The sequence below is a fragment of the Cavia porcellus genome, unplaced genomic scaffold (genome assembly GCF_034190915.1).
Source record: "Cavia porcellus strain 051 isolate PalLab524CR breed Dunkin Hartley unplaced genomic scaffold, mCavPor4.1 scaffold_32, whole genome shotgun sequence".
Lineage (NCBI taxonomy): Eukaryota > Metazoa > Chordata > Mammalia > Rodentia > Caviidae > Cavia > Cavia porcellus.
In genome coordinates this window covers 39,933,243-40,077,421 of record NW_026947515.1, presented here as the reverse complement: position 1 = coordinate 40,077,421, position 144,179 = coordinate 39,933,243, and the positions used below count along the sequence as shown (strand labels likewise).

Sequence of the window (144,179 nt, the reverse complement as noted above, 5' to 3'; positions counted from 1 at the left end):
TTTGAACTAAAGGAAGATATAGCTCACCAAAATTTTTGAGATGATATGGAAGAAGCACTTCAAGCAAAATTATTACTTATTATTATATTATTATATATTATTATATGAGTATATTATATTATTATACTATATTATAGTATAATGCTTATACTTTTCAAGAGAAATCTAGAAAACCTAAACTTCCATTTCAGAAAATAAGGAAAATGGCAAATCAAATATAAAGCAGTAAGAGAATGGAAATAATAGCAAATAGAGCTTGAATAAAATAACTGAAAATAGAAAACAATAGAGAAAATCAATAAAATAAAAAATCTGGCTATTTGAAAAGATCAATAAAATTGGTCAACCTCTAACCAAGCTAAGCAATAAAGACAGAAAAAAAGAGAAAAGTGATCAATACTAGAAATGAAAGAGGAATCATCACCACAGAGTCTAAAGACATTACAAATATAATGAGCAAGATTATGCCCAAACATTTGACCACTTTCAGGAAATGGACCAAATTCAGAGACATACAAGGAATCAAACATCACATGCAATGAAATAGATAATCTAAATAGATAAATCTATTAGAGAAATAGAATCAATAATTAATAACCTTCCAAAATAAATAATATACATAGCTTTATTATTTAATTCTTCCATTCATTTTAAGAAGAATTAGTATCAATCTTTCACAGTATTTTCCAAAAAGTAGAAGCAAAGAGAATACTTTCAAACTCACTCTCTGAAAGCAGAATATCAAAACTATATAAAAGGTGTTACAGGAAAGGAAAAATGAGACTAGTATCTTTCATGAATATAGATGTAAAACTCCTCAACAAAATATTTTCAAATTCACCCAACATATAAAAAGAAGTATTCACTACACTACATGATGTTGGCATGCAGTGTTGAAACAACATTTAAAAATTAATCAACACAATCTCAGACATCAGCAAGCTACAGAAAATCTTATATAATCATATAGATTAATTCAGTAGAGCTTTTGAGAAGACCCAACACTATTCATGCTTTTTTAAAAAAAAGAAAGAAACACCACTCAGCAAACTGGAAATCAAAAGGAAGTCCCTCATAACAAACAAGTATCTTTCACCACTCCTATTGAATGTAGTACTAAAGTCATAACCAGTGTAAAAAGACAAGCAAATGAAACAAACATACCTAGATTGAGCAAGAAAAATAAAACTGTCTTAATCATATGATTGTGTATGTGAACAATCTCAAAGAACTGACTAAAGAGATACTTTTATCTCTGATCTTGCTATATTATATTATTAGATCCAGGACTTCTTTAATTCACCAAAAAGAACAGTTTGTGCTCTCACTGTTTGACTGTTTGACCATTTTTATGCCTAGATCTTGTAACCTGAACAACTACTTCTAAGACAACAATATGTAATATATTAACTGTTGTTGATTTCTTACTGAGTTTTTTTCAAATTCTGTATTATTTCTATCCTTTTTGTTTTTATTTTTAAAATAAATAAATGAATAAAAAGTACATTGCTGTTCTATAGAAAAGCAATGAACAATTGAGATTTTAAATTACAATATTCAGTAACCTCAGGTGGTGAATGTTTCTGCTCATGAACGATGTGTTACAAAACAGAAGTATCCACCAAAATTTTGCTTCTATTCACTGACTCCACATCTGATGGCCATCATTCTCTGCAAGAACCCAAACATGGTCATCCTCCCCGAATCCTGGAATGAATTAAGTTCATGAGCCGAAGTACCACTGTATTTCTAACATTATTAAAAAGGATGTATATAAATATAAGCCTAGCAACATGAATATAGGATTTACACAAAGTACAAAACTCTAATGAAATAAACCAAAGAAAATAAATAGAAAGATACACCAAGTTCATGGATTGGAAGACTAAATATTGTTGAGATGTCAATTTTTCCCCAAGTTGATCTATTGATTCAACATAACCATATTCAAAATCCCTGGAATTCTGTCCATCTGACATTATGACATTGGCTAAACTCCAAGCTGGGAATAAAGATATGGGAAAATGTTTAAAAATTAAAAGAATATATTAAGATTTACTCAAAAATTATTTGTGACAATAATTAATTTGTATAATTTTTTTGGTTTAGTTTATTTAAGTTTATTGGTACAATTTAAGTACAATATTGAGATTATTGCAATGTACCCTTTACAACAATCAGATAATGGGAACACATTATCTTCAACAAAGTTTTAATCAATCACTGTCCCAAATCTTTTTGGTAAAGGCCAAAAATGATCTCCACTATGATGGTTAATTTTTGGCCTTCATTATACTTGTAATTCCCAAAACCTCCTTTGAGGGTATCCGTGTAAAAGCTTACAGTTACCAGAACCCCTGATGAGGGTGTCAGTATCACCTACTCCGCAAAAGAGAGACACAGAATATTCTGAAGTTGAGGAGCTCTGGGATGACCTACTGTTTCCTGTGGAGCAAAACGTCTCCAAAAGCTTTTGCGCTTTTGTGTTAGATAAATTAGGAAGGTGGGTGGAGCTCACTGCAGAGTGTAGAAAGAAAAAAATTCTATAGCCCTACCAGACACAGAGAGCAATGGACAGGTAATTTTGGTGTATGCAAGCCTGGCACCTTTACTACCTGGAGGGCGTAATTCTTTCTGAGAGCCAGAGCCTCAGCTGAGATGCTGTCTCAGGTCTTAGCCATGGAACCTCACAGGCGCCTGCTTGAGCCTGTCCCAGCCATCAACATGCAGGCTGTTTTCACCACCTGTTGCTACTTTGCTATTAGTGAGAGCCCAGGTGTCCAGGCCGGACTCAGTAACATTCTTTTGGCCAACTCAGGACCATCTGCTTCACTACAGCCAACTCTACTTATCTTGGTGACCAAGGTTGAAGGAGAGGTCAGGGCCGGACGTGGCAAGGGCTTCTTTGCTCAGAAGAGAGCAGCATGGCGGTCTCCCACAGTGACATTGGCAGTGTTTGATGTTGGCGCCATCCTTCCCTCTGAGAGAGGTTTTAATTGACTCCTGGAACACATCGTGCTTAGTTACTCTTAGCTAATTCTCTCGCTCCTTCCTGACTTTTCCATATTGGAGAGTTCTGTGATTCCGTTCTGGCCCTCGTCTATTTTCTGTCTGTAACTGCTCCATTGCTGAGCTCTCACAGTGCCCAAGACTTTATAAACTCTTACACATGAGTCTAAGCTTACACCACCAGACAAGACTTCTCTTGCTAAATCCAAGCCCGCATGTTTAATGCACCCTCCCCACCTCCACTTATTGAATAGATATCTCAAATTTAATGTGTCTTATCCAACCCCCAACCTAAGCCATCCACAAACCGATTATTGATTTCTTTATGTAGTACCTACGGCCTTCTAATTTCTAGCCAAAAACTTAGATTTCTTACCAGCTCCATTCTGGGGACTCAGTATCCCATTTCTCCTCCATCAATACTCTTGCCCCAGATAACAACTCCACCAATCCCCTCGCCCTTTAAGTGCATGTTTAAATTGTTTTCCCGATAAAGTCTTTCCTGACAAGCACTGTGTGATATCACAACCTGCTCATCCCGTCTCCCCTCACAATTCCTTTATGTAGCTCTTTTCCTTGGCTCCATGGCACTGTTGCCTTTCGCCACACATATAAATTACTTAATCATGTTCATGGTCTGTCTCTGCTAGAAGAAGTCTCCATTTGCTGTGTTCATTGATTATTCCAAGTACATGACTCTGCTTCTAGTAACTTAGGAGCCACCTTGCAAATATCTGTGAATATTAAATGAAAGTAATTATTTCTCTTCTGATGAAGTAATGAAACTTCAGAATGACTAATAATGATGGAATAGAATTCCAGGCATGCAAACTTGCATATATTGGTTCCTTCTATTGGCACAGTTTTTTTTTTCTTTCTTTAAATGAGATGTACCCTGTCTTCATTATTTTTCTCATTGCTGAGACAAAATTCTGGATACCTGAATTTAAAGGAGGAAAAGTTTATTTAGCTCACAGTTTGTGGAGGTTTTACTAGTTCATAATTGTCTGGTTCCAAGGCAGGGTAGCATGTCAGAGACCATCACAGAAAATAGTCCAGGCCAAGGAAGGGTAACCAGAAGACAGCAAACAACAAACAAATAAGCAACAAGGAACAACACCAGCCCTCCTTGAGTCTCCTATATTTTATCCCTAAGGGCAGATAGCACCCCATACAGGGTGGGGCACCCTTAATCCTACCCAGAACCACATCAAACCAATCACTGGATTAATTGCATAATCACACACAATTCATCTCAACATCACACTCTTTAGAACCAGCCATCTCTGAAAAAGCCCCACCTATGACCACAGGAGGCTTTGGGGACACATCTAGACACAAGATATAGCACCCCTGAAACTGGCTACAAAGCAAAGATCACCTAAAGAACTTTACAGAAACACTAATCTTTTTTCTGTGTCTCAGGCGGTCAGAGGTGGGGACCCATGTGATTTTATTTTCACTTTCTCAAGTGGTTCAGACACATGTTCAAGTTTGTGGAGGTTTCTTTATATAGGCGTATTTCTTTCTGAAATTCTTAAAGAGCTAGACAATCTGGAGCGAGCAGCACTTACGTGGCATCATGAAGGAAAGAGTGACTTACCTCACATTCCACATAATTTCCCTTAAACATATTTCTCCTTTTGAACACCAAGTTTTTTTTTAAGTAAATCACTTCAGATGCACATAATTCTGAAATGAATACTAAAAAGCACTGTGTTAACCTGAGATTCTACCTCACTCCAGAAAGCAAGGCTATTATCAAGGAATCAAATAATAAAAATTGCTAGCAGGGCTGTGGAGAAAAAAGAGCCCTTCTCCACTGTTGGGGAAAGTGTAGACTGGTGCAACCACAGTGGAGATCAGTGTGGACAGTCCTCAGAAACTAGGGCTAGAGGTTCCATTTGATCCAGCTATCCCCCTTCTTGATATCTTCCCAAAAGAGTTAAAAGCATCAACCCACAGTGACATATGTGCACCCATGTTCATAGCAACGCAGTTTGTCATACCTAAATCTTAGAAATAACTCAAATGTCCATGATGTGATCATTCTTCATACCTAAATTGTGCCAATAACACAATATTTAAAAATATTGTGTTAAAGATCTGGAAATATAGCTCAGTGGTCCAATGCTTACCTACCATGCGAGGCCCTGGGTTAGATCCCAGCACACACACATGTGCACATGCACACACACACACATAGTAAGATGCATAAAAATAGTTTGTTAGTGAATTCCATCTTATTTTTACCTGTGTCCTTCTTCCTGAAAGAACTTGCTCATGGGCTCATTCACACATTCGGTAGGACAGGACCCAAATAGCCTCTGTTCATGGAGTCTTTTTCATATCTCCCAGACTGGGTGAGGTTTCCCTATCTAAATTCTGAGGTATTTCTATGAATATCTATTGTCACAATGTATTTAAGTAAGTTATTAATTCATCCTGCTCCTCTACTTTCCTCTAGCATTATTAGTAAGGATAGTTTTGTTTTAAAAGACAGAAGCTCATGTCTACTTAAGAAAATATTAGCAACTGAAAAATTCATGAATAGACCTGGCACCAATGGATCGGGTGCTTCAAGAATGCATTCAGAAACCTGACTCCTCCTTACCCACAATTCTATTCATCTTTTTTCTGGCTTCATTCATAAACAAATTTTCTCCAGAGGTTACAAGAATGATTCTAGGATCTCTAAGCTTCCATGCCAACTATTAGCAAGAATAGTACAAGGATCTGGCTGTGTTAGCACATTCCCATGATCCCAGGATTCAGAAGGCTGAAGCAGGAGGATCACTGTGAGTTCAAGACCAGCCTGAGTAACATAGTGAACTCAAGACAAGCCTGAACTACACAGTGAAACCCTGTCCCAAAAATAAACAGACAAGCAAATACATAAATAATAGTACAAGGAAAATTCCCCAGGAGTTGTATAAGAGTCTTAGCAAAAGTTCCAGGGCAAACACTTTCTGACACAGGCATGGTCATGTCCCCTTTTTAACCAGTCACTGTGACTAGAAAAGAGAAAAAGTAAGCTCTGGTTTATCAGATCTTCTGCACTTCCTTGGCTTGTGTGCATGGGAATGAACTCAATCCTTTCTAAATGCTTGTGTGTACCAATGTGAGGAGAGTGTTCCTTGAGAGATTAAGGTAAAATCATCAAAACAAGGAGAAATAGGTGTTGTGCAAGGTGTGAACAACAGAGATCCTATACAACTGGCCCCTGGAGACAGCAACCTCACTTACTCACCCATGTTTGTCTCCTGACTTAGACCTAGGACGCATTCTGAGAGACACAGCATCGGACAATTTTGTCATTGTGTGCACATCAGACACTCAGACCCAGCTGACGCAAGCTATCACTTAGTGTGACTTCTTGAGGTAGTTACAAGATATGGTAAACAGGAGATATCAAGGTTGCTCCCAGATAAGTCAGTACACTGTTTTACACTATTTCTTTTTTTAATAGGTAGGATGAGCACACTCTATTTTAAATAATAATAAAATGCATGGTACAGTAAATGCAAAAACTACTAAGGTAATTGTTTATTGTCATCATCAAATATTACATGCTGTCTGTAATTATATATTCTACATTTTCCTGTGACTGGCAGCACACGTTTATTTCCACCAGCATCGCTACAAACACATTAAGTAATGTATTGCTTTATAACATTACAATGGCTACAATATCACTAAATGATAGAAATTTTCAGTTCCGTTATAATTTTACAAAACCGCTGTCATGTGTACAGTTTATTGTTGACTTAAATGTTGCTATTTGGTTTATGATACTAGTACTGAGCATATAGAAAGCAGCTCATGTTTAACGAGTTAATTAGCTGCACAAATTAATGCAGTTAGGGTTATCATTAAAATCACCTTGCTGCCCCATGCATAATCTCCTCTGATGTCAGACATGGTTTGCTTCTCTAACAGCGAATGTTTACAGTCTACTGGATGGGGAATACATTACCATATAGAATATGGACCTCTGGGGCATACCCAAAGCTGCAATTTCTTTCATACAGATACAGTTCTCAGCTCCAAACACAACTGTTGGCAAAGCCAGGAGGACTCCTATCCCAGGAAATCAGGCCTAGGTTGTTGGGACAAAACCAACAGTGAAAATGTCACCCTTGTTAGTGCCATCATTCACAAGTGAGTGTCCACCCAGGGCCCTGGTGAGTGTCAGAGGGCAGGCTCCTCTCAAGAGCCTTAAAAGAGTGTCAGTGAGACAGCGGTAGAGCCTTGGGATGGGGCTGGGGACAGTCACACGGAGAACTAAGGCAGAGCTTGGAGAAAGATCATCCCCAGGGCAGGTGCTGGCTCCGTCTCCTCCCACAGCCTCCAAGGGGACGCTACGGACTTTCTTTCAAGGTGATCCTGAGATGTGCATGTTGCGGTGATTGCCTATTTATTTCCCATTTATATTAATGTACACTTATCATGTGAAACTTCTAACTATTAGAGACAGGAACCTCTGACCAAGCAAAAGGGCGGATGAAGGTACTTTCTGAAAAGTAGTTCCCGTTTGTCCTTCAAAGCCCTGTCCACTCTCCTCTGTCTGAATACACACCTCACCCACCCCACAGTGTACAAGCGACCAGATCAATGTTTTCCCCATGGATCCTTCCACCGCTCCTCACAAACCACTGGACCTCACTGTCCAGAAGGATCCCAGGCTGTCCAAGCTAAGGGGGCTGTGAGTTACAACAGGAAAAGAATCACACTCAGTTGATGTCCTGAGTTCAAATCAGGCTATGGAAATTTAGGTATATTGACTCATTTCTACCTTTTCTTAATTTCTTCATTTGTGAAAAAGAAAAACAGAAAATTCTGTGTTCTCTGAAGTTTCTGCCCTGGCATTAATACAAGTTTCAATAAAAATCAAAATTCCCCATCAACATGGCTAGATCTCTTGGGTATTAAATTTTCCAGGATGGAATTTTGACTCAGCAAAGCATCAGGGCTGTTTTGGTCATTAGAATTAAACAATTTTGAGGGGCAGGCTTGGGCATAATAGAAATGAAAGTAGATGCAGCCCACAGAACATACTTGTCCCATAGCAGGAGCATCTGGCCAGGACCCATGGCTGGAATGTTCCAGAAATCCAACTGCTCCAAAGGCCTTATCTCTCTGCAAAGAGGGATCACCTATCTGGCTCAGGTTGGGTCATAGAATGGCTGGATGCAGATGGTGCTTCCAGTACTGCATTTAACAAGGAGAAACAGTGCCGCACAGGAAATCAGAGGACCCCTCAGGAGGAAGCAGATCCCAACCCTCCAAAATCCTTAGTGAAAGAGAAAATACAATCAACCGCTGTTATAGAGCTTTTCCCGGAAGTCCAGAATCCCAACAGGCCAGCACCCACCTGCACGCACTGGACAAGGCCAAGGTCACGGAAGCTGGCTCTGTCCCCAGGCAGTAGTTTAAACTCAACTGGTTCTTCATTATCTTTTGCATCTTTTTTTTTTTAATGAAGACCAAGAGCTTCTTGGTGTTAATCATTATCAAGTATCTTAAGTAGGAATCTAGTGCATGCTAAATAAGGTTACCCAAGAAGACATCACAAGTGATGTGATGGGAAGTGGGCATTCCTGAAGAACACATTAAAATAGTGATCTCTGTTTACTAAACCTTTGCCCTTCCGGAATTGGCAGGAGGGATAGTAGGTGTAAAATCAGAGGCTCAAATTTGAGTCTTCAGTGGGATTCTCCTGTATCTTAGCAAGCTGCTCTGCATTCTCTACCCTGCCACCAACACACTTTCACAGTGTTTGTCAGCCTCTATTTGCATGCAGTATCTGTCTTGGAAAATGAGCGCGGGACTGTATCTCTGATGAGAACAGCCTTGCCCACCTCCCTCTCTCCACCCGCTTGGTCTCTGAAGCTGCCCATAGCCCCTGCAGGTTAAGCAGAGAGGAGATTAGAAATTATCTAAATCACAACAATTCCCTGGCAGCTTTTGTGTGATTGCAGGCTCTGCTGAACTAAACTGTCCAGCTGGGTAATTGAAGGAAACACAATTATTGAAATTCACATGCTTATAGTTATACTTAGCCTTTGGATATCAGCAAAGCTGACCTGAAAAAGAATAAAAAGCCCCTTGCAGCATTCCAAGCAATCATTCCGTACAAGCCCTTTGGGGTTTAACTCTCAGGTGGCAGAGGGAGAGCTTTGATTTTCCATGCTTCCAGTGCCCCTCGGCTGTGGCAAGCTGCTTACTGGACTGCCAGGAGTCAGGTAGGATGCAGGACTGGGACCCACCAGCTAGCTCTGACATTTCCCCCTCATAAGTCTTGACACTCAAAAGGTGTCAAGCACGTGACCTTGCTTTTCAGATTTCCTTTTATGTTCAGTAAGAGAAGGGCTTTGATCAGCTGATGGTTTTATTCTGTGACAGCTATGGTTAGTAGCAGATGGATTTATAGACAGAGGCATCTAACGTAGAAAAGCTGACAGGAACAAGGTCACTTTGGGCCCTACACATTTTCAACTTTGGAAAATAAATCAGGCTAAGGCAAATTACACTCTGAATTACATACAAACATATATTTTCTCTTGAAATACAGGACTGACACTGATGCCTGATACTGCCTTCTTTGCCCGAGCTATACAATCAGAGGTCCTTAGAATTTAAAAAAAATCAGAATCTGTCTTCTGCCAAAAGCTGAAATTCATTTTTCTAAGCTCCTGTGATCTAAGCCATAGTTTTAATTCATAAGTACCTGCACAATGAGAGAAGGGTCCTGGGATAGAAGTTAATGGGGTCAGGTTAGGTCCATTGAGAAAGAACGGAACAGTTTTGGCAAGGGCTCTGGCCAGAACGGCGGCAACAGTTTTGCAAAGTATCTGCTATTACCATCTTCAGCTGTCAGCGGTGTTGCTGGGAGTGAGATCTTTTTCTGCTAAGGAGGCCTGGTCCTTGTAGCCTCTGGGATGACAAGTGACATGCTAAAAGGAAAACTGGAAGCCTTTGCAGGCCCCTCGGCCAGCAATTCACAAGTCACGGGAAACCTCCAATCCAACTACCAGAAACATATTTTGATGAAGTTTTGTGTTAGACCTGAGCCACAAATTCTAAGCTATTTTCCTTGGAAATCCCATACAAAAATCTCACTGCAGGTTTTTTTAAGCACCCTGAGGTATATGAAAGTACTCGTCTCTAAGCACTGGAAATGTTCTAGATGTTCGTGATGTTGAGGTAACTTGCTGGACCCTCGCATGGTCCCACTAGCAAGAAACGCAAGACAAATGTCAAACCGGTGGATCCTACTTACTGGGGGACTGGGAAAGAAGCTGTGTCTCCAGAAGGAGGGCAGGCTAGAATCACAAGAAATCCCATCCATAATGGGAAATGCAGATTTGTCTGGAGCAGAAACAGGCTCTGACCCAGAAGAAAAAGAAATATGAAATACCAGCCAGAGGAGGCTGAAGGTCAGACCCCAATTCCTGTGTGGAAACTTGGGGTGGCTCACCCCAACTCAGACCAAGGAGTCCCCAGTCTGTAGCTGCAGGGTTAATGACCCTTACAGTTTGCTGTCACTGACTAACATTTGTTCAGTAGCTCTCTGAATTGGGAGTCAGGTCCGTGATCACATTACCTGACATAAAAGGGTTTGTGAGGTACAATGAATTGCATAAATCCTATTTAAGGGAATTAGGAGACCAAACTGATTTTAAGGACTTCAGCACACTCGTCATTGAAATAAAGATGGATATAACCAATTACCAATCGGTTTCAGAGAGTTTCCAAAGTGGTCCTCCAGGGCCTCTCTGCAGGAACACTTTGTCAGCAATTAGTGGTGTTGTGTGTATCTAAAATTCCATTTAAGAAGTGCAAGTTTTTTTAAAGCCACTCCTATTAGCCTGACCCCTGCTCCCCCAAAAGAGGGTTAATTCTGCTTTTAAAAAATTCAGCCTACAAGGTAAACTTACATTTATAAAATGAATTAGAAATGATTAAAATTTCTCTGTAATATTCCTGTAAATAGTACTGAATCTAAAACTTGACTCTTTCCAAAAAATAGGCTTAAGGACAACTTCTTAAGAAGATGTCAGTTATATAAAGTGCCCTATAGCTATAGGGCAGACTTATATCAGCAAGTTAGGAACATTTTATGTGCTGTTCGTGGGAGAAGTCCCAGTGTGAAGACAGAATCCACGGCTTAGCTTTGGATTGGTTCATATCTGGTTCATACGAGGGTGATAATCACCTTGCTTGCTGTTAATGGGAGTGTTTGCCTATATAGAGCTCTTTATGCATTTATATATCTAGCAATATTGGTTTGAACAATTACCATGCATGTAATATATCTCCGTACACTTACCTGTGGTCTATATGAATGTAAACATGAGGCCTATGGAGCATTCAAGAAATGAGGTGTTTTTAGAGTAGGACTTCGTTAATATTTTTGACTGTTATCAACCTCCACTTCCTCACCTATCTGAGGCTGTAACTGGGATACTCACTCTCTCCTGGTCAGGCCTTGAGCTAGACTACTTGGGCGTTCCCTTCCTGGATTTAACTGAAAGTGTTGGCAATTCCAGGGCACCTGTGTACCACTGGGTTAACCAGGGTATCCCAACACAACATGGTACCTGTGCTTCTGATCCCTAATTGGCCAACTCTCCAGCTTGGCAACTTTCTGTGATGCTAATAATACTGCAATGTATTTACTCTTGCCAAAATTAGCTAGAGTTATTTTCTGGTGCTTATAACCAAATTAGCACACAGAGCTAGACCTTTAGCCTCTATATTAGGCCTCAAAACCTGTGTCTAGAAAAGAAGCTAAGCTTTGTTCGCTTCAATAGCACTGCATTGTCTAGCTTACAAATCACTTGATGTGGTCCTTCTTTTTCTATAATCTTAGAGCAAATAATGTCACTCTTCATTGAAATTATCCTTCCACTCAGCAGGGTGATGAATTCATTTAGGTTTGTTTGGAATTTACCCATTCAGTGCTGAAAGTTCCCATGTCCTAGTGGTTCCTGCGACCTTGGTAAACTGACCTGGTCAGTACTGTGCTTTCAGTGGGGCCCCTCTTCCACAGGTTCACATGCTGGGGACTTAGTCCCGATTGTAGCAATTTTAAGAGGTAGTGAAATGTTTAAGAGATTGGCCCAACTGAGAAGTATGTAGGGCTCTACTCTTGGGAAGGATTTTCTGGTCTGCAGAGTAAGTTAAAATCCCCGAGAATGAGTTATGAGGTGTAGCCCAATCATTGCATCTATCTCCGGTTTCCTGTGATCTCGTCTGCCACAATCCCAACAGATACCATTTGACTGTAGACTTTTAACCTTGGAAATTATGAGCTTTATAAACAAACTATTTTCTTTATAAAGTACTCAGCCTCAGAAACATTATTATAGAAAATAGATAGAATTTCTCACTATACTTAGACTTTTGATCCCATGTCTTTCTGCATGATACTGGAAGTTTCTGACAGCATAACCAGTCCTCCATCTCCAGTACCTGCCTTCTCACACCTTAAGAGAACTTACGGAGTCACAGATAGAATCCCATATCTCCACTCATAAACCTGCAACTTCTCTCCAAACATCTCAAAGACCTTCTGACTGAAACGCTTTTTAGGACTTCAGATTGGCATATCACATGCCAAATTCATTCTCTTCTCTCAAGAATCAGGACCCTGTATGGCACCCACTGCCACTTGGAGGTGATGTGTCTGAATGACAGTGTGACAATATAATGTCTCCAGTTTACCTAGAGAGACACTTTCTACATGTGCAAGGCCAGAAAGCAATAGGATATTCACTGAAGTATCACTTACAATGCCATAAAAAGGAAACTACCTAATAGTATATTAGTAGAGAATTATGTACAAATAAACCATGATAGATATCTAGAGTCTCATCTTACGTAGCCATGGAAATAACAATTGTTGCCTCGTCTACAGCATACTATGTTAGGACACTAATCTAAGCTTTTAAGTGGATGGAAAATGTCTATAAAAATACATATCAGGGGTGAGGGTGGAGTTCAGTAATAGTAGTTTGATCCCCAGCATCCCCAAAATATGTCAAAATAACAAGTCTTTACTTCTAAGAAGAGAATTGAGTTTATTGGGAAGTAATCAATAATAACTAAGCTTTCCATGTTTTGTTAGTATAATATCTACATACAGCATTTGGGTAATAGAAATTGATTTAAGGAAACCTTGATTTGTCATTGCTACCTGCTAATATTGCCATCTTTCTTTAATTATTCAGACTCAAAGCCATGGCATTAGTGTCTGATAATTGCTTCCCTTATATGTTTTCCCTATAATCAATGAGTTTTCAAGCACTATCAAATCCTTCTTGAGATTGATGTTTGGATCAATGAGTTGGAAATTGCTGTTAATAGGCAAATGTTACCTGGAAGGAATAGCAGATTAAATGTAAGCATGCAAATCAATAGCAAACAAGTAGGCTTAAATTAGCTTGTCTCATTAGCCCCTAGAGTTTCATCGGTGGTATAAAGAGAAGCCAATATGTGGGAGATTGGGAAAGCAATACTTTTAGTTACTTTTCTCACTGATAAGACCAAAATACCCAACCCCAAAAATTAAAGGAGGAAAGGATTATTTAGCTCACAGTTAATACAGGTTTTAATCTATGATCAGTTAACTCCAAGGCAGGGTGGCCCATGACAGAGGAGCAACTATTCATGGCAGTAGACAGCAGCAAAACCAACAAGAACAAGAAAAGAAGCTTCTTTCTGCTCCCTTTATCTTATCTAGACTGCTGGGTTAGGATGGAGTCAATCCAACCAGTGGACTGATGCAGTAATTACTCATTCTTAGTACCAGTTTTGTACTACAAATTGATTGGACACGCTACATTTAGTCACCTTTAAAGAAAAAAAATCCTATGACCACATGAGGCTTTGGGGGGTTATCTAGACACAAACCATAACAGCAATGGTTTCATGGAGTCTAATAAGGGCTTCAGAGGAGGGAGAGTTAAGAACAGGGAGTAAACACAACTTTTGCTAAGCATCTAGAAAAACAGGTGATTTCTATAGAGTGTGTCTTATAGGAAACTCTTAGGAGATTTTTAAATCTAAGACCAGAAAAGTAACATCTGCTTCCAAAGGCAATTGGAGTTGAAGTTGTCTCCTATGACCATCTGGAAAATGTGCAGCTTGGAGCAAAGAGATCGGCACAAATCAGGATTCAATAGATACTTGCTGAGTTGATGAAATCTATAGTTAAGAAAACTGAAACATAGGGATGCAGTCTCCATTCATGGAGATGCAGAAAGCAGGGTTGGGAATGAGCCCTAGGACTAAACTGCTTCTCCGTACCACACTGATTTTCTCAGCTACTTCTTCAGGAGCTATGTACAAACCCTTTGCAGGGTCAAGACATACCCAGACAATATTTGTCTGTTCCACTGTCTCAAGATCAACGTACAACATCTGTTCTCCACATTTCTCAGTAGCTGAACTTGAGAGTCTCTCTGTTCCACCCAGCTCCTAGCAGATGGGAAGGGCTGCCTGCCCCTGCTCCCTGCATCCACAGAGCCTATGTTTCCAGAGCCCATAGACTCCTTCTGAATGCATCCAGGTTCCCCAAGAGCCCCAGGCAAAAGGAAATTAGAAGGCATATTTATTCAATGAAATGTCATACCTCCCAACTTACTTTGGGCTCTGTTCTCCAGGCAGTGAACACAAGTTCTGTCTCTTCCAAACCAGAGTCTCTGGCTATGGGGCAGGAATTACAGGGACTCCCAGACTAAATACAGTGTGTTTGATTGCTGTCCTGTTTCTAAACCCACAATATCTTTCTTTTTTGGTAGTTTCAGAGATTCCCATTCTACTTTCTCACTTTCCTTCAAATGCCGTTGATGAGTCTAAACAGTGCACAAGAAAATCTGGCTTAATGGGGGCACCTAAACCCTTTTCCCTTTATGCCACCCAGTTGTGTTTCTCATGAGATGCAAGTGAACAAATTGCTTTTACGGCAGCAGAACAGAAATTCCATCGTACTGAACAGTAAAGAAAGTGGCTAACTGTGTGAAAGACTCTGTTTAGTTTTCCATATGAACTTTCCAATCAAATAGAGGAATACATTGATTGATTCATTGGGTTTTAATTCTGATTTTAAGCAGAAAATATAAGCTCTCTTGGCACTGTCTCATCATCAATCCACTGATATCTATATTGTAAGATTACACTGAGAATTCACGAGTTAATGTGGTAGTATCTTGCACAGAGCTTATAACATACTAGATTCTCAATAAACAAATGCTCGATAAGCAAAGATCATTACAATTACATTATATCCAAAGAAGCCAAGGGAAAATCATCACACTTGCAATTAATTTTATTTGTATGAAGTCCACTGTGAGACAGTCTCCTAGCACACACTATGTCTATAGTGAGATCTCAGATACCATCAAGATGGACAAATATGATGACCTAGCAAAAACACTGGCCTCTGGGGAGTACCACTGGACAATTTCCTGGGCATGTGGCTAAAACTCCAGGCACAGGAGAGAGGGGTAAAAAAAACTGTTCATACATTCCCTCTTATTCAGAAAAATGTGAGTTAAAGCAGGAAGCTCAGCTCCTATTGTTGGGAGCTGCAGGGAATATTCTGTGCTGTGTGTGCCGAATACATTTTTTTGTGTATTATCTTGTAAAGAGCAGCAAATTTGGCTTCATAACAGTGAGATCAAGCATGGCAAATTTACTTAAATTCTTGGAATGCATTACTGACTCACACAGCTTTTTTATGTATTTTACCCGTAGAAAAGGATTTAATAACCTTTCTCCTGCATTCTTTGTCTGGGTTAAAAGCAAGGGGAAAGGAACACGAGGGGATTGGATGAATTACAACTTGCACTGGGCGTAAAGTGAAGCTCATTTGGTTGTTGCAAAAGCAGAAAATTGGCAACAGCTGTGGGTGAAATGGCTGATATAGCTTAGGCACAAGGTAAGCTTGTCTTCTTCCCCTGTGAGGCGTGAGGAACTGGCCCATGGGCTGCATGCCCACCTGGACATGTTCCTAGGAAACTAGAGAGCAGACATGCCAGCCTCATTCCATGCAAGCAGAAAGAATGAAGACCAATGTCTGACTCACAATTCTGAGTGACTGTAGGGTAGGAATGCGAGACCAGGCTACATGACTCTTTAATTCAATGGAATTTAGAATTGCTCGGGCTACATAAGGTAGTGCTAAATTCCAAAGTCTTCTCCTAGTGTAATATGACTCATGATTGAAGATTTCCAACTTCAGGCCATCACCTTTGACTTCTGTCTAGATGAAAACTAACAACACGAGAGCCAGAATTCAGCACTGGAAAACTGGCCCAAAAGAAACTTCATATGGTGTATACCGAGCTAAACCCAATCTCTTGAGACTTAGCTGCCAAATCTCCACCTGGCTCTTCTGAGCATTACTGTCGTTTTTAGGGGGGCATTATTGCCCACATAGCCAGAGGCTGAAGGGAGCCCAGCAATACAGCCCAGATATCATTGTCTCCCAGTCCTTCCTGAGTTTTTCTGCTTCCATAAAGAATGATTCATCTTATTCTACATCTTCAAGACTCAGGGTGAGAGAAAAATCACTTTTTATAACACTGTTGACAACCACTCCAAATTAGCAGAATTTTTTGCTTTGTGGAAGGCTGGCTACTTAACTCAGTGAAGGTTAATGACTCATGCATTCGAGCCTGTCTGGATCAGTAGCTCCCGGTTCTGACCCCCCATTAGAAACTCCTGGGCAGCACTTAAGAAATGTCGGTGCCTGTGTTCCATCGCTGGAGATTCTTATATGGATGTGCCAGAGTGGGATCCAGGCCTTCTGCAGGGTTTGCAGGCTCCCCAGGTGTTTCTGATGTTCAGTGCCTGGATGGATAAAGTACAGAGGAAAACAGAATACCTTTAGAGAAGACAGATGGGAACACGCTCCCCACACTTATAAATCCCAGCCTAGCAATCCCTGAGCTGTAGGGTCATAGAACCTGGTTTACCTTGCAGTTAATAAAAGAACATGTCACTAGACATGTCCTGAAATTTTAACCTGGGTGTTCATCTTCTAACACCTGCCCGTGATGGACCTGTGCTATTTTAAGAATGGACTAAATAAAGGCTGAGTATGAAGAAGGAAAGTCATAGAGAAACGGTATAGAGTTCTGGTTGAGGTGACTCATTAAAAAGGCCCCTATCAAATTCAGATCATAACCCTATTGAACCTCAAAATGCAGATTAACCCCTCAGCACTTGCCAAGAACCCTGTCATGAATCCCTGTTCTCCTTATAGACCAAATGCAGTATTCTTTCCTGGTTTTTTTTCTTCTACTTCTTTGGCCACCCTCTTTCTAACTCTGTTGCTTACTTCCACTCTGTCTACATGTTGTGTCTACATGCTCCTGGCAGTTCTGTCTTCTGGACAACACACTTCTCCTCCCAGTCTCTCTGTCTTGCACAGGCTGACAACTATACTCACTGCTCCTATTCCAAAGCCTTCCCTAAGACGCACACCTGATATTCTCCTGGATAGCCCCTTGACACCTCCATTCAATAGTGCAAAGCCGAAATCACCATCTTTCACTCAACAAAATTGTTTTTCTTTCCAAGTTCCCTACTTTCATGAAAGGAAGACCATCTCCCCAACGTGAAGGCAGAAGCCTGGCAGACATCAAGGACTCCTCTCCCTTATGTACCCTAACTACGCACCAACGCCTCTCAATTTTACCTGCTAAGCATCTCTTAAATACAACTACTTTTATCAATGCAAAGGTGCTAGTTCAAGCTACAATGGTCTCACCTTGAATAAATGTAACATTCTTCTAAAAAATTTTTGGTTTCCAAACCTGCCTCCCTCAAACCCCTTCCCTATATCAAGTTAGAATGGTTCTTCGAAATCAATTCACTCCTTTACTCCCTTCCTTAAAAACCTCACAGAGGCTCCCATTGTTCTCAAGGTAAAATTTAGACTCCTCCACAAAACTCGATGTCATGGTTTATGTCTGTGGCCCCCAGGCCTCCTGAGTCTGCATTGTGCATTTGTTATTCATTCATTGTCTAGTGCTTGGATTGATGGTGTCAGTGCTCCACCCACAAAGGGGTGGAGCCAGGATGTGATGTAATGGCAGGAAGAAGGTGTGTCTTGCTCTTGGCTGGTTCCTGCTTGCTGTTTGCAGCCGCCATGAACTGCGGCCCAGCCATGCCTGCCTGCCTTGGAGCCAACTGAGTACGGATTGAAACCTCCAAAAACTGTAAGAAATAAACCTTTCCTTTCCCAACTTTGGGCTTCATGTGTTTTGTCTCAGCAACAAGTAAAAACCATGACCCTCGAGGACTATATAAGTCCTTGATTACCTGCTCTCTACATATCTCCGCAGTGTTATATCCTGCTCCCTCCTGCTCCCTCCTCCCACCATACATCCCAACCACGCTAACTGCCTATATTTTACTATCTACAGCTAATTGCTATTAATTCAAACCTTCCCTGGTTAAATGTAGTACATGTGGGCTATCCAGCACTTTATAGTTATCACCCTTACCACTGGCTGATCACCAGTGTACAAATTTGTCTTCCTGAGCACACTGTGACTTCCTCCAAGACAGAAGCTAGAAAGGTGCCAATGATAACACTCCTTTCTGTTTCAAGACTGGAGTCAACTGAGACAAAAATCAGGTGAAAAACCCAACGTTTATAAGTGGTAAGTCATGTGAGAGAAATTCTTATCCTTACCCATACAACAGAAACTACATTCCCAGTGAACTTGAGGTCACTACTACCTCTCACGGCTTTCTACACACACCAGGGTGGAACGCAGACATGGCTACATGTCTACATGTCTACATGAAGCAAAGAGAATCACACACCATCAGGATCCAATCAAGGGTCAAGAAGGGGATGAGTGGCACTGGCCAATGTCATTTCTGGGATCTTAGCAATTAGGTATGTAACTCCTCATCTCCTAGAGAAAACACTGGGAAGAAGCAAGCTGCCTTCTTCAGCAAGCATCATGTCCATTGTGGTTTAGGTAGTGGACCATTTGTGGGGCCCCCAACAGCTTTGCTGTTTGTGCAGAAGAAGCAAATTGCTGAGGGGTTTGCACAAAGCATGAAAAACCTTAATACGTGCCTTCCTTGAACAAGAAGGCAGTCACTTCTCTGGATGGAGAGGCAGCAACCGTGTTGCTAATAAGTCATGCAATTAGTGCTTCTAGGAATGATGTGCCCACTCATGAGAGAGAGAGAGTTTGCTCTTCACTGTGCTTGAGTTCAATAGCTAGGGAAACGCGTACCTTCTTTTCATCCAGCCCCGGGCACCTCAACTTTGAGGAGCTGTAGCAACGCTCAGACTCAACTCTCAGGGCAGGAAAGAAAGCTGACTCCGCAGCACCCTCCGGGTCTCTATTCAGTCTGACTGCATGTCATCCGTTCTGCCTCTTTTCTCCTGTTTCAATGCAGGCGCAGTATTAACTAAGCCCTTAATGCAGTCATTTGGGTTTTAAATTATATGGTCATTCTTAAAGAAATGTTTCATGTTTCCCTTAAATGACTTCTTTGGCTCACAACTGAAACTGCCACAGGACTAAAACTATTTCTCTCCAGATAGGAGGGAAGGCTTAGAATTTTAACAGAAAGGAAAAAGAAAGCTGCTTCATTGTCTGATGGTAGAAAAAAGAAAAAATTCTACGGAGGCCTTCCTTCCCCTCTTTCCTCTGTGTTAGCCTGACTCTGTATCCAACATCCTCCAACCTCCACCAAAATGGAATGGACTTCGTCATACTCCTGCTCCATCACACAGTGTCCTACAGAGGGTCCACTTCTACAGCCACCTTCCCAGCTCTCTAACTCCTTCCTCCCTCTTCCTCTTCTTCTCCTCCCTTCTTTCTCCTTCCTTTATACCTTCTTTGCATTCATCCATATTTTTGAATCCCTACAGTATGCAAACCACAGAACTGAACCCAGTCATTTTACAGAATCTATTCTCTGATTTGTGGAGGTTCAGTTTCAAGCCCAGAGATTCAGCTTCTCGGCAAAGCCATCCACACCACATCCCCATTAAGAAAATGCCAAAGCTTGCAGAATTAGCTTTGCAAGCTCCTCACAATTTTTCCCGTGATCTAGAAACATCGCTGTGAATCTTCTGCCATGTTTTGCACTGGTATCTGACCCTTTAGGGTATTAATTGTGAAAAGTACCAACTTGGTTCTTTCTACTTCTTTTCTTCTCCTGGCAATAGGAGCACCTGTTCTTCCAGCTACGCCAGAGTGAGATGGAAGCTTGGGTTGACGAGACGGGGCTGAAATGCTGACCTGGGTGGGGGGACCCCAGTTAAACACACAGAGCTGGAGAGATTGGACAAAGGGTGGTATAGAAATCAAAATTCTCGTAGGTATCACAGCAGAGTTGGCAAGATACCTGCCCATGGGCAACTCTCAGGTAACACTTCTGTTTTGTTGATTATGTACAATATTTTTAAAGATTTTTTGATGAGTTGTTTATATTTAAAAATCATGTTTCTCTGAAAATCTGGATTTCCAGCTTCTCTTGAAAAATTACAAGATGTATCAGATGAGCAATGATTGCAGTGGCTTGGAAGAAAGTGACCTTCTGCCCTCCTGCAAGCTAACACATGGTCTCAGATTTGCCAGTCTCCATCTGACCCAGGGATGGCAAACCCTTTGGAGCTTTCAGTGGCAACAAACAGCTCACTGTGGCGTTCATGCCATGGGTTCACCACCACTAAATTAGCCCCTTTGCTCACTTGAGCAGTTGGTTGGATTCCTGCTTGCCCTTGAGTTTGTACCACATGTTAACTTCAGGAAGAGCCTGACCCTTCTTCAGCAGACTGCTAGAAATGTTACTAGCATTCTAACCCTTAGGTGGTTACAATATAAATAGTTGGAAGAAATTTGCTTTTATTATTACTTTTTGGCACCGGAGATTGAACTCATGACCTTGTGCTTGCCAGGCAGTGCCACTAAGCTATATCCCCAGCCATAATTTGCTTTTAAAATTAAACCAAAACAATACCAGAATTAGCCTTGGAATTATGCCCACTCTTAGCCACTTGCATTGCAACATATTTTCTGGAAAAAAGGAAGAGAGTTAAAGTCAGGAGACAGTTTTGGGGTGACATTACATGCACACTTACAGAAAGAGTACAATTAAGACCCAGAAGGCCAGAGATCTGACCTCATGTCTTGCAGGAGAAAAATATCAAGGGATTCAAGAAACAAAACTTGGGAGCAGGCAGAGCTGGTTGGTTGTTCTCTGGTGTGACACACCAGGAAAGAAACAGCCAACTCCACTGTAAAGATCTAAGACTGTAGCGCTGAGGGCTAGATGAAGGGTGTTGCTGTATCTCAACACAGAGCTGAATTCCGCACTGATCTATAGAAGGTGTCATTCAAGTTAGAGGAAGTCAAATGGGAGAATGAGGAAGCAGAGCTGCAGATGTCTGCAAGTTGAAGCCGAGGACAGAAAGATGTAGGGCAAAGTCGCTGTCTGGTTGTCAGCATGGAATCAAGTCCTCACCTTCCTAATCCACTCGGTCCATCTCTTCCACCTGGCTAGAAAGCTTTGAAAGACTTCTGTGTCTCTCTACAACCACCTGCCTCCCAGGCCTGTGAAAACACCTGGCATCTAATGAGCATCAGATCAACAGAAACCTACTTCTCCCAGGTTCTTTCTCTATGACTTTAACTGACTAAATTTAAAATACTGGACTGCGTATAAAAATTATCTGCTATCTTGTCCTTATAACAAAATCCTTGAAAGAGTAGCCCAGACTCTCTGCCTCCAGTGTCTAGTCTCTTTTGCTCTCTTAAACCATTTTCACCTTGGCTTCGGCCCTCAATCATCCCAGCTAATATGATCATGTTATATTAGATCCAAAAGAGAGCCGAGAAAATAGGTATTAGGTGACAGGGAACTGCGGCCAGCACAAGCTTTTGCTTTTAAGATGGAACAAGGACTGTATCTGGAGAAAAGAAAAACTGATACTATTAAAGATAGTGGGGAAGGGGCTGGGGATTTAGCTCAGTGGCATAAGTGCCTGCCTTGCAAGCAGGCAGTTGTGAGTTCGATCCCCGGTACCGATAAAAAGGAAAAAGACAAAAAAAAAAAAAAAAGTAGTGGGGAGACTCGGGTGCCGGGGCACCTACCTGTAACCCTAGCTTCCTGGGAGACTGAGGCAGGAAAATAGAAAGCTCCAGGAAAACTTGGGCAACTCAGCAAGACCTTATCTCCAAATGAAATATACAAAGGATGTAATTCTGTAATAGAGCATCCCTGGATTCAATCCTCAGAGCCATGGAAAAGAAACAAGTTGTTCTATTAAAATATAGTTTTAGAAAAAGACAGAAAGAAGAATTGAGGATGTGAAATCACAGAGTAGGAAAAAAAGGAACCGAATGAAAGTACAACAGCGGATAGTTTATCACAAAACAGGCCAGAAGGCAGAGCATATGGTGCCAATGTAGGTATATCTATGTATGTCGTGGTAGAACTTGGAAGAGACCTTCAGGCTGTGCCATTCTTCCAGTGATACAAGAATCAAGGTCGTCAGCTGTGAGTCAGCATGGGTAAAGTGATTTGGCAGATTTGGAGATGACAGGAAAAGTTACAGTCATCGAGGAGGACAGGATAGTAGATAAACTAAGAAGTACAGTATTACTGCTGATTGCATTAAGTTTACAATCACAGAGAAACTGCTTAATTTAATTCTTTGATCCCCTCCAGCCTTCTCTGACTGCATGGCTTTGGTATGAAGCAGGGAGAGCGAAACAGAAGAGGATGTACAAAAGGACGGATGCCACATGCAAAGAAATAGAAATCATGACTGCCCATTAAATTAATTTGTAAATTTTTATTGGTGTATGTTTGTGATATTTAATGAATGGATCCAGCATGGGATACTGGAACATATGCAGGTCGCCTCTTGACTCCCTTTGCTTCTTCTCCTCCCTTACCCATTTCCTCCAAGTCTATCTACCTGTTTCCAGTCTCAGCCATGGGATTTAATCTATTTGAGGGAATCAGCAACAACAGGGAGAGGGTAAGGGTAGGGAGATGATCGATCCATAGATTAAGTGTCCCTTCAACATTGCAAGGTTATTCAGGCTGTATGATAGATGCAGGGAGTTGGAAGATGGGACAGTCAGAAAGAATGTCATGAAATACACTGGAAATGTATGAATAATTATTGGTCATGTTGAGGTCTGAGATAAAGTCATGGGAGTGAACAGCCAGAGCACGATGGAATATAAGCTCAAAAGAGTACATGCATTCAGGAACATAGAAAATTTCCCAAAGGTACTTGAAAGGCAAGATTTAAAATGAGAATGGTATTGCACAGAGTGAGGTAGATACTGTGCAGGTGACACAGCTGCCTAGAAATGGGAGCTGCAACCTGGAGGCGTGGTCAGGGGAAATAGCTCTGACACGTAAAAGCTCACATATGTAGATGGCGGGACAGTAAAGAAGTAGGGGCCTAATGCAGGTTGGGGAAGGACAAGTCTGAAGCAAACACGAGGAACCCTCAAAAGTGTGAAAGAGGGGTGTGGTAGAGAGAAGAAGCACCCCAGAAGAGCAGCAGAGAACCCTGCTGAGCGAGCACCAGGTTCCCACTAGAGCAAGGAAAAAGAAGGCATCCAGAGAAGAGAGTGAAGACCTAGAAGGTTCTAATGCTGAAGCAGGAATTCCAGACGTTGCACCAGATGGTGTTCATGAACTGGGGACCAGTGGGAGATATGAGGGGAAAGGAAAGTACAGGTGATCAAAGTCCAGTAATTAATGTGGTGACCACAGTGACCTGGGTATCTGGGGCTTTGAAAGCAGTTGACATAAACTGAGATAAAGAGAGGACTGAGATTTGCCATGAAGGATTCAAGACAGTGATTAGTAATGGAGCCCAAAGCATTGGAAGGCCAATGATAGTAGATATCAAGGCTGACTCTGGATTTTGGGTGCTGGAAAAGCAGTTTGCAAAATCTGTCTTACTCCTGGGTCCACAGGCTCCTCCCCAGTCTCGGTCCATCATTTCCTGGAGAGCTCAGCTCTCAGGCCCACTGGACAGAGCTTATTCTTGATTGTTGCTGAAGGAAATGGTCAGCTGTGCCTCAGTTTCCTAGTATGAAGAGTGAAGCACAATTATAACTACCTAATAAGTAAAAATTAAAATGTGCCTCGTGTAAAATTAAGTGCAAAAAAATGAATACAAAAACAGAGCACTTTATAAAAATTCCAATAATTCTCTTTCAACCACAACTGCATAACAAAAATGTACTATTAATTGACAGAAGAGTTATGGTGCGGAAGAAATATGTATGGGAGAATGGGTCATATGCCAAATGTATGCTTGTCCCCGGAATACATTTGGAAGGTCTAACAGCAGGAATTCTATCGATAGCTACTGTTCTCCAAATGGAAGCTAATCAAAGAGCCCAGAGAAATTAATCAGTCTCCGTAGGACTGGTATAGGAATCCACACTTTTTAAGTGACATAGATTCTGACTGGTGGCTTACTAAATCTTGTTGATTGATTGGGAAGGCAGTGAGGGGCTGGAGCTTGGCTGATGGTTTTGTATTGATCGTGGCTTTTAGCCAAGTTATTAAGTGGTTGGAGATAGGGGGTTATATGGTAAGAGTTTTACATTCCATCTCCAACCTGCCCTTCCCTGACATTTCAGTTTAATTCACAGCATTTCCCAAAAGGATATTAGCTCCTGTGGACAAAGGGCAGAATGCATTAGGCAAGACAAGTTTTATTGTACACATCAAAATTTTATGCACTGTGTGGGGTACCTGGGCTGTCTGTATTTGGGGCAGTTTGGCTCTCACTTAGAAACCTGAGAGAACAGAGCCTGTGTGGCTCGGGCCTTTAGAGAAAGAGCAAAAAAGTCACCTTGAAAAAGGATCCAGTAGATCTTTGGCCTTCTGGAGCAGAGGAACATGAATGTATTAAGTCCTTCATCCAGCTCCAGAAATCCTTTCAGGGTCAAGAGGAAATAAACTTACCTGTGGGTTTGTCCCATGAACACGCATAGCTTTTGTCTGCATTAGCATTAGTAAAATAGATCTTTTGAGAAATAAATAAAGAAATAATATTATCGAGTGTGAGTTAAAGCTAAGAGTGGTTTGGGCATTTGGTCTCTCACTAGTAAGGACCTGATCTTGTCTCATTGGATCGTTCTGGTTTATCTTACTGAAGGGGGACATAGCGAGATCCTCTCCCCTAAGTACAGCACATCTGAAATCTAGATTGGTAAATTTATAAGTGCATCTTCCCTGAGCATCTCGAGTAAGAACTATGCTGTAGTAGAAATCTGTGTGTTAGTATGTGGGGAAGTCGGACACAGTGATCAAAAACCTACCCCAGAGGGGAGAGGAAACAAAAGAAAGACCCTTCCCCAAGACCCAACTCTTTGCCCCAATTTAAAGATTCCTGACCTTCATATGTAGCAGGATTACTTTCAGGTATAGCCGACTATGAGTCTAACTGTTGGGAAGTCTTTTGTAGATCTAGAGGTTCAGGCGAAGGGGAAGTGATATCCACCCTGCAGACTCAGCTAGAGTAGGAATGGACTGAGAGTGGGATTCACTAACAAAGTCTTAGACATTTTCAGCTGAAACATTCTTTGGCCTCTTTCTCAAGTGACAGATCTCTGGTTGTTTAACCTCTCATAAGGCTTTTGGAGATCAGGTAGTTGGGAACAAAAACCCGGAAGCATTAAGAAAAGGTTACCAACATTTCCAAAGAGTTGAGAAAGAGATGGTGGACTGCAAATGCAAGTTGGTTCAGATAGTGTTGAGCAATGGGTTCCGTTAAAGGAAGCCCACTCAGCTTTCTGTCGTGACAGGTGGTCTGATTGCAGAGGAAGCCTCTTTATTCTTGGAAGAGAATAAAGATTCAATGACCAAAAATCTTTAGCATGACTTCCCACTGACAAAAGAGTATTGTTCAGCCACCAAAGAAAAGATGGTAACGTGGGTGTGTCCTACCAGGAATGCTGGGTCCAAAGCCCTAAACAGCCTGAGTCTTTGTGTCAGGTGCCCACTGAACGCCCTCAACATGAAGCTTCCTTGTCTCAGTCCCTCAATATCCAGACACCTGGGAGCAACAGTGTGGTTTAGAGTTTCAGTACTCAACACCTACTGGCTGGCCTACCCCAAGCAGAGAGGAAAACCATTAAAGCACAGGAATGGAGGGGAGAGAAAGGAAAAAGAACTATGTCCTTCACTTCTGTACCCTTACCCTTTCATACTCAGTGTTGGACCAAATGGATCTGATTCATCTCTTACTCAGACTCTGCTCTTCTGTGTACATTCACAACATCGTACAATTAGCATCACGATTTCCAGGACAGTTGATGAAAACCCTGTACCCATTAAGTAGTTTCTCCTCATTCCATTTTCCCCTGGGTCTCTGGAAATCTCTAATCTACATTCTGTCTCAATGGGTTTGTCTGTTCAGAATCTTTCAGATGGATGGAATTATACAGCATGTAGCCATTTATTTTGATTTCTTTTACTTTACATAATGTTTCCAAATTTCATCCATGCTGTTGACAGTGTCTGCACTCCATTCATTTTATAACTGAATAATATTTCTCTGATGTATCATATTTTATTTCTCTACTCAGCAGTTGATGGCAGTTGAGATTCTACATTTTGACTATGGTAAATAGTATTCCTAAGAACATCACTGTTTGAATATTTGTTTTCAATTATTAGGTGCATATACTCAGAAGTAGAATTGCTAAGTAAATGTAACTGGTTAAGCAGGGTGATATTTTTAATAACGTCTCACTGCATATTTTGTGACTGGATGATGTAATATACAAAGCCTCACTTTAACTACTCTGTACAACATCTGCTTGTATTGCTTCTCAAAGATGCTCAGATAGTAACACTCTCAAGACTAACAATCTTGAGATACAAGGCTTCTCAGAGATAATCTTGTATTGAAAACTATGACTAAGCCAAATTGTCAGTATGGACATTTTTACATGAAACTCAATCAAAATTTTCATTTTCAATTTCTTTATTAAAAACAAGGGTACTGGTGCCACATTAACTTTTTCATCATTACCAGAAATTTATGAGAAAATGACAGAATTTGAATTCATATCTATCAGCTCCACAAACAGTCAGTTTTTTGGCTTGTCCTGAAGGAGCTTATATACATGATGTACATACAAGTGGAAAGAGGTTTGTTGCTGATGGGGTTTTTTGTTTGCTTGCTTGTTTATTTTTTTGCAATGCTGGGGATCAAACCCAAGGCCTCACACATGCTATATCAACACTCTGCCACTGAGTTACACCACAGCTTCTTACAGAGAATTTTTGGACAACAAAAAAATTTTCCATTTGGATAGTTTGTTTCAGATTACAAGGCACTTTCACATAATTGGTATAAACACAAATGTCTTCTCAAATCAGCATTATTTCAAGATTTTGTGATTTTTTTTCACAAAAGTGCTTGATAAATGATGGTTTAATTCATTCAAAAAGTACTTACCATGGGCTGCAGTGTTCCAGGCATTGTGCCATGTGTGGATACAGAAACCCAGAAAATGTCTCTACCTGTAAGTGTATCGCAGGCCAGGGGAAAGGATCAGGAAATGGAAAACAATCCGAAGAGTGACAGTGCCCGTACCGGTTTATTACAGAGTCCTACTGGCCAATTGCTGCTGGAGTTCTGTCTCCAGGAATGAGAATAAACAAATGAAGGATGAATGAAAATATTAAAAGTGCTTTGCCTTTAAAGCAATGCACCATCTATTTAACAAGGAAGACCAAAATACGCCTCTTCATTGCTTAAATACTGTGAATACTTTAATTCAAAGTACATCACTGCGTTTTGAACACCTACTATGTGCCAGGCATTACACTGAACTCTCCATACCCGGAGGCATGGCAGAAACTTCTTCTCAAGGGGGCAGCCAAGGCTGAAATTGTGGCTTATGCCTTAATCTCACCACTCTGGAGGCTGAGGCAGGAGGACTGCAAGTCTGGGCAACTTAGTGGATTCAATCTAATAATAAAAAATGGGAATGTAGCTCAGTGCAGGACTCCTGGGTTCAATCCCCAGTACCATAAAAAGAGAACAATACAATAGTTTTGCCTTTGTTTGCCATCTGGTTTGTACAGTTGCTACTCTACCCTAAAAAAAAACAATCTAGGAAAATATGCAGTCGAATTAGCATGACGATGTTCTATAAGAACTCTGTTTACAAAAGGCTTTGACTACTTAGTGAATACTCTCCCAAACTTTAAAATTAGACAAAGTTTTCAATCAAACTTGACAACCTCCATTGCTTCATTTTGGAAAGGAAATCTGAGTTTATATTTCTCAAGATTGGACATTTTAGGAAGGTTTACTCTGACTGTTTATAATCCACGCAGATAGCGGATAGCATCTACCTTAAAAAGCCTGCAGAGTAAAATTTTTCATAGCCGTGCATCACAGCATAGAAAGTTGGAGCCTTGATTTTTCATTCATGTATTTAAGTCAGCCCAACTTACTTGTTGAAGAATACATTGATCTGGAGAAAGAGAAAGACACCAGATAAAATCATTGTAAACAATGGTGGTGGTGCAATGTATGGCAATGGATTGGATTTATATTCTAGTTTTGTCTTAACCTATGCTGTTTTTATAGAACAGCTTAATAATTTCCAACTATTCTGTCTTTAGTAAAACACAATACTTGTACAATAAGTACTTGGTAAAGGCTGTAATGTGAAAGTCATCATGACTCAACAGTTTACAAAACCCAATTACAATTAGTTGTTCAAAATGGTGTCAATCAGCAGGTCCCAAGGAAATCATTTTAAGTTTAACTTAAAGTTGAACTCATAAATATAGGGTATAAAATAGTGGTTACCAGAGACTGGTAAAGAGTGGATCAAGGGAAGAAGGAGAAAAGATGGTAAGTAATACAGGGATACAGTTGGATAGGACAAATAACTCAAACATTCTGCAGCAGAATCTCTGTGACTGGTAACAATTAAATGTGTATTTCAAAATAGCTGTTAAAGTACTGTGAATGCTTCCAACACAGATAAATTGTAAATGATTGGGTGACGGATATGCCAATTACCTGGATCACCACACAGCATATACATGCACTGAAATGTCACACTACACTACCTATGCAAAATTGTTATGCACCAATAAAATTTTTAATTTTTTAACAGATAGTCGTTCAAGTTCTCACAAAGATTGAGAAAAGTTGGAAACCCACAATCTTCAAAACTGAGATTGACTGATAAACAATTGCTCTCACACAGCAAATGGAACTGGATAGAGAAAAACCTACCTATGCCTCAACTCATGTTATTCCTGTGTTCATTTTGTAAAAATGGTTTGGAGTCAGGCGTGGTGGTACATACTTGTAATCCCAACACTCGGGAGGCTGAGGCAGAAAGATCACTGCAAGTCTGAGGCTAGCCTGGGCTACCCAGGGAACTCAAGCCAGCCTGAACTACACAGAAAGACTTCAAAAATAATGGTTTAGAAAAATTAAGACTTTTAATTTTCCTATGTATGCCTCCATCATTGGCTCTAATGGGTATATTAGAGACTGTCAGGTTTTTTTTCTCATCCTTCAGATTAGCTTAAATGTTACTTCTTTAGAGAGGAATTTCTCAGACAACCAAGAGTAGTTATTCTCCAATATAAGAGCTTATTTCCCACTAAATGTTTAATTCAGAAAATCAGTATCTTGTGTGATTGTTCACTAGCTGATGCTCTGTGTCTTCCTATTAGGGAGTAAGCCTCCTGAGGACAGGACTGTGTACTGTTTCATTGCTGTTTTTCATAGCTGTTGACTCAGTTCCCAAGACACGAGAAACACCCTAGAAATATTTATTGGATGCCTGAATTAGAAAGGATGCCTGTCTTACATCACTCACAAAAGGAAGTTCCAGATAGATTATGAGTTTAATCAAAGACAGCATGTTCAAAATGTCTGTTTTTGCAACTTGGAATTCAGAAAGACCCTCTTTGGATCAGATTAAAAAGAAATCTTGAGCATAGCAAACAGAATTAACTTAATTATAAGTTTAAAAAATGAATTTTCTGCACAGAGAAAGTACCAAACAACAGACGGGAAAAGATTTGCAACCCAGTACATTTAACATTATTATACAAATACATCGAGTTCCCACCAAGCAGTAAGAAAAACGCAGCCCAAAAGGAAAAAGAGGAAAAAGACATTCATGAAGTATGATAAATGTAATGGCCAAGGGGCTGGGGATTTAGCTCAGCGGCATAAGCACCTGCCTTGCAAGCAGGCGGTCGTGAGTTCGATCCCTGGTACAGATAAAAATGAAAAAAAGACCAAAAAAAAAAAATGTAATGGCCAAAAGTCATTCTCACACTTAATAAGTAAAACGTAAGTTAAAATATTGATACAAAATTATTGGTCAAAAGTTAAAAAGGTGATATCCTTCCCATTGTTGGGCCCACTGAAAGGAGCAGAGAGAAAATGGTAGAGAATAGAAAATAAAAAAGAGAGAAAGGAAAAAACATTAAAATATATTACGTACACGTACCAACTCCCCATGATAACTGTAATCATTCTGTACTGCAAACATGTACTAATAAAGTGTAAATAATTTTTATTGCATAAAGAAGAAAAATTCAAGAAAGGTAATATCTTACAAAAAGGAAGCATAGTAATGTTTTGATTCTAGAAAATGGATGGAAATGGATATTTTCTTGCTGATGGAATTTACTCTGAGAAGCTCGCGGGAGGTAAACTGATATGTAAATCGTCTTACATGGACATAGCTTTAAATTCAGAAGTTCTTCTTTTAGGAACTCTTGAGTACTACCCACCATAAAGACATATAAACTTGAGTAATGTGTCGGAAAATGGATTCATCTTGAGATCACAATGTTAAGTTGAATAAATCAGAAACACAAGCTTAAATATCACATGATTTCTCTTATATGAGAGACCCGAAATATAAATAAAGAACAATGCTTTAAAAAGTAGGAAGTAAGGAGATACATGTTTCTGAAATAGGAAGAGGATCAAGTCGTGGAGGGCTGGGAGACAGGAGGCAAAGGGGAGGAGAAAAGAAATCAAGACAGTTATGTACATGTACCAACCCCACACAAGGAGTGTGAACGCCATATACTCCAAGCACATACTGATACAAGAAGAAATAAAGAAGCATCATGAAATAGATACCAAAATGAACATTTAAGGACCTTTGAAATAATGCACATTTAAAACTACATTTTAATACATAGCTCTTATTAACTACATGTGTGGCAACTGAGAAAAATGAGCCCAAACAGTGTTCACTGCCATGCAACAATATTTAATGTTTACTGAGAATTGAAGGAAGCAAGTCATAGGACAACAACCACCGCATGAGCCCATTTATCTCTCAAGAGTTGTGAATATTTGCATAAAAATATATCTGCCTATGTATATTGTGAACGTTAAAGGCATGAGATATGCATGCAAATTACAAATTTCAGTGTCTCTCAAAGTGGTCAACTTCTAGCTGCCATAAAATTATGATATTCCCTTTTTGTTAGAACAAGATATTTTGCTGCTTTCTAAAGGACTATTGTGAAAACTACAGAAATCTGTGATTCCACACTGCGAAGACGGCATCCACACTGTGAAGCCATTGTTTAAATACTTACACAGAGATCTGCAAGGAACTAGTAGGCTGCTCCCACTGGTCTCTCAGAGAGAAAGTGGGAGGCAGTCTGAGGAAAGAGGACATATTCACATGTCACCTTCTAATCTATTTAATGTTTCTTTCACAGTGAAATTATTCATGTATTAGTTGGGGAAAATAAAAGCCTGTAAGAAAGGACCAATTAAAGGGAATAACACAGACTCTACTAAATAAATATATTAAACATGATTTATTCTTTCTCATGAACCAAAAATAAGCATTTAGGAAGTGGAATGAGGAGGCAAATTCTATTTATGATGGTACTATAATAAAAGGACTAGAGACAAATGTAATAAAAATTGTGAAAGACCACATACCCTATGACGCAGTTATTAACCCATAAGCATTTATCCAGCAGAAGTAAAAATACGCATCCATGAGAAGACTAGAGAAAAAAACAGAAACTTTCCTTGATGAAATGTTAGATTTTTAGTTAATGTTGAAAGAGGAAGGGAGCAAAGACAAGGTCACAAAGTTTTTCTGCCTGTGTGCAGAGTTGGTTTTAATCTTGTGTACTGATGAGACCACTGTACTGCTGTAGGTTTAATAATCACTCCCGGAATAGCAGGTCCTGGTAGCCATCTTACGCTCATTAGCAGAGGCTTATGCAAATCTAGGGCACAGGACATCAACCAGTTCCTGAGGCACAGCCAGGACCAGTGCTCGCTGATGCTGGCAGACGGTGTTATGCTGATGAGAGTACAAGACTTCAAGAAAGTACCAAGTTTTACATAATCCATCTAGGAACTTGTAAAGTCAGTACATGAATACCAATAACATCAATGAAAGCAAAGTTTAAGGGTATGCATTGATTTTACATAAATTCCTCAGCAGCAGTAAAGGAAATACGTGATTGAGAAGCCAGAGCAAATGGCCCGCCTATCTGCACATCAGGCCCAAGCCTGCACCGGGGCCGTGTGGGGAATGGCAATGGCTCGTTCTTATTCCCTGGTGGCTCTGAGATGGCACCGGAAGAGGCTGAGGCAAACAGCTGCTGCTCAGCCTTTCCTCTTTCTGTCCACATCTCTAGGCTCTGCTCAGAAACTGGAATCAACATAATTCCAGGACATTGTATGGGAGAAAGCTGTAGCGGAATTTACCCCTAACTCAAAAGAAAATAAAAGACCATTTAAATAAAAATAGACTTTTTCATATGAAGTGTGCAGAACTAAGACACTGTGCCAAGAAAGGGCTAAAGCAGAGAATCTATAAGCAAAGGACACTAAGATGAGGCCCCAGTAAGCGTCCTGGCCTCTCTGAGAGCTGTTCTCTCAAATCTCAGCCTCCAGTGCTACTTCATTCTGTACAAGCATCCTCAAAGGAAGTGATCATTTCATTCTTCTCACTATGCTTACCAGTTACACAAGGAGTTATGTAATACGTATACACAGTGTGGTGTCTGTGCTCCAGGATGTGTAAGAGGTATCACAGAATTTCAGTGTAGACTGATAAGAAGGTTCTAGGGACAGGTGTGTCATGGATGCCTGAAAAGGTAAATATATTGAATACTGCTGAATCGTATGCTCACAAATGGTTCAAATGGTGAATCTTATATTATGTGTATTGTATCGCACAAAATAGCCAGGAAGGATAGGCAAATATTTGGAAAGGGCTTCTAATAGAAACACAGAGATTCTAGGAAGAAACTGGTGGCATAAAATTAGGCAACATATCACAGTCAACCCAGGACCTGAGTTTGTGAGACCTGGAAAATAGCAACCCTAGCAAAGAAAAAAGGAAGAAATTTCTGGGAATTAAGAAAGAGCCAACTAGAAAGCTAGAAATCACAAGGAATCTGGAGACAATGAGGAGAAGAACAAAACAGTATAGGACGCTAACCCCAGCTCCCAGGAGGTGAACACATCTCTGCAAACACAAGGTAAGCCAGGAGGGGTTGGCAGCACCTGAGACCCACACTCATAAAGGTGCCATAAATGCAAAAACAGCACAGCACTTTACTCTGAAAGCAATTCCTCCTGCATGACAAACTAGAAAATAAAATCCAGTGTGTGCCTGCCATATCTGAGAATGACTAACCAGGACCCACTCTGACAAGGTGTTGTCTGTTTCAAATTGAACCACTCTGTGAGTCAGAAAGCACAGAACAACTACACTTCAGGGTTTCTACGGTCATCTTAACACAGTGACTGTCAGAGACGGTCACGGAGAGGCCACGGCTACACGTAACCCTGAAAAGTCTACGCAGTAAGGACTTTGGGATGGGGAGGCTGCAATGATCCGGCCCTCTGTGCTGAGAAGCAAGACAAGGCGTGTGGTTTTAAAAGGAGGCTGGGTCTGAAATGCTGATGTGAAATCCAGCAGCCTGGTTGACCCACATGCACAAGAGCCCAGTGGTCTGTTTGGTTTTTCCATGTACCAGGGTTATCAGGGCTCTGCCAGAGCCTGGCGTATACAAACAAAGGGGCTTCTGGAGCCGGGGTGCGGATCATCTCACAACCCCACTGACTGCAAAACGAGGTGAAGACGGGAGTGACTTGGGGCCCAAAGTAGCCCGGAAACTGGGAGTAGCTGGCGTGAGTATATCCTTAGGGCAGAGGCCACTGACCAATCATGCCCACAGAAAAGGCGTGGCTTGAGTCCACAGTCCCACACAAAAAAGGTGAGTGTGAAAGCCAAACGGGGCTTACTAAGGTAGTGACACCTTCTCCTGTCCGCAGCTTTATTAAGCTTTATTAATTTTAGATGTTTAGTTGGCTCTGTGATTTTATTATTAAGCTATTTTCTATTATGAACTGTGTTACAGTTGTATTTTGCAGATATTTACCATAGGTCAGTATTGGGTTTGTCTTTGAATCTATACTACAATTACATGTCTCTTTTCTGTTAAGTGTGACGGAGTGGTAGCTTCTGTTAGTTCTTACTGTATACCAATGTCCAGATTTTCTTTGATCCTAGTACTTTTGCTGATTTTGTCACTATTACCAGTAGTGGTATAGTTGATACCATTAATTGGTTTTTCCTGTATGCCAAGAACTGGTTTGTTTTTGTGTCCTCAACATCACTGTAGTTCTAGTCCAGGGGATCAATTAGACTGTACTCTTTCATCCCCAAATTAAAGGAGATGATCAGGTCTTGGGACAGAGGCAAAAACCTATAGGTAGCCACACCTAGATCACCCTGCTGGAAAGGAAATCTAACCAAAGAAATCGCTGTACTAGCAAAAAGTCAATCCACTATAATCAACCCACAAACTTTATCACACACAAAAATAGTGAAAACAAGGTCCTTCCACAAACTCACAATCCCCAAAGCTGATCCACAGGGTTTCTGTGAGAAGAAATCAAAGGGCTAGTGGCTGAATTACATGAATTTTTAAGACAAGAAACAACCAAATAAGATCAATAAAGTGTTCAGTGAGCTCAAAGATAATGTAACTAAACAGAAAATGAGGTTAATAAAATGCTCGGTGAGCTTAAAGAAGATGCTACTGAAAAGCCTCTGAGCTAAACAAAACTATACAAATCATAAAGGACTAGTTTAGCAAAAAATTAGAGCTCATGAAAGGGTCCCAAACAAGAGTGCAGTGTATTCAAAAATTATGTCAAAAGGATGTGAACCAATAGAGACTAACATGAGAAGGGAATGTTTGATGCACGTGACCATGTATTCAGAGATACCTTAAAAAGTCATAGAAAATGGGTCCAACAGCTGCTAAATGATACAAAAAAGACTAACAGAAGATTAATGGGAATTAGTGAAAAAATTAAAAGACAGAAAAATGGCATTTTAAAAAACCTGTCTATAGAAATCATAACCGAAAGCTTTCCAAGTATGGGAAAAGAATTCAAAATGCAGGCAAGAAAGGCATGTAAATCCCTAATAGCAATGATCAGAAAAGAACTCCATAACACATCATATGGAAAATCCCAGAAGTCCAACACAAGGGCAAAGAGCTTTCAAAAGCTTCTATTAAAAAGCAAATTCAAAAAGAAGAGTTAACATTTGTAAATAATTATACATTGAATAACCAGTACATCAACTTTACAAAACAAATGCTATGAGACATGAAAGACCATATGGACACAATTACACTGGGGATCTCAATGCCCAAACATATATATGACCTACACAAAAAAATTAACAAAGTAATATCAGAGTTGAGTCATATCTTTAAACAAATAGACTTAATAGATATCTACAGCGTGTTCTACCCTGCCACAAAATACACATTCTTCTCAGCAGCACAGAAATTTCTCCACTAGCCTATAAAGCTTGCTTAAATAAATAAAAAATAATTGAAATTACCTCATGTGTATCATCAGATCACTGAAACTAGAAATCAATGGCAAAAGAGCTGAAATTTTGCAAACACATGAAAGTTAAACAGTGCATTCTTGACTAATCAATGGGTCACAGAAGAAGTAGAGGAAGTAATTGAATAGTTCCTAAAATCAGACAATGATGACAGTACAACACACCAGGACTGATGGGACACAATGAAAACAGTCCTCAGAGGGAAGATCATTGCAGTTAATGCTCACCTTACAAAAATAGAACAATAACCTAGTGATGAAGCACAAGATCCAAAAAAAACAAGAACAGACTAAATCCAAACCAGGTAAAAGGAAGGAAATGAAAAAGATGACAGAATAAACTGAAATTTAAAATAACAGTGTAGGCTGGGGATTCTGGGAATTTAGCTCAGTGGCATAAGCACATGCCTGGCAAGCAGGTGATCGTGAGTTCCATCCCTGGTACTGGAAAAAAGAAAAAAAAAGAATCTTTATTAAAAAAAAACAGTGCAGTGAATCAATGAATTGAAGAACAGATTGTTTGAAAGAATAAACAAAATATACAAACCTTATCCCATCTTACCAAAAGAAGGAAAGAAAAGACCTATATCAATGCAACTAGAAACAAAAAGGGGGGAAACTCAACAGATACCATGGAAACCCACATAATTACCAGTAACTACTTCAGAAGTCTGTACTCCAATAATTGCAGATCTAGAAGAAATGGATACACTTTTAGTTACATACAAATTTCCAAAACTGAATCAAGAAAATATAAAAAACCTGAACAATTCAATAACAGGCAGTGAAACTTAATGGAGTAATAAAAAGCTGACAAGTTGGAAAAACCTAGGACCTGACAGATTCAACATCGAACTCTGTAAGAACTTCAGGGAAGATCTAATGCCAATACTCCTCAAACTCTTTAATGAAACTGAAATGGAAGAATTTCTGTGAAATTCATTCTTGAAAGCTAGCATTACCTTGATTTTAAAACCAGACAAAGATCCAACCAAAGGGAAAAAAAAATCACAGCTCAATCTCTTTAATGAATATAGAAACAAAAACTCTCAAGTAGATAGTGGTAAACAGAATGTAAGAAGCCATTAAAATAAAATTAACTTCTCTGGCCGGTAGAGAAATGCAAATTAAATCATCACAGAATTTACCTTATTTCAGAAAGAATGCATATCAAGAAATCAAATAATAATAAATACTGGCATTAAAGTTGTAGGGAAAAGAATTCTTTTTACATTATCCATGGGAATGTAAACCAGTACAACCACTATGGAAGTCAGTTTAGAGCCCTTAAAAAATACAAGTAGAAATTCCATTCAGCCCAGCTCTTCCCTTTCTAACTGTCTTTCCAAATGAGTTAAAGATAGCATGTTATAGTGGTGCATGTACATCCATGTTTATATAAATCTAGGAAGTGGCCCATGTGTCCATCAGCAAATGAAATCATAAAGAAAAGGTGGTATTTACACACACCATGGTACTACTCTTCCCTAAAGAAGGATAAATGAGTATTTGTGGAAAAATAGATCTATCCTGAGACCATGATGTTAAGTGAAATGAATCAGATACAGAATCTTAAGTGTTATATAGTATCTCCTACATGAGAAACCCAAGCACAAATAATTTAAAGAGCAAAATAAAAGACTGACAGTAGAAAGTGGGAGATCGTTCTTTTGCAAATGAGAAGTAGACCAAGAAATGGAAGAGAAAAAGAAGAGGGAGAGGAGGAGAGATGGAACATTTGACTATGTTATACTTTTCTCTTGTTGCTAGGACAGAATACTTAACATCCAAAATAAAGGAAGAAAAGGTTTGTTTAGCTCACTGTTTGTGGAGGTTTCAGTCCATACTCAGCTGGCTCCAAGGCAGGATGGCACAGCACAGGGGCATCACTTCAAAGCAGCAGCCAGCAAAAGCAGCCAGATCACAAGTGGGGAGAAAAGCCTCTTTTCCTCCTTTATATTGTATACAGGCCACCAGACGGCAGGTGTAGCACTCACAAAATCTCCTGGCCTTCCTCTTGCACAGGATGAGGATGTTTACAAAGTAAGAACCCTGGCTCCCCGCTGAGTCTCTTATATAAGCTTCTAAACTGTTCAAGCTGACACAATGCATCAACCATATCATGGGTACCAACTCCTCATGATGAACGTAGCCGTGTACTGCCAAGATGTGCTAATAAAATCTTTAAAACCATACTACATACCACAAATTAAGATCCTAACATCCAAAATAAAGGAAGAAATAGTTTATTTAGCTCACTGTTTGTGGACGTTTCAGTCCATTATCAGTTGGCTCCAAGGCAGGGTGAAATGAAAGAAAATTATGTTTTCTAAAAATAAAAATAATACAGAGGGAAAAATATAAATAAGGGACTTGCATAATACATGACTCCAGAAACAAAAGAAAAATCTGTAATTTTGTATCTTTATCTTTAGTGAGATGAAAGAAAATATAGACCCAATGAGCTACACATTACATACTCCCAAAAAGTACTTTCCAAGAAGAAAGTACATTTACCAAATAAAACATTTTCTTCCAAAGACTCAAAAGCAGAATATAAAGTTGAGGGAAATATCCTGGAAATGGAGAAAAACTATCACAAGTTAGAAAAGGGTCCAGACAATAAAAAGTTTTTGTAGAAGTTACAGTGTATAATAAATACAGGTAACTGGATTTCCAAGGAGTGAAGAATTTTCAAAGAAAAGGAGATTGGAAAACATCTTTCATAACTGAAAGACACAATTGTCCAGACTGAAAAAGCCCACAAAATATTTTGCACAATGAATGACAAAAAGTCAAGCAAGGTGTCATTTTTTTAAAAGTTTATTTTGAAAGTATACAACAGAACAAGACAGAATAAAGCCAACTGAGATCGTACAGTGAAATCGTTACAGAACTTCACAGCAGGTGTCATTTTGAAGTTTCAGAACACTGAAGGTAAAGAAAATCTCCTAAATGTGTGTAGAGAGGAAAAACTGATAATACCCGTACTAACATTAAGAAATCAGACACGAAACAAGCTTCTCGTTAAAAACCTTACACACTCACACATGCTAAAAGAGGCAAAGACCTGAACATTTTGAAGGGAAAACTTATTGCTAACCTGGAATCTTATACCTTTCTAAAAGATAAATTGAATACAGATAATGATGTAGATATTTTAAGACATTATATAAGATTGAAATTTTTCTCTCCTTTGCAAGCTTTAGCAACCAAAGAAAGGGTAAACATCATATCTAATATAGGATTGGAAAGAAGTCACAGGATAATAACTTTGCTAGTTTTTAAAGTAAGTGTAAATTCTGTAATTAGACTTTAATGTCTTTATTTTTCTTGACTTTTAATAATCACTTGTATTCGCTCACCTAATCTTGTCAATGGACCCTCCACAGTGGCTATGATTTTTGGCACCCCATAAATTAAGAGTTACACCAAAGTTCAAGGGAAAATAGATTTTGGTGGAAAAGATAAGAGCTTCTTTCTGAAACGCTGGGTGATTGGATATCGTGCATGGATCTGAGGCTTAGAACAGAAATCTCAGCTGGAGACGTTGACCTTAGAAGGAAAATAAAGTCATGGTAGAAGAAGAAATTATTAATGGAAGTGGAAATAAACAGATCTTGAAAATAAAGAGTTGAGAACCACCAGAAAAATGATCATAAATAAGAGAATTGATCACAACCGATTACAAACAGTGATCAAAGTTGTACTAGAAGAACAAAATCATGACCTGTAGAAACAGTGGAAGCTAGTAATAAAAGGTTTTAATCATGTAGTTGGAAAAATTAATAAACTGAAAGCAAAATCAAGGGCTTAGCTGAGAAAGAGAGACAGAGAGAGAGACACAGAGAGAGAGCAGGAGGAGGAGGAGGAGAAGGAGAAGGAGGAGGAAAAAGAGATGCTTCCAGGTAGAAAACGCTGGTTACTGTTAGGCAAACCAATCACCCCACTAATTTTATGTTTGTATGAGGAAGAATTTCCATAAAAATAACATTTCTAGTTTTTGTCTCTTTCTGTAGTAATTTCTCTGCCTAAGAACTTACCTAGAATGTGCATTTTTTGAGAGTAACTGACCATATAAGATTTAATCCTTAGGATTCCTCTCTATCTCTTTCTCTGTCTCTGTGTGTCTGTCTGTCTGTCTTGTCTCTGTCTCTCTGTCACTCTGACTCTCTGTCTCTATCTCTGTCTCTGTCTCTCTCTGTCTCTCCCCAAATTAACCAGCTCTAAAAAGTATCCCCCTGCTCCATCTTCCAGTGGGAAAGCCTAGCTTGCAGAGTGGAGACACGCACTGATACCCATGACTATGTCCCGGATCGTGTGAGATCTGTGAGATAGGGATTTTTATGGCTTGTATCTAAATGTTCCCCTACAGCCTTATGCAGTCACAGGCGGGGCTTTTCCGAGGTGTCTGAATCTCAAGTCATGACACTGCCATCAAGGAAGCAACGCCAGGACAAGGGTGGGTAACCTGGATAAAATATAAGGGATAGAAAGAGTACTGTCCTTGTAGCCTGTCACTTACCACTTCATTGTTTTGCTGCCTCTGCTTGCCAAGAACTGTTTCTCCTCTGTGAGGCTCCTCTGCTACACCTTGGAGTCAGCCGTCTATGGACCGAAACCTCCACAAACTATGAGCTAAATAAACCTTTCTTCCCATATAACTTGCACGTATCAAGCATTTTGTCGCAACAATAAGAAAAAAGAAACTAAGACGGATTCATGAATCTCTTTGCAGTAAGGTAAGGCAACTGATACTTTAATCCTTATTTTGTCTTCAGTGTTCTCAAGTTTATACTCAAGTTCATAACCCAAGTGAGTCCTAACATGGGAGGGAAAAAAGAAATAGCCTAAAATACCAGCGGTTACCCACAGAAGAATATCTACAGCATACAACACGAGAAGACAATATCCAGGTAAGTATAATGCTGGTATGTGACTTACTGTTTTCCATGTAATTAGGCAGGCATAATGTAGTAGCTCCTCCTGCTTTGTGATTTTCCCTTACATAATTCTGAATAGCTACAGCCAGCAGAAGTCCAGAACTATTAATGAAAATTCCTGAAATAAACAATCCATAAGTTTTAAATCTCCCTTCTGAGTGGTGGAATGCAAATTCATACCCTAGCACTTGGGATATAAATCATCCCTTTTTCCAACTTAGCTAAACTGTATATGCAAAAATCTGCCAATGTCGATTAAAAAGAAAAAAATGGATGTTACTTTTACTACAGTGAAGTGGTATAATTCATCTATTTTATGAATTATTATTGTCCATCTTTTATGATGCATATTTATAAATTAAGTTCTATCAGAGGTATGTACGTATGTAAAAACACTTGGTACCTACAGGGCTTATCCCCAGTTGCAGATATCCACTGGGATCTTAGAATGAATCCCCCTCAGACAAGAAAGGATTAGTGTACTGTATTTGATGGCAGTTCATGTCCAAGAGCTTGCCCAAATTTAGATTTCTTGTGTGACAGATGTGAAAAGTCAGACGGAAGAACAAGACCACACACGGAAGGCAATAGCCTGGAGAAGCTTTTCAACAATTATGCTTTATCTTGTTGAAATAAATTATACCATTTATTAATAAAATATCATCATTTTGTGTTCACCTATCCCCCCTCCAGCTAAGTAAATATTGAACAATATTGTAAAGACAATTCTGTAAAGAATATTGGTTTGGCTGAGAGCCAGGTAGATCCAGGGAGCCCACAAGTCGCCATCGCTGCTGGACATGTGAGAGAGAATGGGAAACCTTAGACTCAGGATCCTTAATCTCATCCAAACCTGCATTTTATGCAGGAAGAAACTCTGAGGTGAACTTAGACTGAGCCCTCTATCCATAAGCACCCAAGTACTTACTGGTGGGTATAAGTTGGACTTCTTTTCCCTGCCTTGTAGTTTAATTCTGTTAGCCCCTGCTCACTGGTCCACAAGCAGACAAGGCTGAGAAAAACCTAACACAAAACAGTCCTGAGTGGTGACAAGATCCTGCTACCCTAGTGAGCCAGCCAGACCAGCAAACCAGTGACTGCAGGAGAACCTCTACTTTCTCTGCTTTTCCAAGGTGTTGCAAGATCTTCTAAAACCTTCAGACCCACCACTGCTTTGAGACCCTGTCACCCCGCTACCAGCACTGACAGCTGACTTCCTTTCTGAAGTCTTTAACAAAGAAGCATACTTTTAACATTTCATGAGAGTTACTGCACACAGAACAACAGAAAACCCCAAGACAATGTAAGCTCCTGCCTTAGTTATGTTTTTTGCACCAGCTGTCTTCCCTGGTAGGAAGGTCCCTGCCCTCAGCTCCCTCTGACCAGCGCTTTCTTGTTGTTCCAAGTCTTGCTTCTCAATTTTTTAACTTGATGAAATTACATAACAAAATTTACCATCCGTTGCTTTTTAAAGGGACAGTTCGTTCTCATGCAGGGTACTAACAATGGTGAACATATCTCACCACAATCTCTCTCAAAACTTTTTCAGAATCCCAAAACAAAACTTTGTCCATTAAGCAATAGCTTTCCATTCACTCACCCCAGCACTTGCTAATAGCTAACCTACTTTCTATTGTGATGGATTACCTTTTCTAGGCACTTCATATAAGCAAGCTGTTGGCCTTATTTGGCCTCTTATCTTAGCTTCTTTCACTTAGGGTAATGTTTGAAGGCTCCTATGCTGTAGCTCACATCAGGAGTTCCACTTTGGGGTTGAATCAAGAACTTACGTGTCCTCTGTTCATTCCACTGTAGATGGATGCTTGGATGTTTCTACCTTTTAGTTACTGTGAATATTGCTTCCATGAAGCAGTTCTTCCTTCTAATATCTCCCTCCCCTTTTCCCTCACATCACGGAGTCTTATTTTCTTCATGGAAAATACCACTATGTGAAATTTAAATACTTCTTGGTTTCCAATCCTCTAGATTCCTTCCAAAGAGGACTGCACAATCCCTAGGAACAAAGAACCATTTTATTTATCCCTGTACCTGTAATCTATATTAGGTATTGATGCATAGCAGGTACTTAAAAATATTGGTTGAACAAATGGATAAAAATCATAATAACATTCAAAGACTGGGCAGGTAACCAGGCCCACTAACTTGCTAACTCTTGCTCTCTCATCATAAAGAAAGTCACATAAATTCATCACAACATGAAAACTAACTACACATCAAGGTCTTCGGGGTGTGATACCTAAAGTATAACTCACAAAATTTTAAGTCCTCAATGCCATGAACCTACCATTATAGGATTTAAATTAGCTGTCATAGTGATGTGAATAAAAGATCCAGGACACAGAAATGCTCACGAGTAAAAGAATTCAAAAGGCTAAAGGGGAAAAAAACCTTTCCAAATCTCTGTATCCTCAAGAAGAGATGGTTAATATTCTCCTAGTACAAGGAGAGAATCTCATTTTGCATAATTGGTTCAGAAAGGCATAGGGGAAAGCCATCCAAACTAAGAGCTATGTACCACCTGACAGCTCTGGACCCTGGAAGCTCCCAGAACAGCCACTTGATTTTCAAAGACTCACCTCGTACTCAAAGACGAGGCCCACACACCTTCTGTAGAAATGCTTCTTGCCATTGTTCTCTGACTTGGGGGACCGCAGAGAATTTCAGAAGTGAATATTGAACTCATTACTGCTTACTATATGGCTGTTTCCTGGGGCTGGAAACTAATCCAATTCTACTCCTTTCTAGCACACAGAAATAAATTCATAATACATAGCATATTATGTCTGATACGACTCTATCCAGCTCAGCACTCTATTTCTGATGCTAGGATCAAGGAATATTTTTAATAACTCTAGTACTGATGCCAGGTGACGTGCTTTCCAAATTGCTCTCTCGACATAAAGTCCTCATGGTCTCTGTGTCATACCCTCCCTTTCTGTGTGGTCCACATACACATAAACCACTTGGTTTCATTCTGCATGCTCCTCCTGGGCTTCTGTACTGCTCTGGAGCCTATGTTGGGATCCACAGGGAAAATGATGGGCAAGTCATGGCCTCTGCCCTCAAGAAATTGACCGTGAAGCTGGAGAACAGAAAATAAATCAGTGATGATAAGATATCTTGCTGAGTGACTGGTTTGTTATTAAGCTCCACAAAGATGCAAATGAATAATGCATGTCATGGAGAGCTGATGGTTTACTTGGGCCTTGAAGGTCAATAGAAGGTCAGTAGGTAGACAGAGGGTGGAAAGGGAGCCTGAGAAAGAATATGTACAAAGCATGGGAAGCAAAACTACATTCTGTGGACAGTGCGCTGCCCATATGGAGGAACTGAGGGATGAAGAGTGGATGGAAATGGGCCCCTAAGGCAGACTGGAACTCAATTGTGAAGGGTGATTTCCTGCAGGCTGAAGGCTTTGAGCTTCTTCTTGTTGCAAATTGGAAGCTAGCAGAAGCTTTGGAGCAGGACTGAGATTGACTGACAAGTGTCGTTGGCCACCTAGATGAAGGGGGCTGTATCAGTGATGCTTTCAAATTGCTGTAGTTTGACCGATTAAGTAGGAGCAAAAGACATGTTGTAAGTATTAAACGTAATTGTCAACTTGATTCACTTTGGGGTCATCCAAGATATTAGTGAAGCTCACATCTGGGTATGTGTAAGTGGATCACAGAGGTGTGACCTTGGGGTCTGTGTCTGGTCCCTGAACACTTACTTTCTGGTACTGTTCCCCAGGTCTGCTTCCCAGCCACCATGAACTAAGAATCTTTGCCCCACTGCATTCATCATCAATGATGTTTCTGCCTTGGAGTCAGCTTACCATACAATTAAGTGCCCGAAACCGTGAGCCGAATCAAACATTTCCTCATTCAGGCTGTGGGTGCTGAGTATTGCATACCAGAGATGGGAAAGCTGATTCATATACATGCTAAGTGCACTAATAGAAAAGGAAAAGAGAATGCAACAGAGAAAAAGGATGGAAGTGGATATTACTGCTGAAGATCTCTAGCGTGGTATAAAATGGGTAAGGGTAGAGACCTGGGAGGACAAGCAAGAGAAATAAAGCCAAACGAGGTAACAGAGGAAAAATTTAACTGGGAAGACAGTAGAGAAGAACCACAGGAGTCCATAGGGAAAATGTTCATTAACAGTCACGTTGTCCATAAGTATTGAAAGCTTGAAGGCTATGATAGACTGGAGAATGAAGTCTTGGGAGACCGTAGAAAGTTCAGTCTCAGTGCAGGGGCAGCAAGGAGAAGTTGGATGGTTGTACACTCAGATTTGAAATAGAGCAAAGAAGATACAATGGAGGTTCTTGTCCATGGACACTAACTAGAACCCCCTGGGAAGCTTTTGAAGATGGCACTGCCTGGGTCCCAATTTCAGCTTCTGATCCAGTTGTTTTGGGATAAGGAACAAGCATGGAGGTTTTTGACAGCTCTAGTATGTTGGGAGCCGCAGCCCCGAGCCCGGTCGCCTCACTTGGCGGACGTGAGGCCTGTAGTAAAGAGTGAGGCCTGAGGTAGATTACCCCTCCCATCGAATATGTTAGTTTCCTGCTTACCGCGTAAACAACCCGCTCAACAATATAGTCTGCCTGGCAACTGATGATGTTAGCCAATCAGCTTGCCTTGCTTACTTTAACATGATTGGACACTGTACCCGTATATATACTGGTGCCACCCCTGGGCGGAAGAAGAAGCCAGATAGAAGCCCGGAAGTAGAAGCCCAAAAGGAGCCGCGGAGAGCGGACCGGTAGAGGCTTTGGGGCAGACTGAAGCACAAAAGGAGCCGCGGGGAGCGGACCAGAGGAGGCTTCAGCTGGGAGAACCCAGGGCAGGCTGTACGGAGAAGGAAAATAAAAAGAAAAGGTTGTCCACTACCAGACTTTGTCGTGTGTCCTTCCTGCCGGCCGGGAGCGGACATCGACATTTGGAGGCCCGCCCGGGGACTGATCACCCCCGCGACGTGGAAGTGGACAACGCTCCAGTACAGAGCTGCGAGACAGGTGAGTTGGGGATAAGCCTGGGCTCTGGGTGGCGCGCACCTACAGGGCTTTTAGACTCCCCTCAGGCTCACGCGTAAGTGGCGGATTCCTTGGGCCTCACGCGGTGAGTAACATATTAAAAAATGGGAAACATGCTAGGTAGCGGCACTAAGAGCGAGGGTGGTTGTGGAGAAAGCTCTCAAGAGCTTACAAAAGTACGCAGGGTATCTGAGCAGGCCCAGTCAGGGAGCTCCCGAGAGGTGTCTGTCAAGGGGAACAAGGATGCTAAGGAGGAGGACGGGGCTCTAGCCTCGGAGTCGTCTGACTCCGAGGACGAGGGAAAGTTGAATGGCAGGGAGGCCAAAGAGACCAGCTGTCAGGAGCCTAAGTCGCTCAATAAGGAGTCGCAGGGTTCTTTTCCAGCGTCACGCCGCAAATTGCGCTCTGCTCAACCTGGTCTGCGGAGGAGTAGAGAGCTCCTGAGTGCGCCCCGGCGCGAGAGGGAGGCGGTCCCTCGCCACGAGGCGGCCGCCTGGGAGCTCCCTCCCCTTTCGCCAGAACAGGAAGTGATGCACGGGCCCCCATTTTCCGCCCAATCACGGCCGCTGTCTTATGCTCCGCCGCCGGCGGGTCGGTATTTTTACAGGCGGCTTTGGCAGGGGGGACGCTTGTCTCATGAGGTACATCCACCTGGGATAGATAGTGGCCCCTACGAGATATTTCCTGTACAAGTAGCTATGGGCCAGGGACGCAATGTATGGGAGCCTTTTGAGATAAAGCAGATTAGAGAACTTAAAAATGCAGTTACAACCTTTGGGCCGACTGCGCCTTACACCATTGCCATGCTGGAGAATCTGTCTTCTGGGCCCCTCACCCCCGCGGACTGGATTCAGCTGGCAAAGGCCTGTCTGCCCTCGGGCAGTTACCTGGATTGGCGAGCCTGGTATGCAGAGTTCTCTGCCGAGCAGGCTGAGAAAAACGCCAATCGAGGAAACCGGGGGTGGAACAAGGAAATGCTTATGGGAGAAGGTCGGCACGCTGATGACCAGACCCAGTTCCCCGGCGCTGTCTATGAGCAAATCAATGCCATAGGACTCCGCGCCTGGAAGCAAGTAAGTGGTGCTGGAACAGCCTCCTTATGTCTTTCAAAAATAATTCAGGGTACCACAGAGCCATTTGTTGACTTTGTGGCCCGAATGCAAGATGCTGCCGATAAGATATTTTCTGATCCGGGAGTGGCTCGACCGCTGGTAAGGCAGCTGATTTTCGAACAGTGTACAAAGGAGTGCAAGGCAGCGATAGCTCCTCATAAGAACAAGGACCTCAATGCCTGGATTAGGATATGCAGAGAGATAGGGGGGCCGCTCTCCAACTCGGGAGTGGCTGCTCTCCTGGCCGCGGCTATACAGCAGAGGGGACCTCGCGGGTTAGAAGGGGAATGTAAGGCTAAAGGGTGTTTTGCCTGCGGGGAGCCAGGACACATTAAACGTCACTGCCCAAACAATGCAGATGCTAGGCCTCGCCCTAGGAATGAAGAACCATATGTTTGTGGGCGATGCAAAAAGGGATCACACAAAGCTGAGGAGTGTAGGTCGGTCTTTGATGCTCAGGGCAACCGTATTTGTGGACAAGATGCTAGAGAGCCAAAAAACGGCCAGAGGGGGCCCCCTTCACAGCCGGGCCCCCGCCCCAGAGACAGGACAGCTCAGGGTGGCAGCCTTCAACAAGGGCCACCCCTGGGTCAGCAGGTGTGGACCTCAGTGTCGCCTCCAGACTTATACAGAAGGTCACCATTAGGATGGATGGCGTTAGGACCCTAAATGACATGCAAAAGCTATTGGGAGACATTAATTGGATTAGGCCATATTTACATATACCAAATTCAGATCTCAAACCCCTGTTCGACCTTCTAAAGGGAGACCCAGATATAGCCTCCCACAGGAGGCTCACTCCTGAGGCAAGAGCTGCCTTACAGAGAGTGGAGGAAGCCTTAGGTGGGGCTACCTTACACAGAATTGAACCAGGGCGACCCTTTGATGTCTGTTTGCTACAGACTAGTCTACAGCCTACAGCGGTGATTTGGCAGAAAGGACCACTACTGTGGATACACCCTAAGGTCTCACCTGCAAAAGTCATAGAGCATTACCCGGAGGCAGTCGCTTCATTGGCCCTTGAAGCGCATGATAGAGCTGTCCAACATTTTGGCTCAGGACCACAAGCCATCCGAGTACCCTATACCGCCAGCCAGATCAAGACCCTGGCTGCCTGCATAGATACTTGGGCCATTCTGAGATGTGTTTTCCATGGGGATATAAACAATCAATACCCTAAAGACCCTATCTTGTCATTTGTCACTCAGCACCCTATAATTTTTCCAAAGGTTACTGCCTCTGAGCCATTAGTCCCAGCAACTACAATATACACAGATGGCTCCAAGACGGGGATAGGCGCCTATGTGATCCTAGGCAAGCCCCCGGTTACCATACAATTTGAACCAGATCAGCCTCAGGTGGTGGAACTGCAGATCGTTAAAATGATTCTTGAACGGTTCTCAGAGGCCATTAACATTGTCTCCGATTCTAGGTATGTGGTCAATGCTATACAAGTGCTTGAGACTGCCGGTTTAATTAGATCCACTTCCACAGTGGCTGGGCTGTTCCTGTCTATCCAGACATTGCTTCAGAACAGACACCATAAGGTCTTCACCACCCACATAAGAGCACATACATCCCTGCCAGGGCCTATGGCACAGGGGAATGCGGCTGCTGACACTGCCACTCGCCCGTTATGGATTTTTACCTTACTAACACCAATCGAGCGAGCCCGTGCCTTCCATGATAAATTTCATGTTAATGCCAGGACACTAGCAAACCATTTCCATGTTTCTAGAGCAGATGCACGAGATATCGTGCGACTATGTGACTCCTGTGCCACATACAAACCTGCCATACCGATGGGAGTAAACCCTCGAGGTTTGATCCCTGGTGATGTTTGGCAGATGGACATCACACATATACAGGAGTTTGGGACTCTTAAATATGTTCATGTTTCCACAGACACCTGTTCTCGCGTCATATTTGCAACAGCAGAAACAGGTGAAAAAGTGTCTAATGTGATCAATCATTGCCTGGCGGCTTGGGCCGCATGGGGCAAACCAAAAATATTAAAAACTGATAATGGACCAGCCTATATAGGCAAAGCCTTCAATGAGTTCTGCAAAATGATGGAGGTTCAATTAAAACATGGTATCCCATACAATCCCCAAGGTCAAGGAATCATTGAGAGGGCTCATAGAAGCCTCAAAGAAATTTTACAAAAACAGAAAGGGGGAGTAGGCCAAGGCCTGGCCCCAAAGGCACGATTATCCATGGCACTATTCACACACAATTTTTTAAATTTAAATAATGATAATCGCTCCCCAGCTGTGGAGCACTGCAACCCTTCCCCCAACCATAAAGGGTGGGTGAAGTGGAAAGATGTCCTGACAGGACAATGGATGGGCCCGGATCCGGTAATCAGCTGGAACCGAGGCGCGGTTTGTGTTTTCCCACAGGAACCGGGACGAGAACCACTGTGGATACCGGAGAGACTGACACGGACAACAAAGCCCTCGACTAAAGATCAGACCTGCCCTACTGGAGATCCATCACAGACCAACCAACAAGATGAATAGAAATAGCGGTAGCCCGAAATGGACAAGAAGATCCTCAGGCATATGCATGGCTCGCTCGCCTAGCCTACGACCGAGTCTAGGGACGGTGAGCTTCCCACACTCCTCCTCTAAAAAATTATGATATAGCAGGGTAGATGAGTCAATGACGGGTAAGAGCGTGCCTCCCCAGCATGACTTGACCTAAGCCAGGCCCTACCCCATCCTGCACGTAAGCCGCTGGACTGTTAGATGCTGCCCAGGTCTAAATTTCTCTCCGAGGGGATTTTCTTTACGGAGAGGAAATGAGTGCAAGCTTGTGTGCATCCAGGTTCCGTCCAGTTTGTGCCTGGCCCTAGAAAAAGGACGAGGGCCTCAGGGCCTTGGCAGACCATGGGACGGCCGACCAGGGTCTAAGCCAAGGACCTACGGTGGGCCTACGCATAGGGCATAAGCCTCTGCACCCAGTCCAGGAAGGGCTACGATGCGCACATTCATAAAAAATAAAAAAGGGGGAGATGTTGGGAGCCGCAGCCCCGAGCCCGGTCGCCTCACTTGGCGGACGTGAGGCCTGTAGTAAAGAGTGAGGCCTGAGGTAGATTACCCCTCCCATCGAATATGTTAGTTTCCTGCTTACCGCGTAAACAACCCGCTCAACAATATAGTCTGCCTGGCAACTGATGATGTTAGCCAATCAGCTTGCCTTGCTTACTTTAACATGATTGGACACTGTACCCGTATATATACTGGTGCCACCCCTGGGCGGAAGAAGAAGCCAGATAGAAGCCCGGAAGTAGAAGCCCAAAAGGAGCCGCGGAGAGCGGACCGGTAGAGGCTTTGGGGCAGACTGAAGCACAAAAGGAGCCGCGGGGAGCGGACCAGAGGAGGCTTCAGCTGGGAGAACCCAGGGCAGGCTGTACGGAGAAGGAAAATAAAAAGAAAAGGTTGTCCACTACCAGACTTTGTCGTGTGTCCTTCCTGCCGGCCGGGAGCGGACATCGACACTAGTATATGATTCTAAAGGACAGCAAAGGTCAAGGGCCACTGGTCGAGAGAAGGAATGAACTATTTGGGAAGTGACAGAGATATTTAAAGCAGATCTTGAAAGGCAAGCAAAGTAGAAAGAAAAAAATAATAACATGGATAAACCTCAGAGAAAATACAGGTTGATTCTGGGCCACCACAGTAAAGTGAATATCACAATAAGTCATACAATTCTTGGTTTCCCAGTGCTTTATAAATTATATTTACACTACACTATAGCCTATTAAGTTCTTGATAGTATTACACCTTTAAAATAATGTAAGTACCTCAATTAAAAATGCTTTATTGCTAAAAAAAATCTGAAGAATCATCTTAATTTTGGGAAAAAATGGTCCAAAGAGATTTGCTTCAGGCAATGGTAGAGATCTTCAGTTTTTAAAAAACATGATATATGTAGAGTGAAATAAATTGACATTCAGTAAAACAAGGTAAGCCTGAATGTGAATGAGAAAATGAGAACACTATTGCATATGGGAGAAATCTGGAAGGAGGAGAATGTGAGGGAAGGAGATAAATTTTTTCTAGAGAAGAAAACAGGAAACATAATCAGCAATATTGCTAGAAAGGGTAACGAGGATGAGTAATAACTGCTTCAGACATAATCATGAAGGAAATGCAGACAGGAAAAAAGTAGGCAGACTTAGAAGTACACAATTAGAAGGGGAACACATGGAGGATACACATCCAGGGGTCTCCCCCGAAACCTTCCTCTATCCTAGGCTACATTTAATCTCTTCACAATAGGGGTTATGATGGGTTAGATAAAGCAAGTACAGGTCAGGGACATGTGATGCAGGGGATATTAAAAGGTCAGCTGGAGATATTAAAAGATGACTGAGCAATCCTGGTAGATCAGCTCAGACTGGGAGTCTCATAAACTGGCCGGTAAGGGAGCCTGGATTGGCACAGCATTGAGGGTGGAAAAGAGGCACAGCCACGGGCAGAGGCCAAGGCGATAAGAGGGACAAGGACACGGCTGAGTGCACCTTTGGAGGGAGGGGGTCAAATCTAGCCTGAGAAAGAGGAAGGTCAGGGCAAAAGGAGGTCTAACAGCCTACACAGCAGGTGCCAATTATAGCGGAGAGAATATCTGAGTGTCAAGTTTTATATTACCTGTGTGTCTTCAGTGGAGCACACCAGTTGGATAAATAGAGGTGTGACTTGTTATAAAGAATTAGCTCTGACAAACATGGCAGGGAAGAAGTCCCGAGATCTACTGTCTTTAAGCTGGATACCCAGAAAAATCAATGGATCAAATTCCAGTCAAAGAATCTGAAATGCTGATGTAGAGACCAGAAGACACCAAATATGGGTTTCTACTTGTTTCTTAGTGGAATGGTTTGGATTAAATGTCATACTCTCAGAAATTATGCATGATCACAAATACAAAATATTTTCAGGCAGGGAAGTTGACTGACACCTTAGGGTCCAGGGTTTCTGATGGGAGAATCATCCAGGTAAGAATAAAGCCCCCACATGTAATTCTAGCTACTCAGACTAGAGGTCTTCTGGAAATCAAGCTGATATAACATGGCCTTGAGTCTCAAACAAAATCAATCAATCCATAAATCATGTGATTCAAAGCACCCACCTTGGACCAGATATGGCCTGTCCCTTAAAGGTAAATTTTACATTAAAAGATTGAATGATCCAATGTCATTGTTTTAGTCAGTGTTCCATTACTATAACGAAATACCTGAGATAACTGACCATGGAGTACAACATTTGGGCCTGTGGCAGGGAAGCACATCACCATGAGAGCATGTGACTGAACAAGATGCTTAGGTTACAATAGCTGGGAAGAGAAATAGGGAGATGGAAATACTGGAGGCCACAGTTTCCTTGGAAGACATGCCTCAGTGATCTAAGATTGCCCACTAGAACTTGCTTTAAAAACTTTCCATCACCACTGAAGGTGCCAAAATGGGGGTAAGACTTGGATACATGGAACTTGGAGGTATTTGAGACACTAACTGTAATTCTGAGTTGGGGATTTATCATGATGTTAGTTTCTAAGACCAACCCAACAACAAGAGTTTTAGATCATTCTAGGCTTCCTCTAGTCAAGGTCCAATGCTACCATTTAGCATCAAAAGAAGTAAGCTAAGAAATAAGCAGATAATTCTAATGGCTAACCTAAGGAAAAGAGTCCAGAACACACTTCTGAAACCCATTACAAAAACAGTGTAATAAGACCAGAAAATTGTTTCTTCACACCATGAGTTCAGATTGTGATCCTGTCTAAAGCTGGAAACCTCCTACTTTTGAGGTTTCTTCCAGCCTGAGGAAGCAACCAGGAAGCTGTTGGTGAGCTCTGGCATGAGTTTGCGGTGAATTCCTTGGACAAAAGTGAGATCACCATCCTTTTGTATTAGAAGGTCATAGTAAGTTATCACATTCTCCAAATGCATGTGCTTAAAAAGATTTGGAGAAAGAAACAAGGAGAGCAACAGAGAGAATAAAGTGGATGCTTTTGTAGAAAACATTACTGTGGCAGGTTTTCATGCTAACATGCCTTTTAAGCACAGAAGAAACGAGTTCTTCTACTCTAGAGTTTGGGCAGCATTCAGTTTTCCCTCTCCATGCAGCAGTATGTATGAGGATTTGCTGGTATCTGCTGTTTATAATGCACAGTGAGCACCCCTGCAGTCTTTTACAGAGTCAATCCATGACAGTGTTTTCCATTCCTGTGCACCTACCTTCCATTGACCAAGGGTAGGATCATTCATTCTGACTCCCTTTGGGGGAGACTCATATAACAACAAAAATAAAAGACAAACAAAGCCATGTATTTTTTTCTCAAAATGAACACTTGAACTCATGACAGGGAAAGCTTTGAAAGGGAAATTAGGGTTCCAAAGCAGAGCTCAGAAAGATTCAGGACATAAAAGCTTCTTTCAAAAAAAAAAAAAAAAACAACATTGGTGAAATGAATTCATGGTCACTTAAAGCCAGATTTTACTAATACTCACACTAGCTTAAAATCCCCAAACATAGAAGACACTATGAGTGGCCCTGAAGGAACCTCTGTGTCTTGTTCCTCTGGGGTCAGGTTTATGTCATGGAAGAACCATAAACCCAACAGCAGAAGAAACGAAAGCTTTCCTGATGATCAGAACCATGGAAAGGGAAAAGGAATCACCAACTCTATTCCTCTGTGGAGCTCCAGTGAGCAAGTAATCATCCACATAAATGGACTTGATTTCTTAGGCTCCCTGGTAAGGCAAGAGGCTGACTGTTGTGCCAAAATCTCCTGGAAATTAGGTGCAGTCGTGGAGGGAAGAGAAAAGGGGAGAATTGTAAAGTGACTGGAAAAACAGTGGGAAAAAAAACTTCATTGCTTGAATTTGACTCTAAATAAATGTTTCCACAATCCGTTCAGTACCACTGAGCTGGAGAACCAAATCAAATTCTATTATGAATGTGATTGCTCTTTATTTTGCAAACTTGATACTGAGGTCTAAGAAATGCACACTTACCATATTTTAAACCCCTAAATACTCAACGATAGAGAATAGGTACATCAGGGAAAACAGGATAATTTCATGCAGCAATACCAGTTTTCCAAATAAAAATTTGAGACATAGTGTTCTTGCTGTGGAATAGGTGGAAGAGGGGCTTTCCCCAGGGATGTAAGGTGCAGGTATCTACAACGACTTTCTGTATTGAGAACCCAGCAAGATCTGCCCAAGCAACACCTACGGAGGCCAACATTCAGAAGGATGGATAAATACACACCTTCTTTTCAGAGATATAGACTGGACACCAAAATGCTGGGATCAATTCATGGATCCAGTCCACAGCAAGGAGAATTAAGAATTGTTTGGGAGCGAGCTGATTATGCACTAAAACCTCCACAAACTTCGAGTTAAACCTTTCCTTCCTTAACCTGGGGTGTCTGGGATTTTGTCCCAGCAATGAGAGAAAAGCAAACAAAACACAGTTTTCTCCAAATGCTTTGCTTACCCTTCCCATGAAGGTTCACGGCATCCCAAACCCTTCTGACCACCATGTTTAATCATCTGAAAACTCCTCCATGTCTTCCCCTGCATTGCAAGATGCTTGTGGGCAGAAGCAGGCCTTGATCACCACTGTATCCCCAGAGCTTAAACAGCACCTGGCAAATAGAAGATGCTCGGGGAATGTTACCTCAACGAGATTAATGGTTTGCAGGGTAGGAAAAGCTTTGATATCCTGGACTGCTTCAGAAAATCCAGGCTAATCGCCCACCTCTCTAAGGAAAATAGTCCCAGGCAAATAATATCAGTCAGAGGATTGTGGCCAGAAAAACATTTTTCTTCACTTGTTTCCCAGGGGAAATTACTTCTTGAGAATCAGTGTTACAGGCTTAGTTCTGGGAGAAATCTCCCAGAGCAGTTAACTCCAATCATCAGATGAGCAGTCTCCCTCTCCAGAGGGTCTGTTGGTGCAGGTCCAGAAGGCAGAGCGTCAGCCTCCCCACCCCTGACACCCCTGTTCAGTCTGGCCCTTTGGTGTTGACTGACTGGTTTGGGGCTCCCTCTGCTCAGGGTGTTTTCTTACGAATGCTCCAAGCAGAAAAGCTCACTGTTTCAATGGGAAGGTTTGTGCCAGACACCTCCTCAGAGTGCAAATTCCACCCCTACAGGAACGCTGTGAGATAAAACCTTACTGTTGGATTTATAGAGCTGAACACTGAAGCTCAGAGAAGTTAAATGACCACATCAAGGTCACAGCCAGTCAAAAGCTAAACTGGTCTTGAGAAAATGTATCCTCCAACATGTGACTGTTAAACACCTTACATTGCTGTAGCAAAACGCAAACAAAATCTGTAGTACTTTACTACCAAAAGTTTTGGGGGACAGCACACACGTACACACACACACACACACACACACACACACACAGCAGCAGCAGCAGCAGCAGGTGATAATTGGCATTGCTACATCAGAAGCTGTGAAATTCTCCAGTGTCCTGGGAAAGAATCAGGCACTTTGTACTTTGATAATTGTGGTGCTCTCAAGAATAAGATAAGAATTTAAGCAAGGGTTTCTCATGCAGTTGATTTAAGTTTAAATTTCTAAGAAGAAAAGAATGTATCAATTTGTTAGGTCTGCTTAGGTTTTTTTCTTTTTAAAGAGATTATGTAACTTGTTTACTCTCACAAATAGCTAGGAAAAGTTTGGATGCTGCTCAGCGCATCAGTATTCATGTAATCATTAGTTACTCAGAGATTACTATACTCTATACCCTCCCTCCCATGTTCCTTTATCTCGGTTAGGTGGTTCAAATTACAAGCTTTAGGGCCCATGGGCAGCAGATTCACAACATAAGCCCAAAAGAGTTAAAGACTTGATATAAGCATGCGTACCCATGTTTATTACAGTATGACTCATAAAAAGATAAATATTGGAAGCAGCCTACATGTCCACCAACAGGCAAATGAATAAGTAAAATGTGGTAGGCATACATAATGGAGTACTACTGTGCCATAAAGAATATAATTATGTCATTTGTAGAAAAATGATGGATCTTTAGGCCATAAGGTAAAGGGAAATCAATCCAACACACAAACTTAAATAAGGCGTGGTTCAGCTTAGGTGAGAAATCAAAAACATGGATAAAACACAAAATAAAAGCTAGAAAATAGGAAACATAGAGATAGATGTTTTGCAAATGGGAAGGAGACCAAGAAACAGAGGAAGGGAACAGGAAGAAGAGGGGGAAGAGAGGAAAGAGGATTAAGATGTACTCATAGCCATTCCCGACAGGGGACAGAATCATTATGTAGTGAAAACAAGTACTCAGAAAAATAAAAACAGGAAAAAAAAGATTGGGTCCCAAGAAGCATGCCCCCAGTGACTCCAAGAATGGATTCTGTCTGGAGCCCCAAGACTCAGCCTCGGCTGGTGATGCTCAGGTAGGGTGCCATAAGCATTGTGGCTGGGTCTTCTGATTTTTTTAAAAAATAATTAATATGATATTTTGCATTACATTGTCTGATTTGCAAAATAATACGTGAGTTTAACAGCCTATGCCTGTGAGTGTTTTTCTATACAATGTACAGTCCCTATGGTACCAGTTGTAGTAAACTTTAGTAAAAAGTCTCCAAGGAGCTCACCAGACAGTTGTATGGCACCACCCCTGCCTAAGAGCAGACATCCCTGAGCAGACAAAGATGGGCAGCCACAGCCTGTGACAGCAGCAGGAGGTCCCACATCTGATGGTATCTTGAACACTGAGCCAGAGGAGGAGGAAAAAAAACTGATCTGTCCTGCAATCACATTCCAATGCTCGTCAAGGGCCAATGTTCCTGACTGTAACATTTTGGGTGGTCACTGCAGTCCTAACATCTGCTCAGGTAATGGAGTCACAGCTTTGGGAACATTATACAACACCTTCTGTCAGCTCTCTAGATGCAATGAGCTGCAAACACAATGTTTACAAACAAGATGATTCCACGTAGAGAGAAGTGCCTAGATGTTTAGTGCACCTCCCCGAAACTCTAACCAAGAAACTGGGTTTCCAGAAGGGTAGTGCGAGGTGTCAGAAGAACCCAGATTTATGGGGAAACTGTGTGTTCATCCCCAGAAACATCTTTGGCTCATTCAGCAATGATGAATGGCTTTTCTTAAGGCAACTTGGGGGTACACCAGTGAACTCACTGCAGAAGGAAAGAGAGGACCAGAGAGGTTAGGGTTGTCCAGGCAAAACTCCTCTGCACCCTTCCTAGCCCTGCTGTAAACACTTCCTAAATTCACAGTGGTCACTCTGTTATCCCTTAAACCTCTGCGTAGCTCTGAATCTGACTGCCCCCAGTTTCTTCATATTGAGGCCTCTGCAATTTGACGTTCACTACCATAGAGATAGTGGGTCACGAGCACAGAAGCTGAGTCAGGACAGCTGGACTCTAAATACTGTGCATGGAATACTGTGGTCTGTTGGATCTGCAGCCAAGGAGAGGACAACTCCAAGAAGTAGAAACCCTGCTCAACAGGGCGTACTAAGAGGGCTCCATGTCTCCTTGAGTCTAGGACCAACTCTACAAAATCTCCAGGCCAAGTCCATCCTCTGAGGAAAGGCTCTGTTAATCCCCACCCACCTTGTGCATCTAGAGTTCAAGTAGGGTCCGCATCCTCCTTGACCACTGAGGTTCTTCTGGCCCACTGTCCCCAGCACTCCTGGCTTTGATGGTCACACTGCCACACTGAACAACCCACTACTCCTCCATACTACTCAGCCACAGAGCCCCAGATCATTCTTTTCATCCTAGGATCTGGATCATCACCCATCCACCCTCTCCCGTCCTGCCCTGGTCAGGATTTCAAATGACTTAATCTGCCATAGAGAGACCCCAGCAGAGCCCCGCATTCCCAGATCCACGTCTTCCTCTTTTTCAAGGATGTGTCTGACTATCCAAACTCAGCCCTTCCTCCCCATAGCCGAATGCCAGACCTTCTCATACAAGTATGGTTATGTTTTGATCTGCGCTGTTTCGTTGTTATGCCCTCTTTTATCTCAATCTCCACTCCATTATTTACTTTTTTATCTTTATCCTTTTAATTAAAGGAAAAAAATAGCAGGATATATTATAGTAACCCACTTTGACTTTTCATTACCTTGATTTAAAGCCCTGTATTACTCTCACCATCTGGTTTTTAACTGATGTTCCCCTATTCTGTTTTGCTGGATAGTATCAGGTTCGAAAGTTTAGGCATCAGCTGTGAAGATAATGAGATTCATTATGACGCCCATTCTCGTTGACTTTTATCTACTTTTGAAGACCTACAATGTCTCCAATGTTTTGGTTTTGTCGGTTTTATTCTTTACTCTTTTGTTCAATTGTATTATAACTAACGATATAGGCAATTCTATTAGAGATAGTGGGAGGCATTATGGTAACCATTGTCGATCACCTTGCATTATGTTTTTACATTATCTATTATGTCCACCCTTTTGACTTGACCGATTCTGTTCTGTTATGTCACATTTGGTTTTACTCTTTTCCAAAAAAGTAATAAGAACCGTGGGAGCACTGAAACCCAAAATGTGTAATAGTCATGGTACAAAAGAGAGGAAAAGAAAGTGCTCCAAACTATATAACTGCATGTATATTTAAGTGTATAAGATAGAAAATGATATCACAGAGTTTTATTGGATCAATGAACAGAACTGTTTGTAGTATCATTGATGGAATGTCCACTTTACAAGCTTTAATTTTGTGACTTGAACAATTATTTCTAAGATGACAATATGTAATCCATTAACTAGTGATTTCCTACTGTTCATTTTTTTTCTGTAAATCTGTATAACTTGTACCCTTTCCCTGCTTTTTTTTTCTTTTCTCCTTAAATAAAATTTTTAAAAAAATTAAAAACAAAAAACAAGTAATTTCTGCCCCCTATTATCTCAATTCAAGGATTCTACTTGCCAACTACTGTCTCTAATCAATGGTTTTCCAGTTCCAAAATCTATCGATTCTTCTATAACCCAAATCCACTATTTCACCACTTTTTTGTTTATCTTAACTCTACCGTATGATTTTCTTTTTACCTCCTTACATTCAAATATGTATCATTGACCTTACCTCGCAGAATATTTTCCACCTCCTTTCTTCCCAAGCCTCAGGTGCACAAACAGAACAAACTTTATTAAATGTCACTACACTGAATTTTTATCAAGGCTATTGAATTTGGTGAGAGAAAACTGTGCAGGCATGTTGACTGGCTGACTTCCAATGTGTGATGACCTACTTCAGTGGCCCATGTGACATCTTTCTGCCCTGCTACATCTTCCAAGCTGTTTATTGTAGTCAGGGGTTATGCAGAGAACAACTAGAATCAGGATATGGGGTTTATAATCTTATTTGTGGTGGTCACCCAGAGTTAACACAAGAAAATGCAGGAAATCTATCTGCAACACTAAAGACATAGAATATTTAGCCAAGGGCCTGAGTCCCACAGCAATGTCCCACATGAGTCCAGATGAAGACCCAGAGCTCATGACAATGCCTCCCACGAGTCCAGGTGGAGGTCCAGAGCCCGCAAGAAGGACTCACACCAGTCTCTTTACAGATCCGTGCGAGAAAGGCCCAGAGGTCAGCGGTGGAAGCCAGAAAGTCCATGCCAGCGGGGTGAAGGAGCTGTGCTGGTGGGATGAGGGTTCTATGCTGGAGCTGAGAAGTCACACTCACAACAACGACCAAGGCTGTCCGGAAAGGCACCACAGCCATCCTCAGTGACACATAGGCGCCGAGCTCCTCCAATGATAAGCACAGTTGAGTATATGCCAGGAACTAGCATGACAAGTTCATCCTGGAGACCAAGTAGCATACATCTTCCCCTCTTGAGCCAAGAAGCAATGCTCGATGTGAGGACCAGAGCTTCTCCAGGGGAACCAACGGCTCAAGCAGCAACTTGTAGGAGAACCCACAATGCCTCAGTGCATAGCTTCTCCTTCTCCACATCTCTATCTATGCTGGCAACTTTCCCCAGGGAGCCATCTACACTCAGCGCCCTGCTGTTTTAATTCAGCTGGCCGTAAGTTGCCTGCCAATTTTTAAACCATAAATCCAACCAAAGGAACTAAACTTATTTCATAACTTTTATTCTTTCCTTCTCTTCACTTTGAACTAAGAAAACAGAAGCCATCAGAATACAGTTCATCAACTAGCTCAGTCGTTTGGTTCACCCATATGTTCTGCCTTCTCCCCAATCCAGGGTAAACCAAATCTTTTGAAAGCCAGAACCTCTACTCAGACCCCGGGTTCCAATTTTTATTATATTGGGCATTGATCAGTCATCATCCGCTTTCCCCTTTCTCCTTGATTTTCCCGTCAGGCACACAAGACAAGCTATTGGTTGACGTTTCACATCCCTTCAGGTCCTCTCTCATTCCCTGTCTCTCTCTGCAGCATTGTGTTCATTTATCAACTCCTTTTCCTCTAAAACCAAATCCTTTCAACCTTCCTGCCTGAATCCCTACCAAGCCAGTTCTTAATGGATCTTATACTGCATTCATCTTACGCAGCAGTGACAGACTGACCTTGTTGGATGGATGGACAGAAAGATCGGAGGATAAAAAGAAAGATGGAACTTGAGACAGATGCATGGGTAGCAAATTAGGAAGATGACAGATCGTTTCCTTTTTTCATACTCTGGTTCCTCAGGATCCCTGCCATGCCCTGTGAATCAAGAAGAAAGATTCAAGACAAATCTACATCAGTGATTAAGATTCCCAATGCCAGTGCCTTGGAGTCAGATCGTGGGAAAAGAACTTTCCAAAAACATCCTTGCCAATCAGCATCACTCAGCCTTTTTCTGGACCTCGTGTTGCGGACTATTTGGATCGAGCTTCCCATTTTGGGTCTCAGAATTGGCTCAGTTTTAAACGATAGATCATTATCATCACCCTGTTGTATAGGCATTTAAGGAGCTGTTACTCTAAACCAGACAGGTTGACATGTGTGTTACACAGATCTTCACCTTTAATCTCTCCTTCTTCACATCCTGTTAAGACAGCAGAGAGGAAGGGAAGAGAAGAGGAGAAACAGGAATTGAAATGTGTTATGCACATATCCAAACTCCCCAGGATAAGTGTAATCATTACGTTCTGTGAGCATGTGCTAATAAACAGGAAACAACAAAAAATTTATTATTCTTACATTCAGATCAGGAAATACAAATGCACATAAGACCAGTAAATTGCCTGAGGTCATAGGTAAAACTTGATAAAGCCAAGATTCAAACCCCAACCTGCCTCCAACACTTGCTCCTTCCAGACACCCACACTATTTGCCTGAAATACCATGTCTCTGCCTGATCCTGTAGGCCATTCTCTGAAATATTATCTCAATTTATGTCATCTTCATTATCAACCCTCACTCTCTTTTCCAGATGGGAAAACTGAGTCTCAGAAACGTTAAACAATCTGCTCCTGCTCATGGTACAAGTAAATGTTACAGGTGCATTTGACCCCAGCTGCTCTGCAATGTCAAATTTATTTATACACAAGAAGCAGGAGTGGGGGAGGACATCAAAGAACGGCACAGTGAAATGGCCAAGTCAGCATCACTCATCAGTGAGAGAGGTGGAGCCTGAATCAAAGTGGCCAACCTCCCGAGAACCCGCGCTCTCTAAGAAGTGCATCCTTGCAAGTCGATTGGGAAGCACTACACTTCTGATGCTGCCAAAAGATGAGCCAGGCTCTCAGCTAACAACCAACCGTTGGCCAGATTTCTTTTCCCCCCAGGGTTCAAGCCAAATCAAGCGCACATGGAGCTGTGGAAGGGTGGGCAGAGGGGATTCTGCTCTGCTTCTGGATCGTGCTCCCTCTGAACAAAATTGTGATAAATAAGCAACCTAAAGCCAGCATCCATCTAGCACTGAACCCCGATGTTGTGTGTTTTCCTGGGGGCTGGGAGGTAAAATACCTGCTGGCCGTGCACCTCGTCCATCTTGTTCTCTGGGCCCCAGCGTGTGCTGTTTACTTTGTCACTGGAGGTGCAATTATTTAATGAGGTGCTGAAGCCTGGGAAGACTGCACATTTTAATCAAAGCACCAAATGAGCGAGTCTACATGACTTTACAGAATGTATTTGAGGCGAATTTTGCACAGCAATGTCTGGGTATAAAGGGAAATAACTTCCCAAGGGGTGTAAACAAACACGCCAAGTCAGGCTCACTTCAGTGTTATGCTGAGTGAGGAAAATGGATTTGTGAGTGGACCATGAACTGCAAGCCAGGGCTGCTTCCTCCAATATCAAGGTCAGCTTCCCGGAGCCAGGAGCTGTGGGGCCACAGTGCTCTCTGCATACTGAGAGGAAAGAAGGATCATCAGAGAATGTCTTCTCAATTCCCTGTATTGATAGAGGAAGGGAAAATCCAAAACCTTAAAAGGGAAAAGTGACTTCTTTAAGGTTTCAGGAGCAGACTTTCTTAGCTTGAAAGAGGAGGTAAGACTTTGGTCCCACCTTGTGTTACTTCCAGTCTACCTGGCCAAGGCTGCTCAGATGTCAACTGTGAGTAACACCAATCACAGTCCTAACAAGAGCAACTGAAACCTTGAGAGCTGGCATGCATGCCCGTATGTGCCAGATACTGTTCTGAGTTCTGTGTCTGCTAACTTTCAGGACATTCCCTCTCCCCTTGTGAAAGATATACTATTATACCTAGCTCAGAGGTGAGAACATAAGACCCCAACCCAACATTGCCCAGGACACAATAGAGCAAGTATCAGGTTCACAGCCTTTGACATACTCAGGCTCTACAATCAATGACCACCCAGAGCCTTTCCAGGCTCCTTAAACACTGGGTACTTGCACGCAGAAATTTCCATGAGCAAATCATTTTGCTCCAATCATACTTATATGATGGATAACTCAGTACTTTTCTCATACTCCATGAAACTGTAATCAAAGAAGCTGTAGGACAAAAGCAAGGAAAATGCAAGATGCATTTGTGAGTGATAAACTCTGGAGTCACAGGAGAGGATCCCACAGAACATCTCCAGAAACCCACCAGAAGCCACCGTGAGCTTTCCCCAGGGCCCTAGGATTTCTTCCAATTTTTCTCTCAGTGGTGTTTTATTTTTCCCTCTGTGTTGGTGTCTTGCTCTTTTTTCCATGCTTTATCTCCTTCCTCACCCCACGATCTTCTGAGGAGAAAACAAAACTCGTTTCTCTGGATGCTTGTGCCTGCAGGGTCTCACCTTCTGCCCTGAGCATCTTATCAAGATATTTCTTGGACAGAAGCAATTTCCTTCTGAAAGAAAGATTCTGCAACTAGCTGCTAAGAAAATTCATTATTCACTTTGTGACACCAATAACGAAGAGGTCTCTGCTTACATTTTAAAGCCTGCATTTCTGTTTATTTGTGCAGCGTAGCTGTTTATTTCTACAGGATCACCTGCACTGGGAGCCACAGAAGTGGAGCTGTTACTTCTGTGAGCCCTCCAAAGTTTATCCTCTTTTGACTTTCCTCCTCAAGGTGAAAACTTTAATTGACTGAGGCACGCTCACCTCCTGACTACAGCCCCTGAGTACCAGCTTGGAGGATGCATTTGAGTAAAAAAAAAACTCCTTGACACTGAAGGTCTTGTTTGGTTCACTTTCCTGTCCCCCAAAGCAAATAAAAGGTCTGATTACAAAGGTGTTCATTCATTAGACTCACACGATTGGTACCTGCTGTGTTTGTGATCTTGTGTTCTAGTCTGGGAAGACACAGGACCTGGACTCAAGAATGGATCAGTGTTAGAGCTCCTGAACTTCCATGAATGAGTACACTTGAGACACTGGTGCAAGATTTAGATCATCTGCATGGTAAATACACAGGGTTCTAGCACACACCGTGTGGCACACGGCAGCAGTGGTCAATGGGCAAAGTGTAGCTCTTTTCTGAATCATGCCCTTGACCGTGGACCTTGGCCAGCCTTTTCTCCTTGAGCAGAGTGATTTGACTTTGAGGTTCTCTATGCAACTTGCTCTGGTCAGTGGCATGTCAGGGGAATGACCAAACAGAAGACCACAAAATGATTTGTATATTGTCACTTGGTCATTTGTGTCCCATCACTAAAAGGACAGCCTGGGCTAACCCATTAGTCCAGGAGGAAAATTAAAAAAAATAAAATACATGTAAAGCAAAGCCAGGGAAAGCTCACCATTATCTGCTAGATATCAGGTGACCCTGGAGATGTTAAACAAGGCTGAGAAACTTAGCCTAAATCCCAGATCACTCCAGACACCTAAGTGATAATATTCACTCTCTAAGGGAGGCCCGGAGATTTCATGATTGTTTTTATCCAATATTATTATGGCAGTAAATAAATAGTACAAAAATTCAAGACCATACCAAATAACCTAAAGAGTTATATATACGCTAGGTTGGGAACCCTTGCTTTGGAGAACACACAGAAGGAAAACCAGTGACAAAGTGTCAAGGAGCCAGGGTTCAAGTCAGGTGACTCTGGACAGCACAGTACACAAACCATCTCAAGAAGGCGCATCCAAGAGTGTGAGACTCTGGTTTGCAGAGGTCAGTGCTGAGATCAGAAGAACAATCAGGCACTAGCCGGTTTAAAGTAGAGAGAGAATAGTTGCAAAAATCGCATTTGCATGCACGATAACCATGCGATGAGAGAGAGCACAGCCAGGTGGACGCTTTGTTGACTCTGAGCATTTCAGCTGACTAGTGCAAGAGTTTTCCAACACTGAAAAAAAATTCTGGATGCTTTCAATTCTTGAAGATACTGATATATTAAAATGAGTATAGGCTGAAAGAAAGCACACAATAGTGGTACCGTGCAACTGTTTTTCACGGCACAAGTTAACGTTTTCACACTGGGAGGACTAAAAGTATCCTACGTTCAGCTTGATTCAGAGGCAGCATTAAATGCCTACACATATCCTTTACAAAAGTGAGAGCTGGGGTTAATGGCCTTCACGTCCCCGCACCGAAATCCAGTCTAAAACAGAAAATGTGAAGACAGAGCGGGTGTTGGTGAGAGCCGAGACTTAATCATGCCTTGGGAAACTGAATTAGAAAATTTTTTCAGATAGTGCAACTGCGCTCTGATTTAGAGAGGGGCCTATCAAAAGGGCCTGATACAGGCACACATTATAAAGGCCGGAACCCTCAAAACAGAGCTGGTGCATGGGCTCAAATTTTAACCACCTTGGTCACCAAGAGGCCACCAGCCATCCTGCCAGCCCCACTGGCCGGTCAGGAGCCCAAGGCAAGGTAGAGTCGAGGATGGTGTTGCACCTCCACCTAGTGACCACTTCTGAGAAATTACACGGATTGTGCTTTACCTCCGGAATTATAAAGAATCCACTTGAGCCCACCCATTAAGGTCTTCCTTCTATTGGGAAAGGCCACCAGTGATGGCAAGACCTGGAATTTCTCTCTGTGTTTACATCTATTAGCTCCGATTTAAAGTCCTTTTCCAGCATCCGCATGTGTAATACTGAGTGCACCGTAACTACAATTATTAATAACATCATTATTACAGTCTTGCTACTGTAGAAATAGCTGAGTCTCTTTGAAATGAATTGAACTTTGGAAAATGAGATTTTTGAAGATGCGAATCCATTTCCTCTTTAATTTCATTCAATAAACAGCTCCTGAATGATTAATATATGCCAGCACTGTGCCGTGTACCTGAGACAGAGTGGAAAATCCATAAAAGGGACTCTAAGATGCGGTCCCTGCTTGAAGATACTTCCAGCCCCAGGCAGGCATATCGACTGCCCGCTCTCAAGTGCTAAACAGAGGCAGAACCAGTGTCCCCACTACAGAAGTGCAGAAGCATTAATGATGCATGGGGACCCGCACGGTTTCCCTTAATTCATAAGACAGTCCAGGTCCTTCCCCTGGAACTACAGGATACAGCCTTTCTCCACAAGGATTCTGGGCCTCTCCCAGAACCTCGGATAGCGCCTGGTCTCCATGAAGTAAGCAGGAAGCTTCAGGAGGTCCCTGAATGGGCAGAAAGCCTGGGGGAGCTTTGGGATGTTGTTTCTGAGTCAAGGTTCAGGTTGAGTGACCTTGGACAAGCTACTTGACCTCTGTATCTTATTACCCTCATCAGTAATAACAGCACCTGTCTCATGGGCCAGTTTTCATGGAGTTAACGAATTCAGATGAGGCGCATAACCTGGACAGTGTCGGAGGTACATTCTCTATATTTTTAATACCAGCTACTCTCTGTAGAAAGCCCCTAAATTCTTCATGAGGTCGGGGTCCTGTTTTCGTAGATTTTTAGGCATTTTCGGTTATTAGAGCTTGGTCCTGCCCATTGAAAGCCTCATTCTCCTGAAGCACGGCTCACCCACGTTTTTAGGGCACTGGGCACTGGGGTTGCAGGAAAGGCTACCTAACCTTCCCCCGTCTCTGTCTCTTGGATTTTCCCCCTCTGTCATCATGCATGGCTGGCAGGAAGGACAGGAGGAAGGTTCCAAGCAGACTGCTGAGATCTGACTCTGGGTGTGGCCTGATGGGCAGGAATCACCCCGGTGCCTGTGTGGGGAAGGATCCGGGCATGGGACGTGTGGCAGGCTTTCGACAAGAGGTATCCAGCCTCACACTGCCACCCACATCCGCTTTCTACAGGATGCTGAAGGTGACCTGTTCAGCCCTTTGTCCCTCAGCTCCATGCCCCACACCTGCTCTCCAGGGTGCTGTCCTGCCCTCTCATCAGCTAGACTGTGGGATCCCCAAAGCCAGAGACACCACTGTTTCCCCTTTCTGGACACTGTTCCTGGAAGACGTGGCACTTTAGCAAATGCTCGTGGTGTTTATAGCATCTGCCCTTCCCAGGGAAGGGAAATAGAAATGATTCAGACCTGTGATTGCTCCCTAGTGTCCAGAGACAAAGTAAAGGGCCAAAATATGTACTGCATATCTATCTCTGCCTCTGTCTCTCTGTCTCTCTCTCTCTGTCTCTCTCTCTCTCTCTCTCTCTCTCTCTCTCTCTCTCTCTCTCTCTCTCTCTCTCTCTCATCTGTAACTCCTTCTTAAAGCCTTGACGGCAGAGGCTCCTTGCCCATTTTTTGGACAAATATACCTCCAAAAATAGATTAAGGAGAAATTCATCTCTTTGCATCCCAGTGAAATGAAGTGGAAAAGTTTATTAAAATGAGACTGTTCCCATTTCAGAGTTTCAACTGCAGCCTCAAAGCTAAGAACAATGGGTGTCGTGTAGTTCCCCCCCCCAACACACACACACACCCTTTGAGGTGCCGAACCCCATCGGCAGACTTAATCAAGACACTGGCAACAGCTACTCCTGCATTCAAGAGACCATGACTCACCTCAGGCTGTTCAGGAAAAGCCGAGACTCTCAGAAGGGTAAAGAAATGAGAAGCGATGAGGGCTCTGAACACAGAGAGTGGAGGTGTGGGAGGGTTGCTTCCTGCACGTGGAGAGATGACAGTAAAGGTATTCTGTGGCCACGACCTCGGCACAGACACAGGCTGAGGGTGTCGGGAGAAGTGTCAGAGACACAGGGTGCAGCTCGTTGGAGAGGGACGGGACCCAGACTCATCCTTAGAGTCTGCCTGTGAGAGGCTGAGGCTGGAGAAGCAGAATGCCTCCGAGCAGCTACACTTACGGGGACACAAGTAGGGGACCAGATGGAAGCTGGGGGAAGCAGCCAGCCACGAACCTGCTAGCTGGAGTCCCTCACACAGTGAGGGATTCTGATGGCCTTATTGAGAACCCTCATAGAACAACCTCTATGGATTTAAGGGGTACAGCTGGCTACTGATACAACCATGTCCACAATCAATAAGCATGACTCCCCAGATTTCATTTCTTGACAGTTGATCCTTCTTTTTGTTCTTATTAAAAGGCAGTAACTTCCCTCTTTATTTCTTCCACTATGAATATGTTTATATTTCTGGATATTCTGTATAAGCAGGGTCATACAGCATCACACTATACACCTTCCTGTCTGCTCTCTGACATGTGGCGTGGTCACTTTCAGGTGCAATGCATGCTGTGGCCTTCACCATGGCCTTTACTCGTGGTTATTGTCCAGTGGTATTCCGCTGTGTGGAGGCACCACAGAACATTTCTTTGTTCATCCGTTGGTGGGCATTTGGGTTGTAAGTGGAGGAAATTTGACCATCTCCTGTTTCGTTATTTTTGGGGATTTCCTGATGGCACATACATTGCTTTTATAATTACGATATGTTAATTCTTTAGATGAATTTGAAGACAGTGAGTCTTTCCATGAATGCTTGATGCACAGAATAAAGGAATCTCAGTAGAAAGGAGTAAAGGGTGTAAGATTGGGGGCCGCGGTGTCAAGAAAAAGGGGTCAAAAGTAGGCACCCTGCTGTGACTGCTGCAGGTTCAGGACCTGGAGCAAGGAACTCACAAGATGCCGTGGGGAGGAGGTTGTGCTTGTGCACACCCACTGTGGTGGTTTGAACATGGGGTGAGTGTGTCCCTCAATGATTCGTACAGTGAGAGTTTGGTCCTCAGCGTGTCCATGCTGAGAGACACTGGGGTCTGTAAGAAGTGGGGTCTGAAAGGGAGGTCACAGGTGGGTGGAACCACTGTCCTTGGGACCAGGGGTGGGGTAGCTCATTTAGGACTTTGAGTTGGTTCCCCAGAGGGCACTATTATAAAAGGGCGAGGCTGGCCACCCTCCTTGCTCTGACTTACCGTGTTGCCAGGCGACTGCCCTCTCATACATCCTCCTGCCACCGTCATGGCATCTGCATGATGTCGTCATACGAGGCAAGCTGATGCCAGCATCACACCTTGTCACCTCCAGAACTGTGAGCTGAGAGAATGCCTGGTCTTCATAAGATAGCCTGGCTCTGATATTCATTATAACCACAGAAATGCGAATACACTGACCACACACAGCTGGCTGCTGAACGTGGGTCACCTCTTCTGCCTTTCCTCTTTCTTATCTACAGCCCCAACACAGGAGGGTCCACAGGAGGCGAGGTGGGGAGGCGAAAAGTAAGCCATCTTTCCCTCCACTGCTGGCTTGCAAACCTGAACTAGGCCAGCACAATGGAAGGAAAACCTGCAGCTTATATATTAGTCTGGATTCAATTTTCATTGCCTCAAAGCAGCCAAATAATTCTATTGTTACAAAAGAGTAAACAGAAAAGCTATTATATTACCCCACAATGTTATCCAAAAGCAGGGAATAGGCAGACATGGGCAGATGTAAGAAAGAATGAAGCTTTTTCTGCTTAAGTCTGGCTCGTTCAAACCCCCAGCTGCCCAAGTGCTCACTGAATGACACCACACACCCAGAGTTTCTGCTCTCAGATGAAAAAGTGGACATAGGCACATGGATCCATAACTTTGGAGACAAATTTGTCTTACAGAAATTGTTGCGTTTCTAAAGTTCTGAAGATTCTGCTCAAAGACTCTCTGTACCAACCTTTACCATCAGATGTTTCATGGAATTTGAAGACTGCTCAGACCACAGAGAGGGATGGACGGTGGGAGGACAGTAATTCAGGCCATCTGTCTGAGTGGAGGGAGCGTGTCTCTCAATGGTTCACATGGTGAGAGGTTGGTCCTCAGTGTGGCCGTGCCGGGAGACAGTGTGACAAGCCTCAAAACTTTCAGCCCTCAAAAAGTGCCATATCACTTGGCAACCCAATCAGAATTTTGGGAGGTTGAGAGAGAGAGAGAGAGAGAGAGAGAGAGAGACTGATGACTTCCATCTCTGGGTGTACTGTCTCCCATAATGATCTAAAGCGTTATAGCACAGTCCTGCCTACAGAAGAGAGAAAATCCTATTTTTTAAAACTCCTAAAACAGTGAAAACAGAGTGAAGTGTTTAAACTTTGATGGTTTGCAGGGGAAATAAAGATTCATCAAGGTCGCTGGACCCCTAGATGCAGACTTTCCTTACGGAGAAGCCCCTCCCCAAAGAGGCATATCTTTGAAAACTATAAAGGAAACATCACACATGATGGGTTTGTGGCATACTTGAGTGAAAGGTCCATACTTGATCTGCATTTGATTATGATTCTGCATTCGTGAGTCCCCTTCTAATGCACCTAAAATTGCAGCTAAAAATGTTGAGGCTTATCACTTCTCTCTTGGAAACACTGCTATGAGGTGTCCTATTTTACAGAGAGGGAAACTGATGTTTAGACATACTAAAATCATAGCCCCAAGATCATATAAGTAGAAAGCAACAGAGACAGAATCAAAACTAGGTCTGCTTGGTTCCAAACCCCACCATCTTTCTGCAGGGCACCACTGCTACTGTGGGCGCTCAGAGTCCAGTGAGTTGGGGATACAGCTAACATGTGAAATGCTGCTCTTTGAAAATGCCAGATGGTTAGCACCAAGAGGAGAGACCAGCAGACTGTCTTCCAGCACATCTCATAAACTGGTATTTCTTACCCTGAGGAAGCTCCCGTTCTAAGAGAGACTTCACCTTATTTGGAAACTATAAAATTTGAAGAAGAAACCATCTCTCATTAGTAACAGTTTAACGAAACAGTCACATTCCTGTCTAAACCTGGATGCCAATCCCTGTACTCACAGCAAGACACTACAAAGACTGAAAACAAAAAACCTCAAATTCCCTAAGATTAGCTGATTCCCCTTGTAGGCAGACTCTAACAAGAGCCGAGCCCCACCCAGTCTGGGAATTCCTGGTCAGCCTACACTACAGCTTACATCTGGGGGTCCCCCACCCCCACAAAGCCTCATGAGGGGAGGTTGGGAGGTGGCTGGATCTTGGGTGTACAAGCTGGGTTAGGGTGTTTGATATGGGTTTAAGAATTGTGCTAAATAAATTAGTTTAGCACAGACCTGAGTGTGGATAGTGGAAGGTCAACCCTGAGCGCATAGTAGGACCACCCAGGAGGCCTGAATGGGGTAAAAGGGAGAGGAAGGCCTGCTGCTGGTGTTGATGTTGTTGCCACTAGGATTTTCTGTTCTCTGCCCTCAACTTGCCATGCCACGGACTGCTTCTCCTCTGAGATGCCACTCTTCCGTGTCACCTGGACTTGGAGCCAGCCAACTATGGACCTCTACAAACCATGAGCTGGAATAAACACATCCTCCTTTAACTTTGCATATTGGGTATTTGTACCCAAAAAAGTAACTAAGACATCCAGAGTCAGAGCAAGGGGAATTTGACAAACCCATGCTTAGGGCACCCAGCAGAGACAGGCTGATGCTTCCATTCTAAAAGCAGAGCGGTTTTGCTAGTGACTCCAGAGACACCTAAAGGAGGTGGAATCCACTTGTTACCTCACAGGACAAGAATTTTTCCAGTCACTGGTGAAGGCTCCCTCTTCTCTCATGCTGGGAATGATCTTCTTGGCATTTGCTTCTGGTACTTTCGTATCATTTTGCTTTCAAAGTTAAACAGCTCTTGCTTTGGTGGACACATCCTTCCATGATGGAAAATTACTCAGCTGGCTGTGGAGGCTCGTCCACCTGGGAATGGTGTCGTCTTCGGCTGCGTATCTATCACTACTGTGACCCAGTGCGTTATCCTGCTGTTAACTCCTAAGAAGCAACCTCTGTGTTTTCTCCACTTCCAAATACAGGAAAGCAGCTGTGCATGGCACCCATGGAAAAATAACTAAGGGAAAGGCAGGTGCATTCTTTGTGAAGACCTGCTTTATCCTTGGATATTCTAAAAAATATTAAATTCTTTTAAGAGGGAGAAATTGACCGGCGCAGCCCCCCAATGAGACAGAGGACGCTCTTGTTGGTAACAGGTAATTGCTGCTTTATTGAGGCGGGTTCTGGCTTATATATCTGACTGTGGCCAATCACAAGCTGCCTATCTGACTGTGGCCAATCACAAGCTGCCTATCTGACTGTGGCCAATCACAAGCTGCCACGGAGTAAACACCACTAGTTGCCGCGGAGAAGTTTATTTGGAGAGGGACATAACGCATTGCGGAAGCTGACGTGGCTCTTGGCCCTGGGCGGAGTATGTTGAGCGCCTGTGCCCGACAAGAAATGATTTTAATTAAGGCATATACAACTATTTTTTTGCAGAGAATCCAGAAAGGAAGGGATAGGTATTTCTTCCCAAGGGCTTGTAAGCGTCTGGTGCAGGGTTAGGCAATTATTGTAAAAGCACAACAATACTGTGAAATTCCCAGAGATCGAAAACACCCAAAAATATGAGGCACGAAATGGTTATTAATGCCATAATTCAACTCTTGAGAAAATTAAAACTCAAAAAAGGTGGGATTATTATGAGCTCCTGAAGAGCTATAATCTTTGCACCAGTTTGTCTGAGGCTGAGAACACTGAGCACCCAAGAACCAAGAGAAGATCTAATAGGTGGATTACAGCACTGTGAGCTGCCAATACTCATGAGTCACTGTGTCTAAAGCTAAATAAAAGTTAGAAAACTACGCTTTCCCATTAGCAGACTGCTTCTCCAGCTAAAATAGGAGTAATCTTCTAGAATTTTTGGAAAGAGACTTTCATCTGATTCCATTCCAAACCAATGAAGTCATAAGCTATCAAATTTCTTCAAATGCAAAAGAAAAAAAAATCTGTTCTGCTCACAAAACAAACCAACGAACAAAACCATGATTGTGGCTACAGCCACACAAAAAGCTCACCTGCATTGCAAGCAGTAGGTCCTTTAAAGAAATAAAAGGCTTACCAGGGGCAGGGACAGTGTTTGTTCTAGGCCAGTAGTGGCAACCTAGGGCCTAGTATTTTCTTTTATGATCAAAGTTGTTAATGTATGAGTTCTTTCTTCTGGACTAGAACCTTAGTATTCAGGTTTAATTTCAGTGCTGGCAATACATGGGTTTGGGCTCCATTTCGAGCGTTCATCTTTAAAAGATTTGCCAGCACTGCTCAAGGCCCTGGCCAGTGTGGAATCCACTGAGATTCCCCTAATTCCTCCCATTATTCAAGCAGGTCCCCCAAAGCTAATGTCCTGGCAACTTCCACAAGGCGACCCCGAAAGCATTATGGTCTTGGCTTCCTGAGCTTTGTCATCTTATTCACAAGGCAAGATGGACAAAAAGAAGCCTTAGGGGGAGTCCCACTCCCAGAGGTTGAAAAGACCCAAAATATGAGGCAGAAGATTATTGATTGTCCTCACGAGGTAACGCTGACTCCAGATTTCTGGCACCACGACACTTCTGCAACCAAGACAGACTGAAAAGACTTCTTGGCATATTCAGATCAGAATTTCAGGCTCTTGAAACCTGAAAGAAAAGGCATAGGAAAGTAAGAAAGTAGCATTTATCACCTTTCTGTTTGTTTTTTAAAGCATGTTGCATTTTTATTTCCTCCTCCAGATAAGCCTATTATTATCTGCATTTTATTGGAGTAGAAACTGACACTCAGAGAAATGAAATATGCAACTCAAGTTTTAGATTTGGTGGGATCCAATCTAGCCTGTAGGATGAGAAAAAAATCAACACTCTTCTCACTAAAATGTGGATTCAGAAGATCACGTGACAATCAGAGAAGGCAAGTTTACAAGTTTACTAATGGAGCTCCAAAGTGTCCTAAGCCCAAACAGCATTGCCAGAAAACAAACACACATCAGTATTTTGTTCTTTCCTCCTTTTGTTAAACCCAGAGTGGGAAATAAAATAATGAGATGCCCCCAAATATCCCCATGTCTACTCCTTGAGAACCTGTGAGTCGGTAACAGAAAATAGAAATTAATGTCGTTGGTGGAATTAAGGTCTCTGATGAGCTGATCTTTATATGTGTAAATTATCTGATTTATCCAGGCTCCCCCAATATAATCACATGGAGCTAAAAAGTGCAAGAGTATCCAGGGGAGTCACAGAAAGAGACTGACAATAGAAACAGGGTCAGAGGGAGGCTATCCCAGGGATTTTGGTAGAAGGGTCAACAGCACAAAGAATATGAGAGGCCTCTTCGTGATGGAATAAGACAAAGAAACGGATTCTTAACCCGCAAGAGTTACCCTGCTGAAACCTTGATCCTTTCCCAGGAAAATCAGTGCCCAACATCCAACAAGAAAGGCAAGATAATAAATCTGCCTGATTTTACATCATTAAATGTATAGTATTTTTTAATCACAGCAGTGAAAAGCAAATGTACCAAGTGGAGACCCAAATCATTACAAGGTGCTGGCTTTCGCCATCCTGGTGGTGAGCTAGGAGTCGTGGGTGCAGACCTGAACTCAGATCTCCGTCTGATGTATTCACGTCACTCACATAGGATGACAGTGCAGAACTGGTCAACTAACCATCCTGGTATGGGTGGGTATGGCTGGGTGGGACTGTCCCCAGCCATTGATGCTCAGGTGAGAAGGGCAGGTGATGTAGAACCACAAGCCCAGCAGATTCTCTCTCTCTCTCTCTCTCTCTCTCTCTCTCTCTCTCTCTCTCTCTCTCTCTCTCCTCCCTGCATATTTTTCCTTCTCTTCTTGCAGACACTTCTTCACTTAATCCTCTTTTTGTCAATATGACCTTGCACAACATGGTGATTTCTCTACCAACTCTGTCCCAACTCTCCAGCCTCATTCCCTTCCTAACTTTTTCCCCCAAAATTCAAGAACTCAAAACAAAATTGGTAAGTTCAGGTCCTGTCCGGAGCTCACTCTTAATTCTATGAGTCCTCATCAGGGTGGAGGAGCCGGGGCCGAAGCATTCCTACAAAGACCTGTGTCTTCTGACTAAGGATCGCGCAGGACCTTTAAGCAGGAATCAGGATAAGGGAGAAGATGATTGACACCTTCAATACCTCTCAGCACCCCAGGGAGAGCCTTATCTTTGGAAACACAAATGCATCACTTCGGTTGGCTCTCAGCTGTCTTTTCCCCCTGTCCCTGCACAGGCCAGTGTGTCTCTGTGACTACTTTTTCTGTCCTTTGATTGACATTCTCTTTTTAAATATGTTAATGTATTCAACTAAGTCGCATCAAATGGTGCTGACCTGAGAATCGTTCTGCATATGTCTGACTTTGCATATTTCATAGTTTAACTCTCAAAGAGAAAGGATGATGCCCATCTCTCTCTCTCTCTGTGTGTGTGTGTGTGTGTGTGTGTGTGTGTGTGTGTGTGTGTGTTACTGAACCCAGGACCTTGTGCATGCTAAACAAGTATTCTATCTGCAGCCCTGATTCTCAAGTTTTAAAGAAAGGAGCAGAACTATTCATTACAAACACCTCATTCTGAAGCTTATAACAATAAATAATAATTAATAGCAATCTTATTTGAAATTAAAATGCAATTCTTCCAACAATTTCATGCGGTAAGAGAGCAAATAATGGCAGGACTCTTGGCAGTGGGCCTCAGAGGGTTGAAATGATGATGTTTCATAAAGTATGCTCACATCAAGGGAAAAGAACCAGAGCTTTTATTTATTAGAAAGCAATGCCAGGTGCTCTGCACTTGCTTTTCTTTTTTCTCTCCTTTTCTACTTTATGGGAAAAAAAACAAAATTTTGTAACACAGCAATGGCTAACCCACTGTGAACCGTTATCTTCAAAGTAGTGACTCAGATTGCAAGACAGGCAAAAACTGTCTCTTACAAAGAAGAAACAAAGAATTAATAGCACAGCACTTTCTTTTCAAGAAGTAAAAGAAACTAATAGTATAAATGAAACAAGTTGACATATTATGCTAAAGTATTTCTTAATTATATTGCTAGTTTCTCTTCATTCATTGAAAAGAAAGATTTATGCTTATATTGTTCGGATACCTTTCATGCCTTTATCTTGTACCCTGAGTAGCTACTTTGAAGGTAACACTATGCGATGTATTAACCACTGTTACTCTCCTGTTATCTTGTTTTGAAATGTTGCTTTCTTTTTTCTCCTTAAAATAAATAAAAATGAAGATTAACTTCTTGTACATTGTTGGTGGGAATGTAAATTAGACCAACCATCACCAAGGAAATCAGTGTGGAAATTCCTCAAAACTATCTATTTCGGACCCTCGCACTAACTCTTTTCAGTAGAACCTTACTCAAGCCCCACAATTACTAGCAACACCTGACCTGAGCACCCAGCTCCTACCCAGCCACATCATACATTGCAGGATGAATAAATTCCACGGATCTAAGTTACAGTCTGACGAGCGTAGTTCACAGTACTATATCGTGCACTTGAAATAGAGTCAGAGAGTACAACTTAAATGTTCTCACCGCCCTGTACACACCAAATAGCAACTAATGAGAGGGTGACGTGTTAATTAGATTGATAACGGTAATCATTTTACAATGAGTATGCACATCAAAGCATCTCATATGCCATCTATATAAACAATTTGTCCATCATTTCTTAATAAAAGCTGAAAGGGAAAGGAAGGAAGGAAAGAAGAGAGGAGAGGAGAGTGGGTGGGAGGAAAAAAAGGCAGGAGTGAAGGGAACAAACTTTTATACAGAAAGTCATTGCAACAGTGTTCGTTATGGATCCTAATCAAACTCCAGAGAAAGATAATGCAGTTGAGTCGGACTGGTTCAGAGCACTTTCCTAAGTCATCGAACAAAGGCAGGACACCAAAGCTCAAGATCTCATGATGTCTTCTGGCTTCCAGGAGATGGGACAGGTCAGGGGGAGGGATGCTAGTTTATAAGCACAACAGACTTCAAGTGACAGACCCTGAATTTACACGAATTAATGCTAACCATATCTCCTGTGTGGAGGAGGACCTGAGGATATCCTCCGTGGAGCTAGAGCCTCAGAATGGTACCTCACTGGGTATGAGAAGGTAAAGACTCGCCTAAGAGAGTGGCTGTGGGCCTGAGAAATACTCCAGAGATATTAAGAGAGACACAACTAACATACACTAATGGCGTGTTAGAGATGAGATGGGGAACAGAGTGCCAGGTGGTTGCTAGATTCTGGCCTGCTCACCCAGATGGGCAGTAATGGCATTGGTTAGATGCCTGGGACATTGGTTGGGCACAGTTCAGAGAGCCAGGAATTCTGCCTTGGACATGGTGTGTTGGAGGCGGGCTGTGAGGTGTCTAGAGACATCAGTGGACCGCTGGGTACATCAATCTAGAAGCGAAGGCTGCCCGTGAGATACTAGCAGACACAGGGTAACTGACACAATACGAGAGAAAGCATCAGTGTGAGAAGGACATGAAGAAGAGAAAGGCGTAGGTCAGACGCCAGGGGATCCCAGCTTCTGTTTCTACAAAGAAAACAAGGTCCATAATGTACCTGTAAGAAAACAGTCTGAAGAGAGAATCATGCTAAGTGGGTACTTCAAGAATAGAAGTGTCTTTGACAAATACAACTAAAAGGCCAAGAGAAAAGAAAGCCAACTATGCATTAAAAGCACTCATTTATCAGATTACTGCCTTTGAGCTGCACGTCCACATCTCTACGAGCCCGGCAGCTCCTTTGGTAAAATGTTTTCACACCTGTCTTCTCGTTGATTAGCCAAGATCTCTGGCACAGAGTACAGTCTCCAAAACTATAGCTCAATGAGTGAATAAATGAACCTTAGTAATTTAAATGCATTAAAACTCTCTTCTTGATGAGACACAAAACACATATGAAATCTTCAATAGTTTGCAATGAAAGAACTGAGAATTCGATGGCATGTTTGAAAAAGCACTCAGTCTCTTTCTGTGTCTTACATAATTAACCCAAGAATGATTCCCACAGACTGCCCAGTTAGGATCAGAATTTGTCAGTGGTCACTGCTCAGAGCGTGACTTGGGTGCTTGAAAACAATTTTATATAAGTGTTTTCCATAGTCCAATTGTATTTGCATAAGCAAAGCTCACTATCACCAAAGCTAAGTTCATCTTCCGTCTAATCCTTGCCTGCATCACGCAGGTCATTTATGAGGTTTTCTTCTATTCATGCTGCACAATTACATATGTCAATAGGTAAACGATGGGCTCAAAATATCCAGGGGAAGTCTATTTCTTAAAAATGTATTTCAGTAAAAGACACATTGCCATTAATTTCCAAAAGATACATTCATCTCATTTTGCACACACATGTTCCGTAGACGGTCCTATTTTCTAAATCAGTTCTGGAAATTCTCTTTCATTAGCATCTCTGCAAGATGAGATGGGAATGCTGCGTCATCCAGTAGAAAGGTAGCTCATAAAAACATCCAGGTGTGTCCTCGTCCTCCTTAGCCACTGAATCTGGCTCCATGCAACTGCTGGCCCTTCACCAAAGTCAATATGACTTTGAAAGGTAGACATGTTGAATGAATCCAAGACAAGGAGGCCAGTGGTTCATTTGTTTCTCTCAGTCTCAAGAAAGTACGATTAAAGACACTCATAAAAAGAGGACTTCCAGGATTTCTTCAGAAAATAGCAAGAAAGATGAGATGAGTGAACTCCAAGTTCAAGAGAAGCTTTTTGAGGTAGGTTAATGACAGTGTGTCTTTTGCTGCAATGTATTTCTAATGTAAACAGTCACTGTGTTTTTATCACACCTCCTTCAATTAAATAGTTACATTGTTTCATTCAAGCATATGACATGAAAAATGTCCATGGATGTTCAGGACTTGAGCAGTTCTTTCTGAGTATTTTTGATTCATGCTTGGTTGAATTTATAGATGCAGAACTTTTGCAAACAGAGGGTCACATCTATGCCTCTATTTTAGTCACCATAGCAGTCCTGTTTCTCTGTGTTTGCTGATCACCAGCTTTAGGAGACAGTCCAAGGCATACTAGCTCAGACTATCTTAGTCCTACCTATTTAACAGATGGAAAGGCTGAGGATTTAGTAGACAGTGTTTGAAGAAATCTCCATAACTAGCAGCAGAGGAATTGACAATAGCACTCAGACTTCCTCATTTTCAAACTCATTACTAAATTCCACATCATCACCCATACATTTTGCCTAGAACTATTACAAGAAACCAAATATCTGTCACTAATGAATACATTAAACCTGGGCTTGCTCAGCAATTGTACCGTTCTATAACAATGACCATATGGTTAGAGATAGATATACTCCACCACAGAGAATCCATAGTATTTTATTATGGAGTTACACATCTTAACAAATCTGGTTCTAGGGAGAAGCAGACGTACTCTGGAATATCCTTCCAGAGTGAACCCCACTGTGGGTAATCTATCTGGCTTTGTTTCACACTAGGGAAAACAATCTGGGTAAATTTTTCACAGGCCTTACATTCTAGGCAGGAGACACGATAATTAATTGTGTGTGCAGATAAACTGGATGGCAATTAAAGCTGAGGTCGCTAAGCAGCTCTGAGGATAATCAGCTTGGTAAGATGCGGCTGTCATATTTTGTGACAGAGGTCTGAGAGAGAAGCACCTGACGATTCCTGGTGGATAAGGTTGCTGTTAGCTGTGTTTTAATTATTAACCCAATTATCTGAGTGAAGCCAGCGGTGGTAATTTAGCTCTTTTGCTGCCACTTAATTTTTGTTCCCTCAGCTGCCAGGCTGGGGGACCCTTCAAAGAGAAATTGAAGGAATTTGTTCTAGAATGTATCCAGCTGCCACGGAGCCTCATTCTTTCCTGTGTCCCTCTGTTCATTCCCCTGAAACTTTGCGATGGGGAAAGACCTGAGGATGGGCAGGACACAGAGTGACATGTCTCAGAACATATGCTGTGGTTTCACTAAAAACAGGCAGCGATGGGAAAGACTGGCCCAGATGGAGACAGCTCAGAGTGTAAAGCTGATTGTGCCAAACACTGTATTCAAAATTCTACCTCCCTCGTTGTCAAGTCCAGAAATTCTTGGGGAGAATAAAAGTGCAGAATGTGCTCCGGTTGGGGGGCTTGTCTGCACCTCCACCGGAGTCAGGGATGTGAACTCAGTGCTTCTAGAATAACTATCTCTTCCCTTCATTGAATTCCAGGGTTTTGCATGTTTTTGTTTCCCGGAGCTGTACCATCTTCGTTAGAATGATAATGTATTCTGTTCAAATGCAATGCTTCCCTGGCCTAAGCAAGCAGAGCCTGGAATGGAGGAGAAGACGGGAAGGAGGATGATAAGGAAAAGTCATGACCCAGACAAAATAAATCAAACAGGAACAAATGCTGGAGGGGCTGCTGGGAGGAGACTTTTCTTCATTGTTGGCAGGATCGTAAACTGGTACAAACTATAGAGACCAGTATGGAGAGTCCTTAGAAAACAGAAACCAGAAATTCCATTTGATCCAGCTACTATTCTCCTTTTTCATATCTTCCTGAAAGAGTTAGAGACATAGTAGAGGAATTCATGTGTATCCAAGAGCAGCACAGTACAACAAGTGTGGTATTTATACACAAGGAGTACTACACTGCCATAAAGAAGGATAAACGTGGCTCATTTGTAGAAAAATGGCCACATCTGGAGACCACAATGTAAATGAAATAAATCAAACACACAAGTGCAAATAGCACACAGTTTCTCTTACATGAGAAAACCAATATATAAATATAGTGAAAATAAAAGAAAACAGGGCAAAAATAGAAAAAATAAAAGATATTGTAATCCAGCACAGTCAATATAACTAAAAGTGTCCCTTGACTTATATGCTTTATATGTTGTTTAGCCTAGTAGTCTGGCCGTTAACCTGTGCTTATGACAGTTAACTTGATAAAGAATTATAAATAAATAAATGTGATGTTGACCAAAAAAAAAAATTCTTTTAAAAAACAGATGGAGCAGAAGGGGGGGGGGGGAGAATTGAGATGTGTTATGTGCGTGTACCAATACCCCACAACAAAGGTAATCCTTACTCACTGCAAGTGTTTACTAATAAAATTATTTTTAAAAAAGAACAAATAGGTCAGGACAGACCTTGAGATTAATAAGTGTAGACATATGCATATGTATTTAGCAAATGGGGGTGCAGTACTATACTTTTTGCTGTTTTATAAGCTGTATTTTTGTTCTCATTAATGTATCGTAGATAGATTACATCCCGGAGGGTCAGCTGGCTGGAAGACAGTGAGTTTGCGCTCCTGGCCTCCTCCACTACCCACCTCCCTGGACAGTGGGGCTGGCTGGAAGAGTGTAAGACCAATGGGAACCCCAAGACCCAGAATAACAGCCTGGCACACACACACACACACACACACACACACACACACACACACACACCTTTGGAGGCCAAATTCAGCAAGGCCAGTAACGTGGAAGGGTCTGAAGCCAGAGGAGGGCATTTGGACTCTGGAGAATTCCACGGACAAAAGACCAGTCCCAGCCCCACATCCAAAGGCCAAGATGGGTTCCATACCCAGGACATCTCTGGGATGTACCATGCACATTATCCCAGCACTGTAAACACCAGGACAAGGGAGGTTTTGGGGACTGCTATAAAGAACCAAGCACATATGCAGGACATCTCCTAGGAATGGGCATCTCCTTTCCTTCTTGAGAGGCTTCAATACTAATCGTAGAGCTATGTATCATGGGAGGTTGGCGGGAATCAACATGGCAACATGCAGAGGTCGGGTGCAGCCTCAGACGCCCAGACCAGCCAGGACAGGCCTGGAACTCAATGAGGTGGATGAAGCTGGAAGTCAAACACTGGACCTTTCTGAAATGGTAAAAATGGAAATGAGAAAACAGGTGGAAAAGATGACAGAGAAAATGATCTTTCAGTGCAAAAAGAAATGATGCTTAAAATCAAATATATTACAAAAGACAGAAATAAAAGAATAGATGATCTTAGAAAAAATGAAACAAAAAATGCCCAACATAGGGAAGAAATGGAATTCATGGAACAGATACAAACAGAGATTCAGGAGATTAAAATATCCACTGCAAGCATATGGAACAGATTGAACGAAGGATAGAATTGCAGATTTTGAAGACAGAATTGAAGCCGATGATCATGAAAAAATGTATCTCAAAAATAAGAAGACACTATGGGAAATCAATCCAACAGCTACAAAATGAAGCAGAGAACACAAGATTGACTGTGGTCAAGGAGCAACGGGACAGCACAAGGGCCTTAACAATCATAAATATGTATGCACCTAATATAGGAGCATCCAACTATATAGGTTATTGGTGGATATGGAAAATCACATGCACAGTAACACAGTTGTAACAGGAGACCTCAATATCCCATTGTCATGGAGAAACAGATTAACTAGACAGAAGATCAACAGAGAAGCATCAGAGCGGAACCAAGCTCATACACAAATGGAGTTAATAGGGAGAAGTCACGGCCCTGAGGCTATGCACCAGTGGCCATGAGAGATACAGTGAGCCCAGTGCCAGCCTGGAGAAGAAGCCACTCCTGGGCCCCACCGCTATGGAAGGAGCACTGGTGACCCCTTCCTGTGCCTCTCCACCACTTCAGAAATCCCAGGTAGGTGCCTAGGGACTGGAAGCCAATGCAGGAAGCACCCCGGGGTGCAGCAAGGGGTTGATTCGGAGGAACACAGGAAAAAGTCAAGACAAAGGGGCAAAATACATTTGCAGACCTCAGCCCACACAGAACAGGTTCAGGAGACACAGACATGGTAAAACTTAAAAGTCACACACCTGAAATTTCTGAAAAGATAACAACTGAAGTAAAGAAACAACTTAGTTCTTATATTCTTTGGTTAATTTTACGTGCTATGCCTGATGGCCTGGACAGCTATTTGGAAGAGGCATTATGGTAGACATTGTTAATTTCCTTTAATCTTGTTTTGAAGCCCTGTATCATTTTTCATTGTTTTGTTTTGTTTGGTTTTATTCTGGGTTTTTGTTGTTGTTGTAGTTGTTGTTTGGTTTTATTATATCTGATGGTACAAGCAGCTATTTTGAAGACAACAAGCTATATTATGGTAGCCATTGTTGATTTCCTATTAAATTATTTTGAAGTCCTGTATCATTTCACTGTTTTGTTCAGATTGACTTTATCTTGCTTTATTTTGTTTGGTTTTATTCTCTTTAAAATAAAAAACATGAATATCTCTCTAAAACAGTGTTTATTTTTACATTTTGTCATGTGGAGGATGAATAGTTTAAAGTAGTTTAAATTACCCTCTAGTAATTTGTTTTTAAAAGGGTTTTCATTAATTTCCTCTAGTAGGACATTTGTTTCAAGCATTTGACTATCATACACAGTGTAATACACAGAATAGCCATCTTTTTCTATTGGCCTGACATGCCACTACTATCATAGACTAATTTCATGCACACATACACACCTTCATTCAAATTACTGAAAATCACATTGTTCATAGTGGTTCAGTTGCAGAGTTATTTTGTGTAACTGTAGGGAGGGCTCTTTGTAGTATATATTTTAAGTCACGTTATGTTGGTAACCTCCTGCCATTTCTACAGCATCCCTGCACTGGGATCTTGGACCAACTGAACCATCTTCCCACTGTGAAGTCTCATTGCCAAAAAAATGTTCCATTTGTGCTTCAAACTAGTGAAGCTATGTACACATTGATTCTGTGTTGCTTTAGTTATTATAGCTTTGTAATATGTTTCTCCACATCCCAAATCCCGACCTTTTATTTTAAAGCATCTACACTATTCTTGTACATGTTCTGTTCCCAATACCTTTTTCCTCCTGTTTGAAAAATTTCATGAAAGAAATTTCAAGTGTTCTTATTGGAATTGCATTGTGTTTACAGGTTAATCTGAGTAAAATTGATCTTCAGAAACTTCCCACCAAGAATTCAGTAGTTCATAGCTTTGCTTCACATAGAAAGTCTACATTTTCTAATTGTCTGATGCTAGTATATAAGAATTTGTGAAATTTTCAAGGTTGATTTTATTATATTCTTCACTGTTTTGATTTTTCTTATTGGTTCACAAATTAGAGTTTCTCAGACTCTGAAGAAGCAGGTTACTTCTGAGGATGGGTAAGAAACAAGGAACTGGGTCTTCTGAGAGAAAAAAATTAACAGAAGCTAAAAAAGTTTATGACTAAATTCTCTCAACTGTCATGTCCGGTAGTTTGTTTCACACTCCATCTTTGCTTTTTTTCAGGAACTACCTGCTATCACGAGTTTTCTCTGCCTCAGGCATTTGCTATATATAACTCTAACTCTTTCATGGATCCCCCTTATTTCCTACTATGGACTGGTAAATTTCTCTCTGTGTTTTTGGCCAAACTCTAAAAGAGAATGGGTAGCAGGGCTTACAGTGGGGTTTCCCAGCCTTGGTTTGATTGATGTTCTGAGCCAGCTAATTCTTTATCGTAAGGAGCTCAGATGTGCATTGCAGGACGTCTAGCAGCATCTCTGGACTCTGCCCACTAGGGGCTGGAACAGCCACGATTCTACTGTGACAGCTAAAAACGGCTCACACACTGCCAAATATTCTTTGGGGATCACCACTAGCTCAGACCCATGACTCAATGCATAGTAAATTATAAACAAAATGTACCTTCGAACAGGTCTTTTTATTTTAAACATGTGACAGACATTCTAAAGGGATGGCAAAGAATCCAGCATACAACTTTCTTCACATATTTAATTCATGAGAAAATGTATCATATGAAGTTTTTGCTTGTATTTTTCTTATTTTAAATGTTCCCCCTGCGTATTTGACATTCTGCCATCTATAGAAACTACACATTCATTGAAAGCTGATTTTTCTTTCAACAGCAAGAATGAAATATTTTAAATAATGATTTTATGTATTTATACTTTGTACTGAATAACTATAGGCAGTTTAGGAATATAACACGAAAACATAACATAGAAACAGTGCAATAAAGGAAAAAAAATCTCTAATCATTACCTTCATTCAAATTACTGAAAATCACATTGTTCATAGTGGTTCAGTTGCAGAGTTATTCTGTGTAACTGTAGGGAGGGCTCTTTGTAGTATATATTTTAAGTCACGTGATGTTGGTAACCTCCTGCCATTTCTACAGCATCCCTGCACTGGGATCTCGGACCAACTGAACCATCTTCCCACTGTGAAGTCTCATTGCCAATAAAATGATACATTTATTCATTTCTTTCTCAGGTGGGTAGCAAAGATCAAATAAATGCTACCTTTTTAACCTGCACTGTTTTGTGTAGAAACCATTAATGCTAAGCAGTTATTTAAATTTAAGTTAAATACATTTAAACAAAATTAAGATTTCCGTTCTGCACTCCCACTGTATTATCCACACGTGCCTGGTGGTAGCTGATTGGGCAGCATGGAAAGAAAACATTTACAACATTGTAGAAAGGTGCACTGGCCCAGCCTCTTTCGACCATAAATCCCGGTACAAACACAAGCCCTGTTATTATGACTGTCATTGGACGGGGAGCCCCATAGGAGAGACATTCAACCACAGAAGCCCATACACAAGCACGCTCTTGTGCTAGCACTGCCCAAACACTCCCATTTCAGCACCGCATAGAACACAGTCATGAAAACAATGAAAACGTAAATTAAAGCCTTGACAAATAGGAGCATGGCTCAAATAATTACATGTGCGATGCTTTCTACAAATATCACTGCCTGGCCCACAAAGAGCTCCATAAACATTCTAATTACAGCAGAAAAAATGTATACTGTATTTTTCTACAAAATTGCTAATCTAGGTTAGCATTTCTAAAAGGGCATGTTATTCTCTGGATTCTAATGTCCTTTCTTGTGTTCTGCAAGACGGGGCCTCGGGGCTGAGTAGGAAGGGAAAGTAACCACACAAGAGCTGTAGGAACCAGAATCCTGCTTTGAAGATGCCTGGTTCTCGTTGGATCTATGCAAATGAGAAAAGTAAAGATTACATGTCACTCTTGCCCAGGACTTAATAAAGCAGTTATAGATAATGACAAGGATACTCCCAAGATTTACTGTATTCTGGGGCTTAAGCCAAGTGTTTGCTATGCCTTATGGGGCTGACTCTAGCCAAAACACCAATCAGATAGGAATTTGGCATTATTGTATTTCAATGCACAGATGCAGAGATTAGGTTCATAAAGGTTTAGTGGCTTGCATAAAATAAATCAAAAGGACGTATACTTGACTCTAGAATTTGTATGAATAAATATTATGCCTCTTCAAGGTGGGAGAAATCACAATCCTCAACTTGAAATTATGCTATAAAGCTACTGTGATTAAATCAGCATGGTACTGGCATAAAAACAGACCTGAAGATCAATGGAACATATTAGTAGATACAGTCACAACTACAAACACATTCAGCCACCTCATCTTCGACAAAGGGGCCAAATATGTTCACTGGAAGAAAGACAGTCTCTTTAATAAGTGGTGCTGGAAAAACTGGCTTTCCATATGTGAAAGAAACTAAATCTAGACCCATGTCTATCACCACACACTAAAGTCAAAATGGATCAAAGATCTGAATGTTAAAACAGAAACACTAAATCTTCTGGAAGACAAAGTAGGTAGAAATATTGACAACGTAGAGGTAGGTGAGAGTTCATGAACAGAAATCAAACTGCACAGCAATTACTTCCCAGAATCAACAACTGAGATCTCATTTTATTGAAAAGTTTTTGCATGTCAAAAGAAACTTCCAACAGAGTGAAAAGAAAACCCACAAATTAGGAAAATATCTTAGCCAACTGCCCCTCAGGCAAAGGATTTCTATCTAGAAGAAGATAAAGGATTAAAAAAAAATCAGACCCTGAAATTCAAAGACCCAATCCAAAAATGGGCATCTGAGATGAATATACACTTCTCAGATGAAGTAATACAAACAACAAATAAATACATGAAAAAATGTTCATCATCATTGGTCATTAGAGAAATGCAAATTAAAACCACACCGAGATTCCATCTCACTCCAGAAAGAATGGCCGGGATCAAGAAAACTACCAACAAAAATGCTGGAGAGGCTGTGGGGAAAAAGGAACTCTCCTGCACTGTTGGTGGGAGTGTAGACTGGTGCAACCACTGTGGAAATCAGTGTGCAGATTCCTCAAAAAGCTAGGATTAGAGCTTTTGATCCAGCTATATGCTTCTGGCCATTTTCCTTGAAGAACTGAAAACATTATACCATAGTGATATATGTGAACTCATGTTTATAGCAGCACAATTTGTAAGAGCCAAATATTGGAAACAACTCAAATGCTCTGCAGATGAGGAAAGGATAAAACCAAGAAGTGGTATTTTTATGCAATGGAGTACTATTCAGCTGTAAAGAATGATTGCATTGAGGCTTTTATATGTAAATGTACATGACTTGAGACCATACTCGTAAGTGAAACAAATCAAATTCACATGTGTAAATAACATATTGTCTCCTTAATATAAGAAACTGAAAGAGAAAATACAATCCAAAATCTATAATACATATTGTGTAAGGGTAAGAAACTGCTCAAAGGGGAAAAGTAACTGGGATAGAGGAAAGGAAGAAAAAAGGAAGCTAAAAGGAAAAAGACATAAATTAATACATATATATACATATACATGCATTTATACACACACACACACACACATATATATATACATATATACATAAGATAGCTAAGCTGACTATACTACTAATTCTATTAGTTCTTGGAAAACATCAGTTAATATTCACATGATTGGGTCAATTTTGCATGTTCTATCTAGTACTCTAAGCAAACCTTTTGATTGTAACAATATGCAATATTACAGCCAAGGTTAGATTTCTAATATCTTGTTTTGAAAACCTCTACTTTTATTGTTTTAGGTTTCTTGTAGTTGTTTGTTTCTCTCTTTTGCTTTTTGTTTTTCTTTTCTGTGTCTTTTTTTCTCTTAAATAATAAAAAAAAGATCATGCCTCTTATCTGCAGTCAGAACGCCTTGTAAATATGCAAAGTGATTCCATCTGCAGGAGAACGTTTGCACTCTGGGTCTCACGCTTCCCAATCTCAGCTCCATCCTCAGCTAGGACCTCATAGCGTATGGACACACAACTCTGTCCATTCCGCTGTTCTCATGAGTGATGTCCACGCAGGCCTTAGAGGTCCCAAGTACCCAGTGAAGGCGTAGGAAGGGAGAGCATGGACACTTGTTCCCACTGACACTCTCTGGGGAGGACACAGCTGAAAGAGAATCAAGAGATGCCTCCAAGGAATCCTTACTCAAAGTACAAGTATCCGCATCTCTTGGGAACTTCTCAGAAATGCAAACTCAGGGCCCCCACTCCTAGACTTCCTGAATCAGGAGCTCTGAGGGTGGCCCCAAGACTCTATTTTAACCCAAGCCCTCCTGAGGTTCAGAACCACTGCCCTGGGACAGGCATTGCTACACGTGTGGTCAGTGGGCTGATAACACTGATAGCACCCGAGAGTTTGGTAGAATCTTATTCCAGTCCCACAGACCTGCTGAATCAGAACTGAGAGAGGCCCAGCCAGCCCTCTTTGCCTGAGTATCCCCTCTGGGTACTTCTCGGGGTCACCAACATCTGAGAAACACTGCTCTAAACAAGGCTCATTCTCCTCCCTTTCAGTTATTAGTAAGGACTGTTTCAATTTCCATGGACATAAAATCCATCTCCTATTGGTTTAAGCGGGGAAAAAGGAATATATTAGTTTACATTGTTGGAAAAATTCATGGATAAATCTAGTATCACTTAGTGAGCACTGGGTTGTATTTTTAGTACACTCAGAGACTTAATATTATCCTGGGAAAGAACATACTGCATATTTTCCTTCAGATTTTCAAAGACATATTTTAAAACCCCCATTAAGTTTGCAGGCTGTGGTGAAGTTTGCAAAACCTGGGATAAGGAAAGGCCTAAGACCAAGTCTACACTGCCCCACGCGAGTGTGAACCCAAGATTTGGCTCTAACATTGTGTTCTCTTTAAATGTAATGGGGGAAGACTGGATATCATAGTGATTTAAGTTCATCCTTTTTCTCAGGACAAACACCAGCTGAGATAGTCTCATCCATCCATTCTGAGAATACCGCCGGGGAGGCGAGCTTAAATCAAACAGGTCTACAGAAAAATTATGTGAAAGGGAAAGCAAATGTCAATTAAAACTTAGGACTGGCTTTGTGAGGTGGGCTGGGGACTTTCCGAGCTAAATGGAAGGTGTCTGTCCTTTGGGGTTGGAATCCATCACAGCCAGTCCCCCTCAAAGGCCTCAGTGAGATTCTCAGCAAAACAAATGACCTCATTAATTAAATGGGTAACTCCTTCCACCTTGCTGTCCTTAATTGCTATTCTGACTTTGGGGAGAGGCATTTTTTGAGCCAAACTGCATACGCAAAGCCTTCAGCTATCAATACCACCATAAGCCTGTACGCTCAGAACACAACTTCAAAGATAACTGCATGGTTCTGCCCCCCAGGTCCCCTGGCTCTGCTGATTTTTCTTTCTGAATCCAGGCCCTCAATGCCCTGCCCAGCAGGCTTCGTTCTCCAACCCAGCAGCAAGGCCAAATCCTTCATCATCTCTTAACTGGACAGCAAGCTGCATTTCTGTTTTATTCATTGGATACGTACTACCTGAATACTGTTTAATGACAAATGTAAATCAGTAACCGTAATAAAGCACAATCACTGTTCCATGGAGCTTACGTGCCACCTGGTGAGTTTCTGAGCAATCCTATATCACCTTTGTTTTCTGTCATATGCTACCCAGCTTTGTCCATTGTAATTAAAGACAATGACCCATCCTAGCTCAAATTTTTCCCTAGTATCTGGAACTACATGGCTCATGCCATTGCATCAATCAGGAAATGTATTTGGATCTAAATTACAGAGACAGACTCTTTCCCTGTATATACCAGTTAATTGCTCATGATTCTTCTATCATTTAGTCCTAAAGGGAGTTGTTGAGGACAGTCACAGTTGCTTTACAAAGTCTCAAATTCTACTTTTCTGTTTCATTTTTTTTAATGGTTAATTCCGTTCTCAAACCCTTCTCATTGTCCTGTACATCCACTGCAGCAAAAATAGACACCCAGGGCAAAGGCATGATTTTGGAGGCATGACCCCTCCAAAACTCATTCTGAAATTTAATTTCCATTATAACTGTACTAAAAGGTGAAGCTCTCAAAAGATGATTAATTCCCAAGTGTTCCATCCTCATGAATGGATTAAGGTGTTAGGAATGAGGTCCTTAAAACCAAGATGACATCTGGCCAATTTGCTCCCTCTGACTGGGTGTGCTAACTTGTCTGGGCCACATTTGACACACTCACCAGATGTCAGTGCCGTGCTCTGAGATGTCTCAGACTCCAGAACTGTGAGCCAGGATCCCGGGAGAGCTGCAGTATTTGGTCCTTAGCATTGAAATGAGTCACGACAACAAATAATCCAAATATCTGCTGAGAACTTCAGAAAGCCCTGTCTGTGTCTTCCCCTGATAGTTTATTATTTTGAATTTTAAATGTATCCATCAACTTTTAGAGAAATCTCCTTCTAAGAAACACAGCCTATTTTTCCCCTTGATTGTGCATCGTGCGGGAAACCACATTAGTCTCTTTCCATCGCCAGAGTCAAATACCTGGGCCTGGAGGTCTGTTTAGCTCACAGTCTTTTTTCTTTTATTTTATTTTAAATAGGGTAAGATTAAACATAACAAAATGGAACAAAACAGATCATAAGGAAATAATTTTAAGAAACACGGATCTCAAAGCAAGTCCACTGGAGATCTTTACTATCATATAGTTTCTGTTTTCTTCCAAATAGTTGTCCCCATCTTCACACACAGTGTATACATACTGAACATTATAGAACTAATCTGATCATAACAGGATGATGAAGGCTTTTTAGGTCTTCATAACCTGACATTGGGGAAGTCAACAATGACTGCCATAATGTCCCTCATTCTCTTCGAAGTAGCTGTCCTTATCTTTATGTATGCTGAAATTGAACATAAGAGACTAGACTAATATCACTCTGAAAAGTGAATAATAGTATTGCTAGATTTTATAACATAATGTTACAGAATTAGCACTGGGTATCTTAGTGTCTCTTCTTCTTTGGAGGATCTGTTCATCACATTGTGCATTATATAATCTGTTTCCATAAACTGTTTAGAAATTCTCCACATCCGTGAATATCTACATATATATCTATACTTTCTGTATTATATGGAAAAACAGATCATAACAAGACAACAAAATAAATTCCTAGAGAAACATGAAATGAAAAAGACATATAAAACCACAGTATTAGGTGATCTACAGTAGTTACTATGCTTTCTCTTGTTATTTTCAATAGAATTGTCTACATCATCAGACATAATATAATTGAACATAGCATTATATAGCAATTTTAATAAAAATACAACATTGGAGACATTCAAAAGCAGTTAATAATCAAACCGGAATGGGTATCTTATTATAGCTTGTCATCTTCAGAGTAGTTGCCTCTACTCTTAGACTTGATACTATCAAGCATACCAAATTTGAATAAAATCAGCCAAAACAAAACAGCAGTCTAACCAACCAACTTCAAATAAGATCAGTCACAGTAAGACAATGTAAGTAATACAGGGCTTCAGTTTAAGTTAATAGTAAATTAAGGATACTTATCATGGTATAACCTGCTATTTTTGGGACAGCTGTCTGTGCCCTCAAATCTAGTATGAGCAGACAGACTGGAACAAAATAAAATCAAATAAACAGAACGATAAGACTACTGTGGCTTTTAAATCCTGATACACTATTAACAATGTCCTCTGCCTTCCTTTTTTAGACAATTCCTCCCTTTTCCCTTTCTCAGGGTGCTTTGTATATTTTGAGTCTCTCTAGCTCCTTTAGTTTTTAGATTCGGGGGCAACTCGTTATCTACCTAATTGATGTTGAGCCTTTTTATCCTGAGCTTGATCTTGAGCTGTATTCCTTTACCTACTAAAGCCTCAAGGTTTTCCTTCCTTCTAGCTGAGTAGTTCTCCACTGCACAAAAGTGTCATGCCTTCCCAACCCATCTGCAGCTGCTAGATGAGCTGTCCCTATTTCTCTCTGGTTCCCTGTCACATAGAGCATCATTTTGTCATCTTTGACTTTCAGCTTATTAACCCTCTTTCAGGTTGAGTATATTTCCTATTCAGAGCATCTCAATGGATCCTGTCTCCTGATCTACTCTGCCTGTGTTTCTTTTTGTTAGTTTATCAAGGCTATCTATATTAGAGATTATAGCCCACCTTCTCTGCCTCATCTCTGCTATTCGATTTTTCTGTTATTATTTGTCCACTTTTCTCCTCCATTCCACCTGTCTGCCCCATTCATTGAGGCCTCTCTGCCACTGTTGCTGGAATCTTGGTATTTTTTTTCTCTCTCTCTCTGGAATGTGCTTCAGTATTTTGTAGGGTTGAATTGGTGGCCATGAACTCCCACAGTTCCTCCTGGTCTTGGAAACATCTTGTTTCTCCATTAATTATAAGAGAGAGTTTTTCAGGGTACATCAATCTGGGTTGGAGGATATTTTCTTTCAGGTCTTGGACTATATCCCCCCAGGCTTTTTTGATTTGATAGTTTGTGTTGAGAAGTTTATTGTTATTTTGATGAATTTTCCTTTATAGGTGATCTGCTTCTTTTCTCTGACCACTTTTAATATTCTGTTCTTGTGGTGGATTTCTGGAATCTTGATTATTATCTATCTGGGTGTAGATCTGTTTTGGTTGGAGTTGGTTGGAGTTCTGTCTGCCTCATTTATCTGGATATCATTTCTTTTTCCTATGCTTGGAAAGTTTTCCTTAATTATTTCTGTGAATAGCCTTTGCAATTCATTTGTATTTACTCCTGCTTCTTCGTTCACATTTTTTATTCTTAAGTTATAGATCCTCTTGTCATCTTCTAGCCTTTGAATTGTTACTTCCTGCTTCCTTGTTATTTTTAAGAGGTCTTTTCTTTCACAATCACACATTGCAAATCTATCTTCAAGTTTTGAAAGACTAACTTTAGTTTCTGTCAAGGCATTTTGCCAGCTTTCCATGGAACTTTTAATTTCCTGGTAATCTCCTTGGATCTGTTTCATGTATTCTAGATTTTGTTTATATTCTTTACCAAAGATTTCTCTTCCTTTTCTGGGTTCTTCCATTCTTCCATCTGTGTCTTCTTGAGAGGGGCTTAGCTTTCTTTTATTAATCTTTTTATATCTTGCCTCACTTGGGTTAGAATTTCAGTTTTAAGTTCATCTTTGAGTTCACGAAGGTATTTCTTTATGTCCGCTGATGCTGTGGCCGATATTACATGATTGCTGCCCTGGTTCTCTTCTCTATTTACCTCTATTTCCCAGGGCCAGCAGCTGGAGGTCTTTTCTTATTTCTTCCTCTTGTCATGTTTCTGGTTTCTTTCAGACAGGTGTATGGTGGAGGACTCAGGCCCTCTCCATATTACTTATGGTTTTTCTGAAGCGTGCTAACCGGGGTTTTGCTGACCTCTCCAATTTGCTGTTATCTGAGGTGCATGCAGGGATGATGCAGACTAGCCTCTAGCCTCTGGGCCAGTCAACCTGTAAGTCCCTTCAGCAACTTAGTCTGTGCTGTGGCGGATGTCACAGGGTTGGGACAGTTTCGTCCCTGGCTATTGGATCCCAACTCAGCCCAAGCTGCTCCAACCAATCCTCTCTGAGCCAGGGGCCGCTGACTGACCCCACTGCAGTGCCGGGCTCTGCCCCACTCCAAGATGTCTTCCAGCTGGCCTCGCCTGCCGTGGGACCCAATTTCTAGCACTCACCGAGAACTAATGCAGCTCTCCACCTTGGCTCCAGTCCATGCTGTGCCGCGTCCTCCCGCCAAGGGCCTGGGACTCACCAACTCCTTTATTGATGGCCACAGCTTCAGGGCAACCTTGAATCATCCGACTCCACAGTGATCCCAGCACAGTGCGAAACAGATCTCAGTGAGTGCGTCCGGCTCCAGCCCTCCATCTATGTCTCCTAATTTTCTTTTTCCTTCAGTTTCCTCCTGGATAGTGAGACTCCCTCTCCCATCATCCGGCCCTCTCCATGTGGTCACATTCCATGTTTTTCCCAGAGAGGCTCTCCACCCAGCCACCTCCAAGCAGCCGTCTTCTTGTCTCTCCCTTACTCACAGTCTTAAAGACTGAACGTCCAAGAGCAAGTGATCCCTGTCAGTTTAGGCTCTGGCAAGAGCACCCTTGACTACATCAATTATAGCAGAAGGCATCGTGGCAACAGGCTGTGTAGAGAAAGACAGCAAGGGTGTGCAGCAAGACAGGAAGCCAGAAAGAGCAGAAGGCTGTCAGCCCCTTTTAACACCCTGCTCGTGAGAACTAATCAAGGTCCCGTGAGAATTACCTAAATTAATTCTGAGAACAGAGCCCCAAAGCCCTAACAACCTCCCCTTGGGCCCCATCTCTACACTGGAGATCAAGGTGCTCACTTTGTTCCTCAAAGGACAAACTGCCTCTAGACAACAGGAGTGACTTTAACCTTCCTGAACTTTTGCATCCTGTGCTGAATCAGAGGTCAAAAGGGACGTGGGGTGACTGCTGGTCTCACTGGACTTGGAGCCCTCTTCTTCAATTCTTTGTGGGCTTCCACTGGGTTGGCATCCTGATACTGAAATTAATGTTGATATTGAAATTAATATCTCTAGCAAGTAAGGAGGGTAACGGGACTTTGGGGAGACAGGGTATTGTTGGCTCATCACAGCTAACAAGACCAAAGAAGGGGCCATAACCCTGACCTGGCTTGTGATTCTTTCTTCATTCTAAGCTGACCTTCCCTGCCATCCTGTCAACTCCCCTTCAACTAATCTAGGCTCCTCCAGTCCCTAAGTCTTGACATAGGGCAGCCTCTCAACTTACTGTGGTCTATTAAAATGCTCTACCTCTCGGAGGCTTCCCTGATCCCCAAAACTAACTTGTGTCTTCCCCACAAAACACACTCATAACTCCTTACTTCCAATGTTTGTCATAAGTAATTAGAGGCATTGCAAGCCATTCAGTGCATGTCTTCCCCACTACCCTGAATGCTGGGAGACAGCAGGGAATGTGTGGCTCTGATTTGTCATGAACAGAAGCCTCCTGGAGCCTGGTGGTGATGACCTGTTTTTTAATGAACTTGGGTGCTTCAGATACGGAGGCAGGAATAGAATCCCTCACCCTGGAAGAATTAAACTGACCATAAGGGAAGGAACTAAGTGTTCTGTTTGGTGAATACCTATCTGTGGATTGAGCATACAGGCATCCCTCTTTTCAGTGAAGCTGACCTAGGGAAAATCATGTTACAGTGAAGATCACTCTCTAGCTGCAGTCTCAGGGAAGACTTTTCAGACCAATCACAGGACACATAACCTTTCTTAGCTGCCACTTCCACTGAAAGCAAATGCTGCTGTAATTATAATTATGCACTCACCCAGCCCTGTCCCAGTATGCACTCAGACACACAGACTGGGGTTAACAAAGGTGCTTTATTAACTGTAAATCAACATGTTTCTATGATTCAGCTTAACTCAGGCTTTGAGTGTGGGGCTGGCGCAGACCTTACTGAGGGTGGAGGATCAGCAAAGAGCGCTTGTTTGATACTTAGAGGAGGGAAACCACTGTCCTAAAGGAAAGGCTTAAATAAAGCATTTTAGTGTTGTCACGTGGTGATCCAGTAAACGCTGCCTGTCTCCTAACACCGCAGTATTCAGGGCTCTGGGAGAGGTGAGGTAGATTTCTTTGCACTAAATTATAGGAACATCATTTTGAGCAGCCTGAACAATAGAAATGTGATGATCTCGTGAGGTAAGTTGGTTCCCAGGGAATCTGACTCCCGGGTGATTAGCCCTGACTCCTCTCTCTGGATGCTGCTTACCACATAGAGGGAGGAGGGGTTACTTTTATTTGCCAAAGCTCCTTCTATAGTTACTGACCAATCGTCACACTCAAAGCACCTTGAAAACCCATGAAGGTCTAAGATCTTTCCATGGCCAAAGTCCTGCCCCACAGTCTTGCATTTTGAGAATCCTAAAAGTTCCTCTTTGCAAATAGGATGCCCACAGCGCTCCCAAGAACCAATGCCACGTTCATCTGGAACCATTTCTCCTCCATAGTCTCCACCTCTGCCTTCAAGCCTCTGCGGCCTCCACAGTCTTTCCCAGCTCGTCTGCTCCAGTTCCTCCGCCTCCCCCTCTCTCACCTACCCCATCACCCTTCTCTGTGGCCCCTGCTTCCGCTCCAGGCTTGCCCCAGGAAGCCTCTCTTCCCAGTTATAGCTGCGGCTTGGCACAGCACAGGTATTAAAAGCTTTTCCCTCTGGGTTGGAACTGTTGGTGAGGTTGGCTCTTTCTCCACATAAATTATACAGTTCTCTAAGGCCGTCTCTCTTTATTCTCAGATCTAACCTAAAACAGTCCCTGGCATGTAGCAGACCCACAATCAGCATTTGATACAGAGGTGAGAACAAGAACACATGAGTCCTTTAAGTGACTCAGCAGCTAAGAAGTCTTCATTTTCTTTTAGACCTTGAAATTGCTGGGAATGGTTTTGTGAAACCGTATCTGTCATCAAACACTGTGAAACTGGGTTTCCTAACGTCCAGTGCCCCGTGAATCAGCAGCCCAGAGGCAGATCGCAGGCCAAGCAGTGACCAAGGAACCCTTGGCTGGCTTCAGGTGGCAACTCTACCTCGAATGGACCGCTAGATGGCAGCCGCACCCCAGGATCCGGCCACCTCCGCCCTGGCCACACCCCACCCGGACCGCAAGCCCCACCCCGGCCTGTCTCTTTCCGGGACTCGATCCCCATGGCAGCCGCACCCCAGGATCCGGCCACCTCCGCCCTGGCCACACCCCACCCGGACCGCAAGCCCCACCCCGGCCTGTCTCTTTCCGGGACTCGATCCCCATGGCAGCCGCACCCCAGGATCCGGCCACCTCCGCCCTGGCCACACCCCACCCGGACCGCAAGCCCCACCCCGGCCTGTCTCTTTCCGGGACTCAATCCCCACCCAGAGGCGAGGGCAGGTCCTGGAAGATCACCACAGTCCTGGGAATCGGGCCCTCCCTGGTGAAAAAACGAGGTGCCCTGCCCTCCAGCCCCTTGGCCTCCTTTCTGTAAACTTTACGACTCCTTCATTCTGCGCGTTCCAGCCTCTCCCTCCCCGCCCGCTTTATAAAATCTCTATTATATTCCCTGTGCTCCATTTTCCCAGGCAGGACCTGCAGACCGCGCTTGCAAACTGTCAATTCAGTTGATAACACAGGGAAAGGACTCAGAGCTCACAGGGAGGGAGGTTAACGGACGGGAACTAGTAAAGATGTGCCTCACACACGTACCAACTCCCCAAAACATAGCTACATAGCTACCACATGCCACAGACATGCACTGATTTTAAGTTTATAAAGTCAAAAAAACAACGAAGTCCTTATGAAGAGAAGAGACTGTACAAGGCCAGGTGCAGGGGACAGAGGCAGTCCAGGGCACAGAGGGACAGACAGGGAAATGAGCCTCAGAAGAGGGGGCGGTGGGCGCTGGGACTCCCTCTGGGCTTCCTATCCAAACTTCTTGGTGCTTTTTTCCTACATTTTTAGAAAGATCGTCAGTGGCCCTGGTGGTTATTAGGCTCCAGTGAAAAGCTATCAGATCCTGTAGGGAACAGGGAGAATTCAGCCCAGCGCCTCTTTCTTAGTCGTGTTTGCTCCAGAGTCAAGGCACACAGCTGCCTCCACCCCCCCCCCCCAATTTCTCCACTTCCCTTAACACCCGCAGCACCCTGACACACACACACACACACACACACACACACACACACACACACACACTGGCAGTCCCTTATATTCGGAGCTAGCATCTGCAGAAACTCAGGGCAGCCTCCTCCCCCTCCCCTCCCCCCTCCCCTTCCTCCCCCTCCCCTCCCCTCCCCCTCCCCCTCCCCCTCCCCCTCTCCCTCCTCTGAAAAGAAGAAGAAGCTGTGAATCCCAGCTGTACCCCCGCCTAGATGTGAGAGGCATGAAAGGTAAGGTGGAACCCATCCCTGTGCTCAGGTCTGGGGTCCTGGTGATCCGTGCCCCTGCCATAGCAGAGAAGGTATAAAATGCAGCCTTAACCTACGTCATGCGGTCACTAGGAGCACAAAATGACACACAGGCAAGAGCTCCCTGTAGGTGACAAGGGTAAGGTACCCACTGAATAATCACATGGCCATTTATTCACCATCCCTGGGACGCCTCTCCTATGACAACGCAGTGTGCTGGGACCCAGCCCATAGTGGAAACGGAGGCACAGAGCTTGCAAAAGACCTTGCAAAAGGGAGGGAAATGTCAAGCTGTACAGGAGAGGGCAGGCAGCCAGATGGAGAATGCAGGGAACATAGTTAAACCCGGAAGGGAAGGCACGGCTGATAGGCGCCACCGAGCCCTCCTAACACCTACACGTATTTAAAACCAGCATGTTGTCCACAGTGAATGCATATGATTTTTGTCAATTCAAAACTAAATAAATACTGTTAAGAAATCCAGATTGTGCTAGATTCCTTAATTCAAAAGAGCCAGTGCCTCTTATAAACCAGTAATATGAACAAAGGAGAAACCAACTCCTACAGGTAAAGCAGCTCAGGAGATTTAGCCACCCAGAGTGACAGATGGGCAGAGTTTAGATCCTGCTTTGAGGAGCCCTGCCTATCACAAGGTAATGTTGAGACAGTCAGGGAAATGTGATTATGCAATGGGTATTACCATTAAGGAATGTGTCTATCTCACCTATGATTATGGTAGAACTGTGGTTATTGTTAGAGACATCCATCTCTATTTGCAAGGATTTACTGAAGAGGTGTCTGGGGTTGCTTTGAAAATATTCCCAAAAAAAGCATACAGGGAGATTAATGAACAGGAATGATTTGATCTTTGTTGAAGCTAGACTGGGATACTTAGAGGTTCATCAAAATGATGTTTACTCCTACTTTTGTGTATTTTTAAAATGTTCCGTATAAAAAGGTTTTATTGGTGCTTGGGAGACTAGACTAACAGAAATGAGAGAAGACAAACAGTCAGCAAGTGTAACAGATCAACACGGCAGCTGTAAAGGTCCAGAGGAGGGAGGCTGAGGAAGAGGTAAAGCTATACTCACTGGGTGAGCTGAGTACAGATGAGCAGAAAGAAGGTTCCAGAAAGAATTCACCCATGTGCATAAGCACAGAAGCCCCAGATGGCATCCACTGCCCACAAGTTTTAACTAGAACAACTAATGATTCCAGTTTACTTGAAACTTTCCTGGGTTAGCACTGAAATTCCCACATCTTGGGAAATCCATCAGTCATCAGTGAACCCTGCCAGCTGGTCACCCTGCCTTACCTTGCCACATGGAAGGGACGTGGTACTGACCTGGTCAGGTCGGCAGAGCTGAGCTGCGGCAGCTGGGATCTGCAGGACCAGGAATTAGGGCACTCTGAGTAAGAGGCCAAGGGGGACCCTCAGCGATACCCATATTTTATCTTCCTTTAAGAGCACACTTGAGCAGCCAGGTCCTCATGCTAGACCGTTTGCAGTCTGTCTGGTGCCCAGCATTCTCACATGTCCTCCTCTGTTCTGCTGGCTTCACACAGCTGGAATTTTCTCTTCTGACCCCAAGACCTGTCTAATTTACATATATATGTATTCTTATATTTATTAATACTATCAGCATTTTCTCATTTAGCCTTTATAAAACTCAGGCACCAGGGCTGGGGATTTAGCTCAGCGGCATAAGCACCTGCCTTGCAAGCAGGCGGTCGTGAGTTCGATCCCCGGTACCGATAAAAATGAAAAAGACCGGAAAAAAAAAAAAAAAAAAAAAAAAACCTCTGGCACCAAATTTATCAAAGCTCAGACAAGTAATTTGCACATGGCTAATATATAGACAGAAATGCACCTCACAGACTTCTCTTAAGCGAATTATTACACAGATAAAGTGCTCAGAGGAGTGCCTGACCCAGAGTAAGTGATCAATAAGAGCCTGACTCTCACTAATGGCCAGCACTATACCACACTGCCACACCCTACAGCGAGTGGGAGAAAGCAAAAAATGTCTGAATTTTGAGAAAACAATTATCTCATTACATGCACTGAAAAATAATTTATCCCTTTGAACTCAAGACCTTTGATTCGGGTATATTCAGAGGCATCTATAGCAGAGTAACACCTTCGGGAACCCTCAAAACAATTACCGTAGGCCCTCAAGGTTATGTGAGCCTCCTCATGCCTATTTTCCTGAAGGGACTCGCCTGTCACAGTCACAGAGGATGAGGTGGCTGTTCAGCTGGATCCCCGCATGGCAGCCCCGAGACTGCTCGCCCTCAAAGCTCCCGCTTCGATAGCCGCTGGTTGTACAGCAACCTGCAGAGCTTTGCCAGTCTGAGAATTTCTTGTTTACTGCAGAGGTAAGAAAAGATGCCAAGGGCCTAAGAATCACACCTATTTGACTTTAAGCCTCCCCAGCACACACTGGGGACGGCTTCTCACAGACCACAGAAGAAACATGCAAAGTACTTTTACCAATAGCAAGCATCCTTGTGCGCCGCTCTACCCTGAGAAGCAATGAATGGCTCCTCGCAGTTCTCAAATTAGTGCAAAGAAGGGGAGGGCCAGTCTGGCCATCAGAATCACAGACAGTATCACTGGTCTCGGCATGTCCACCAGCGCACAGAGAACTGGCAGCCCAGCAGGTCACGCCTGGCTTTCCCAAGCTCAGTCCAGCAGGGCGTGCAAAGGGGAGACCTTGTCTCACCGCCCGCAGTGATTCTCATCCTTTCCATCATTGTCATAGTGGGCGTCACATTTAAAGCAATAAGGGACACAACTGCAGAAGACACGGGAAATAAGAATGAACCCTGTTCTGCCTCAACTCAGAGATGTCTGGACTTAGGGGTGAGGGTGGTTTCACTGGGCTCTGGCATTTTGTACATAAGGTGCCTGCCACAAACACTGGAATGTCCCCAGAAGTGTTCCTGCCATCTTGGAACTGAGGCCCGTCCTTAAGTTAGCTTGTGCCCTCTTCAACCTCCCAGCAAATAGAGTTCCCAGATCCCATAATCAAATCCTGCACCGACCACGGCTGGCACAGTGTCAGTTGCAAGCTGAAACCCACCATCGCCACCATGTCTGTCTCCTCTGACTCCAAACGCCAGGTCTCCTGATTTCTGAGGCTGGGCCCAGAGAAGCTGCCGTGTTCAGGCTCTACCCACTGAAGGCATTCCGCCACCAAAACTCAAAAGCAGACTGCAGAAAAGCTTCATGAATTTTTCACAAGATTTATCTGATAGTGGCTGAGCCGAGCTGAGAAAGCCCCAGTCCAGTGCCTGTGCCAGCAGCTCGCAAAGAGTTAACCCATTAGGCCACATCCTGGTGAGCTCATCCCGGCTGGAGCCTGCTGGCTCGGTTGCTGGGATTTGCAGTGCAGTGAATGTGGCTGGGGTGTCTTTCCCTGGCTGGGATGAAGGACTTGAGCAGAAACTCACCACTGGCTTCCTCCCTGTATGGACATCAAGCAAGTCCCAAGATCCCTATCTTCCCCTGGGATGCTTAAGGACAGTAAGTAAAAGAGGTGAGGTTCCCCAGTGGCCTTCCTGTCGTCTCCTAGGAAGTGAAGAACTGGGTTTAACTTTGCTCTGGGGTGTGCTGAGTCTTTGAACTGGAGTTGGAAGGCAAATCTGCCTTGGGGTGTGGGCGCGGTAAGGCCAGCTGCCAGCAGGCTGGCGGGTAGAGAGCACCGCTTCCTGGCCTGCTAAGAGTGGTGGAGGGGACAGTGGTCCACAAGGGGAGGTGTGTGGAGCGTCCACTGCTGTGCGCTGAGATGAAGGAGACTCACATACTGAGGGATGATTCATGCAGTGTACATAACCAGGCCTGCCACCCTCGTAAACCAGGGTAGACGGTGAGCAGGAACTCTGGTGACAGGAACAAAAGGGCCGACATGGGACACAAAGCCACCTGCTTTTAGTGCTCTCAGACTCGGCCTGTCCTCCCGGGCACTCACATCTGCTCTCAGCAGCTTCAAACCAATCTCTCTTCCCTGCAGGTGTGGTCAGTGCCCCAAGTAGGAGTCAGGAACACAAGGTGGAGGCCAGCAGCTGGGCAGTCTCCATCTCAGAAAGAGAAAACAGGCCAGGTGCATGAAAATATAGACACACACACACACTCAGGCAGGCAGACGCGGGCTGCAGGGCCCCGTCTCTGAGTAAAGCTAGTCATGACCACACTCACAGCTGTTTCTCCAGAGCTGGTCTTCTGCTCTGCTGCTCAGCGCTGCCCATGTGCTGGCCGTGTGTCCTGCAGAGGGAGGGGAGTGGTACCCTCCAGACTGACTAGGACCTTAGGGACAGTCCCGCACTGTGAGCTGCATGCTGACAGCGTGGCCTATTCCAGAGCTCTGGAGCCTTTACTTTAGCAGCCAAGGCGCGGGCCCTGCTCACCTTATTGGAGGAGTGAACATCACCAACTCATGTCCTGCTAAGGGGAGGGGAGGACAGTGCAGCTCAAGAAGGTAAAGACCCTCGGCACGGCCACTGATGAGCTGGAGCCGAGGGGCCCAGTGGGAGGAGAGGGGACCCTCTGCTTCTCACCCTCCAGGCTCCTCCTCTGGAGTGAGTGATGCCCTCCACCACCTCTGCCCCACAGCCTGCCCTTCCCTCCTCTCCCACCCCTCTGCCACCCGTCCTGCTTCGCCACTCTGAGGTTGTCTGTGCCATGTCCTCCGCCTGGCCATTCCCAGAATAGCCCAACTCCTAGCAGAACTCTTGGTGGAGGGGGCCAGGAGGAGAAACAAGAAGAACCTGATAACTCCAGCCTGTGTCCCCCAGCCTGTCCCTGTGTCTATTATGCTTGTGTGGCTTGTCACAGGACACCCAATCCAACTGGGATTTCTAATAAGCCAAGAATGCTGCTTTTGGTCTATGCACACTCCGTGCCATGCTGGAACATTCTCATACTTTAAAAAGCTTCTGTTGTTTATTTGAAACTCGAATTCAGCCAGACATCCTGTAATTATATTTGTTGAATCTGGCAACCCTGCCTAATACTGACCATGTTTCAGCACATTTAGAGAAGGATGGCCTCGGAGCAGGGCTAAGGACCCAGCTCTGAAGCACAGCGGAGCAACCAGAAAGGCCAGGAGAATGTCAGGGAAGGAAAACACAAAGGCAGGCTCCTTCCTTGGGAAGGTGTGAGCCACTGTGTAAAAAAGCCTGGGATTTGGGGTCCAGCAGCTATGGGCCTCAGTTTCCTGGTCTGAGATATGGGAGCAATACCAATAGTACTGCCCTTATGGCACCGTGCGGACTCAAAATGATGTTCCATGTAAAGAAGCAGCACATACCAGGGCACCTGGCTCTTCACTGGTGGTGGCTTCGTGGCTCCTCTGTCACAGGGCCCTCACTGCCCTGCTCAATCACTTCTCGCTCCTCCCGCTACCCACAGCCCCAGGCCCGACTTCCCTTCACTCAAAGAAGCTACCACTGCAGTTCTATTTGCTGTCTGCATCCCAGTTTGAGTTTCTTTTTTCCTCAATTTGGAAAGAAAATCCTAATTTCCTCCAAGGAGGAGTGGGTTGGACTTGAATCTGAACTCTGGAGCCAGACAAGCTCAAAATTCAAATCCCCATTATCTCTCTACTTACCTTTGGGGAAATTACTTACACTTCTCTGAGCCTCAGTTTCCTCATCTGAAAAATGGGACAACAGTCGTGCCTTCTTCAGAGACTGTCAGGAGGTTTCAGTGAGGCAGTGCAGACCTAGCAAGCACTCAGCTGGTTCCCAGCACACAGAGAAAGGTGGATAAGGAGGAGTTACTATTGTGTGACATTGCTTCTAATTTGAAAAGGCTGCAGCCTTGGGGTCCTAGGACACTGTAGGAACTCTGGCCCACAGAAGGTGACCAGTTTTGATGGGGTGAGCTGCGAACCAGAGGACAAGATGGAGCAGGGCTCAAAAGTGTGGCCCAATACCAGCCTGCCTGCATCTTGTGCCCGCTGCCCACCACCAGAGCTGCCCTTACTACCCCGCTCTAAGGTCAGAGGGGCTTGTTTACAACAGTCAGGTGGGCAGATGCCTGAACGGTGGCCCGCACTGCAGTGTGAGCCAGGTTCTAACCCTCTGCAGCCCCCACCGGAAACTGGAGAGGAAGAAAATTCTCAGTAACTGCTCTGCAGGCCACCTGCAAAGCCCTCTCTACATCTCCCCGACATTATTCCTGTATTTAATCAGGCCAACAACTGTCCACTGAGTCCTGAGCCTCAAGAGAAGTACTGGGTGGCTGCTTTGCAGAAGGCTGAGGGAAATCCAGCCCTGACCCTTGAAGAGCTCTGACAGGGAAGGCAGGATTTCCAGCATCCTAAGTTCAGACACATATCCGGTCATCTTCAGGGTGATTTATCTCACTTACCGTCACTATCCTATTAAATTGTCCCTTTGAGACACTCAAGAATCGACTGGAGGGGAAAATATCACCCCTAATTATTATTATCATTATCATTATCATTATTATTATTCACCAGCTTGCAGATCTTAGCACCAAACCATAGCTTGGGGTATAAATAGTGTAAATACATGAGAAAAAGTCTCAATTTTTCCACCTACATATTCTTCTTCGTTCTCCTTAAAACATGACTTCCTCTTCCACACGATCCCACACCCACGAATGGAAGGTACATTTCCATTCCCCTAGGAAATCCCCAGAGCTGCCAGTCTGCTCCTCCTCACCTTGACCTCCAATTCTGAGCTTTACCACTGTACTTGGTGCTTAGCTGGCTCAGGACACCATGTAAACAGTAACCTGCAACTACATAGTCTTTTAGACCTGATTTTTTTCTAGCGTATCTGTGAATTTCATCCATGCTGTTGTTTATATCAAAAACTAGTTCCCTTTTCCTGTTTAGTCAAAGTCCAGTGTGTGAATATACACCTATTTTTCCTTTCTTCAACTGGTGGATATTTGGATTCAATTTTTGGCTCATCTAAATAAAACTTCTGGGAATATCTTTACAATGCACTTTTATTCTTCTATATTGTGACATGTAACACATTGATAGCAGGAGCTGGTACACACACAGACCACATCCCGACCCTGTTTACTTCTCCTCCTCCTCCTCTCCCTCTCATCCCCGCTAACCCAGGCCCTTCCCCATCTCCACAGGCCATCTCCCTGGTTATTATTACTTACACGTCAGTTTGCTCTTTAAATTACTTATACTTTTGAATTTCTCACGTAAGAGAAACCTTGCCACGCTGAACCTTCTGTTTCTGATTTATCTTACTGAGCATTATGGTCCCAAAATACATCCATTTTCCTATAATTGCACCCTTCTGCACGCTGAGTAGCCCCCTGTTTTGTACACACAACATTCAGAAGTTGATGGACATATTGGGTCATTTCAATATTTAACTATTATGAGCCATGTTCTATGCATATTCTTAAGTCTTTGTGGACAAGTTTCCACTTCTGTTGGACAAGTAAATATTGAGGAGAAGAATTGCTCGACTCAAGGGTAGGTAGATGCTTAAATTTATAAGAAATTACCAACTTCGCCTGCTCACAGAGCTCTGGTTGGTCCATTCTCACCCAATCACATGGCACGATCTCGCCAATCACATGGCGCGTTGTGTGATTTTAAATGTTTTACTTTTCTGGTGAGTGTGTGGCAACATCCCCTTGTGAGTTTAATCTCCATCGCCCTGTTAAATATCAACATCCAGTAGTTTTCCATGGGCTTCTATTTCATTTTGTATCAGGTAATGCCCTATTTAAATATTTTGCCTATTATTTAATTAATCTTCTTGCATTCTTATTGGTCAGCTATAATGAAACATACATACTGTACAAATATTTTTTCCCAAGTCCAGAGCTTGCATTTTATTTCCTTCACAAAATCTTTTAATGAGAAGACATTTTCAATTTTGATAGCATCTGATTTATTGCTTGTCTCTGTCCTAAGAAATCATTGCCTGCCTCTGGGTTACAAAAATATTCTCCTGTTGTTTCCCCAAAAGCTTTATGGTTTTAGCTTTCACGTTCCAGTTAGGTTTATGACTCATCTCTGATTAATTTTTGTTGGCAGTGTGAAGTCATTTCATTTTTTTCCATATGAATATTGAGTTGTTCCAGTAGCATTAGCTGAAATGCCAGTCTTTTCCCTGTTGAATTCCTTTGATGCTTGAAGATCAATCATCTGCTATGTTTTTTTCCACCTTCCTCCCTTCCTCTGCCTTGCTTGGTGCCTCTAACCAGGCCATGAATAGACTCTTCCTTCAAAGCAGGATGCGGAGCCCAAGTTACACCACCAAGCCACATCATCACAGGATTCTGAGTACCTTGGGTGGGACCATAGACCTCTCAGATCCAGACCAAATCCAAGAGCTATGAATCTCCTCACTCAGATTCTGGGCTGAAGCAAATCCTGCTGCCAGCTTCCAGTGGGATTAGCATTTCTTGAGATTTCAGTGTAAGATTGAGGGAGACTTGGATGCCTTACAAATGAGTCTGAGAGAGCCTCAGTCCACCAGGGGACTGCCAGTATTTATTCCTGTATTTAATCAACACTTTCGGCCCTTCCTTACAGCCCTGACATCCCTGACCAATGCCAAAGCATGAGCACCTGACCGTGTGTTCTTTCAGGTCACGAATCCACCTCATTCTAAATGCTGCGCCCTTCAACCTGGCTCTTACTTTGAGGCTACAATATTAAGACTGCAAAACCCAGAGACTTTCAAAAGGTACCCTTCTTCATTACTTGTAAAACGTAGGACTTTCACCCTCTACTTGGAGGAAAGAAAATTTACTTATTCAAACGAGTCAGAGTCCTAGAGCAGGTGGAAAGCACCTGGTCCCACCAGCCACACCTCTCGGTTCTGTGTCTGGGAGGAGGCTTTTTGTTGCTTTGCATAGGAAAGACATTGAAAGTTGATGTGAAAGCCAATAACAACCCTCTTACCTTTCCAAAGAAAGGCCATCTATTTACATTTGAGTTTCAGAAAAACAATAAACATCTGTACAGTGTAAATGAACTAGACATTATTTGAGATAAACATATTTGGAGGAAGAAAAAAGTACCTGCATTTGTTGTTTATCTCAAGTTCAAAATTATCTCAGTTCCCTTATTTTATCTGGCAACACTGCCCCTATTCCATCTGTCCATAGACCCTAATTTTTTCCCCAAGGGTTTTGCACCTGGGCTCACAGCCTTTCGGTCACATCCTGCCGCCCCATCTCCCTGCTTAGTGGTCATCCAATCTGTGGACATCTTTCCCTTTCTAACAGAGGCCAGGCATCCTCCCCTCTCCCCTAACCCTCTCCAACAGCCTCCGAATTGTTCTTTCTGCCTTACCGTCCTGTCTTCTCTCCATTCTTTATCCCAAAGCTGCAGTCATGTTCCTACTATGAAAATGAGTCCACATCGCTCCCCTTACCCAACCCCTTTCCCTGGTCACTATTTACCCTGGCTCTTAAGACTTAGGTCAGGAGTTGATACGCATTTTTGTGTAAACCCCAGTCACGAGTATGTTAGGTTTTGCAAGCCACAGGATCTCTGTTGAACCTCCTGAAATTACAAGGCAAATGTAGCAATGGAGAGGACATAAATTTGTTATTTGTAACAGAAAATTTTTAATTTTAGTATTATCTCTTTTACAAAAAGATTTTTTGAGATAGGGTCTCAGATGTAGTACAGGCCAGTTTTGAATTTACTATGTAGCCCAGGCTGGCCTCAAATTGGAAGAGATTCTCCTGCCTCAGCCTCCAGAGGGCTGGGATTATAGACATGCACCACTGTGCACAATTCTTTCAAAAATATTATATTCAAAATATTTATTCAATATTATAATTCAATGTTATATTTTTATTTGAACATTTTAAGAAGAATGCCCATGACTTGTAGGTGGTCCAGAGGCAGAGAATGAACCACAGGTGCCTAACCTTGGATCTATATGCACTGGCTTCTGTCTCGATTTCCATTCTCATCCTTCAACACTTCCCCCCTCCTCACTCAGCACTCAGCACTCTAACCCACAGCAAAAACAGGCTCCTTATAGGACCCCGGACAAGCCACACTCTACACAGTGCTTCTGCGTAGAAGTCCCTCCCCACAATTCTTGCTAGCCCTTGCTCTGAGTAAGCCCTTCTTCAGGAGCTTTTCTGAGGATCTCCAAGGCTGGGTTTGTGCCTCCTTTGGTACCCGCACAGTGCTCCCAGCCCAGCTCTTTGCAACAGTCATCACTAATACAAAGGATGTCTGCTTTCTGCTTGATCTTTTCCTGCTGGTTTGAAAGCTCCAAATGTCTGCCACTGTGTCTCACTTTAGCCTGTCCAGTGTTCAGTTCCATGCTTGTCAATAGAAAGGCTTGAATAAGTACGTGCGGTGGTCAAAACAAAATAGAGGTCTTTAAATGTCCTCACACAAAAAATTATGTTAAAGGTGATGGGTACGCTGATTACCCTGATTTGATTCGGTATCCAGGGGGCATTGATTCTTGTAGACACTGCAGGGTGCAGAGCTGTGACTGTCACCTGGATCAAAGCATCAGGTTGGAAGCCATATGGCTTTTATCTGTCAATCAAAAATGTTTTTAATGCTTTCAGTTAAATAAGTTAGATAGAATAAGTAAGAAACAGACAAAGAAGTCACTGGGGGAAAAGTACGACCACCTTTGCTTCATCTGACCTTTTTTTCAGAAGTGTCCCCTTCTCAGCTTCTTAGCGCTAAAAGTGGCTGCAATTGACCTGACTTTGATGAGCAACAGCCATGTGGAGGCTGCAGACTAAAGATGCCTAGGGACCCACCTATTAGTGGAAAAGAAAGACTAGACAGGGTTTATAGTTTACACGAAAGCAGAGACTCACCCAGTCCGTGTTCAAAGTCCCCCAATTACCTCGTATACCTTTGTACCATTGCTTCGTGCCAGTCAGAACCCAAAGAAAGGGACTCTCTGCATTTAGCTGTAGCTTTTAATTTTCTTGGTTTAAGCATTTTGTGGGCATCAAAGGCGCACCCAGAAAGTGGTCACACCACGAGTGTACCACTCCACTAGTACACACCCATGAAACCAGTCACCAGGTTGGGAGTAAGAACGCTGGCAGCTCCCCAAGTCCCCTCCCATTCCCTGAACCCACCCAAGAAACCCCTATCCTGACCTTTCCTAGTATACACTGCTTTATATGTTTTGTGTGCAGACAGAATCACGAGGCATGTACTCTTCTTGTGTGTGGCTTATTGGTGAGATTCCCGAGTGGAGTTCACCCACTGTTGTGTTTAGCTCCAGACCAGTTGTTTTTCCTGGTGCTGGGCTATAACTTGCTCATCCCTGGTTGTATATCTAAATAAATCTTCACCCACCAAACCAGTTTCCTGGCACTCCAGCCTTGGCCTATGGTGATGGGAGGAGAGAACTATCAGCCCTTCTCAAACTGCTACCGCAAAGGCCAGTTGACATCCCAATCCTGGTTAATGCAGAGGAACCAGCTCCTGCAGCCTTCCACAGGCCCAGCCTCTCATGGGTTCTCAGTCCTTGTCCACCTCTGGAGACCTTAAAGGAAGCTGGGTGTGTGCATTTTTTACGGGCTGCCGTAAAACAATTACTACAAACTTAGTAACGCACAGTGTGGGACGCTTATTCTCAAACAGTTTTTACAGGCTGTAAGTGCAAAGCCAGGGTGGCAGCTGCACAGGTTCCCTCCTGGGGATTCTGAGGGAGAAGCCATTCTCGCCCCCTCCCAGCTTTGCTGGCAACCTTTGGCTTTGCACTGCTTCAGCCTCCGCCTTCCCTTCGTCCAGGCCTTTCCTCCATGTGCTGACTCCCGCTTTCCGTTCTGAGAGCAGCAGTCACAGGACCCACTCCAGCCCAGAGTGACCTCACCTCCAGATTCTTGTCATTTTAAGCAGATAATTCCAGGTGTGTCCTTTTGGAAATTTAATTTTATTCATTATTTTCCCCTTTTTATTAGTGTACATTTGCAGTGCATAATAAATACATCCATCACGGAGACGTGGTGCATATGCACATGACACCTGATCCTTTTTATCTCTCCTGTCCTTCCCCTGCTCCCTTTCTCCCATCCCAGGTCCCCTTCCCATCTCCACATAGATCCTGTTTCCTATCATCTATCTCTTGCCTTCAAGAACCTTGTCTTAATACTCTCTGCAGTGATCTCTAATCCCAATGAAGTCACGCTCTGGAGTGCTGGCTGGACACCTCTTAGGGAATGTAACTCAACATACTATGGTGGGTGAAGGGGCTCCTGAGAGGCACATGACCTAAATTAAATGTGAAAAAGTGACCTTGTCTTCCCCCCACACTGAGCCACAGCATCTGGGCTGAGTCCCCTGAGCACCTGCAAAGTGTCAGACTACCAGCCAGGGGTGCTGTGGGTTGGAACAAAACCCATCCTCTGCCCTAAGGCAGTTACTGACCAAGGGGAAAGGGAAGGCTCACAGGAGCAGTGGTTCTTCATTAGGGTGATTTTGCCTCCAGGTCACCTATGCAGACTTTGTTTTTGCAGCCATGGGTGGGGCACGTTTGGCTTCCAACAGATAGAAGCCATGGATGCTGCTGAACATGCTCTATGCAAACACCCTGCAAATCTACAGGCCCTTATGGCAATCAGTTATCCACTCCAAAATGTCAACAGTGCCTCTGGTGAAAAATCTTACCATACAGACATGTCTTATTGATGCTCTCAGAACCCGGGAGCCCATGGCCCCCACGGTGACCCTGCAGCCAGGTGACACTTCCTGTTTGAGACGCTGGAGTCCCCCTCATGCTCAGAGGGCCAGGGCTGCTAACAGAGCAAGCCTTTCCCACCTAGCCCCGCTGTCTTCTCAGGAACAACACAGAACTGCTCCTCCATAACGTCTACCTGAGTCTTCACTGCCATGTGCTAGACACAGCTGCCCAGGAGAGAGACCCTGCTGAAGATGACCTAGTTTCCCATTTGACACCAGGTTGTAACAAGCAACTCCAGGCTTCTGTGCACTCGGGGTGATCCTTTCCATACCATCCACGCCCACAGGGGAGACCACTTGTCATAAGACAACATAATTTATGCAAACGTAGCTCGGGCGAAAAAGAAGCTAGCATCCATGTGCCTGTGGTGACAGAAGCCTGTGGAAGCAAAGTGTTACCTGCCCTCTCTGTATTCTTGTGTTCGAATGTGAGTATCTAACTTCTGGAAACACTGGTCATCTATAACCTCTCATTTTAAACAGTCGGGTCATTTCGCTTTCAGGATGTGGGCTCAGGCCTGAGTGGCCAGGATGCAGTGGGGGAGGCTAAAAAGATTACCTCAGAGCTAGCATTGTAAGAAAAAAAAATTTAGTAAAAGAGAAGTACCTTGATTAAGAGGAAGGGGCAGGCTCCAGGTCATCAGGGGTTAGGGTTCACCAGCTCCTCACATCACCTCCTTTACCCTAATTTCTCTTGTGCTCTGGAGCTGGTAAGTTGGTTTCCAAAAATGCAACCTCACGATATTTGAATCTGACCCCAGTCCCCTCGATGGAGGTGGGGCGGGGATTCTTTCTGAATGTAGTCACTAGCCATCCTTCCTCAGTCAACTCAGCTCTGGAAAGAAATCTCTTGAATCTCACTCCCAAATGGGTGTATCTGTAAATGCTGCTCTGAGCCAGGAAGGGTGGGGGCGGCCTGGGATTATCACAAAGGAGGCGTCAGACTCCTGCGAGGCGGAACGTGGCTTGCACTAGTGGGGCAGGTCCTAAATGTGTCCTAAGTGACCAGTGCAAAGGGAAGGTGTGCACTCACTTACTCATTCAGGATACACACAGTCTCGTGGGTGTGAAGCATTGTGCTAGACGCTTGGTGACAGCTCAGATCTCAGTCACAGAAGTGACTTGGGGAAAACCTCTGGACAGCGACCAAACCTCCTGGGTCTTTCCTTCCTCCCAAACAAAGCCTGTCTCCAGAAATGTACCCAGCACAGCCATTCACATCTTATTACCTTGTATTCTTAGGCACACTTGAATCCGAATTTCTAGTTACCAGATAAAAAGCTTTAACCTAATGTTAAAAGACTTCAAAGCAGCACAGGTCTGATGGAAAAGTTTTGGGCAGACAAGTGGTTCCTCTAAGCAGCCAGGAACTGCCCCACACAGGCTACCGTCTATATCCACCAAGACAAGGTGACTGAGAGTTAGGTAGAGCTCTAGATGGGGACCTGGGGAGGCAGCGGCTGAGAAAGACTCCATCCCTTTCCAGGAATAAGAATACTGTATTAGTCTATTTCCCACTGCAGTAACTGGGGCATCACTGCCCTGTGCCTAGAAAGCCTTCGGAATCAAAGGCTGCACTAAGTAATATCCCTAACTGTCACATAGACTGGAGTTCCAAGCGCAAAAGAAAATTCCTTATCTAGTTAAAGAAGTTCTTCACTGCTTTGGGCCCCAGATTTCTATCCGTAAGATCAGGCTAAAGCTTAAGATACAGTTCTAATTGAAATATCATGGCTTTATAGAGTTTAATGCAGAGTCTGGCACATACACATGCATGTGTGCATACACAGGCACACTTATGTATAAAATATCACTCCTCCCATAGGGAAGTGGTATCATTTATGGAGAATTTGTCATAAGCTGGTCATTGATCCAATGCATTGCACACCTTAACTTCAGCTTTTTCAAAGCCCCTGTGAGAGAAATAGTATTATTAGTAGCTCACTTTATATATAAGAAATATAAGACAGATTGAGTAACTTCCTCAAGATCATATGGTTAGGGGCTGGGGTTTTAGCTCAGTGGCATTAAGTGCCTGCCTTGCAAGTGTGTGGTCATGAGTTTGATCCCTGGTACTGATAAAAAAAGAAAAAGACCAAAAAAAAAAAAAAAGATCATATGGTTAATGTAAAGATCTCAAGGTTCTTTGGTCAGTGACAGTTATTATTAGGTAATTGTATGCTAATAATTTTAATATTTGGTTTATATTTCACTGAAGGTGGGCAAGTGTTTCATTCCTTACTTTGTCTTTCTTGAATATTTTGGTTCATTCCAATTTCTTAAGTATAATTCCATGCCATTTGATTAGGTACAATTTTTCCTTATCTTCTGAATACTTCCCTGAATACTTGTTTTGATTTTCTTGACAGCCTTTGCAAATTCATCTTTTGGGTAATATGTACAGTGTTTTGACATTTATGTTTTAATGACACATAAGGGCTTCAAATTTCATAAGGCTAGAATTCATTTCATCTCAGGAAAAGCATCAGGCAGTAGATGGCCCCTGAGCTGGCGTCTGAAAACGAGGTGTCACTCAATAAACTGTAGCTGTAATTTGTTTTTAAATGGCATTATACTTCCTTGGTTTAAATATTAAAATTGGTTGATTAGAATGACATAATATTTATCTCTCATAAGAAAAAGCAAATATATCCGTTTGGATGGTGCGTTATTTATGTGGGATTTTATCTGGTTTTCTTTTAGCTTTAGCACAAAAGCCCTGCACGGGAGGCAGATGCTGAGTACCCAAAGTGGGTGTGAAGATTCCCTTTGGCCTCACCCTTGACTCTCTCGCCAGATCTTGGTGCCTGGTCCTAAACATTGGTGACCATGGAGGAGCTCCCCAAGGTCCTGGAAGTTGACGAGAAGTCCCCAGAATCCAAGGACCTGCTGCCCAGCCAGACTGCCAGCTCCCTGTGCATCAGCTCCCGAAGCGAGTCGGTCTGGACCACCATCCCCAAAAGTAACTGGGAGATCTACCGCAAGCCCATTGTCATCATGTCCGTGGGCAGCACCATCCTGCTTTTTGGGGTGGTCCTCACCTGTTTGGCCTATCTCCTACAGATAAGCAAAAAGACTGAGACAGTCCTCAAGATGATAGGGCCTGCTTTTCTGTCACTAGGGCTGATGACCCTGGTGTGCGGGCTGGTGTGGGTGCCCATCATCAAAAAGAAGCAGAAGCAGAGGCAGAAGTCGAATTTCTTTCAGAGCCTCAAGTTCTTCCTCCTCAACCGCTAATGCAGCTTGACCAGGAGAAGGAGATCTGATGACCAACACCCAGCAGCCCCACCCACTCCACGGGGTGCCACAAAACTAAATGCAGGCAAACTCCCATCTTGGCCAATGCAGCCTGGGAATGATGCTGACTGAATTTCGCTTGGTTTCTGTCGCATCAAGGGATCCCTTAATACTTTAGTTGCTCTCAACCTGTGCTCCTGTGTCAAATCACCATACATGGAACTGTCAGCCAAGTGCAGTGCATGCTGGGAAACTCCTTGAAGATGGACTGTGCTTCCAAGAACCTCGTGTTTATACATCTGTGTATATGAAATGGATTCCACAGTTACAACCTTCTGAAACCAAAACTAGCCAATGGAAGGTCTTTACAGAGGAGAAGAGAAGCTATGCTCTGACCCCAATAGGTTAAGCAGTCCTAGCTCCTTTAGCGAGTGAGACACTGATTTACATTTCAGGAGACCAGAGGATCACAAGTATCAAAATTTACAAGCATCAAATATTCCAAGGGACCATGGAGGAGCTCCCCAAGGTCCTGGAAGTTGATGAAAAGTCCCCGGAATCCAAATATTCCAATGGGAAAGCATTTTCCAAGAAGGCACATTTGGCTGGACGTGGCTTTGGGAGTCCTGCATCTGAGGAAGCTTCATTTCAGATCATGTGGTATTTATGGCAGAGACAACGGGGTAGACTGGGGATGGAAGTGTCATGCTTTCCCTTTGACCTACAAATTTCCCCATCTCACTGGCTGCTTTCACCTGGCAATTAGCGCAGGACAAATGCATGTTGTCCTAAATCCTCTTTCAGTCTCTCTCCTACCTCTGCTCCTGTTTCTAGAGCAATGAAGTGGAAACCTACAAAGAGATTCTGTGTAATTATTCTCCGCACCATTTCCGTCAGCACCCAAACTGGAAAGATTAAAACCCACATTCAGTGGTTTGTAAGTTTCTAATGAACAGATTCATTTTGTAAAATTCCAACTTCTGTTACAGCTGCCCTCACCCATCAAACAAACAAATGTTTATGAAGTGCCCTGCTCGTGGCCAGGTTCTGGGGTAAGAGAGGGCTAGATCCAGTCCCTTTTCTCATTATGCTTCCCAAAGTGAGAAACACAGCCAAAGTAAATGGCAACTGGGAAGTCCTGTGCTGAGTTATTGTGGTGGCTATGGGAAAAGAGAGGTCTAACTCAAACCTGAAAGAGGACAGAGTTACGAGGAGGTTGAGTCATTCAACTAAGTAGAAAAGGAAAGGTAAGAATTAGCAAAGAGAGGAAAGGAACTGTATCAGAGAGCAGGACCAGCCTTGCAAACACAGCAGCTCAGGGGAAGAGGGAACACGATAAAATGGGGAACCGCCATGACTTCTTCCCTGAACCCCAAGATGTTCTGCTGCTTCTGCTGTTGGTCTGCTTCCCACCTACTGCTCCAAGTCCTTACATGCAGTTGATCCTGGGGTACTCTGTGGACCTCATTGGAGACTGAAGTGGGGTCTCCTGAGGGCCCACCAAGCAGGGCACCCACAAGCTAAGTGCTCCCAAAATTTCCTCTAGCAATCAAGAGGCTGTTACGTGTAGGACCAGGAGAGCATCCCGAGACAGAGTTACCCAGGCTGCCCTAGACCAGGCCAGAGGTCCAGAGGAAAGAATCTGATGATGCGATGAGAGAGTAGAGCTGCTTGTGCTGAGCTGACTTTTACTTCTCGGCCTTTCCAGGCCTCTCTACTCACCCTGGCAACCTCTCTCTAGCAGGCTTCCAGGGATCCCCATTCCTCATAACAGCTCCGCATGCAGGGTCACAACCCAGCCTCATTTGCTGCACTGTGAAAAGTTCCTTAGAGACAAATACCTGTGTGGGGGGAAAACCCATTGCTTTCCTAAACCAGAGCCTGGGGTGCCCACAGCCTCTCAGGCCCACCTAGGATGACCATGTCCATCACTGAGAGACAGATCAATGTGGCCAGGTACGCTAGCCTCCCAGTTCCCTGCAGATGGGCAGATGTGGATCCATGTTAGGGGTGCTGCGTCACTAGTTGGAGCTGTGGTGACTCAAGCAACAGGGCTCGTGGGTCATCTCCCTCTCTCCTGAGATGAGCACAGATTGCAGATCGCCCTTTAAACAATGTGCTTGCAGCTTCTTTGGGGGGAGGGGACACAGGATGGGCTCCCAGCTAGCTTGTCTGAACACGCCCTGTACCTCCTCTCATCCATGTGAAAGCCATAGTCCGGGTACAGGTGTGGATGGAGGACCTATGCAGATGTTACCATCAGCTGTGTCTTAATAGGAAGAAATCTGGGGCAACCACAACTCTAGAAGACATCCAGGGGTTTTGGAATCCTCTTGCAGTCTCCAGAAGTACCTGCCCCCATTCCCTCTTCCTCAAGTTAGGTTCTAAGCAGAGAACAAGCAGGAAACACTCACAAGGACAGATGCCCAAGAACCACTCCCATGGGACCCCTTGCAAGAGTCAGGGCAATGGAGTATGCTGGCATCACCCCGAGACAAAACACGGCAGAGAAGTTTGCCAGAGTTGGTTGCCCCATGAAAGCCTGGGAAGTGGCCTAACCTACAAGTGCCTCCACATTGGCCATCACAGTTCTGCAATAAAGCGTCCTCTGCAGTGACTCTGACAGTCTCCATGGATCGGAGGACAGGACCAGAATTCCCATCTTCAGTGCCCTGAGTTGTATTGTCTGTCTTACTCCCCATTGCTATTCTGTCTTGGAAAATTTAATCTCAACTGAAGCCTAAATGAATCAATGTTGTGTTCTATTAAACAGTGTCTGCTGTGTTTTCTTCTGTTCCAACAGGGATTGCACTCAATCTCCTCTAAAATACCCCACCATGTTGCCATATTTCTCCCAGGGTGCTGCCTGTATGCTTCCTGCAGATAAGTTTCTGACTCTTTCCATCCCTACAAGCCCAGTACTGGGATCAAACCAGTGACACAGAAAAAGAACCTTGCAAAAGTGAATCAGAGGTCTATGCAAGCTGGGCATCTGCTCCAGGGTCAGTTTGTTGATGTCCCAGGTCCACCTGGAGAGAAGCACCCAATGCAAACCTAAATGAAGAAGCCCCCAAAGGGTCCTACCTTTGTCCCTCAGCCCCAAGCCTGGAGCTGGTGCTCTGAGCACCTGCAGGGATTCCAGGATCCTTCTGGAATTTTCCTCCTACACAGAATGACACACAGCCTCTGTCTATCAGCCAGGCAGAACCTGGCACTGTGTTGGCTGCCCAAGTCTCCAGGATAGGACAGCTGGGTGTGTGGGACTGTGCTTGCTTCCCCCCTGGCCTGTAGGTGCCAGTGGAGGGACCCAGGCCACCTACCAGGATAGGTCTCCTGTGCCAGACATCAGCACTGGAGACGCAGTCACGCAGGTATGAGCTCTCACCTCAGCCATCAGACTGGTCCCTGGAGGAGACAGACAAAGAAACCATCTTGTGTGACAGGTCTGATCCAGACAGAGGGAAGCAGGAATACTCAGAGGATGGCACCAAGCCATTCTGTCCCCAACCTGCCTTTCTGGTCATCTGGAGTAGAAGCTGGGCTTTCACACCAGGGCTGGGGTACAAGAAAAGGGGACAGACTGTGGTTAGAGGTTAGTGCCAGCCTGGGGAAGACAACGTCCCTCGGATTACTGTCATTTTCCTATTTCTTAGTCAGGATCTTCATGCTTTCTCTGCAATCTGTTGATTATAGTCTTCACCTGTCCTGGAGAGGTGCTGAGTTGGAGGTGTATACGGGGGAGCTGTCAGTGACTCTCCTATACTGTCCTGAGATCTGGACATCAAAGAAACAGCAATGCCTTTTCCGGAAATGTTGGTCTCAAGGAAAATTCATCCCCAGATCTCATATCTTCCTTGTTCTAAACAGATCTATGCCTTTTTTTTTTTTCAAACAATGGATCCCATTCTTTTCTGTGTGATAGTGGCCCCCAAACCCATTCCCAAGCAGCTAAATGCCTATTGGTCACTGCATCAACTTCCTAATGTGTTTGTAAAAATATCAACATGCATTTAATAGCTTTAAGGCACATACATTTATCATCTTACCCATCCGGAGGTTAGAAATCCAAAGTGAATCTCAGAAGACTAAGCCCAAGGAGTAGTCAGGGTGACATTATTTCCAAGGGACCCAGGAGGGAAACCTAGCCCTTGCTTTTTCTAGCCAGCAGAAGCTGCCTGCATTCCTTGGTTGGTGGCTTCCTTCTCCCTCGAACCAGCAATCTAGCCAGTCTAGCCTCTTCTATCATCCTCTTCTCTGACTATCTTGACTCTTACTTACCTATAAAGATCATTTCACTGGGCTTGTGGGGGGCTCATATAAAGAGCTTGGATGGGGTTCCACGGATAATGCAGGATAAACTCCCAATCCCAAGACCCTTGTGTGAGTTTTTTAGGGCTGCTGAAGCAATACATCACAGACTGGGTGGCTTAAACAGGAGAAATTTCTTATCTCCCAGTTTTGGAGGCTGGAAGTCCAAGATGAAAGGGCCAGCAAGTTTGCTTTCTCCTGAGGTCTCTCTCTCTTTGGCTTGCAGATGCCACCTCCTCCATGTTCATATGGTCCTTCCTCTGTGAGGTCTGTGTCCTAACTTTATCTTTCCAGAGGAGCACCAGTCAGGTTGGAACAGAGCCCAACTTTGTGACCTCCTCTGGACTTAATTGCCATGTTAAAAAGCATACCTTCAAATACAGCCACATGCTGAGTTGCTGGGGGTTAGGACTTCAACACCTGAATTTAGCAGAGGTTCAATTGCACCTCTGAGTCACATCTGCAAAGTTTCTTTTGCCAAGTAAACTATTCACAAGTATTTGAATGTGAAGTAATATCTGTTTTTGGTTGTTTTGCTTTGTTTTTCTCTTTTTGAGACAGGGCCTTACTACACAATTCAGGGTGGCCTCGAACTCACTTTGTAGCCCGGGCTGACCTCAAAGTCAGTGATCCTCCTGCCTCAGCCTCCCAAGTGCTGGGATCACAGGCATGTGGCACCATGCACAGTCAAGAGATATCTATTTTTGAGCAACAACGAAAGGCAACATTTTGGCAACTGGTTGCAAATTCATATCTGTAACATTATTATAATTATTAGAGCTCTTAAGAGGCAGAGTCATTCACATATGTACATTTTCATTTAGAAGTTTGCTCAGAATCCACGTAAATACAAACCTCACAAAATTCAACCTCAACTTAGATCACTCTGGAACAGATCCATCCTCTTCTAGTGTTCATTCACTGGAAAGAGGGAAGCAAAAGACCCATTGAAGGTGCTGGGTAAAGGATGCCTCCTGGGTCTTGGCTTAGTAACCAGCCCAAGGATCAGCAGCAGGTGCAAGGCAAAATCAAGACTAGCACAGGGGTTTTCTGTTTATAAGAAATGAGGCCAGTTCCTGGAAAAGCCAGTGTGTGAGAAAAGAAACTGCCCTGACTGCGTGCAGGGAGGGTGTGGCTGCCCCCAAGGCCAGACAGGTTGCTGGAGGAGAAGGCAGACACACCCACTTAGTCCACAGGAGGAAAGGCCACAGCCAGAGAATGATGCCCCATGTGGGAAAGGCCTGGGGTGCACCTTTCCCCTACAGTCCATGAAGACAACAGTCTACTCCTTCACTTCACAGTTAACTACTGAGCACCTCCTCGGTGCTGCTCTGGATGTTGGGAAGAAGGACAGAAAGAAAACAGACAAAAAGCCCTCCATTCTAGAACATTCTCCTTGGGACGGCAGGGAGAATGTTCTAGAATAAAGGACGTCCTCCATTGAATAAAGTGGTGATGGAGGGGGGTATAATAGTAGATATTATGAAGTCAGGAAACAGGCTGAGAAGAAAAAGTGGGAGTTAGTGGTCCTTGACAGTGTGGCCATGGGAATGTTCTCTGGGGAGGGGACATTTGCTTTGAGAGGAGGAGATAGTCCAGTGAAAGTCTGGGGCAGAACATTCTAGCAAAGAAGTGAAATGGAAGAGCAGAAGACACTTGTGGGAGGTAAAGATAGTGTCTACTTTAGTCTGAATTTTAAATGTATCTCCAGAGGCCCGGGGGATCCTCAGGATAGCACTATTAGGAAATGCTATTAAGAAGCACAGCCTAGGGAAGGGAGGTAGGTCACTGGGGGCAGGCATTTGAAAAGGTGGAGGGCACCCAGTCCTGTCTCTCTCTGCTTCCCAGCCATCATAAGGTACGCAGCTCACACTGCAGTGGGCTCACCACCGTGGTGTGCCACCTGACCACAAAAAAGAGCTAATCCTCCCCGGACTGAAACTTCTGGACTTGTGAACTAGAATAAATCTTTTCTCTTTATAACCTGATTGTTTCTGGCATTGTCACGGTAGCAGACAGCTGGCCAACCAATGCTGTCTCCTCTTTTCTATCTCCTTTCTCCCCTTCCAACTACAGCTGCCATTCCAACCCTGGCCTGAAGGGCTATTTGTTGGGCACCATGCTGTCAGACCTGTAGCCAGTTGAATGATGCCTGTCATTCAGGTCCCCCGTCACACTTTCTTTGGTTCGTATGTCTGACTTTAAAAAAAAAAAATCCCTATGGTGACTTTAAAATAAATTTGGTAAATCAAAATTCTGAAACGTTTTAATCATGCAAGATGAATGCATGCGTGGAGTAGATCTGATGGAAGGTAAATCTGGAGGCACCATTAGCACCCAGCTCTGCAAACCAGAAAACTGGTACTCATCAGTGAACCCTTCCCTCATTCCTCGATCCAATTTGTCACTGTGCTGTGCTGATTTCACCCTCTGGCGATCTCTCAAATGGATGCACAAACTTCTAATCCCTTTTTCCCAACCCTCCTCCAGCCGGGTCCACTGAACATCCTCATTGGATGCCACACTATCTTCGCCCATCCCCTTCCTCTGTTCTCTACACAGCAGCCAGTGGCTTTCTGTAAAAATATGGACTGCTCCACTTCTGCTTAGTACTGTAATGCTCTCGAGCTTAATGTGTGTCTTTGACTGCTCTTCCTGCATCCAGCCTCACCTCTGCCTCCTCCCCTTCCCAGCCTCTCCTGTGCACCCTTTGCATCTCTGCGCAAAGATCAGGTCCTCAGGGATACATTGCTCTGTCCTCTTTCTCACGTTCTCATAAAATCATGGTCCTTTACCTCTGGCCACAGATCTCGGTTATATGGATGCAGTAATTTACACGATTGATTAGTGGGCTTCCCCACTCTCCTTCAAGCTCCCTGAAGCCCGGCATCATATTGTTCTTGCTTGCTGTATATATGGCTCAAAACTCTCAATGGTTTGGTTTGGCTTTGCCATGGAAAGAAAAAGAGATCATGCAGAAGGACTGTACTTGGAATTTTGTATTTGGATGCTTTCCCAGGCTAGTGGAGGCACGGGTCTCTCGAGAGATCCAGGTAGTAGCTATGAGTCTAAGCTGACACCCTCGCTATGGTGCCCAGCCATGAATTCAAAGCTGAGCACCAGTAGAAATAATCAACAAAACTAAATAGGAGTGGGGGTGCCCTAGAGGTAGAGCAGGCAGCAGAGGACCTAGAGAATACTGCAAGGTATTGTGTGGGAGCATTTTGCCTTGAAGGAGTTGTTGGGAATCACTTTCTCAGAAACAGTAGAAAAAGAAGAAAGAAAAACACAGAAGGTCTTTGCATGGAGTTGAAGGGATTCAGCAAAACAACCTAATCTTTCCAGTGTGCTAGGAGTATTCTAGGAGTTACAAAGCAAATATTCATTCAATAAACACCAGGTCTCCAAGGAGAAGACAGAGCCATTCCCTAACTAAAAGGGCAGCCGAGGAAGAAGACAGAAGCAAATTACTTCAATCACTGTAGCAAGTGCTGTTATAAAAGTACCTGTAGGGCCAGGGATTTAGCTCAGTGGCATAAGCGCCTGCCTGGTGAGCGTACAGTCATGAGTTCGATCCCTGGTACCGCAAAAAATAAAATAAAATAAAAAATAAAAGTAACTGTAAAATTAAACAGAAATCTACTTTTCGTTCTAGGATAAATATTGGAATAACTATTGTCAAAATTCAGAAAACAAGTTCCGGTGGGGATGTAAAGTTTTGAACTCTCCCACACTGCTGGGAGAAAAGTACCATGGTACAGCCACCTCGGAAAACAGAGATTGGCAATCCCATTTCTGGAATTGAACAGAACAAGACAGGGACTCATGCAGACATTTATATACCCATTTTACAACAGCATTGTTCACGGAAGTCAAAATCTGGAATCAATCCAAGTGTCTATCAACAGGCAAATGGATCAACAAGATGTGATCTATACGTGTAATGGAATATTGTTCAATTTGTCAAAGGTAAGACATTTTGCCCTTGGTGGTGACAGGTGGCTGTAATCCCAGAACTCTAGGAGGCTGAGGTAGGAGGGTTCTTAGGAGGGTTGCAAGTTCAAGCCCAGCCTGGAAAACTTTCAGATTTAGCAAGATGTGTTTTCAAGAAATAAAAAAAAAAAAAACTGGGAGTGTACCTCAGCGTGAAGGTCCAGGGTTCAGTTTTAACTACTGGGGAAAAAGAAACAAATTTTACACGTGGTTCAACAAGATGAACTTTGATGACAGCATACCGAGTGAAATAAGCCAGTCACACGGGGACACATGCTGTGTGATTTCACTTTCATGTGACATCTACGGAAGTCCAAAAGTATAATAATGCTCCAGGAGCTGCAGAGAGGGAGAATGGGAAATTAGTGTTTAACAGGTATATAGTTTTAGCGAGGGAGACAAAGTGTTCTCGAGACGGATGGCTGTACGGGTGCACAAGAAGGCCACTAATGCACACACAGGAAAATGATTCAGAGGGTAAATTTTTGTTTACATGTTTTACCACGAGTAAAACAAACCATTTTAATTAAAATTATTTTAGGGGCTGGGGATTTAGCTCAGCGGCATAAGCGCCTGCCTTGCAAGCAGGCAGTCGTGAGTTTGATCCCTGGTACTGATAAAAATGAAAAAGACCAAAAAAAATTATTTTAATTAAATGAGAATAAGAGAGGGCTTAACTAGCCAAGGATGTCAAGGAAAGAAAGGACACAAAGACCAGGAGCAGAGGAGGAAGGAGGAGTGGTGTTGGCATCTAACGCCCACCAGCCAATAGGACCAGGACCTCGGTCATCTGTCGCTGGGAGCCTGGGTGACCCTCAGCAAACCTTTACACTGCTCTCAGCTCTGAGCAAGGTTATGGGAGGATGAGGAGATGCTGACCAGGGATGGATGCTCTTTGTACATTCAAGCGTGACCCAAATGCTTGGAAATGTGATTCTCTGTGAAATAGGGAGCAAAATCATCAGCTGGAGGTGATGGTGCTGGGCAAGAGGGAGGCGGCCATGCACAGTGCTTTTGATGTCGAAATGATAGCCATGAAGTTTTAGATCCATCTAGTGGGGAATAAAATGAGAAGACCAAGGGCTAAGAGGTAGCTGAGAAGCAGAGAGAGCCCCCCAAGCAGACAGAAGCCCAGGCACACGCTTTGGAGAATGATCTTAAACTTTCCTAGTAGCCTAACAGGAAGAATTAAGAGCACTGAAAATTTCTAGGGTCCCCTAAGATAAAAGTGACTATACTATCTCACATTTTCCCCAGGCTAAGTCTGGAATAAATGAAAATTGATTGGAGCCATTGATCAGAGTAAATGTGTTTCCAAATTCTGGCACCATAACCCTGGGGATGAGAGAAGGGAAAGATTTCAGCTGGCCCACAGGCTCACATAAAATGTCTAGCCATTTCAATTTTTATTGTCTTTCTTATGAATTCGAGGTCCATACCTCTTATTAGTATTACTGGACAGGAAGGGGCCTGGATGGATCTAAAAGGTACTTTTATTCCACAGCTACTCCAAGCACATTTTAGTCAAACCACAGCTGTAGCAGATGCCTCACGGCTACTCCAGGAAATATGTGTTGCATCTGCAGCAAGCTTCAGCTATGGGCCTGTTCCTAATGGCCCTGCCCTGCAGCCCCCATGGGTAATTCTGCCCTCTGTAGCCCTCCTCATTCAGATCCGGGAGGTGTCTCTCCCCTGTCCATGAACACCCTACACAAGCAACCTCCTGCAAGCCATTTGGTATCAGTTGGCACACTGTTCCCTCTTACGTAGCAGCCCTTCAGCCTAAGTTCTCATGAAGCCTCTCCTGGATGGTGTATGCCTTTTTGTGATCTCTGTCTCAAGCTCGTGCCTACTGAGCTACTAACATCATGGGTCACGTGGGTCATCATGGGTCATCGTGGATGACCATGTCCAGAGTGGCTAGCACTGAGCTGGTTAATGATGAAGACAGCCAGCAGCCAGAAAGCAACAGACTACAAGTCATTGCCAGGAACCAACATATCTGTGGTCCAAAGAGATTCCAAGACCTGTCAGGAGCTGCTCGCCCCCAGGGGCAGAGAAAACCTCTAACACTTAAAAAGATGACAGCTAGTAGCCACAGGCATTCAAAGTCCAGGGCTGCTGGCACTGAAAGAGTTAATCAGTGGGTCACAGTGGTAACTTCAGCCTTCTAGGTAATTCATGCATGAAGATGGAGCATCTGAGCCCAACCTGGGAAGTTTAGTGACTTATGGAGACTCTCTCTCAAAAGTTCTAAAAGGGGTTGTGGACTAGGGATGTAGCTCAGTGATCCTAAGGACGTAGCCCAGGATTACTCCCCAGTATCAGAGAGAGAGAGACAGACAGACAGACAGAGAGAGACAGAGAGAGACAGAATTGTATTCTACCAATCCATAATTTCTAGGAGTTGAGAAACAATCTTCAGCTGATTGGTAACATCTTGATGTCCTGTACGGCCACTCACTTCTGTACATGGCCCTGAAAAAGCAGATGGACAGTGATACAGGTCATCAGGCAGGCTGAGGAACCAGCCTGTGGTCTCATTTCCTTCTTGCTGTAGATTACAGAGGAGAAAAGTTAAGGGACCTGAGAATGACAAAGATATCCACGTTGGTAGAGGAAAGGAGTTTGAATCGGGGTCTGAACCAGGCTTCTGTGAGACTGAAGGTTTTGTATCCATCCCAGGGTGGAGACAGCTTGGTAGGTCCTCAAGGACCTGGCGGGTGTAGCATAGGGCGATTGGTGCCAGGGAGCTGCACCCAAGCAAAGCTGTGGTTGGTCAAGCAGGGGAAGCAACTGTTCAGGAGAATCGGGGGCGTTCTTTCTAATTTGGGGTTTTCCTTCTAGAAGCATATGGTCTAAGGAGTGTAAGATATTACTGATTTTTGTCTGCACAGGTTCGTGAATTACAGCTGTTTTTTTGGTTTTTTTTTTTGTTTGTTTGTTTGGTTTTTTTTGACATTGAGGAGACTAAGGCACGGAGGGGCTAAGTGACTTGCCAGGGCTCATACACCCAGTGAGTGGTACAGCCAGGCACCCTGCTAAGCTCTGCATTTTAAAAGGGAAGGAGCCCAGGGAGCAAGACCTGTGGCCAGCCCTGCCCAGCATGTGAGTCCCCTCACCCCGAGGGTGACTGGACCATGGCTACTGGTGAAGTCAGGTCTGAGATTGCTGACCCTGGGTCAGCTGAGCGTGGCACTGGCCCGTCCCTCCCTTCCCCACCCTAGCCTGCCCTTCAGGGTCCAGATCCTAGAGAGGCTGTCATCCTGTGACATCATGGGGAGATGACAGATGATGGTGACTTTACCAAAACAGGGATAAGGTCTCTACTGGAAAGAACACACAGAGCTGTGAGGTAGCCAGGGAAGGACAGACCTCTGTGAGCCGGGGTGGCCACAGTCCCCACAGCCCAGAGGAGCACAGAGACAAAGGGGCCCTAAGGAAGCAAACCTGGGTGACAGGCCAGAGACCGAGCACCCAGCTATGCCCTATGCACTGTGCTGCCAGCTCAGAAAAGAACTCTCAGTGTGGCCTGTCATGGGCTGTTGTTCATATCTTTCTGTTTTTATATTTTTCTCAATGTGTCCACCACCCTCTGAAATACATCATTCACGCATTACTTAAATATTAATTGTCTTCCATATAGAATGTGGTGTCGGGTTCTATATTTGATCTTGTTCTCCACTGCCTGATATATAGTAGGTGCTCATTAATATGTAGTTTAAACTCTACCACAGATCAAGCTTTTCCATGTCTGGGGGCCCTTGGGCCTGGGCATGAACGCCCCAGCTTGGCGGTGGGGGGCACAGCCCACCAGAGCCCAGGTAGGAGGAGCCTTACCTTCTCAGCCTCTTCCAGAGCTGCAGAGGCGGTCAGTGAGCTCTCAGAGTCCTGGGCCTGATACATTCTTCCCATTACCTCGTAGTAGGGTCACATTTAATGAGGTGCTGTTGGTGCACGGATGGGTGTTACTGAAAGGCTGGCTTGAGATTCTAAATGTTCCATTTATAAAACAGCAAAAAGTCGAAGTATGCACAAAAGAGGACAGATATTTTAGCCACTTAGTGGGGTATCATCTGAGTTTTATAGAATTCCTAATACTCATGTTCTAACCCCCATGACCTCAGAAGGTGAACATATTCAAGAAGTCCTTGTAAATGCATTTGGTTAAGAGGCGGTCATACTGGGAAAGGGCACGCTCCTCCTTCAGTATGACCTGTATACTTCTGAGAAAGGGAAAATTTGGCAGACAGAGAGCACCAAGGAAGGATCACAGAGGGCCACAGAGGCCTCCTGCAGTCAAGGAGAACCAAAAATTGCCAGTCAACTCCCAAAAATTAAGAAAGACTGAACAGCTTCTCTCTCAAAGCCAACATCCCCTCCTCAGACTCAGCCTCCAGAACCAGGAGAATATGTGTCTGTGGTCCACCCTTCCTTAAACAATATAGTATAACAATATAACAACTAGAAATTATGTTGAATTGAATATTTTAAGCACTGTAACTGACAGAGGATTTTAAGCACAGTAGAATATTCATAGGTTATATGCAAATACTATACTACTTGTAATGCTCTTGATTATCTGTGGGTCTGGTGTGTGTGAGAGGAGGTGTGTCTTGAAACAAATCAATTTCTTGTGAATATGGAGGGACTACTATATGCTAAAACTCCTGAGGAGATTCAGAACCTAACCAAGTTTTCCTTGGGATGCTCCGCCTCTATGTTGATTTGAGGCCATCTGCAGTGGAGGTAGACCGGAGATGCTTTCTTATGACCAGCTTCTCTTTGACCCAGCGTGTCAGGTAAGAGGACACTGACCATGACCCTAGTTGACCAGGACTAAGGGATTTCCCAGCATATGAAAATTTAGTTCTAAAATTTTTGTCCATCTTAGACTAAATACACCTTCGACTACACACACACACACACACACACACACACACACACGAGCGTGCTCACAGAGCAAGCACACAGGATTCTGAAAGGGACCTATATGCATCCAGGTTGGGACATATCTGACCTTTACAGTCACATTCAAGGTGCCTGGTCTGACCTGTGGAGAGACCAGCGCTGTTGTTCAACTGTTCTTCCTAACAAACTCTTTTCTAGTTGAAGCTAGGACTATAGATTAGAGCACTCAGGGCTTCTCCAACAGCGCGAGATATTCCTGTATAGGGGCCTGACCTCTTCTGAGGATGCTGGGCAAGGCCGCAGATCCTGGACAGGAGTCAGCTTCAGTCTCAGCACTTTCTACTTTGAGATGTTTCAGATTGACTACCTGACAAATTTCATGGTGTTTCAGATTCTAAAACCTCTGGTTATGCATGTCATCTCTCCTTTTCACCCTTCCCAATACCTTCTCTGAAATTTTCTCTCTCATCTTGGCTCTATTGTACACAGAGGAAATTAATTTGTTTTTTACCCTTTGGGAAAGGTGAAAAAGAATGTAGAAAATGTTACCTTCATTTATCTAGAGAAACAGAAGGCCAGGGAGGCTTGGCATCTTGTCACAGGTCCTGCCTGGCTCAGGACCAGAAGGGCGATCAGCTGTGTGGCACAGCCAAGGAGTCGAGAATTATCACCACATGCTCCTCCATGATGCTCGCTCCACACACCCTGTGAGTGGCCCCAGTGGTGGGTCCCCCATCTTTTACACAACTTCTCCAGAGTGCATGCAGTCTCTGGAAGAGCAGGTGAGAGTAACTCATTACAAGAGAAAAAGCAAATCTCAAATCCGTCAGTAGAGAACACAGAATCAACAGACCACATTACATCTCTTCCCTTTTCTCTGGAAGTTGCCTCTTGATCCACACTGAATCCAGTGTAATAGAAAACACAGTTGCCATCTGTCTGTCCACTTAAACTTTCCGATTTTGTCTTTATCTTTGTCTGCATCTATTATCTGTCTGTCCATCACTATAGGATGCTCTGCTTTTTCTGTCTTCAAAGGGAAGAATCTTCAGGACAAGCACATTTTCTCTTGCTAATATCAGTCAATTCTTAGAGCATCATGTCAAGATCTATTTCTGTGCACAAATGTTTGTCTGTGTCCCTTACATAAAACCTCTTTTACATACCAGAAAGTCAGAAAAGAAGGGACAAAGGGAACAACCCAATTTACCTCGTTAGATGATGCTGCCGAGGCTCAGAAAGGGACATTCAGCTCTCTGGCTCCCGCATCACAGAAGATGATGTGGACTGGACCCATCTCCAGGGCCACAGGACCCCTGAATTTGTCCAACCCATCCAAGGGTTGATTCCTCTGCCACGTAGCTAGGCTGGTTCTAAAGAGGACCTGCCCAGTCATCAGTGACGTTGGATTGTTTTGGTTGAGTTCATTCCTGAGCCATGAAACAGTTAAGAGCTATCCTGTCCCACTGGCTGCCAGACTCATAAAGGTGGACCCACGTGTACTTCCTTGTGGCTCCAAGACACGCCGGCTCACCATTTGCCCACACCCAGAGGGAGAGAAGGCAACGGCAGTCAGCAAGGCCACCTCACATGCAAATCAACCCTGAGAGTACAGCTGGACTCCTCCTGCTGCTCCCAGGCAATGCTCCTGGGCAGGCCTTGTGGAAGATGCCATCCGGGTCGCTGTGTGCTCATCCCTATCATCGGTCTCCTGTTTGACACTGTGGGCCTCATCCTTTTGCTGGTGGGCATCTTTGCCCCACTGGATTTCTGGGACTTCTTGGTCTACACGGGAGCCCTGTTCCTGGCTTTCAGCCTACTGTTCTGGGTCTTCTGGTATACCTTCAATGTTGAAGTACCTCTCGAGAAACTGGACTTGTAGCTTGACTGCAGACAGAGGAGGGATGCATGTGCCACATGCAGCTTCGAAACTGAGGCTGGCAAGCAGCAACGTGTCCCAGTTCCCATCCAGGATGTCCCATGGGGACCAGGTGAGTATACACAAGTCCTGCCCAGCAGGGTGGCCTGGGAGGCTGGGACAAGCAGGGACAGGCAGGGACAGAATGGGCAAGCAGGTGGCCAGTACTCCAACTAGGGATTCTGTAAACATGGACTCTAGTCAATGCTGTGCTGGACCAGCCAGGAGAATCTAGAGCAAACATGTCTCCTCTGGGAAATTTTTTTTCACAGAGGCCAGAGATGCTCTGCTATGCCATGAACCTCTGATATAACAAGAATGATCCTGCAGCCATCTGAAGAGGAAGTTGCCCCTTTAGTTTGGAACTGAAAGGAACAGAATCTGTCTTGATTCTCCCACTGGGGAGAAGCCCTGATTGGGAAAGAAAAGCTTCTAGCAAAAGGAGAGGATGGAAATTTCTCCAGCGGCTGCTTATGCCTTTGCATGCCTGGAGGGGTGTGCACCAGGCTGCGTAGTAGCTAGCAGAGCAGAACTATCCAGAACGGCCCTTCTCCCTTGCTTCCTCCTGTACCTGTCAAGGTTGGCACGCAAGGAAAGTCAGGTCCTACCCCAACGTCCACTCAGTGGTGCTCCAACCCTACTCCCCTCACACACGTTAATGCAGTCACCACATATGCCAGGGCCACCCACAGAGAACCAGAAGTCAACTGACCACAGATTCTTGGTTTTCATCTGCCCAGCCGTGTGTCACAGTCAGGTAAACAGCTCATTAATTGTAGGGTGTCAAAGAGGCAAAGAGTCGTGATATATTCAACAGAGACAGAGTCCAGACGATAGTGCTGGTCTGGCCCTTACGATTCTGAATTAGAGATGGGCAGTGTCCCCAGGGCACTGGTTAGTTTGCCCTTCCCTCTTACCCAGATGGGCTGGGACCTGCACTCAGGTGCAGCCAGGCACTTCCTTTTGATTAGGCGATATAAAAGCAAAGGTCACTGCTGAACCTGAAGGAGGAAGTGATTATGGGAGATTGCCTCTCTCAGAACTGGGAGTCACGAGCAGCACATTGAGGAGGTCTATGTGGAGCGCTGGGGAGGTGTAAGGAAAGAATTGGGACCTCAGAATATGGAGGACCCACTCTGTGCTCCCACACTTAGCTGGGTAACCGCGGGCAGACTGCATCACGCTGCGAGCCTTAGTATTCTCAACTATAAATGGTGGGTAGTATTCCCCGCCCATGTTAAAAGGGCCAAAAGGGGGTGAGGCAGGCAGAGACTCTGCAAATAATGTGGTCCCCACAAACACCAAGCGTCGTTGTTACACGTGTGGGCTAAGGTGAGTGAACTGAGGCAGAATCCGATCTGAGAATGTTGGCCACGGAGAAGTTATTAATGACAGGGGTCAGCTCACACTCTGCCTTATGAAATTTCAAAGCCAGGAGTGTCAACCTCCTTTGCACGCTGTTTCATTGACATAGGTCAGCTAACAAACGTCAATTCCCTTTCATTTCGTGACCTTTGGCCAGGGTGTAATCGCGAGCTGTATTTATGACATACAGGCAGACTATAACAGGCTGTGCCAGTTCTTTTCTCCGAGTAGGGGAAAAGCAGGGAATGTGGACTCCTCAGTTTAGAGCTGACACCAAGGATTTGGTAACTTAGGATTCACAGGACTTGTCCTGATCTGTCCCTGACATAAGAAGGTCATGCTCCTGGTCTGGCATGGACAGACCTTGTAAGTTCCCTGGAGATGACAGCAATCTCACCATTGAATTTAAAGGCTGCCCAGAAGCTTCCAAGTGGCTCATTGGGTACCAAACATGACATCTGCCCTTTGATTTTTATCACTCAGTGGCTGTATTTGCAGAATATTTGCTCCATTTTCTATTTGTTAGGATTTTCCCATTGATAAGCGTAAGCCCCCAGGGCAAGTCAGGCACGTACTCTTTTCTTTTACAACCTAAGATGTTACAGCCCACACACAGGCACATACACCTACATACATGACTACTTACCTTCTTGTTTTCCTATACATCAAACACAATCACACACACACACACACACACACACACACACACACACACACAGGTCTCCTCCACCTTATGAACACATGAGCACATTATATGTGTCTGCTGCACATACATGTTCATATACATACCAGCATGGCACCCCCACACGTTTACAAAACCTAATCACATCCACAGCACCCCACCCAGAAACACGCTCACACTCCCTCACAACTGCTGCACACCCACACAGAAACACACTCTTACCCAGATGAACACACTCGCCACCCCCCAGAAACTAAAATTGCAAGTGTGGAAAGCTCACTCCCAGCCAGAGCCTTGGGAAGTAAAACTTGTTCTTCTGCATTGGGTTTTTCCAACAGATGGACTCTGCCCTGGGAGGGGGTGGGGGAGAGGCCACGTCTGCCTGGAGGGGAGCTGGCCAAAGGCCCCTGCACCTGTTCGGCAGGCTCATGGCCCAAGCAGACACAGTGCTGGGACCATCTACACAGTGGAACTTTCATCAGATCTCTCTGGGGATTTTTTAAGCAAAAGGGAGAGAGAAGGCAAACACACAGTACTTCACAAAAGTTCTCAGAAAAAATATCCCAGGAGATCAGCACTGTCATAAGCAGGCTTGAAAGCTAGGATGGGGTGCAGTGCCTCAGGGAGGCAAGGAGCCATAGGTCTGGCCACACTGGTTTTAAATATCTGGCCTGGCTTCTAGGAACTGGATGAAAATGTGACAGGCGGAGATAGCCCGGCGAGGGGTGTTCAGGCAAAGGAAACAAAACAGAGATGAAAGGGTTAGCGAGCCCAGACAAGACTGGGCAGACACATTAGACTTGGGGCTCGGGACCTTCAGGGCTGACCATGGGGGATCTTGAATGCCAGCTGAATATTTCTGGTAAGGATGGAGAAGCCTTCCATGGCATTACACACTGGGGAATAACCCAACTCCACTCCGCCTGAGAAAGAGTAACTTAGCTCTGTGAACACAGTGGGTTAATGAGGCGAGTCCCAGAAATACAGACACACAATTCAAGAAGATGAGCTGTGGATCATAAAGACTGTAGCTGAAATGCTGGCCATGGATGGCAAGGTGCAAATGGAGAGGTGTGTCCCGGTGTCTTCCAGGAGGAAAACAGTACCAAAGACTCCGCGGCATGAGCAGATCAGGAGAAGGAATACATAGTTAAATGCCACACTTTGTTTTGAACATGGAGAGCTTTAGATACAAATGGAGCGGAACAATCTGACTGTCCTCAGATATGTAGGTCTTTGTTTTTGATCTGTGATTTTGGGCATTGAACCCAGGGCCCACTCTGAGCTATAGCCCCAGAACCCCTGAATCCCTTTAAATTTTATTTTGAAACAAAGTCTTTCTAAGTTGCTAAATTGCCCAGGCTGGGCTCAAAGTTTTATTAATCTTCCTGTCCCAGCCTCCCAAACGGCCATGGGATGACAGGTAGCACCACCATGTCCAAATTTGAATGTATAGATTTTTAACACAGAAGAGATATCAGACGTGGAGATGGAGGGAGGATTGGCGACATGATTGTAAATGAGATTCTAGGAGGAGGGAAGGGTACAAGGTATTGTAAGAACAGAGAGAGGGACCAAAAGAAGGAGGAGAGGGATTTAGCTCAGCGGCATAAGTGCCTACTTTGCAGGCAGGCAGTCGTGAGTTCGATCCCCGGTACCGATAAAAAGGAAAAAGACAAAAATAAAAAAATAAAGAAAAACTGAAATTCACCGAACTAAGCCCCAGGGATTCACATATGATCTTGCCTCCCCTGCAAACACCACTGTTGGGAAAAATGGAAAAAGGAAAATATCAATGGTGTCATTACAGTCATCGTTTCCTTGTTACAGATAAAGATAAGGGTTAAGTAATCTGACCAACCTGTGGGAGAAAACCTGGTACCTCTGCCTCTTGTTCGTTCTCTTTCCATTAGACACCACTGGGCCAGATACGGCCCAAAGCCAAATCAAACCCACCTCCTATTTTGTGACCAAAGTTTTATGGGCTCCCAGCCAACTCATTGACTCATGCATTGACCATGATGTCTTTATGCTATCATGGTAGCCCTGAGTAACAGAGGCCATGTAACCCTGCAGGGGTCGCTATACTGACTACCTGGCCTTTTAGGCAAAACGTTGGCCAACTTCTGGCCCACCCGTGGCCTATATTTGGGAAATGGGGGCAAGAAGGCAGTGTGGGGAGCCTAAATGAAAGTTCTCAGTGATCATGAGGGGCTGGTAGGCAAAAGGCAAAAGAATCTTAGAGATCATATTAAAACTGGGAGACCCAGGGGCTGGGGATTTAGCTCAGCGGCATAAGCGCCTGCTTTGCAAGCAGGCAGTCGTGAGTTCGATCCCCGGTACCAATAAAAAAGAGAAAGACAAAAAAAAAACACTGGGGGACCTGACCTTCAGAGGCCTTCAGGAAGTTGAAATCTAGAGAAAAATGACCACTCTTGGCAATAAGCGTATATCAATAGATGGGGAAGGGTTAGATTAGTGCTACTTATGGAGTGACTGGCGGCAGGTACAAAGAGTGGATGCAGAGGTGACTGCCACACATTTGGTGTCGAAATTAGGGAGGCAGAGATGTTACCTGAAGGCATATTCGGTTTGAGGTGTTTTTAGAGGAAGAGATACAGAAGGCTGAGCCGGATAATAAGCAGAAGAGAGTCACTCAGTAGGCAGGGAAGGAGGATAGTGAAGTTATAAATGAAGAGAGACCACTGACCTTGTGCCAGGTGGGGACAGAGGAGAGATCCAGTGCCCAGGAAGAGCACTAGTTCGCCTGAAAGGTAGGGCGGGGAGAAGACATGGTGGAGCGGACACAGCCATGAGCTCGTTCATGGCTTACAACTCTTGCACAAGGGATTCAAGTCCCCATTTTGCAGGGTGAGGTGAGGGAGTGAACCTCAGTTTCAGGGTTAGTCCGAGAGACGTATTCTACTGAAGGGCAGCACCAGGACCCAAACTTAGTGGTGGCTACCTCCAAAACTACACTGTCTCACCACACACGAAGCTGGGCCTTGGCTGATGTGTTTGGCTTTCATTTACTCAATGTAGGTCCTGTCTGATGGAGAAGACTCAAGCCAAGATGCTCCCTGTTTCCAGCATATCTTCTGATAATATCCGGGAGGAGCCAGAGGCTGTGATGCCAAGGGTTCCAAAGCCCCCGCAAGGATGATGGGAAGGCCACACTCCATCTAGAGCCCAGAGCCACTCTGCCAGGCCACTGACAATGCTGCTGCCGCCCCAGCTGTTGGTGGAGATTCTCAGAAGCCAGGAAGTTCTCCTAGAGGGGTTTTATATGGCAGCATGGCTGCTGTGGGTTTAGATGCTTCTCTGTCCTTTACAAAAGACTGACAATTGCAACTGAGCTCAAAAGTCCAAATAGGGTTCCCTGAAAGCTCATATTTCCTAATATTGTTGCTGTTTCTCTGGTTGGATAGACTCCATGAGCCCTTGGTGGGCTCTACCCTGCCCACACCGCCCAGCGGGCGTGTGGTATCATATTCCAATATGTGGATAAACAACCAGTGCTGTGCGTGAGAGGACTTTCCCCTCTTCAGTGGGGCCTGCTGGGCACTGTCCTGCAGTCCTGCCCACTTGCACAGCCAGGCCACACAGGTGGCTCATATTGAGCTTTAAGTCAAATGAAGCCCTCTAAGCGATTTTCTAACAGACAAGCTCAGTCTCTGCTGTGCTGTGTGTGTGTGTGTTTCACTTCAAGACCTTAAAGCCAAGGCTTAATTTTTAGCTAACTTGCACGTGGTCAAGGGCAGCCCAAATACAGCTACTCTGAGGGTCAGCATCCCGCGGCCGATCTAACAGATGTGTTCCGCTGTGTCACCCAGGCTTGCCCTGTCCCACTAATTTATAATTCCCCAAGTTTGAGTTTGTAATTTGTATTTATATTACCACTCCTTAAAATGTGCATTTATTTTCTTTAAACTGCCTCATATCTTTTGTGTTATGAGGCAGTTAACTAAATAAAGAAGTAGATTTGGACTGCTGTTTTCTCTGACAACATAATTCTGCATCTGCGTGATTTCCTAACAATTTTGAAAATCCCAGTTTTAAGGCATTTGCTCACAGTCCATTGACCCGTCGTGAGAATCTTGAAATTCTAATGCAGAGAGCACAGAGTGATGGAAGCAGAACACAGATTATCCCAAGTCTGTGCAGTTTGTACCGTCTGCCACCAACCTGGCCTCTCAGAGTTAGGCTGGACTCAGAAATCTGAAAATATTTCACGGGAGAACATCCTAGTTAGGGCACTGGAAGGAAGATCCCTCTCCTACTCAGAGCCTCCCTGAGTATATTCACACATTCTCTTGATCCTCCCACTTGGCCGTTTCTGTGTACCGGGAAAGTTCATCTTCTCTTACTTGAGATTCTGAAATCCCAAGAAGAAAAAGTTGCTAATAATCAAAATCACTCTGTCCTCAGGAAGGCTCGGTGGTAGAGGCCTCATAACTTCTCTTTACGTGACTAGTGGAGTGTTTTGTTTTGCCTTTTTTCCCCTTAATTCTAGAAACTGTTTTTATTTCTTTGGCTGGATACCAAATGCCATCACTGGCTGTCACTTAGCAGAATCTGTGTCCTTCAAAATACGCAAATCTTAAAAAAATAGGATTGCGCTTCACCCGGAGCATATGTTAGCATCCAAAACAGACAGAAAGAGCTGAGGCTGGCTGAGCAGTAGCGGATTCTCACCTCATACAACACACTCCTCCTCCAAGGAGCTTCCCAGCCTTTGTGATTCATTCTCTCTCTCTCTCTCTCTCTCTCTCTCTCTCTCTCTCTCTCTCTCTCTCTCTGTCTCCTTCCTGTGTCTGTCACTGTGCCACTTAACGACCATGAAATGAGCACACAATTGTCCTCCAGAGAGGGCACATGTTTGACTTGTAAGTTTTCTCCCACATCAGAAGATACGCTCTTGCAAGATGGAGCCTCTGACTAGTCCTTTAAAAAGTGGCATAAAGTGAATGTGTGATAACAGGATAGGAAGTGAATTAAATTGCATTCCAGAAGATTGCTTACTAGCCCTTGGATTAGTTCTCAGGAAGAAAAGAGTGATTCACAGAGCAGAGACTTCTGGGATTTATCCCTGACTACCCTGGAACCACCTTTAAAAATCTGGCACTGAGAAGGTGCACCCAGATCAGGAGGGCAGGCTGTGGGGTGAGGCTCAGTACGTAAGTGCTTATCTGCAGTGACACTGCTGAGACTCCTTAGGTACAGAACTAGAGACCAAGACGTGGAAGACGATCTTAGAGATCACGAAGCTGTGCTTCTCCTACTGCGTGCATTCTCCTGGATATCTTGCTGAGTGTAAATTCTGATTCTGTTGTACTGGAGAGACTCTGGGATGCTGCCTTTTTCATAAGCTCGAAGGTACCGCCAGTGCTGTTACCTGTAACCTGTGAAGAGCAAAGCTCTCCAGCAACCCAGTCATTTAAGGGATTAGAAAACTGACGCCTGTAAGTGACGTGGCTGTTACAAGTTTAAGTAGTTGGAAGCACCAAGTCCAGATCTGGAATCCAAACTCTTTTCCTCTCCAGAAACAGCTGACTAGCTTCTCCCAAGCTCTGCAGAGCCTCAGGCAGGACAAGCAATCAAGCAAGCAGAGCCCTGGCCGGGAAGTGAGGCATGCTCACACTGCAAGTGAGTCACATATTTTTATACCTCGGGCATCTCCCGGCTGTGCCGCGTGCCAGGGAATGAGGAGAACTCCACGCTGCTCCCCGTCACTCCGGATGCCAGAGAGCTGAGTGCACGGGTGCCCATGATGCAGGCAGGCCTTGGAGAGGGATGAGGAGACACCCACTAAGCTGGGTGACGTCTGATCTAGGCTGGGCCTCCCAGAAAGTCTTCCAGGGAGCTGGGGATGGTGATCCTACTGTTCTCCAGGTCCATCTCCCAAGACTTCTTGTTGGTTCCCTAGGGAAACAGAGGGGACTTTTCACATACCTGAACTCAACCTACCCTGCCTTGTATAGGCTGAGTGATCTTGGCCATGGGCCTCATTAATGAAGAGATGTTAATGATCATATCATGAACACAAGTAGCAAATGCAATTCAGAGACTTCTGTAACATCCCAAATTCGCAAATAACTTAGAATGCCCCATCTTCCCCTCGGAGAAATCAAAACACAGAGCTGTAAATTTTAAATCATGTCATCAGGCTCCTGGTGATTCTAGAGCTATATGATCTGTCATTTTAAAAACTATTTAAACTAAAGCCTGTCACTAAAAATTAAATCTGCACATAACCTCTTTCCCACTGTTTATTGCAAACATGACTAATGGAGATTCTCCCCCCAACCAACAGCCTTAAAGCCCCTGAGATTCACCCCATCTCTCAGTGAAGTTACAGTGTCAGAGAAGAAGGGCACCTTACTGTGGTTGGATCACAACTTGACTCACCAAGACTGAGGTAGTCTCAGAAATATATTTTCATAAAAGACCAGTGAGCCTGAAGGGTTAAAAACTAACCTAAGGGTAAAAAGAGTTAGACAGACAAGTTTGCCTCAGTAAAAGAGATTTTCTGTAAGTATACTCAGCTTCTTTAATCTATCAAGAATCTATATTTGTTCTAAAGAAAGAAGGGTTGTACAAAGGATTAGACTGGATTTTAAGAAGAAAAAGAAAATTCATAGTACAGTGTCTGCATCTCAATAGTCGGAAGTGTCCAGCACAGATGTGGGCTGTGTTACCTGCTAGTAGACACACTGATCCTCTAAAAGGTGTAACAGTGGGAGCCAACTAATGGCTAGCTGAAACAGGATGCTCCAAGCCTCCCAGAAGATTTTTAACAGGGTCATCACATTAGAGGGATGAAGGCCAGCCAGAGAAAGGAGAATGACAGCCAATCAACCTTTTGGGGAGGGGCTTGGGATAACAGGCTCAGAATGCCAAAGGGAGTGAGGAAGCCCAAGTTTTGTTGTATAAGAAAGTGCTTTTCTTTTTTTCTTTCTTTCTTTCTTTCTTTCTTTCTTTCTTTCTTTCTTTTTCAGTATTTTTTTTTCTTTTTTTGAGACAGGATTCCTTATGTAGTTCAGGCTAACTTTGAACTCACCAGGCTGTCTCCAGCTAGCAGTGATCCTCCTGCCTCACCATGTCAAGTTCTGGGAAAGAAAGTGCTTTTCTTAAAACAGAAGGAAGCCCCATAGTGACTGCATCTGACTCCACACAACAAGACAGCCAATAGCTATAGTAAGGCTCTCTGATGAGGAGCCCAGGGACACAGCACCCTGTTCATTCCTTTATGCAATAAGCAGTCACCTCTGCCCTCATTCCACGGAGTCCTAAAGAATGCCCCCAGTGGGGGATCCTTTGGATTTGAATCTGGTAACTTCTGGAAAGGAATGGGTGATAGGATAGAGATGCTTCCACTGGGCACCCCCCTTCACTGGGCTGCCGGCCCCACAACTCCTCCAGTTAGCATGAAGAGAAATGATTAGCATATAGACCATCCATGTTACTTCACAGGTTAACCACTTAGCCATTGAATATAGCTTGACTTTGCTTCCCAAGTACACACACTCAAGTTTGCAATGATCTCTATTTCATTTCTTCCTGGCTTCTCTATCTCCTAACTAGGAGCGCCAGCCCCAGGAAACAATAGCTTTCCTCTCCTCCCAGCTTTCTTTCCAGCCCAAGCCATAGGCCGGATCTACAGGGAGAAGAACAGAGGCTCCTGCACTGCATTCCCCAGGACATGCCCCTGACACACAGCATTAGCTCAGAGGTGCCCTGACCCCACCTTTGTGACCTGTCGTCCTCACCACCATCAGTCTCGAAACCTGTGATCCTTCTGCCCCAAGTCCGTGGGTATCTTCCTGCCTGCAGCTACTTGGAGGTGGGACTGAGGCTCCCCTGATGAAGAGTTCAGGGATACAGCATCCAGCTCTAGGCCCTCCGAGACTGCCTGGGAACAAGAGAGCTGCGGTTTGCAAAGTGCAGAGACCAGAAATAGCCACTTCGCTTGAGAAATTGGTAGAAATACAGTTTCTACACAATGATGCTTAAATTGTTCGGTTCTGACCTGTGTTGTTCTGTTACAATGTCCTCTTTCATCTCAATCTCTACCCTTTTTAAAATTAATCCATTTTTTTCTTACTTTTTTTCAATTAAGGGAAAACTAAATTAAAAAATAGTGGGATATATTATAGTAACCTTTTTGTTTTCCTGTTAACCTGATTTGAACCCCAGTATTGCTCTCCCCATCTTGTTCTGTCTGATTTTACTATATTCTATTTTGTTTAATAGTATCAAGTTTGAGGGTATAGGCAACCACTTTGAAGGCCATAAGAATTACTATGATGCCCATTATGGTTTGACTATTAGCTTCTTTTGAAGTCCTGTAAGGTCTCCAGTGTAGGTTTTATTGGTCTTGTTCTGTACTGTTTTGATCAACTCTATTTTTAAACTCTTTTTTAAAATAGCAAGAGGCACAATGGTAACCACTTTTGATCACCTGGTATTCTATTTTTGCATCATGTACTATGCCCATCCTTCTGTTCTGACCGACTCTGTTTTGTTTAGTCATGTTTGGTTTTATTCTCTTCAAAAAAAAGTAATAAGAACTGTGAGAGTAATAAAACCCAAAAAGCGCAATTGTTATTATAAAAAAGAGAGGAAAGGAAGGTGGTCTAAGGGATCTAACTGCATGTATGTTTGAGTGTGTAGGATGGAAAACCATATTACTGAGCTTTTGTTGGATCATTGAATGGAACTGTCTGCAATCTCACTGTATGAATGTCCACTTTATATGCTTTAATTTTATAATTTGGACAACTGTTTCTAAGATGAATTATTACTGTATTACTTGTACCCTTTTACTGCTTTGTTTTTTTTATTTCCTTTCTTTTGTCTCTTTAAATAAAAAAAAAAAGAAATACAGTTTCTAGCCCTGGGTAAGGTGATCATCTTATGCTCACCCACTCAGGACTTTCCTGGTTTTAGTGTTGATGTCTCACATCCTGAGAACCCTCTTGGTCCCGGGCAAATCAGGATTGCTGGTCAGTGTACTCTTACCCTGTCCATGATTTGTTAATTCCCCGGCTCTGGAGGTGAGGTCTCCAGAGGACAGAAGGTATTTAACAAGCCCTCTGGGGGATCCCAATACACGCTCCATCGAGCGTTAGAACTTGTAACCTACCTGGTTGTGGGCACTGAATTTGGACTTGCTTAAAAGCTGCCCTTGGGTGACTCCGTGTCCTTCACCCTCCCTGGTCACAGGAAAGTGCACCTTATCCTGCTGTGCATCCCATGAAGTCCAGCCAAGCTACACCAGCCCCAGGCAGCTCTTTCATCTGTGAGGAACCTCGTGTTCCAGCCAACCTAGACAGTCCCACAGTGGCTGCAGCTGGCATTCTTGCCAGTGAGGAATGCATTGACTATTGCTTCTGGCTCTTTTGCATTTCAATCTTCAAGAAAATGAAGTTTTTCCTTGTTTGGGAGGAGCATCCGGTGGGCTGGGGGATTTGGTATATAAAAAAAGAGGGAGGAGGCAGTTGAGAAATCCAGACAATCAAAGAATGAGAGAGAGAATAAGACTGGGATGGGGAACAAGAACTGAAGAAGGTAACATCAGCACTCCTTGGGATGTTCTCAAACTTGCAGATTCTCAGCCTCACCTCCAAACCTACTGAATTAGAAACTCTAGAAGTTATGCCCATCTGTTTGCATTTTCAGAAGTCCTCCCAGTGATTCTGACACAAGGTACAGTCTGAGAACCACGGGGCTGAACAATTCCATTTTTCCCCAAGTAGGAAGCCCGCAGTAGGCTTATCCTGTGTGCCTTGAACATTCTGACTCAGAAGAGAGACAGAAATACTTCCAGTGAGATGCACAGGCACACCCCTCTCAGCTCTTACTCTAATGACTTCCTGAGTCTGCAGGGTGGGGACAAATGGCAATAGTATCTCCCAGATACTCCGTTGTCCCTCTGGCTAACCCATCCCCTTCCCGGGAGATGCTCCGTGCTGGAGAGAGCCCTGCAGGTCTTCTGGTGCTGTGTTAGTTATCAGACTTGTCAGCATCAAACGCTCTTACTCTTTGCCTCCCCCATCTCTTGTCTTGAAATGTGTCTCTGCCAAGGAGACTGTAATCATTAAGGAATAATTAGTTCATTTCCCCATGATTTATTAATCAAATGCATCCATAACTGGGTATGCAAAAGGCAAAACAGATATATTGTAATTTCCATTAGAGTTTTGGAAACATTTAAAGCAATCCATTATAACCTCCATAAACCACTAGGGATGTGAGAGGAACAAATGAAACTAGAGATCACAGATCTCAGCTGCTTGCACAAAAGAAACAATGCATCAGAGCATGAGCAAAATGTGGCTCTTCTGTGCCGTGAGCCGGCTTAGGGCTTTGACTTCTACCATAAACTCCACTCTCTCTTCCATTTCTGGGAATGCCAAAAGGTATCTCACGCAGGCTCACACACAAGGCCAGTACTAACTGGGAAGGCTACAGGCTGGCTGCCCTGCATACCCTTTCCTGGCTGCCCACTGGACTTCACCTCCTCCTCCTGCAAGGTCGGTCTTCAGAGTTCACCACCCATGGGTGGCCTTGCAGTGTTCAGTGACAGCACAGGGAGCATGCTCCTGAACCCCAGTGTTCCCCGCCATCCCAGCAATGTGAAGACCGCACTGCTTGAGTCACAGCACCATGCAGGGTGCTGGGGAGATGTTTTCCATCCCAGCTGCAGAGTCCTGCTCAGGAAGGAGCTCACAGTGTAGCTGGGAGGCCGGGCAGGAATGGAGACCACAGTGCTTGGGATGCTTCTTGGCCTCTAGCATCTAAAGCTTTGTTCCTGTTTCAGGTTAGATGGGCCTGCCTTCTCCCTTGCTTAGGATACCTGTCACCAACACATCTTATTAACAGAAAAGAGTCCACAGATGGAGCTGGGAGACATCCGTCCCCAACAAGGAATGTCTTGAAAATCTCTTTTTTAGCTTGAAAATTTGTACAAATGTTACTTTTTTTTTATTCCCTATGGTATATTTGTCCTTATCTATTATTTTTAAATGTCCTCAAATTTTCAAGTAAAATTAGCATCATTTTACCTTCCCCCAGTCCAGTGAGGTGCACTCCCCAAAAGTCACAAACCCAGTTGAGAAGGAATCCTGACAGCAGGCAGTCTTTCTCTCTCTCAAGGCTCCCCAGCATATCACACATGGGTACCCACCAGGTTCACCCCAGCAGCTTACCAGGCAGGTCCAGCCATGTATTATCATCCCTACTGAAGATCGAAGATCAGTAAGCACCCCGGTCACCCAAGCTCCACATGTTCTGTAAGGTGTACAATGCATCACCCAAGACCAGCCAACCCATTACACCAGGGCCTGGTCTGGGCGCCACATCTCCTGTGTCCTGACCTTCCTCTGCATCCGTGCTCTCTGAACGAAGGCAAAGGACAGGTGGTGAAGCATGATCTCCACCAGGGGACCTGCTCAGCAAGCCAGCTGTGTGGTCAGGGTGCTTGCTGGGCCTCTTCTTTGAAGTGGAAGGGTCAGTGCCAGCACCACATTCCCTAGAGGATGGTCGTGAGGATATACAGGTGGCATAGACAAGGCCCTGGGAAAGATGTGCATGTGTGACAGAACTGAGTGTGGCTCCTGACCCTGCTGCAGGGAAGCCTCAGGCGGAGGTTTGCTTGTTCCTTTCTTCTCCCTTCTCGGCCCTCTTGCCTACACGTGTAGTTTAGTACACACACAGGGCGAAGGGTGCAGGACCCAGGGACTCTGTAATAGACCACAAACTCCCAATGACATTGGAGCCAACAAGAAACGTAGGTTGGGGACTTAGCTCAGTGGCTCAAGCAAGCCTGGCAAACGTGAGGTTGTGAGTTCAATCCCCAGTACCAAAAAAAACCCCACAATAAATGTAAATTACTGTACTGCACCATAAAGCCATTGAAACTGGCTTCAGAGATGAAACCCACTCACCTTTGCTATCATGTATCAGTGATTACATCCAATGTTGGAGGTCAACTATGCGGATGAACTTGGGCCAGCTGTGTAATAAATGAGCATACCCACAAAGCACTCTCTACCCGCCCTGTATCACAAGTGATTCAAACTGGGAAGAGCCCTGATTAATTGCAAACTAACCAACTGCCATAATTCTGCACTGAATCTGCAAGGCTTGCCCTTTCACTGTCCTCCTTTCTAAATTCCCCTATGTCTCCCTGATAGAGTGAAAGTGTTCATTGCTTTTTATGCATGGCGGTTTAAATGAGTTTGGTGAGCCATGTTCTAAACAGAAAATGTATCTTGCTTCCTCATAAATCACAGCAGTTTACAAAAAATTTCAGAAAAACCCTGGAGATGGAATTAAAATGTAAAAGTAGGAAATAGGAGTTAAAGAAACGGATTATTTGGAATGGGCTATTCATTACCTCCAACTCGAACCAAATAAGCAAGTTGAGTGGCTTAAGGTTGTATGCTTGTAACTTATCTTATCCATGAATAGATCCTACACTCGAAGCTTTACACTTGAAGACTTTCTAATACGCGGTAATACGATAGGCAGGTAAGGGTGAGCCTAAAGGACATAACAAAGGAACCAGACCACCAATCCTACCTCGTTCCCTCCAAGATTCACATATATTTTCCATTCCTGAAGTCAGTGGTATAAAAAGAGGCATCATGGACCTGCAGGTATAGAGGATTTAATGTGCATTATACTTCAGGACTTGACATACAAAATGCCATAGGTTGGAGATCAACCCTATTAAGTTTAAATTTAATAGTTAGCTTACCTCTTATGCAAATGGCAGTGCAAAGTTTGTCCTCATTACTGCAAACATATATGCACATGCGCATGCATGCACGCGCACACACACACACACACACACACACACACACACACACACACACACAGTTCTTGCCCCCTGCTGGTAACTAGGTAGAGTTACCTCAACTGAAGTAGAGAAAACTTAGAACTAGAAGTCAGATTTAGGCTCCAGTTTTAGCTGCACGACTTGCTAATAAAATTATTTTGTCACCACACCCAATTCCACCTATAAAATGGGCTTCAATAACTACAGGTGACATAATGTATGAAACAATAACTATCCAATAATATCCACTGAGTGTTTATGGTAACGTGCCAGCACTTTCCCTGGTTTATCATCTGTATACTTATCATAACCTTGCAAGACTGCTGTGATATCTGACCCAGAGAAGTTAAGGAAGATGTCCAAGCTTGTAGTCAGTCATAAGTAGCTATGGGACTGAAACCAAGCAATCTGATTCCAGAGTGCTCGGAGATTAGTAAAGTACATTGTAGTAT

At 43.6% G+C, this 144,179-nt stretch overlaps 2 protein-coding genes and 3 long non-coding RNA genes across 8 annotated transcripts; 2 read left to right on the top strand and 3 right to left on the bottom strand.

The window, feature by feature from the left end:
* Positions 1–71,798: 71,798 nt before the first annotated feature.
* On the bottom strand, positions 71,799–103,589 carry LOC134474454 (uncharacterized). Its single transcript, XR_010045344.1, has 2 exons — positions 103,397–103,589; positions 71,799–73,275 (listed from the first exon to the last, which is right to left on the bottom strand). It is a non-coding gene; the product is annotated as an uncharacterized LOC134474454 (long non-coding RNA).
* On the bottom strand, positions 96,728–101,014 carry LOC134474453 (uncharacterized). Of its 2 annotated transcripts, none has more exons than XR_010045342.1 (5): positions 100,852–101,014; positions 100,260–100,563; positions 99,932–100,136; positions 99,111–99,149; positions 96,728–97,377 (listed from the first exon to the last, which is right to left on the bottom strand). It is a non-coding gene; the product is annotated as an uncharacterized LOC134474453 (long non-coding RNA). The 2 variants fall into 2 exon arrangements; XR_010045343.1 differs by having other exon boundaries at positions 96,728–97,310.
* Pirt (phosphoinositide interacting regulator of transient receptor potential channels) lies at positions 101,144–116,476 on the top strand. 3 transcript variants are annotated; one of them, XM_013148684.3, is made up of 2 exons: positions 101,144–101,294; positions 113,173–116,476. In XM_013148684.3, the coding sequence occupies exon 2, from the start codon at positions 113,299–113,301 to the stop codon at positions 113,704–113,706; it is 408 nt and encodes a 135-aa protein (XP_013004138.1). In that variant the 5' UTR covers positions 101,144–101,294; positions 113,173–113,298; the 3' UTR covers positions 113,707–116,476. The 3 variants fall into 3 exon arrangements, with proteins under 3 accessions (XP_013004138.1, XP_013004137.1, XP_023419300.1); XM_013148683.3 differs by having other exon boundaries at positions 101,154–101,307; XM_023563532.2 differs by lacking the exon at positions 101,144–101,294 and adding an exon at positions 107,295–110,897.
* Positions 112,207–128,310, bottom strand: LOC134474452 (uncharacterized). The gene is made up of 5 exons (XR_010045341.1): positions 128,129–128,310; positions 127,468–127,688; positions 125,848–125,954; positions 117,027–117,111; positions 112,207–112,382 (listed from the first exon to the last, which is right to left on the bottom strand). It is a non-coding gene; the product is annotated as an uncharacterized LOC134474452 (long non-coding RNA).
* A 58-nt stretch (positions 128,311–128,368) lies between these two features.
* Positions 128,369–134,870, top strand: Tmem238l (transmembrane protein 238 like). Its single transcript, XM_063242612.1, has 2 exons — positions 128,369–128,909; positions 133,926–134,870. Exon 1 carries the CDS (start codon positions 128,561–128,563, stop codon positions 128,798–128,800), a length of 240 nt encoding a protein of 79 aa, XP_063098682.1. The 5' UTR covers positions 128,369–128,560; the 3' UTR covers positions 128,801–128,909; positions 133,926–134,870.
* The last annotated feature ends 9,309 nt before the right edge of the window (positions 134,871–144,179 follow it).

What these genes read in the sequence shown, in the direction of transcription:
- Tmem238l (XM_063242612.1), top strand. Translation starts at nt 128,561, where the DNA reads ATGCTCCTGGGCAGGCCTTGTGGAAGATGCCATCCGGGTCGCTGTGTG.
- Pirt (XM_013148684.3), top strand. Translation starts at nt 113,299, where the DNA reads ATGGAGGAGCTCCCCAAGGTCCTGGAAGTTGACGAGAAGTCCCCAGAA.